Here is a 144,179-nt window from a genome sequence, read left to right as displayed (position 1 = left end):
GTACTGTACCAGCCTGTGGTCCCCCAGCAGCAGAGGCTCCATCATGTTGATAATTCCGTCTGACGCAAGATCTGTCACAACATCCTGCTCCCCATTCGGATCACTTCAAGCAAATCCATATCTGCTTCAGTCTGCGTTTTCAGCACATGTTTGCAAGCTGCCAGGATTCAATGGCCAGTCCCAAGCTTTATCAAAACAAACACTGCAGCAGGACTTGCATCATTAGCTCCCAGCTATTGGCTCAATAGCTTATTTTCAAACTTGGTTACCCATGTGACCTGATGGCAATCTGCACTAGTGGAAAGACTCCCAGAGTTCCTTGCTGATTTACTGCTGGCAAAGGTTCCATATGGATCTAACCCAGGGAAGGAGTGTCCAATATACTGCGCATCCAAACTAGCAAGCTGATAAGACCTCAATCCACTGGTTTTCTTTAAATTGCTTAAAGTCTCTAGACGATGCATTCTTGGATGGCATTTACTCACATATCAGGCCGTTTGATAAAAACATCAGATACCGTTAAAACAAAAAACGGTCTGTAGGTTGATCTCAGAAAACAAGACTGGTCGGATCTCTCCTTGTTACAAACCAGTTTTTCAAGGATGCCTATAAATGTCGAGTCAATCAACACATTTTGTGCATGACACGGAATAGCCTGGATGTATGTGCCAATTAACATGTAAATCCACCTTTCTAACCAATGTTAAACAAAAATTACCTTTGAAAAGATATCACGCCTCTGTATTCATTTCCCTAATTGTTCTGATGCCTCTGTCTAGTCCGAGATAATGTGAATTGTGTAACAGGGAATGCCTTGCCTCTTGGCATCCCAGACCACTTTGTTATTATTATTATATTTTGTATCACTAAATCAATGTTTTCTTCTAAAAACACTTTCACATAAAGCCTCCTCTTTCACAGGGAAACAAAAGTAAGCATCTTGTTGACTTGCTACTTCTCCATGTGTAAGTGTTGCCTGGGGGTGACAGAACCTTTAGGGAAGGAGGACAATAGGCTTTTTGTCTCTTCAACAGGCAAGAGGCACACACACACACAGAGTAGACGTGCATTAGTAGCAACATAGCGGTGCCCTTTGCTATGTTGCTCTTAAGCTGCGGTTGCTGTTATGGGGACTTACGTCTGAACAAAGACAGCCTGCTTTTTCTGATACTTAAAACAGCTACAGTACAGGCTACATTCTTTAAGTATATTTGTAGCAAAGACACTTTCTAAAACATTTCTAAAAAAAAAAAAACTTGTCCTCTACCGGTGCATTTATTTTATTTACTTTTTTAAAATGTTGGTTGCATGTTTACAGATAAAATATTATTGTCATTATGAAGGGAAACAATGCCCAACTCCACTAATAGATACTATATAATAGCATACAATCAGCAAGCTTTGTACAGTACTTGCATTAACTTCCCTTGATTTTTTTATGTCTGTTCTTTTCTATGATCCTTACACAGTAGTATTTACTTCTAGTTGCGATCACGTCAAAGCAAACAGGTTTTTTTTATTGGCTACTTGTCTTACAGACATCAATCATTGGATGTCTCAATTTTCTAATGTTGAATTCAACTAAAACACAGGTTATACTAGGGGGACCCCAGAACCAACTAAAAGGAAATGTTACATGAGCTCGACCCTTGCAGTGGCTCATCAAAACTTTAAACTAGAAATTGGTGGTCATCTCTGATCCTGATCCATCATTTGGAGACTCTCATAAGGGAAGTTACTAAGGTATCTTTTTACCATTTGAGAAATATAGCCAAACTTAGACCAATTACTTCCGTATCTGATGCCAAGAGGCTAATGCATGCCTTTGTTTCATCTAGAATTGAATTGAAAATACAAATCTGCAAGTATATGTAAATTACTTGGTTGTGTAGGCACACAGCATTTACGTGTAGCTTAGGTCAGCGAATGAGATAGCCGAGCGAGCAGGTAAAATCGGTGACAGCTAAAATGCAAAATAAATTGTGAGCGAGCTGTTTTCTGACAGAAGAACAAATGTATCGGAGAGCAGAAGTTTACCAACTTGGAGGCTTTCTTTACAACATGCTGTTTGTTTCAGAATCGTGGGAAACTCTGTTAAAGCCTAGTTCATACAGCACTTCTGTGCAAGGAGCGTATATCAGGCTTATGTCTTCGTGTGTGATTACGTCACCTACCAGCATTGCTGCTGCCTTCTCCCGTGCACGCTACAATACTTTAAATACAGACTGCATTTGCAAAATTGGATATATTTACATTTAAGTAGATGTGCTCATTTTATACCTCTATACAAGATGATTAAAATAAAGTCATTGGTACTTCCGTCCTCTCAAGCAACAGAGAACCCGAAAGGGAGAATTTCAAACATTATTTAGAGCGATGCAGGTATGTTACAGTGAGAGATATTTTAGGTATTTTAGAGTGACAGATGAAAGGTTTTACGATCTGTTAAGGCTGTACGGCTTTCCAAAAAACAACGCACTTTGTAAGACTGTAGACAACGTAATCCTCGACTTAAACCAGAAATGTCGGTCTGAATTGTGAACTGTAAGTTTTGTACTCTAAAGTAACATTTAAACTTGTCAGCAGTCAAAAGCAATAGTCTTTATATTATTGGTTTTGGTGTACTATTTAAAAGCTCTTGTGTATGTTGATGTAGCTAAAACTACATGATTTGGACACCTTTCCGTGAATTCCTGTTTTTTTGCCACACCTTGCCGGTGAAATGTACTAAAAATTACTGTGCCAAAATGTAACTCACATATATCTCGTTGTGGTCGAATCGTTTCCTCAGGTTCTCTATGAAAGATTCTTCAGTGAGGGGCTCCAGTAACACCATGTCCCCCAGCCCAATCATATTGTCGAGAAGTGACGTTTTCACCTCCATCTTGGACATATCTCCTGAAACAAACAACCAAAAAAAAAAAAAAAAAATTCATTAAGCACAAAAGAAACACTTGGATCGTAACCAAAGCCAAGCAACTAGCATAGATCCTCCCGTCATGTATAAACTCTGGACTAAACTTAACTGATGCCTTAAGCATGATACCGATCAAGCTTTTTCCTTCAGACCCCGTCCACTGGACTTAGACGTTTACTCCATTCAAACAGCGCAAGAAAAACTAAAATATAAAATCCACGACTACAGCGGTCACTACAATGGTCAGTGCTTGCTTGCACGCTGGTTTCCAAGAAGGGCCTCCAAGCCTAATTGTGATGAAACTTGCCGAGGACATTTTTGACCACATGCTATCAGAATGCGGTGGTGTATGCATGCATGCAGCCTATCTGTCTGTCTGTATGCATGTCACACTGCTTACATAATGCAATTCCAACTGTGATGAAACTTCAGAAACGTGAGGGCTATTGAGTAACAGAAGGGGGGGGGGGGGGGGGTATGTGGAGACATCTGTCTGTCTGCATAAATGCCAAACTTGTTTTTTTTTTTAGAAAAAATTGAAATTGCATACAGGTGATTTTGGTCAAGGTGTTACCATGCACTCTAACTTTGTATTTACAGTCATAGTGGAGGAGTACGTCACTGATGCTTTCAGAAAGATCTTCGTTTACGATGAAATGCCCCACACATTGGTAATTAGATTCACTCTAAATGTCATCCTCATTTGTTACATTCTTATCCTGTTTATAATGTAATTACATCATTGACACAGTATTTTATTGGCAACCTGGGGATTGTGAGCCTCATTTAGTACTGTGCACCCTCTGCTTGACTATCAGGCTCTGACAACCTGGGGATTGCGAGCCTCAGTACTGTGCACTCTCTGCTTGACTATCAGGCTCTCATGACAACCTGGGGATTCAGATACTTGATCCTGTGAGCAGGGAAGGGGTGAAGGAAACCACACTTGGGTTATATAGATGTGAATTACTGTTCCAAATCCACCCTGGACTGCTGGCATGATCGGTGATAAAAATCACAGGCTTAATTAAGTTTTTATTTGCCTTTGGGGTATATTATGGACAGCACACAGTGTATTAAGTTATTCGTCTTACAAAACCTTACTGTATTCACTGATTTCATCTGAACTGCATCAAGGACTAGTGGGAGTTCAGATGAAGAGGAGTATATGATAAGAAACGAGATCAAGTATGTGTCCATTAGAGCCAACACTGCTAGAAAATGTTTCTACTGCCAAGATAAAAAGGCAGTCTCAATGAAGCAGTCTACATGCTGTTCATACTCCTCTCTATGGCCTCACAGATGCTATCATCATCAATTGCTGTTGGCTAATCTGGTTTAGTGTGGGCCGATTACCGAAATGCTTTGCATACATCACTACCTATTGTTTGCATGTCATTGCAGTACTTTGTTTGTTCTGCCATTGTATTGTATCACAGAAGACAGTAATCCTGGATTTAGTTTATGAAATTAAAACACCTGGTTTATGCGTTTCATAAATGTGTGCCCTGCATGGATCAATAAAGCACACTGCAAGATGAAATCAGGTAATAGCTCCATCAATGCAAGTCGACAAACATTGCTACTGTTCTGTACTGTAGCAACCGCTGCTATGGATTTGCACAGCAACCACAGGAGTCTGCAACGCTGCTCCACACCAGAGAACATGAGCGGAGCGGAGCCAAAATTACACCGACCGCTCATAATATCCTCCGCTCCGCTCTTTCTTCTATTCCACTCCACTGCTTGTGATTCTAAATAAACTAGCCATTTTTTCCCCTATTGTGTTGCCGATTGCAGATGAAAAGCTGTAATGTACATATAGCTTGACTCAAGTAAAAAGGAAAAAATCCCAGCTATGATCAGTAAAGAAAAAAGCCTTCATAAAGTGCTCAGAGAAGTTATCTAAATTCGAAGACACTTTCTACTTATTATTGATTGGTACTAAAAAAATGCGTAAATGTTCCTACGATGTTATGTACAGTGTACTCACCTATTTCAAACTTTACATAGGATTCGTACCAAATTATCTTTACACTAGGCTTATTTGTACCCTAATATCTCAGTCATAGGCAGCTCAAAGCAACCCACGAACACGATTGAGTCTTGCCACCCTGCAGTGTACGAACCACCCTTAAGAGTGCAGAAAATTAGCGGGTCCCCGGATGGCTCATCCTGTTAAAGCGCTGCCGTTGGGAGCGCAGGATGAGTCACACAGCTTGGACGGCGCCAGTTCACATCCAAGCTGTGCAAAGAGGCTGAATTTTGCTGGGGACCCTGAGGTGGGGGGGGGGGGGGGAAACCAGCAGGGATTGCTTCTCCTTATCGCGCAACAGCGAACCCTTCTGGCCAGACACCGAGCACATTCAGAGTGGATAAGAGGCAGGACTGATCTCCGGGATAGGTAGCCCGCCCACCTCTGCTCTGGATTGCTCGGTGTAAAAGCAATTCTGGCTTTAGGCTTGTGAGATCGGAGGACTCTCACACGCCCTTAGAACATCTGTGCTGTGTGAGGACTCGTGGCGGTGAGGAGAAAAAACATAATTGGACAGTCCAAATTGGGGGAAAATAAATACAAATAATAAATTGGTCACTCTACATTTATATAAAAATGAACAAATAAATAAAATAAAAAAACGTGTTCACAGCGCTGTATTGGGGCATAACTGTAGAACTGTATATGAACAATAGAGGCTGTGTAATAACCACAGACCGATGACACTGATGATGTTTCTCGCATTTTTATGTGGCACAAATTCAGCTCCACAAATCAGGAGAATATAATTCATTATGGAAGGAAAACTATATAAAGTGCAATGCCAATCACATTGAATATAAAAAGAAAAAAAAGCATTCAAATCCGCAAAACATAAGTGACTGCATCTGTATTTCTCAACTTGTGGAAACTCTATGGCCGTACATGTATTTAAGAAAAATAAAACCATGCTCCGTTCTTCTCAGTGCTCCACTCACACTCTCTGCTCCACACTGAAGAGCAAGCTCCGCCCCCTCCCGGCTTTAAACTGTTTCCAATCTCCTAATCAAATCAACCAGAGTGGAGGGGCTGCAGTGTGAACAGCTCCAGCTCGGGGGTCTGCACTGTAAACTGCAGGAGGGGCTGCAGTGTGAACAGACCCAGCTCAGGGGTGTGCACTGTAAACTGCAGGAGGGGCTGCAGTGTGAACCGCCCCAGCTCAGGGGTGTGCACTGTAAACTGCAGGAGGGGCTGCAGTGTGAACAGACCCAGCTCGGGGGTGTGCACTGTAAACTGCAGGAGGGGCTGCAGTGTGAACAGACCCAGCTCAGGGGTGTGCACTGTAAACTGCAGGAGGGGCTGCAGTGTGAACAGACCCAGCTCAGGGGTGTGCACTGTAAACTGCAGGAGGGGCTGCAGTGTGAACAGACCCAGCTCAGGGGTGTGCACTGTAAACTGCAGGAGGGGCTGCAGTGTGAACAGACCCAGCTCAGGGGTGTGCACTGTAAACTGCAGGAGGGGCTGCAGTGTGAACAGACCCAGCTCGGGGGTGTGCACTGTAAACTGCAGGAGGGGCTGCAGTGTGAACAGCCCCAGCTCAGGGGTGTGCACTGTAAACTGCAGGAGGGGCTGCAGTGTGAACAGACCCAGCTCAGGGGTGTGCACTGTAAACTGCAGGAGGGGCTGCAGTGTGAACAGACCCAGCTCGGGGGTGTGCACTGTAAACTGCAGGAGGGGCTGCAGTGTGAACAGACCCAGCTCAGGGGTGTGCACTGTAAACTGCAGGAGGGGACGCACCCCCACTTCTGCAGGGTTACCATGCTTTTCCTATGGTTATATTGTGCATTTGATAAGATAGAGACCGCTTGTATTGGTTGCCAATAAGCCTGTATACATTGATTCGCGTGAAAAAGAACCAGTTCTTCACAAAAAAATAAGTGATTTTAACAAATTATTAACACTTATTTTTTATTTTAGCTTTTCAACATATTTTTTAGAAAGCAAAAAAGCACAAACAAAATCAACGCGTTTCAAAAAGAGTCTTAAACATGAGTAGACTTCATTTGATACAGAGGAACAGCGCTTTTGTCATACACTAAATTTTCCACAGGTGATTAAATCACCTTTACGTCACGAACCTTCTATTGACAATTAGAACAATCAAAAACAACTGAAAACAATAATTAAGGTACAGAGACATTGCGTCAGCTTCACCTCTACCGAGGAGCTCAAACTGAGCCGCAGAGTAACATTATATTACCAGAATAATAACAATACAAACCACAAGAAGTTATTATAAAATCAGGAATAGAGCCAAGGCCACTGAATTTGACTTCAACCTCAACCTCAAACTTCACAATGAAATACTGTAGCACGAGGGAAAAATTTTCCCCCCAGAAATTTACAGGGGAAATAAATAATAATGTTCGTGAAATAAATGAGTGTTAGCTTGCAAATGTGCACTGCTGCACCAAGCAAAGCATTTTTGTTATTTAATAAAATAGACTATTTGCCTTTAACTATTTAAGGTGTCACACAACTAAAATGTATGCTGACTTTCTTATTTTTGCAAGGAGATGCACAAAACAGGGTTCAAAATGTACTGAAAGGTTGGATCTAGTCATCCAAAATGTCAGTTTCCTTGAGTCACTCTCAAATGTATTTTAAGAAGAACCACTCAATTCCTTGTGTCTCTTAAGGGGTTAAAGTCAGGTGAATGTGCCAGACAGTAGGGTGTGCAATGCAGAGCTAATTTTGTTTTACATTCAAGTAATTTCCACACACACACAAACACGCGATTGGAGGGATTTGGGGGTTTCACTTGGGGATTGCATTGGTTTCACATTTTAAAGTACAGGCAGGCATCAGGGAGAGCCCGCCCAAGGGGTGAGTTATTAGAATATTGATAGATATTGTTTTAAGGATGCCTGCTTAATGTTTAAAATTGCTGTTGCTTTTGTTTTAATGCAAGGTATGTTGATGGTATTAAGATGGCTTTTAAACCCAGGACAAATAGATTACCTTCACTGCAGCCACATATATTCAGCGATAGGAGTGCTGTCTCCGCTGCTTTCACACCAGCTTGACAGGTAATCCTTACTCATGGGGTGGGTCGAAGCAGGTGAAAGTGCACACAGCTACATCATTTCAAGCATGACTCACGTCTCAATGATGTCACTGTGGTTTGCATTCCGACTGAGGTCAGCAAGCACATACTGTAGCACACAGAGACGCTTACTAATTTTTCATCTTGGGAACTTGGCAAAAAAAAATCATGATTCCCACATTTCGGAGCACATGGCAAGAGTGGAGCCGAGTCTGTATGTAACCAGGATGTATATGAAGCTTTTTTGGCTACAGAGTGCTACACCCAAGAGTCAGGCAGAGTAGAATGTACTGCTCTTTAATTCTAATGACACTCCGTGCTCTCATGCCGTCAGGTATCCAAGGAAATGTGTCTTTCATTTAATACACACCCCGATACTAAACAACTGATCAACTCGCATGAATAACTGTTCTCTTAAATGTTACTTTTTATCCTGCATTACCTTGTTCTTCTGGTACCCTGCCCACCAAAGCAAGGCTGGTTAGCAGGCTTGTATCTGCAATCCCAAACCGGAACGCTCAGGTGTACTCGAGGGAGAGTCAAATCCAAGTTTATTTTCACATGTTCAAAAGGGGTGCCAGTGAAGAAAACCTTACCCCATAAACCTGTCACAGGAGGAAAGCAGGATTCCATCAGGTTCTCGTTGAGATCAAAAGCATTGCCGATCATTCCGAGAAATGGGAATGTTCTTTATCTTTTACTCTGGGTCTTTTAACAAATCTGCCACCACAGCCATCTGCTCAGTTCCAGCTCACACCACCCCCCCTCCCCTTCCTGCTAGCCCAGCTTCCCCGGTGCTGTTAATATTGGCTCCTGGATACAGACAGGTTTAGAAAGCATGGAGTAGAAAATTGTTTCTGTAATCCTCATCTCTGGTGCTGAGGCCAATTTTTTACGGCATATGTTTTACAAAGTCTTCCCCACTGTAAACGAATTCCCCCCGAGGATGACTGCATTTTACCCCCAGGCATGACATCATATGGCCACCTCTTTCTAAGCTGCCTTAAATTGTCCATACATTTTCCAATCACTGGTGAACGGCAGTTACAGCGCCAATGATCAAGTGTACACAGGTGAATAAGGCTTCACTGCAGTACTGTACTGATATTTTACTGGCAAAGACAGATACTCAAAACTGAACATTAACAACACATGAAGAACAAATCAAGATAAAAAAAAAACAGACTTCAATTTGGGGAGTGACAGAAACAATGTTAGGATTTGGAACTGAAGAAATGCTTGTCGTCCCCTCACCATAGGGCAGTATTTCTGAATGATCTCACGTGTTGCTGTAAACCTGACTCATCCATTGCAGGGCTTTGTTTTAACTTGTGCTTACATTGTTTTAACTGACTCAACTAAACATTGTCTGAATAAAGGACCTTGCAATGGAATATAATGGACTGGAAAAGCCCATCCATTTTTAAACTATCTTGCATATTTATAACAATGCATACACAATGCTTCCTATCTGAACTCTCTGTTTCCATTCGCAGGCTTTTTTTTCTTAGACGGTACAGTACAAGGCATTTGCCCCTGAAGTTCCCAGAAAGGGATCAGGGGCACAGAGTTTGAATTTCTAGAAACCGTGTGCACAAATACAGTTTTATACAGTAATAGGAGGGACGTAACAGAAAACAGTGAAGGCAAGCACCGATGATGAATTCTGGATTTGCACAAACAAGTTAATATTTAACACTGGTTACACATGTCTGACTCTATCCAACTCCCCAGGTAATCCAGAGACCTGCTACTGGCTCAGATAAGATTTCAACAGCAGGGATTTACAATCTACAGGCAGAATGGAAGTTTGCATTAAACTTGCTCTTTCATTTTAATAACTGATTGATGCAGATACAAAAGTCCTAATTTACAAGGAACCATTTAAACAATGTAATGTAATGCCATGCACATTTTATGACTGGTACTCTGTGTAGTGGTTTACAGGAAAGTATGCATTTAGTGTAATTATAAAAGTGAAACAAAGGTGTTGAAACTCTACTTGGAGTTTATGCGGTTTAATAGATTATGTGTAGATTTACATTAGCTTTCAAGATCAACAGTCTCTTCTTCGGGTGGGTGGAGATTTAAAGAAACAATAACCCTTTATTCCCACTGACACTTGTAGACCGTTTGAGGTCTTGATGCCCGTATATTATTGTAAAGACAACAAACAGTATCAACTCAGATCCATAATCACGATTACTGTACCTTCATTAATAAATACAATTCCTTTGACAGTTTCCATGTAATTTCCTCAGAAGGATACAATCACATCGATACAGTAGGTGTCGATCAGAAACACTCCCAATAGCACCGCTGTCAACTTGCAAGATAGGCAGCGCTAGGTGCACACTTGGCCAACCATTGTTGCCGTGGTTACCTCCCTGACACCTTCCATTTAGTCGCATTACTGCAGGCCCTGAGGGATTCCAGTGTGCGCAGAATCTGTGAATGTAAGCCGACACCGTTCTGTGCTAGAAAATCAGGGCCACTAATCCTACATGTTCACAAACGTCACAGTATGTCACTGTAGGAACAAACTAACAGCAACACTGACCCAGCGCCACAACTTCTGAAAAACATTTAGAAGAGGAGCAGTTTAAGAGGAGAAAGCAAGCTTAACAACTACCTCTCCAGGCAGGCCTCTCAAAACACACACACACACCTAAACAAGCCCAGCTCGTAACCCAGGCATGACACTACTACAGTCCATGTCATTGGACGCTGGTATATTCTGGGGTTCAAGAGAAATCCAGGGAAGGGTAGAGACAAACTTTATCTGAACGATTATTTCCAATGCAGCAACTGAGCCATCAAACCATCTTAACACAACATTGTTAACAGTCTAATGCACCCTACACCCAGAAACAGGAGGATGCAACAGTGATGCAATTGATCCACCATTCCACAGCATAGAATGTACAGCTCATGTGGTTTCTTTAACAGATGCAAAGTGAACTCAGTGCTGTGGGATGATGAAGTGCTTTCACCCCGAGGAACACCTTTAAAGTATTCTACACTTCCAGGAAAAAAAAAACTTCTATTTAAAAAAAAAATGTATAAACAAAGATCTGTTCTACATAAAGACATATGGAGAGAATCTCCATATGCCAACATAAACACCCAGCCTCCTATACACACCTATACTCTACAACTGCAAGACAAGCTCATAATGCAAAACAAACACCAGAAGAAAATAATATATCAGTGTAACAGTTACAGCAGGGTGTCCAATCACAGACCGTTCCGCTCCAGGTTTAGCAGGTACGATTAGATCATTATTTACTTCAGGGTCTGGATGGAGGTTTAATTGGTTCAATTAAACAATTTAGAAAAGGGTTGGAACAGAAACCAGGAGTGGAAGAGCCCACTTTGGCCACTCCTAAGTTAGTATACTCATTGCAAAGCTCTCTGAGACATAACTGGCTTCACAGCTGAGCTCTATTCTAAGGGTTATTAAGCTCAGGTGTGACCAATTAGGATCCAAGTTAACACCTCAAACTGCTATGCAATTGGGAGTGTTCACTTGTTACAGCAGACTGTACATGATTGCATAAACCACTGAAACACAATGGCTTGGGTAACTTCAGACAAATACCTTACACAGGGCTGAAGAACCTGAAGTCCAAATGCAAAGAGAATGACTGGGTCTCAGTAGGTCAGTCCATGTTGTGGCAATGATGGCAGATCAATACCAATTTTATTAATGGGCATTTGCAGGTACTGAAAGACAGTATGCAAAATACCTACTTAATGGAGAACCCTTTATTGATAGCATGACAGATATGACCATAGTAAAAAGATCAACATATCAATCTTCTTAGAAGCGGTATCCTTGTGTCAGTGTGAGCTATTTGAGATCACATACTGCACAACCCTTTGCATGACATAAGAACATAAGAAAGTTTACAAACGAGAGGAGGCCCCATGCAGCCCATCTTGCTCGTTTGGTTGTTAGTAGCTATTGATCCCAGAATCTCATCAAGCAGCTTCTTGAAGGATCCCAGGGTGTCAGCTTCAACATTACTGGGGAGTTGGTTCCAAAAAAAGGGCCTCCTATTTTCTGTTTTGAATGCCCCTTTATCTAATCTCCATTTGCGACGCCTGGTCCTTTTTTCTTTTTTCAGGTCGACCTTTTAGAATTTTGAATGCTTGAATCAGATCACCGCGTAGTCTTCTTTGTTCAAGACTGAATAGATTCAATTATTTTAGCCTGTCTGCATACGACATGCCTTTTAAACCCGGGATAATTCTGGTTGCTCTTCTTTGCATTCTTTCTAGAGCAGCAATATCCTTTTTGTAACGCAGTGACCAGAACTGAACACAATATTCTAGAGGAGGTCTTACTAATGCATTGTAAAGTTTTAACATTACTTCCCTTGATTTATGTTCAACACTTTTCACCAAGCATCTTGTAGGCCTTTTTTTATAGCTTCCCCACATTGTCTAGATGAAGACATGTCTGAGTCAACATAAACTCCTAGGTTTTTTCATAGTTCCCTTCTTCAATTTCAGTATCTCCCAAATGATATTTATAATGCACATTTTTATTGTCTGCGTGCAGTACCTTACACTTCTCTATTAAATGTAATTTGCCTGTATGACAAACAACTTTTTTTTTTATCACCAACTACAACCATAAATACTGAGCATTAATTGTAGGATAACATTTGGCTACACAATTGCATTTAAAGTTAGTGGCATTTTGCTTAAAATAAGAAAACACTTTGTAATATGCTCCCGGCTTGAAGTCTACTGTTGCGAAAAACATGGAGTGATTCATAATTATGTCTGCTTTAACTGCAAAGGTTATCCATTCGGGCTGTCAGTTAAGGCTCCAAATAGCAATCGATTAATTGGGCACACAAAATCAAATTGTTGGAATAAATATCGATGACTGTACCGTCCACATACATTTTCGCTCCATTCCTCTGCCCTCCCCACCCCCGACGTGATTATTTTAATATCATTGCAGTTAAGTAAAAGCTTGTGAATGCGAGGGATAATTACGTCTTGGTAGCATTAGGAGAAAAACAAAAACAACAACAACAACAACAACATTTGCAACAAGCCTAAAGCAAGTTTAACATACTACAGGCGTGTTACTAAAATATTTATTCAAACAGATTACAGTACTTTGGAATGTAATCTATATAAACTAGACACGAGTTTATGAAAAACATCTTATTCAGTGACAGCTGCAGCATCACGCATTGCATCTTAGTAATACTGCACCACCTAACCTTCATTATCTGTGAAACACACAATGCGGATTATATAACAGTTCATTTTGAAACTCCAAAGAAGCGTAAACTATATACAGTCAGTTCTCTTCCATGTGCACAATGTATTTACAGCCTGTTTGCCAGGAATACAAGCCTGTCGTCCTGCTCTGGATTCAAGGCACAGAGGGGCGTACTTGCAAAGCATTTTCAAAACTGATTCGCTGGTAGGATAGGACCAGCAAATAAGATGCTGGTTAACATGAGCAGGAAAAGAAGAGCACGCCCACTGCTTGTCTGGCAGAAATACTGTAAATAGCAAGGTAGGGCGTTCGGTGCAGTCTGATAAACTTAAATAATGCTATTAACTATGCGCATTCAAAAATGGAATTATTGAATCGATTATCCAGTATATCGATGTATTATAATGAGGAACGGAATCGATCAAAAAAATCGATTTTCTATTTGATCGTAGCAGCCCTTTTATTCATTATAAAAGAGATCAAAGCTTCTTATCATGACCGCGCACTTGAACACCTTTGAGTTTTACTTTCACTAATATTATACAAGGGAAATGCAAACTGGAATGGCAATCTTCTTTACCTTGAAGGTAATACAATACCTCAACTTCTGCAGGCTACACAATCTGAAAAGAAGCATTCAGACCCCACATGCAGAGTCACACATTCCTGGGCACAGCCAGAGACTGATTTAATGCAGGCCAGCTTCAAAAGAGGTCGTCAGTCACATTTTACCAAGACCCTTTAAAAACGCATCAGAGCCAGTACAGGGTAAAGGCACAGACGGACAGCCTAGCAGACTGAAGCAGTGGATCTAGCAAGCACACCTTACACATGTAAGCTTCTCTGAACACACACACACACACACCCAGACTTCTACGCCATCAGCGTCACATGCACTTACTGATTCACAGGACAGGCTTGTAATTAGATACAGCCTAACCTGAACAGTAAGAAAGGGCTGCTTGTTAATTGTGGACTCAACCAGAACTGCTCATCAAGTACCGTTCTGTAAGAAAGGTGATCAAACTTTAAAAGGGAGCTGGGTTCTGTACGGCTTTACACATACTGGTGATGAACTCAAACGCTCATGTTGGAAATATTAGCTTGGGCAATTTTTTCTTTACTTTGTTAGTTGCTGTGGTACTGCTGTAACGCGAAGAGATGCCAAAAAGAAGGTATGGTAGATTGCTGCTAGCTCTTCAAAAAGAGGGGTAATAACTGACTGTGCTCTGGCTAGAAGCATCATTCCCTGCCTTTCAAGAATACTAAATCATTCAGCAACGAAAAAAAGAGGTCAAAGAAATATTTTCACAGAGGTTAAATATAAAACCCCTGGTTTGAATCTGCAGACCGTTGCTTTGACTTGACAACCTGCCAAGTGGCATTAGTCTCCGAATGAGGTTAAACTGAACTAATGGGCCATCACAGTCCCCACAGAAAAACACATATAGCTGTGGTACTGCACCAAATCCTAAATATAAAAAATGCAAGTGAATCTTAAAAAAAAAAAAAAAAAAATTCCTGCCACAAAAAAAGCATGTATCCAATTAACAATGCTAATAGCCTCTTCCAAAGAAGTCGATTCGTGCTAGTTTATACAAAAGCCCTTTTGTTAAAGGATACAAATCCATTGGATTAAAAGGAAAGGAATCCATCGCATAGCAGCTACAGCGATTTGGGGTTTTACTTACTTCATAATGACCACCTGACAATTAGGAAGCCAGACTTGAAAAACTGAAATTGTGTTTCTTTAAATAAAAAAAAAAGTGTGTAATGTTTTATTTGTGAAAATAAATAAATGTTAAGTACAGCAGGCCTACATTGTTTTCCGACTTAATAAATGAATGGTGTAACCTCGGGTCACGGAGCAGCTCTCCAGGAGACTGTAGCCCTCTGTGCCGCTTTGAGAATCGAAACGGTGCAATAAAACACAAACACACCGTTTCCAGAATATCTACCTACACACACCAAACTACTGAAGCTACACCTTTAAAAGAAATCACTACAAGAAACACGGTTGTCCCTTTCCACTTAAATACCAAGCCACATTATAATAGACAATAGCTGTTTGTATAATACTCTGCAGCGCCGTTATTTTATGATCGAAATGCTTATATTCATAAAGTACACATGTGCAGACTTTCTTCAAGTCTCACAATTACTTGTAGACGTTAACACAACAAATTGAATTTGTTTCAACTGCATTCAGTTTTGAGTCTCGTCCAGATGTACAATCCACCAGGCAATTGGTTGTATTTAGTGCGCTAGCTACTTTACTTGCAAACGTGGCTACGTCACTTAATACATAGAACGGTACTATTTTATAAAGTGACGGGGGCGGGGGTAAACATCGATTTCCGTTCAGGTCACAAGATGCTAACCCCCCCCCCCCCCCTCCTCCTCTCTCACACCAGGGGAGGGGACAAAGTTGCCCACATTAATACAAGTCCACGCACCGGGGAGCCCCCTGATAGCGACCACCTAGTCGTGTCTTAACACCCTTCCAGGAAATCACATGCACAATTTACTGGCCCTGCCACCTTTTCAACACTTAAAACCCTACTGGCTTTAATAGTCATAAAACCAACACCAATGCATGGCGCTAGTGCGCGCTTGTACTCACGCCACACTGTCCCTACATCTGTTTCCAATCACATCGCCCCGCTAAATCAAATGGGACAATCATTAGCCTGTTACATACAAAACCAAATAAATATATACATAAATAAAGGCAACAGTATAGCGGCAGAACAAGTGGTGTATATCGACTTTCATCACCAGCATCCACGAAAAGGATAAACATTAAATCGAAAATAGTTCAGTAAAAGCAATATTATACATGCCATGTGTCAGGTAACCGCACGCTTTTTTTCCTTCCTCAATCGATACTAGAACCGACCGAACGTAACTTTGTAGTTCTGTAACAATTCCAGAGCAAAGTCCATGAATATTGCACAATTAACAACATAACGCACAGCTAACAGAACTGGACTACTTTCCTGGCACGCTTTTGCACAACTGGAAGAAAAATAAAACAAACGCATGTATTCAACACATGATACGACAGCACGGGCATTGTAAAGACTTAAATTACAACCCTAATGGTGAAAAGTATGTTACCAAACACTTACAAGTTATCCAAAACAGACAGACTCGCGTAGCGCGGACTGTGCATCGTGGACATAAGCAACAACCCATCAATCGCGTTATCATTCCCCATCTTGTGGCGAAACAACTGCTCACCTCAATCTTTATGGCTAAATCCACTAGCTAATCTGTTCCAGCCAGGGTTTATTTTAACAAAAGGCAACCCACTCCAGTACTACAAACATATCCAACTACTCTTTCAAATGAAACACAGAAATGACCACCACCGGTGCAACAACTAAGACAAAAGTAAACGAAATCAACACAAAAAATGGTCCGGGAGACCGTTTACCTTTCAGCCTTGCTGCTGGGTTTCAGTTTTTGGTTTCCTCCTGCTAACAAAACGTGTAATTTCCCGGTGAGGATGTCTGAGTTAAAAACACTGGACTCGGGAGAGAGTTATGAGGACTGGATCTCCAGCCCCGTTGATTTAGTGCCGTTGTGCGTTTATTTCATCCAGACTGAGTCTCGGACAATGACTCGAAAGTGATGGATTGGAGAGGGAGACGGGACTTGCACGGAGTGGTTGGATAAAGTACCAGACTGCCCCTCAGTGCTCATCACCTTCAGAGAAACCACGCCCTGTTTGCTATTCTGCACTCCCTACTCCCCCGAATCCCTCCTCTGATCTGTTCCTTATGGAAACATTTGGGGAACAGCGCCCCCTGTCTTCAGCGTGAGGACTTATCGTTTGAACCTAGACTGTTCGCAAACCGGACAATCAAGTAGGTATTCAAATCCAAGTAGTCCTGTACATTTGATGACATCGTTTTAAACATTTCTTGACCCAGACCATGTCTTTGTTTTATTTATTTTATTTCGTCTCCACAAAAGGAGCAAAAGCAGACAGTATTTTCTTTTCATGACTAGCTACAGTTTAATGCACTCGTGCAGAATTCGTGTCGTTTGCTTCGCTCCCGGTGTGCATAGCTCTTAAGTGTAGGTCAGTAGCATAGCTGTCAGCCATGTGAAAAAACGTTGATCCGTCACCAGCACCTCCCACCTGTATATTAACTAACCATGAACACGCATTAGTAAGCTAGTTGTTAGCAATTAATATAATAAAAAGTACCCCTTAAAATAAAGCAGGTCATATTTTCAAAGCATTTCCTCCATTCCTTAATTAACTCCTATTTTTTTGAAAGGAGAAAAAAACGATATTAATGTTACAAAATGAAATACACAACACATCGAGAGTGCTGAAGAGGGTTTGAAATGTTCCACGGTTTTGTCAGGTCAACAGGTGGTTTATTGACCTCTTTCATAAAACAGGAGTTCATGAATTGCTCTCCCTGACTGAAAAAGAGGAGCAAAGCTATCCGGATGCTGCTGACTGAAAGCTACACATCTGCCTGTTAAATTTGTTATGTTTTTCCTTTTTATGTCAGACTTAAATCGGTGATGACCCGCACTCCCCCAGGGGGTAGCCTACTGCCTGAATCACAAGAGGAAGCGGTGCAGGATTCCCAGCCCTTAATAGGCAAACCCCAAGCTCAGCTGTGCAACACGGCTGCAAAACACCCAGCATTAGCGTCTGCATGAGCACAGATGCTGTGATTTCAATTGTTCAGGCATGCTTTAGTGACTCAGCAGGAAGAGTGTATAAAACATAGCTTTCATATCATCCTTGTGCATCTGCCAATGAGCCTGAAAATGTCTACAAAACACCTTTTGATTTTTTTGTAATATGTACTTTGGCCCTAACTTTGAACAAAACTTTGATCAGATTCCCTGGTTTCAAAAAAGAAGTATGACTTGAATGTTGATGCAAATTGTGAAATGCACCGGAACTATAACAGTTCAGCAGGACAATTCCAAGGCATTGTTTTTAATTATTTCCTGAAATAATAAACTTAAGTGCACATTAAGAAGCTACAAATGCCATTGGTTTTCCATGTCCTTTTCTGTTTTACTGTGTTTGCAAATATTCCCAGCAGTTCTGTTGCCACCATATGGAGTTATTATCAGTTTTCCTGAAGCTAAGGGTTGACTTTCCCATCTCCTTGAGGCAAACCCTATTGAGGTATTTCCCAGAATTCCAGAGTTTTACTTTGTTTGTGCCTGACAGTTCCAGGAAGTCTATTCTCATACTGGGGTCATAGGGTACACTATACAACCACTCTGTTTTGTTGTTTAGACATAAAAATAAATAACATAAATAACTTATTATGGATTAAAGGGACCAGTGGAACATAAGAATATAAAATACAAAGCTATGGGTTTAGAATAATTTGTTTTTATGATGTAATCATGATTTCCAACAAGCAGAAAAAAATAATAATAAATGAGGGGAAAAGTGTTTCTCACACTCGTGCAATGTACCACTGTTTGTTCTGAAAAATAAAATAAAATATGCACCACACTGTGTGCTTTTATTACACCATCTCTTGCAAAAATAAAACCTTGATTTTGTGAACAAACAAACGGTGTATTACTTTGGCTGTGCTACTTGTTTTCTCTCAACTGCAGGCATTCTCTGAGTCACGTAAATCCAAACTGATATACTGCAAGTTTCTGCACAGTGCTTGAGTGGCGCACTGGAGCCCACACTGCCACCTGCTGACTGGAATGTTTAACACATTTGCCTCTGTTGTACTTTTTAGACTAAAGGCATGATTCAATGAAAACAACTGCCTGGGAAATGAAAATATGCATGGATTTATGTTTTCCTAATATGCTTTTTTCCCCTCTGATAAGATGTTATGTTCAATTTCAATTCCAGAACTTTTGTTTTTACTCCACATTATTTTGAACCCAAAATGAATGTATCCATTGCTTGATATAATTAAATGCATGTGTAATAAACAGAGCCCATTACAATGCCTCAGTAAGCTAAAATAAATAATTCCCCATTGGATTTGTCAATGCAATACATACTTTAATGTACTATATATATATATATATATATATATATATATATATATATATATATATATATATATAGTGACATTGGGGAGGAAAAGGGAATGTAGTCCTTGTGTAAAATAGGATACAGGACTTGGAATTAAGGCAGGGAGTGAATTAGTATTTAAACAGGTCCAGAAGTATAACTGAGCTGTCTGTCTGTCTGCCTCTGTGTGAGTGTGGAAGCGCTTGTGTACAGACCTGGATAAAAGTAAAAGATATTGGTGCTCCTTGGTGGAGTCAGGCTTTTGTTTTGTTTGATAAATAAATAAATATACAGGCACCACCCTGTTCTGAAACCACAGAGAGGTTCAAAACAGGGCAGAGTCTTTATATTTATTTATAAAACAAAAAGCCTGACTCCACCAAGGAGCGCTAGCTAAACTTTGACAAAGCTCTAACTAATAATTGGACGGCTAAGCCGTTTACCGAGTCCATACACAACACTTATCAAGAAGACAAGTTACACACATAACAAACATATCCAATACCGCTGAGTTTTTCCCCCAGATCTGTAAACATGCGCTTCCCAAGTGCCTCTCACACAGAGACACTTATGTATACTTTTGGACCTGTTTAAATACCTACCTGCTTGATTACAGGCAGGTGTCCCTCATTACCTTAGAGGTGTAGTCACTCCCTGCTCTTATTCCAAACCAGTGCATTGTGGGGAATGTAGTCCTGCATCCTATTTTACACAAGGACTACATTCCTTTTCCTCCCCAACTGTGTCACTATATATACTGTACTTTGTCGCCCTCCGCTGGTAACATATGCAACTGCAACATAATGATTTCATGATAAAGATAACTCTTCTACTCTTCTGGGATTTAGTTTATCCAGACTGGGGAGTGGCTGGCATTAAACTGCAATAATACCAGTGTAACTGATATTTCCCTATAAAATCCTGTGCTTAATTCTCTGATTACAGGTTACTACTGACGTCAGTATGAGCCTGCAATCACTCTTATGAATATTATGAATTATAGTTGATTCTGACAGACACTCATTATTATAAAAAAGTAGTTTTTTGTTGGATTTGTGATTTTTAATAAAGAAAAGTTTAGTTTAATTTTATTTGTGTGTGTTTATTTTTTAGTGCTGGTATTTTACAAAATAATGTGGCCTCATCCTTTGTAATGTCACGGAACTCCTTGGTGGCTTTTTACAATCTGATTATATACAGTAGCTTCTACTTTACTCTCTGTTTATTAAATCTATTATCAGACAATACTCACCAAGGAGAAAATGCTGTTTAACAGTGCACTATTGGGAGTCACTCCAGACACGTTAGAATAAATCAATTCATTTTTTTTCTTCAAATGTCACATGCATTAATTTAACCAGGATAGAACCCTTCATCTCAAATTTCAAGGGGGTCCTGGCAGGAGAAGGCATCCGAAAACAACATTATAAAATCAATGGCAAAAGTAGACAAATCATTCAAACAGGACAAAAACACTTAAATCATGAAAACATGAATACAAAATAAAAGCATAACAAACAGAACAATTCCAATTGACACGATCTGTTCAGAGTCAGTATTTACAGGATCTGCAGCCCAAGTCAGATTTAAAATACATATTTATGAACGATGTAAAAAGGTATTGTGAAGAGGCTGTTTTAATATTCGAAGGCAAGGAGCTCCAGAGATGTGATGCTTGATATCCAAAGGCACGCTGGCCCATATTAGATCTCAATTTAGGGATTTTAAAAGTGAATGAAGAGGGAACTTCACGACACTGTGCTGAATGCTGTGAAGCAGGGAATGCAATTCTCAAAGGGCTATTTAACAAGATCATTGGGGGAGACTCTGCCTTCCCTTTCTTTCATTCATGTTGCTACTTGTTCCTACTATTGTACATGTTTGTCTATCTGTATATAACACAACTTTAGCGGCTTGTCCCATTATGCTGGAATGTTTTTTTTTTAAAGTTAGTATAACCATGGACACAGACTTAAACACAAGGAAATGAAAATATTTTCTTATACATCGCTAATGGAACTCCCTGGAAGTGTAGGAGTGGTGTGTTTGTTGCTTAAGCAATACCCCGTGTCATGTGCCCCATACACGCAAAGCATTTCTACAAGGGCTGGGTTCAAATAGATAAGACATCACTCAGCGGGTATGGTATGGTACGCTGTGTGTTTCAATCTGAACATACAGGGTACAGCATGTTATCAAGGGATTCCCTGGTAGGAGACCAGGGAAACACAGGGGACAATAACACTACATTGACACAGCACAAATACTCATTCTGGAGTTGAGAATTGTCACATTCGGTGTCAAATCAAAATCTGCCACAGTTTTAATGTCGCCAAATTCCGAAATGTTACCACCACGTGGTGTTAGCCCTGTCATTTACAGTCTTGTGGCATATTTTGGGTCAGCTGAACATAACCATATACAATACAAAGCTGTAAGGATAATCCGAATACTTTCAAATGGAGTGCTTTGTGTAACTCGAGCTGACCTCACTGGCAGGAGTCTGTCACAGCAGTGCATCACACAAGCTTCACATCATACGCAAAGTCATAAAGGAGGTGGTATTGCAAACAGAAGGCTCAATATTTGTTACTTAAGCTATATAAATAAGATGTGTTGATACTATATTGCAACATAGTGGCATGTGATCTCATTGCAGATATCCACTATTATGTTTTAAATTCAGAATGGCAATGAGCCAAGAATAACAGCTCATTCCTTAAATTGTATTGCACACCCTGTGATCCAGTTCACTGAGAATTTAGTTCCAGTTTAAAATGTATGCTGTGACAGAGATTGAATGATTCTTGGTGTTAGATCTCTCCCGACCCGCGAGGGTGCTGTGTAAAGGGAACAGAGTACCCTGGACTAAATGGCACGACAGTTTATTCCCAGGGTTAGGTGGAAGTCGGCCATCTACAAAGGGGGCAGAGCTACGGTAAGCAAACTCAATGACCTGGATGGGAAACGGCGTGGCATCCGCAGATTGGAGGAGTGGATACGCTCGTTGACCAAGGGGTCATGGACAGGGCCAGATTAAGTTTAATGGGGGCCCAGGGCTGTTATCATTTTGGGGGCCCCTCTTTGCATATTAATTTGCTTCCCTTTACTGTTTTACTACCACCACATTCGATTAACATTAATGTTAAATTATTCAGTCTGAGTCGATCCATATTTTACCTGATTGGCCACAGCATTAGTTACTGGCAGTTTCAAATACTGCAGACTCTTTTGTCTTAATAGCACGTTATCTGGAAATGTGTTGTCCTTATCTCTTATGAATATGTACATGTATAATCGGTTTGTAGTAAATACATATGTAGTCAAAAATGTTTAGCAAATAACACAAGGATAGTACACAGTGCTTTCTTATGTAATGTTGTTTTCCTTTTTATCAGTATTTGTGTAACGCTATAGCTTGTCTGTTTTTTTGTTTGTTTGTTTTTTTGGGGACCAAATGAGGCAGGCTGTGTTTTAAGACAACCTAAAAACTTCATGGAAACCCGGTTTAAGAAAGCTGTACGATATCAGTAAGTCGTGCAAGGCCAAATTAGAGTGAGCAAAAGGTGAGACTTATTTTTATTTTTCCATGGAGATTGACCCACTGTAATCCATATAAACTTAGGTCGTTTCCTCCTGTTGATTTCTCTCCAAAGTATTTTCCGAAGTACTGGTGCCTTTGTTGGTAAGGTATTAAAATAGCGTGTCAGCATTGTCAGACATTTCAGTCATGTTTGCGCCGCAGCACACCTGATAAAAGAGGCACGTGACTTGATCGCAGGTCAAGTCATATGATCAGGCCGTCAATGCTCCTCCAACGCAATATGGCTTGGTGAAACAGACCTGTTGTTCAGATCCATACAGTCACACACTACTTACTCATTTTTTAGATATTGTATTTTATCTATCTATCTATCTATCTATCTATCTATCTATCTATCTATCTATCTATCTATCTATCTATCTATCTATCGATCTATATATTGTATATATATATATAAATTGGGGCCCAGCACGAGCACTGCAGCACGCACTCAGGACTGGTGACCATGTTTGTATATTGTGGGAAAGATACATGTTTATTATTTGGGACTGTAACCCGTTTATTTATTCCAGTGCATTACAGATTGTTGTGTATTGCCTGAAGTTATTATTTGATCACCAGACCAGGATTATTATTAAAAACCCTTTCCAACTGGATTACTACTCTCTGTCTGTTAGTTACGCAATGCATCACTCCTGCACCTATACACAATCAGCCACTTTGCCACAGTGATGTAATGATGTGATCTGTTCCTTTGAGAATGGTTATATTAAATGACCAGAAGGAGAACCTGTGCTGTGAAACGTGAGTGTTTTTTTTTTTTTTTTTTTTTTTTGTCGTTAATAATACTGTTTGTAATTATTTGGACAGCTAAAACGATCCGGAGCTGTCACCAAAGGCCAGCACTAAACCCGGATAAACAACACTGCACTTTGTTTGCACTAAAGAACTGTATTCACCACAAGCACTAGAGCACGCACTGTGGACGGGTGTTTGTGTCTGTGTATGTGTTACGTGTGGGTGAACTGAAACGGGACTGTTATTATTTTGGGGCAAACCCGCGGATTACAAATAAGCAATACACGCCACTGTTATTATTTAGTGTTGTTTTGCCAACAGGCCATTGGATTTAAAAACCATTAAACAATATTGCACCTGAATTATAATTGTCTGTCTGTTTATTAATCACTGCTGCATTACCTTCACCTGCACACAGCTAACAACTTTGCCACAATGCTTGTTTAGGATAGTGGAACTCCAAATTAGGGGTCATATTCACAAAGCACTACCAGTATGCTAAGTTTGTGAAGAGGAAATCAAACTAATCATTTTACAGAAATAGCTAGAAGCAGTTAACCTGAGTCACTATTTCTTTTACAAAAAAATTGTGTTAACTAATTACAGGGATTCAATCTTTGTAATGCACACTGTTTCCCTGAGCCCAAGGCTCTATAGTTAGATAAGGGAGGGTGCTTGGATGGGATACAATGGGATCTGGACCCCTCCCATGTAAAAGAATACGGACACTGCCATCAATAAAAGGACTCACAAGATCAAGTGAAAGGAGACTCCAGAAGGCTGACCACGCCTGATAGTGCTAGCCAAGGTTTCGTCTGGCCTATTTTTAGCAACAAGCAGAATTAGCACTGTCACCCTCTCTTTCTTTTGTTGAAGATACAGCTGTAGTCAAATGTTTACATACCCCAATGGAATTATAGGAAAAAATCTTTTGTAGCAAGTTTTGCTTTTGTGGATGAGGAAAAAAGTTACAAGAACTAGATGTCTACAATTATTTATTTCAGCAATATTTTGGCAAAACTCCAAAAATGCCAATTCAAAAGTATTCCTACCCTTTGATGCTATGATAGTATTGTCTACAAGGTGCTACAAATTTCAATATGATAATGCAGAACCTAATTCTAGAAAAGTCTTGAAAATGCTGGATTGTAGGTGAACATTCTTAGAGAGTATAAAAGGGTTAGACGTGGGATGATTGCTGTCATTACCAATACGTCAATATGGGAAAAAGTAAAGAGCTTAGGCAGAAAATTATTTATTGTCATAAAGCTGGAGAAGGATACAAGAAGTACAAGATTCACGGTACTGTCACAACCAGGGGTGTAGTGCTATATTTAGAAGCGATGGGTCCCTATTATCAACCCCCCCCCCCCCCAACCCCCCGCTCTCTCAACCCTACCACACCGCCTGCAGTCCCTGTTTCCCTATACACTCAACAGAACCGCAGTTTATCACTAGTAGTTATGCAATTTGAAAGGGCTGACAAGTGTACCAATTGATTATAAATTTAGACAATCAGGTATTGAGGTATGATTGTAAAGCAACTAGATTTACAGATATTTATATTAAAGATAAATAAATACACAAATACTGTACATTTTTTCACAACTAGTTTCATTCACTAATACACACATCATTAAAACGCTGTCATTATTATTATTAATCCTATGTGTAACACTCCCCCACTCCCCCTTCTCGTATATTGAATGGTTTGATCCAGAATCAACTCGTCTCACTGTCCTATTGCAGCAACTTAAGAGCGAATGAGACTGAGGTTTTGAAACAGAAGTGCATCCGTTTGCAAAAAAAGATGTGTAAGCCCACAGGTACCCTTTAGTTGCTTGTTGCGATTGAGTTTTAACTTTTAAATAAATGTTTAGCTTATTTTATCTACATTATTTCTTATATATGGGTCTAAAAATAATTTGAATGATGGATATGAGTTCTGGTCGAAGGTTTTGTGGAGAGAGGAAACAAAATTCGAGCTATTTGGTCACACTGATGGTCTTTACATTTGGAGAAAGTCTGGTGAGGCGTACAAAGAAAAGAACACCAAGCATGGATGTGGTAATATCCTTCTATGGGGCTGTTTTTCCTCTAATGGCACAGGAAATTTAGTTCCAATACATGGAAAAATGGATTCCATAGCATTCCAAAAGATATTGGCCAATTATCTGAAACCCTCCGCTACAAAACTTGGTTTAAAGCGCAAATGGACCTTCCAACACAACAACGATCCAAAGCACACATCAAAATCTACTACAGAATGCTTTAAGAAGAATAAAATCAAGGTTCTGGAATGGCTTAGTCAAAGTCCCAATCTAAGTCCAATTGAGAATCTCTGGTATGAGTTGAAGACGGCTGTGCACAAGTGAAGCCCTCGGAATTTGAATGAACTGGAACAATTTTGCATTGAAGAATGGTCAAAATCACTAAAGAATCAGGCCAAAAGCTCACTGACAAATATCTTAATCATTTAAAAGAGGTTATTATTGCTAAAGGTGCCTCAGCTAGCTATTAATTTCATTTTCCTTGTCAGGGTATGAATACTTTTGAATGAGCATTTTTGGAGTTTTGCAAAAAAAATGCTGAAATAAATAATTGTAGACATCTATTTCTTGTAACTTTTTTTTGCTCATCCACAAAAGCAAAAGTTTTGCTTCCATTTTTTTCCCATTTCCATTGGGGTATTTAAACCTTTGACTACAACTGTATGCATGTTCTTTGTTTATTTATTGCTCTATTTAAAGAGATGTATGTTTTTCAAGCACAGCTCTGTAGATCAGAACGAATCCCATTGACTCTGAATGCAGCTAGACCATTGGAGTAAAACTGATTTGGAGTGATCTGGCACCAGGAAAAAGCAGCAGCTTCCTGTAGCGTTCTGCATATTATTCCAACTGAAATATACAAGCAAAGGACCAAGGGGAACAGGAGATAATATTCTAATAGTGTTAGTGCTAATAACAGGTAACAATATGGACATTAACACTTTGGTTAACACCAGCTCTGCTTTAACGTATCAGTATCACATTGTAACAATATAGATACTGTTGTGGGTTATGTTGTATTGAGCCACAGTTGTGGACGGGACAAATAAAAATGTAACACCGGACGCACGGTTAGTCTTTAGAGAAGAGTCAGAGTTTCCAGCATACAAGTGACAGTGACCAAACCTGTAAGCAAACTAGATGTTTAAACCCTAGAACCGCCATACGGGTCAGTTTGACCCATTTTGCATTTAAAATGTTAATTACTCTTCCATTGTAAATCGTATGTGTGTGTCCGTTTTTGATTTTTCCTAAATATATGAATTAAATATCCTGATGGCGTTTGATAGCCAGAATCGCAAAAATGATAAAGTTATAAACAGTTCTACCTAGAACCGCAACTTGGGTCAATGTGACCCATGCATTACAATACATGTCTTTTTTAATATAATGTAAGATATTCTATTATTTTTGTAAATGCAGCAAAAAAGACACGACCCCTCCTCCTAGTACATATGTTTTTTTTTTTTTATTTCAAGCCTTTGTTTGTAGACTGACTGCGAGACAGAGATTGCTATGATTGTGGATTTGCCAAGATACCAAGTCAGTAAAAGCCTAGTTGCTTATTTTTCAATGTACCTGGAAGACAACAATCATTTGTTTTGTTCCACAAATGCAACTGGGAATATATCAGAAGGAAATATTTAATCTTGAAAGTAGTCATTTTGATTGGAATACTGCAAGCTGCACTCAGATGCACACAGCAAACTGAAATGACAGGTAGGATAACAACTTAAGTGCCTAATATGAAACGTATTTTATATATTTCTTTTTTATATTGCTTTTAAAAAAAAATTTCAGTTTTACAGGTTTGTATGTACCAGTTTAAATGTGTTTACACAATAGTGTTCAATAGAACTGCGTCTGTGTTTACAACACAGCTCCTGGATGCAGGAACAGTCAGTTGGCAGACATGTACGTTCCTCCATAGAGTACAATGCAGCCGTCATACTGGAAGTAGTGTTATATTTTCTTTTTATGTAGTATTATAAACAATGATTTTGGTTTCACAGTTTTTCATGTATGTATACCCGTTTATACCTGTTCACAGGTATATGTACATACCCGTTTCTTTTGAAATGTGTATTTTATTATATTTTTTCACTGTTTGTAGTCATGCTGTATATGCACTAATTTTAAAAATAAATCCTTTTATATTTAATTTTCCATTTAAATACGGTGTTTCTGCGATGCAAATGTTAGATATGATGTTCATGAATAAAACTTTTCAGTTGTATCCGATAATATGTCTTTCATTTTCATAACGAAGCAGTTTAAAAATGTATGGGTCGAAGTGACCCACGTGGCGGTTCTAGTGTTAATAAAGTTTACTTATGTTATTAAAATAAACCGAGTTGCATAACTTGTTATTAAACACACATCCCACACTTGATTTTCCACAGCATTGAATTATCAGAGAACAAACTACTTGTTAATTGATTGATTGATTGATTGATTGATTAATTAACTGACATTTCTGACTTGAATTCTGATGGGCTGCTGTGGAAATAACATGTACTGAACTCTGTCTAAAATGATCACTGTGCCTTTACTGTTACCAGCTCTTTGATGCTGCACTCTCTTATCACGGGACTGGTCCTCTGGATCTGTCCTCTTCCAGCCACCCACATTACGCTGACACCCTGGGATCCTTCAAGAAGCTGCTTGATGAGATTCTGGGATCAATAAGCTACTAACAACCAAACGAACAAGATGGGCTGAATGGCCTCCTCTATGTTCTTCTTATGTTCGTATGTACAAAGGAACCCATCCATTATGTAATAGGGTTTCTTTAACTAATACAATTTGTATTGTCTGATTTAGCAAAGTCTTTCTGTGATCATCTGCCAGTAAAATAACACATGACTAAACTACGCTTATCTCTACACAATTGTCGAAGCCTTTTGTGGCTTTGTTTGTTTGTCACATAGCATTCTATCCAGCCCTTGTCAGTGCATTGAGAAAAGATGAGAATAGCTCAGACCTGCCCCCTATTTAAACACTGTGTTCTCTGTCACAAAAAAACCTGCAGAATTATTATACAGTACATGCACCTGCCCTTGAGACTCATCATGCAACTACATTACTTTAGAGAAACTCAGAAACACACACGGCAGATAGAACTCTGCTCTTAGAACACACTGCTGAAGAGTTTCCTGAAAACCCCACCTGCACGTACCTCTAGACTTTATTTATTGAAGTAACTGTAACATACAGGTAAAAGCAAGTAGTCACACTGATACCAATGAGAAGAAAAGGTTGTATGTGAATAATGCTGCAATAACCCCTAACAATCAGTCTGATGCTATGATCTAGAGTTTAGTATTTAATGTACTGTAGCTAGAAAACAGCTTGCCCAATTTTATGGAAACTTGCTAATAACCATCTTTAGCACAAGTGTATTATAATCTAGTGCTACATACAAGCTGTCTGCCTGTCTATCTTCCTGAGCATCACATTTACAGTCACAGACAAAACAAAGTATATGCACCCTACTCTTAATATTAGATAATTCAATAAAACATGTTAAATACAAACATTTAGTGAACATTACCCCCTAATTAATACAACAAAGATCAAAATAGACAATTTCTGGTAGTTTAATAAACAATCTTTATATAAAAAAGCACCAAAAGTATTAGCACGTTTACATTAAATGTCTGTAAAATCTAATAGAAGGTATTAAATACATATTAATTGATTGAAAAGCATTACACAGTAAATAAGCTACAGTGCCATGAAAAAGTTTGTGAACCCCTTAGGATTTTCACATGTTTCACATATTTCACATCTTTCAAACCTAAAATGTTATTAGATCTTAATCAAAGTCCTAATAATAGATAAAGACAACCTGATTAAATGCACCCGATACGGGTGCATTAAACAAATGACACAAAAACATGATACTTTTTCAACATTTATCCACAAATGATTCACTTACTTTTTCACATACCCTGAATCTTAATTACTCATTGTTTGTCTAATTAATTCTGTTATCTTGAATTATGGTATATTATTATTCAGTATTCAGATATTGATAGCAGACATTGATCATTTCGTACTCACACCCGACAAGCTTGTAATAACTAGGGTGAAATCAATCAGCACCACCTTGGACAAATTCAGCAAAATGTTTATTCAGCTTCGAGCCCTTATAAACTTTTCTATACATAGACCTAGTCAATGGGACCGGCTATCTCCCAAACATATTTGCATGTTATACTTCAATTTGACTCCATCCGACCGCAATCATTAATTTAAAAGAGAGAGAGAGAGAGAGAGAGAGAGAGAGAGAGAGAGAGAGAGAGAGAGAGAGAGAGAGAGAGAGAGAGAGAAGACGCAGGAAAAACCTGGTTCAAGGATGTTATTGTAGTATATGTATTGGATAACAAAACCGGACAAACTAGCTCCTAACACACCTTAAAAAGCAACACGCAATGTTGTCATGCTGTAAAGCCTAACACCTGAGATAGATGCGAAGTACATTGACAAACAGGGGCTTTAACTATGACTTGTCAGCGTTCTTTGGAGAGACACTTGAAGAAAATACAGTCTAGCTATTGGATTGAAAACGAATATACTGTATTAAAGATGAGATGATTTGCAAAGTGTACCCCCATGCCTGAAAAAAAAAAAAAAAAATACACGTGTATTTTTAATGGAAACCGCATTTGCGTTATCCTAAAGGGTTATTCACAACATACGACACATAAACTATTGAGTTACCTTACCCCACACCCTATTTTCTATCTAAGTATGCTGTATATGTAATTTGATATATCCCTGTACGCGTTAGAACACATGTCACGCATTTAAAAATACAAAATATAATAAGCCTAATAATATTAAAGGAAATTGTGACAAACCGGACAGGAAAATCAGTAATGACATCTGCCGAAACAGCAACACAAAGAAAACATTACACCAGAAGAGCTAGCGTACAGATACTGCTAGAAGTGAGTGAATAAGGAAATGTGTTTTTTTTTTTTTTTTTTAATTAACAACCGTGTAACGTTTTCTTCAAAGAGGATGAACAGGACTAACAACTGCAAATAAAATACATGTTGCTAGCGGGCCATAACATGGAGTCACACTAAAAAAATAAATAAATAAATAAAAGGTGACATGTATTAGCAGGTAATAATAGCGTTTCTCAAAGTTCAATGAAGGAAACGACTGTGGTCCTTCTGTCGTATTTTAAACGCCAGGTAAATTCACAGTAGTGAAGTAGTGTGAGCAACGTTATTTAAAACGCTACTTCAATTTTATATTCTGCAGCCGACATTGTGCTAACCTGATAGGACATCGTCCTGGTATACAGAAACGAGCCCCTGGTAAAGTTCCACAGGAGAATGTCTCATTGCGTCACACGTAGGCTGCACTTTAAGATCATTGTTGAATAAGTCTCAAAACAGTGTGGGCGGTGTAGGTATTAAACAGGTACACTACTAACTCGAATTCTATTCACCTGGTCTGTCTGTTTAGGATGAACGGTAAAAGCAGATAAGCGGGAAAAAACAAGGTAAAGAGATTTTTTATTATTAATGTATGCATTAGCTATTATTATTGTATCTCTCTCTGTCCATGTAATCAAAGCCCGGTGTTCAAATCACTTCAGTGCAACAGCGTATTAAAGCGGGTGGGTAGTCGTATGACATTACAAAGATAGCAGCCGTGTTTGTTAAAAAATAAAACCATAAGAAAATAAAACCATCATTGCATTCCCCCTTTTTGTTTGTTTTTGCTGTATTTCCTGCGGATACTGTGCGAAATATTTAATAATGTGGTTGTTATTGCTGTGTTTTGTTTTTAGTTAAGAAGGTGTAATTTGCCCGGAAATTTCCGTTTCTCCAAATCAAGTGTAACTCAGAACGAACAACATCATCATCATCATCATAATAATAATAATAATAATAATACTGAAGTCGTTTAAAAGACATTTTGTTTAACGAAAAATCAAAGTGTCATATGTTATTGTATAAGTTATTTTATAATTAGTATGTTTTCTCTCTCTCTCTCTCTCTCTCTCTCTCTCTCTCTCTCTCTCTCTCTCTCTCTCTCTCTCTCTCTCTCTCTCTCTCTCTCTATATATACACCTATTAATTGAAAAACAGCCTGTTCGAATTATTGTGTTGACGGGGGTTTCAGTGTAGCGAGAAATGTGCTTTGTTTTTAATTTAATGGACTGTAATTTTTCTTTCTTTCTTTATTTTCGTTTAGAAATGGCTTCATTTCTGCAGCAGTTGCGACTGCTACTGTGGAAAAACTGTCTGAGTGTTTGGAGACAGCCGGTAAGAAAACTTCTATAGATATATATGAAAAAAAAAAAAAAAATCAACCCTATAAAAAGTTTTGAATGATAGCGATTGGCATCTTTATTAATTATAAATACATGTTAATACATCAATGTATCATCATCATCATCATCATCATTATAGATTCCAAAGTGTTTCCATAAATTTCAACTAAAACAGCAGCCTGTGAATTGTGTAATGCTGTTCCAATTGAAGACAGCAGCCTGTGAATTGTGTAATGCTGTTCCAATTGAAGACAGCAGCCTGTGAATTGTGTAATGCTGTTCTAGTTGAAGACAGCAGCCTGTGAATTGTGTAATGCTGTTCCAGTTGAAGACAGCAGCCTGTGAATTGTGTAATGCTGTTCCAGTTGAAGACAGGAACCTGTGAATTGTGTAAGCTGTTCTAGTTGAAGACAGCAGCCTGTGAATTGTGTAATGCTGTTCCAATTGAAGACAGCAGCCTGTGAATTGTGTAATGCTGTTCCAATTGAAGACAGCAGCCTGTGAATTGTGTAATGCTGTTCCAATTGAAGACAGCAGCCTGTGAATTGTGTAATGCTGTTCCAATTGAAGACAGGAACCTGTGAATTGTGTAATGCTGTTCCAGTTGAAGACAGGAGCCTGTGAATTGTGTAATGCTGTTCCAGTTGAAGACAGGAGCCTGTGAATTGTGTAATGCTGTTCCAGTTGAAGACAGGAGCCTGTGAATTGTATAATGCTGTTCCAGTTGAAGACGGCAGCCTGTGAATTGTGTAATGCTGTTCCAGTTGAAGACAGGAACCTGTGAATTGTGTAATGCTGTTCCAGTTGAAGACAGGAACCTGTGAATTGTGTAATGCTGTTCTAGTTGAAGACAGGAGCCTGTGAATTGTGTAATGCTGTTCCAATTGAAGACAGGAACCTGTGAATTGTGTAATGCTGTTCCAGTTGAAGACAGCAGCCTGTGAATTGTGTAATGCTGTTCCAATTGAAGACAGCAGCCTGTGAATTGTGTAATGCTGTTCCAGTTGAAGACAGCAGCCTGTGAATTGTGTAATGCTGTTCCAGTTGAAGACAGGAGCCTGTGAATTGTGTAATGCTGTTCTAGTTCAAGGTACTCATGACTTGTACCTGTCCTTGTCTTACCTATTGCAGGTCTGGTCTCTAGCACTTATCATCTGGCCTCTAATAATCTTTATCATCTTAGCCATCACACGGTCCAAGTTCCCTCCTGAAAAACAATCTGCCTGTGAGTACCTGATTCATATTAGGGGTGGCAAAACTGAGAATGGCCGATTTAGTTTTACAGGGTGGGATTTCTGTGGGTATCACTGGTTAGCAGGTTATTGTTCCTGCAGGGCAATGAACGGGTTTATATTCAATATTGTTACTGTTATTAAGCAGTAGAAATAATCTGAAGCAGTGATATTTAAATAATACCAGAAGTCTGTTTTTACTTTAGTGAAGTAGGCTACTCTCTCTCTCTCTCTCTCTCTCTCTCTCTCTCTCTCTCTCTCTCTCTCTCTCTATATATATATATATATATATATGTTCTTTATTGAAATGTCAACAATATATTGTTGTTCTTTATTGAAATGTTAATGATATAAAACAAGAAACAGCTCTCAACGTATCCTTCCTGCAACTGAGTTTATGCTGTTAAATGTATACTTTTAAAATGGATTTATTCAGCTACAAATGTCTTTGTATTCGCAATTTCTTAAAATGAAGTTGTTTGTTTTTATAGTAAACCAATCTGTCTTACATGTTAAGTATTCTGAATTTTGAGAGGCCTCTGTGACGGATTGCCCTTTGTGTTTCTTTGCAGGTTATGTGGCCCCTCGTAACCTCCCCAGTGCTGGCTTCTTCCCCTTCCTGCAGACGCTCTTGTGTGACGCTGACAGCTCTTGCAAGAACATATCGTTTCAGCCACAGACTAATAAGATGATGTTCTCAGAAAGATTAAACTGGAGCCCTGAAGATGCCAATCGGTAAGACAAGTGAGGGAGGGAGAGCAGTAGGACAGCAGTTATACTCTTTTTCCTACCATTAAATACCAGGCTATTAAAATAAAAACATATATATATATATATATATATATATATATATATATATATATATATATATATATATATATATGTGATTGAAAACAAGACAATTCGTGTTTGAATTGAAAGTGATGGTCTCGATGAGTCGAATGGGTCAAAGTTCAAGTATATTTTCCTTTAAGGAATTATCACTTTTTGACGTCACTACTGTGGTATTATGCTTTTTTTAGAATAGATGCAAATATAGCCTTCAACCATGTATTATATATATATATATATATATATATATATATATATATATATATATATATATATATATATATATATATATATATAGGCTTTCTAGGAACCAGGTTACCCAATAAAATTCACTAGATGTGAACGAAAAACTCTATTCTAGAGCAGGTGCAGTGACTTTTTATTATGCTGATTAACATCATGAAGATGCTGCAAAATGATCTGTCGATCTTGGGCAGGTGTTGTGACTCTTGGTCTCCCAGTTTGTGGCCTGTCATTGACAGAGTGTGTGGTTATACCATCTTGCCAGGTTTGAAATTGCTGTCTGTGAGCACCCAAGACTGCGAGCCACAGTACGCTGCCCTAGTCCAGCCTCCAACATGCCGATTGCACAAAGGCGCTGCTCTCTTGACAGACGTGGCATAGTTTATTAATTTTTTTCTGTGATTTTCTTATTGCTTTTATTCAAGCTTGCAATTCAACAGCTGAAATCACTCAATATCCAGTGTCCAATCAACTGTCTCACTAATTAGGTGATGCTTCAGTCATAGTCACTCAAGCGTGTCATGGTCAAGGATGAATGATCGAGTGATTAAAAAGAAACCAAAAACATTTTGTCAATGTCCATTTATATACCTTATTTTTTTTCAAAAATAAATGTGTTATAATCGTGATAAGTTTCTTTTGATGCTCGGTATATGTATATAATACATGGATGAATACTGGCATCCTGAGCCATTCGGAAAAAAAGGCATAATACCACAGTAGTGACATCAAAAAGTGATAATTCCTCTAGATGAAAATAGGTAGCACTTTACATTAAGGTTCTGCTTATTAACATTGTATAAATATATAATAGAGTCTTGAAACCTATGTTATAGAGTGTTAATAAAGCATTGTAATAAAGCATTGTTTATAACCATGTGATAGCCATAGACAGAATAACGTTTAAAAATCCCACAATAGGTGACTAAAAACTGGCCCCTTAATAAAACTGCAATTCTGTCTATGGTTATTGCATGGTTATAAACCATCTATGATATTTATTAACACTGTATAGCATAGTTATTAAGCATATTTAATATATTTGTAAATCATTTATAAAACATTAATAAGCAGCACCTTAATATAAAGTGTTACTGGAAAATATACTTGAACTTTGAGACTATGTTAAAAAAATAAAATAATGTAAAGCTGGTACATTCGTATCTCAGACAAACTGGAGAGGAACGGGAAATTAAAACAAGGTCAAGGCAATCATCGAAATAAAGCTGAAGCATTAACAGATAATGACATAGAACGTCTGTACAGCACTGAAACACTATGTTTAAAAAAACCCAACTGTACTGCTGAACCTCGTCATCATATATTAGCATCACAAGGGTATCCATGTTTTTTAAAAATAATAGATGACCTTCTGTCTTGTAATTTATGACATCATATATATATATATATATATATATATATACTACACTGTCCTTCTCTCACTGTTACAGCTGAGTAGCTGAGTAACAATCAATGGCAATGAACTTCCTTATTGAGGGAAGGACAGCTTTTCTTGTTTTGAAATCAACACATTAGTCAATGGATTTATTTAATACCTGCTGATAAATACTTCTTAAAGGTGATTACAAGTATAAGTACGAATATCAGCACACCCTTTTAGCAGAACCATCTTCTGAGAATTTTAGTCCATACGATTATAATCATCACTCCCCTCTCAAGAACTGTATGTCGTAATTTGTTCAAGCAAAACCACATTAACTTTTCATTGGCAAACAATAAGTCTAGTGTACTGGCATGTCGATTCATTGAGCATTATGGATGAATGAGATGGAAACAATAATATGCTCAAATGAACCATCCTTTGTAAAGATCAATACATTCGGATTCAATATGTTACACCCTTGAAATGAGGCTCAAACTCGTTCCATTCAGGGTGACATTTATTTATCAAAAGAAATATGAAAAGTTATTTGAATTTTGCAGCTGTTTTCACAACAATACCTTTCATGACTTTAGCGTATTTAAATGAGGGGTGTGCTCTATCAATGGTCAAGATCCTTTGTAACAAAGAGAAAAGAAAAGGCATTCCCTTTTTAATATGTGGATGATGACATTGGGAAATGATCTCCTCTTGGTTGAAGTTGATGTTCCTGTTTCTTCCATTTAAACTGACAATATTAAATTACTGATAACTACCAGTATCAACATCCTTAAAGCATGACCCTTACAAATACCAGTATCAACATCCTTAAAACAGGTACTTTACAAATACCAGTATCAACATCCTTAAAGCAGGACCCTTACAAATACCAGTATCAACATCCTTAAAGCAGGACCCTTACAAATACCAGTATCAACATCCTTAAAGCAGGACCCTTACAAATACCACCCGTAGCATCCAATCTGGAGCTTCTATCTGGCTGATGATTTGAAAGTCTTTGTAGAATCAACTTGTTTCAGTGGCTATTTATACTGCTGCCCTTTTAGTTAGGAATTCTGCACTGAATTCATGACTTATATACGATTGTGTTGATAATAAATAAGAATAATGAGCCCTTTCCTTAACCTCAGTTGTACACAGATCGTACTAATGTTACCTCCAGGGCAGCTGTAGGTGTTGTTGGTGTGTGTGACCTTCAGCCCCTCATCTCAGTGACCTCTTGCCTTGCTTTCTTGGTATTTTTGCAGGATGGCCAGCTTTCCCTTAAATGGAGAGTTTTTTGACAAACTGGGCATTGGTGAGGGACGATCGGCTGAGCAGAGGAGCAGTTTGGAGTTACTCACACAGCTGACTGACATGCATAACATCTGGACCACAATGATAAGTATGTTACATTATTGATATATGTTCTTCTGAATGAAAGTATTTGAGTATTTGGAATGTAAACAGAATTGAGACTGCATATAAACATAATGAATGTGTGTCTGTACAAAACAGTAAGTCACAATTTAGGGAACTGCTTTTCCAGCTGTGATAAAACTCTGGACATCGGAGTGGAAACGTTGACCAGTTAGCACTCCATGCAGGACGAAGGCCAGTGGTGCAGGTGCTCCATGCAGAGCCCTGTGGAATCCCCTGTGGTGTCAAAGCCAGGGTGCAAACCTGCTCTGACTCAGTCTGCACACCATGCAGTCGTGCCAGCTCTGGTAACAGACTCCTTTCATCTTTCAGATGCTGATTTCCAAAGCCTGGCAAACATCACCTCCATTATTGACACACTCAACCAGACAGTACAGGTTGAACAGGTACTGGTCATGTGTAACAGTTATTGTTATTTGTTTATTTAGCAGACGCCTTTATCCAAGGCGACTTACAGAGACTAGGGTGTGTGAACTATGCATCAGCTGCAGAGTCACTTACAACTACGTCTCACCCGAAAGACGGAGCACAAGGAGGTTAAATGACTTGCTCAGGGTCACACAATGAGTCAGTGGCTGAGGTAGGATTTGAACCGGGGACCTCCTGGTTACAAGCCCTTTTCTTTAACCACTGGACCACATAGCCAATGCAGGGTCTACCAGTGAAATGTGATAGTCTATAAAATAACAGCATCATATTTAACAGATAAAGTGATTTAGATTATGCTAAATATTTAAACCATCTTACGTTTTGAAATAGAAAGACAAAGAAAGAAAGAAAGAAAGAAAGAAAGATGTTTGTAATGATCCCCTCTTGTTTTGAAATGCAGGACGGGGTAAATGAAATGCTGGTCTCTGCTGATTTTCTGAAGAGGGTTTTGTGCAATTACACTCTCCCCTATGTCAAAAAGACTGGCAACAGCGCTGTGGACTTCATGGGGGACAGCTACATGACGTTCTGTCTGTCAAATGGCCCTTTCCTAGAAGCATGCCTCTTTACAATGAATCAGGTGGGGTTATGTTTTATTGGTTTGAACTTTAATCAAGAAATACAAATATTAGGACCATAAGTTAGTTTCACTCCTATATATATATATATATATATATATATATATATATATATATATATATATATATATATATATATTTCACTTCTTTTCAAGGTTCAATTGCCTTTTTTGTAGCAGACCCAGTTCGTGAAGTTTTTATTATTTATAGAAAAGAAAGTCAAAAACAAAACAAAAAACCTAACTCCCCATGGAGTACTAACTGCACTTTTTCTCACATTCCTTACTACGTCGGATGACTAAGCCGTTTTCTGATCACAAAACACTTTTTACACGTTATTGCACACACACAAGGTTTAGACAGTACCTTGTTACCGACCGGCTCTTGCCTTCACACAGACTGCCCTGAACAAACAGCCCTCCTAGACTACATTTTTCTCTCCTCCTCCCCCTAGTCTGCCACTATATATATATATATATATATATATATATATATATATACACACACAGTAGATGCCAGTTATTAGCAACCCTGATAAAGACAACTTTTGCTTATTAACATTTTCCCAGGAACCAATCCCATCCCAAAGACTTTAATGTTAAAGGATTCTGATATTAGCAACTGCACGCCGCTTATTGACAACTGTATTACTAGTTGTCAGTGCTGCAAAGCACACTTGCATGATTTATGTGCATACTTCATGCAGCTTTTATAAACACACTGACTTCACAACTGCCTATTTCTGGTGGACTGAGGCAGAATCTTGGATTTGAAACTGGATTTATAGCAGGAGGTGGTACATTGTAAAAAGCAGACAACAATTTCTTATTTTAAAAGTGTGTGTATATATACAGTGCTCACCCTTTATAATGCTACAGTGGAGAGCCATAGTTACAAGACCGTGCTATTTGTGTTCTGCCTTATTACGAATATAAAAGGGCTACTCTAATGGCATCATGGAGCAAATGGGAGCCATGACCCTACTGTAGCGTGTTGTAATGGGTGAGCGCTGTGTATATATATATATATATATATATATATATATATATATATATATATATAATTATATATAATTACAACTGTGAAAAAGACAAAAAGACATGATTCAGCCCGTTTCATTGGAATATACTTCACCAGGATACAAATCCTGTTAATTAGTGGGGGTGCTGGTTACTGACTTGTTGTTTGTTATTATTCTCAGATGTTTACGAGGGTTATGACGGAAAATCCAGTGGAGGTTTTAAACACAAGCGTGATAGTCCTGGGGGTGATAGCAGAGCTGCAGAACAAGTCTGTTTTCTGGGAGACGCTGCTAGACTTGCCCTATTTGTTCCTCCCTGGGAGTCTGGATGAGAAAGTGCAGCTAGGGATTAAACTGCTGGAGAATATGAACAGGTGAGAGAAGCAGGCTGACATCCATAGCATTAGACACTGAATCATAAGATCTACAGGGCTATATTATTCTCAGTGAGGACGTTTCAGAAAGAGGACCAGAAACAAACCCCTCAGGAATCTCTTTAACAATTTCATGTTGTTCTGAATGTTAAAAAAATACATAAACTGCATATGAGTTTATTAAAGACTGCAGCAAACGCTTACTCACAGATGCACTGAAATGAAACACAGTAATACAATTAGACCACAGTAGTTCATTCATTCATTCATTCCCAGAAATAAATAAATAAAAAGAACCCGGTTCTGTGTGTTATTTAAATAATTTCAATGAAACTGTACCGTCAAAGTGTACTGTTATCAATATCAAAGTTGTATGTCACATAAAGTTTAACAAGCATCTATTGTGTAAAAGAAACAATGTTCACAAGTGGACGAGTCTCTTTCTCTCCTCTGTCAGTTTTGCACTTTGCTGTATTATTTTTACTTGCACCTCAACGTGAACATGTCTCCCCACCCCTTTCTTTAGCATACTGCAGATTGTACAGAAAGGATACACCCAGGCTAATATCCCTCTAAAGTGGGCGACCCCCACCATCAATGAAGCTATTCACTTCCTACAGTACATTCTCCACTGGCCTGGAAGAGGTGCACCACTTTATTACATACTTACAATCTCTGTGTGTATTATTGTAAATATTTATATAAGTGCTTTACCATGCTTGCCCATGCTTTACCATGCTGTACCATGCTGTCCCGTGCTTTACCATGCTTCCCCATGCTTTACCATGCTGTCCCAAGCTGTACCTTGCTGTCCGATGCTGTTTCATGCTGTCCCATGCTGTCCCTTGCTGTCCCATGTTTTACCATGCTGTCCTTTGCTGTCCCATGCTGTCCCATACTTTACCATGCTTTACCATGCTTCCCAATGCTGTACCATGCTGTCCCGTGCTGTCCCATGCTTTAACGTGCTGTCCCATCCTATCCCATGCTATTCCATGCTGTACCATGCTTACAATTCTCATGCATTAATCGATGCAACTCCACTAGAACTGTTTGTGTTTGTGTTTGTATTAGACAGAAGTGCAGTAGTAAAAGACTATGTTGCTGTACTGTTGGCATACTGCTTCAAGTTTGGTGAACTCCAGTATAAAACCTTTGTTTAGATATGCTCTGCAATTTTCAAATACACTAATCCTAGCACAGACCCCTACTGCTTGGAACAAAACAAGAACCATCTTCTGAAGTCTTGTAATCACCCTATGTATATATTGTACATCCTAAATTAAATATATGTGCATGTTTTTTTTCAGGTGTTAATATTTCCCTGCAAGCTGTTCTGAGTGGACAGCCTCGCGTATCAACCAGCAAAGAACAAGCTCTGCTGGACACTGTTGTCGTTCCATTAGACAAGGTTGGTTCTTTTCTATCAGATATGGTATGCGTTCAATACTGTCTATATAGTTAAGGGACAACAACAGGGTGCATTGAATATACAAGAAGATAACCCTCTGGTGAGTGGATACAACTTGATGGGTTTATACTAGAAAGGGATGTATGCTTTCAGATGTTATATGAGAAGTGCTTTGTTCCTTCCCTTTTTAAAGTCCTGGATTTTAATAGAACCCTCAGTTAGGGGGTTTGTGTCTTCCCTGGGTATCAGAAGTAAACAGTGCCCTTTATGTTGCAAGGCAAAAGTCAACGGTAAAGACATTCATACGGGTATAAGAACTTAAGAAAAGTTTGGGAAGGAGAAGCGGCGGTTTGGCACATGAATGATGTTCAGTGGACCTAATTTAATAGGACGGACTTGTTTTTAATTGTTTTAATGCTGCTCTGTTGATTGTTTAAGGTGTTGCTACTTCACTCAGTAGGCTGCTCCATGCTTCCTAGCATGGTCAGTGGTCTTGACCGTTAACAAAGATAACATTTTTTTTTTTAGGCGCTTCTTCTGGTGCATTTCAATGCCTTCAGTTCTTATATCTGCGTGGGTCTTAATGGATCTGGGGCCCCAACAAAAGACAGCCTCAACAGTCTCTGCGCAAACAACGGGCTGCAACCTGTATTTGAGAGGATCGACAGGAACAAAGTGGCAGAGCAGGTATGAGGATGGCATGCACAGTGCGAGAAAGAAAGAGAGGATGGCATGCACAGTGTGAGAGAGAAAGAGAGGATGGCATGCACAGTGTGAGAGAGAAAGAGAGGATGGCATGCACAGTGTGAGAGAGAGAAAGAGAGGATGGCATGCACAGTGTGAGAGAGAAAGAGAAGATGGTATGCACAGTGCGAGAAAGAGAGGATGGCAAGCACAGTGTGAGAGAGAGAAAGAGGATGGCATGCACAGTGTGAGAGAGAAAGAGAAAGCAGGAACATCTGAGAGTTAGTAGCTTGTCATGTGAATTTTATTCATTTATTTTACACTTCCATATTTGAGGATGTTTCCCTTCATTCCGAGTGGGTCTGGGTTATGTTGCTCCAGCACTGAGTTACTATATATATCTATTTTATAAATCTGCTGTTACCTGTCATTGGGCTAAACAATCCTAAATACAGGGACTGAACACCCACCCATCCTCCATTCAAATGAATTCTGCCAGCCCACCTACAGTACCCGGTCTGTCTAGTGTGATGGGGAGCCCCGCCCCTAGATATATGTGCGCTGTATTGTTATTATTTTTTGTGTTTTTCATTTCTTTGTTTTCGTAAATATTGTATCGTGTTTGTTTATATGTGGGCAGACGAAAGCCGTCCACAATTTAGTATTGTTTAGTTTGGATCAGCAAAATACATGTGAGAATGTGGCTGGAGCCTTAATTATGTAATTGTTAATTATTGGTTAATTGGGCTCTAGCCACAAACTATAAAAGCAAGGATAAATAGCCAGAGACAGAGACCATGACCGAGAGACTGAGTTTTTGGCCCTTGTGCCTTTTTGTTTGTGTTTGGAAAGTCATTATTTTGTTGCTTTTGATTATTTAATATGCATACTGCACAGCCACGCAGTTTTACACTGCCGTCCTGCTGCTGTGTTGTGTACTGCTTCCTGGACGCTGACGTCACCACCACCAGCCAGCCTGTCACACCATGTATACTGTGAGTGTAGAGTAGGAGGTGCTAGAAGAGATCAAACCCAGGCAAAAGGATATTTAGAGAGAAAGGAGAATAACTATTTTGGTGCAACAGAAACTAGAACTGCTCACAGTGAATATGAACATAAATATTAGGTAAATGTAAAAATAAAGACATAAATACATACATACATACATAAACAATAAAAATGACATTAGAACCTTTTTACTCATTTGCACAAAACACTTTCTAACCAAACCTGAAATAAACAACTCTGATATTAATATTGGTTGCTTCTAAGTATTCATAAGTTGTTTTTTATTTATTTTGATTTTGATTTTTTTTTCTCCTTCCAAAAAAAAAAAAAAAGGCTCTACTTGTGATTTGGAATAAATAGCTTTAAGAATCTGCGGCTGGTTGCATCAAACACCTTGAGGTTTTAAGTGCATTTCCACGTAACTGTGGTATTGACTGAAATGTGTTGAGCTGCTAGCTTTCTGCAACACCCTTAAACTCAAGGAACAGTTAAGGGAACACTAAGGGGCGGGGGGTTATGCAACTGGCCACTGGCCCTTTAACTTAAATATTATTTTAAATCTTTTTTTCCAGGAGAGAACATATTGAAGTTGAATATTTCCTTTTCAAGTGTGGCAGTGTTGTGTGATTGTGTCTCCTGTAACGGACAGTGTTGTGTGATTGTGTCCCCTGTAACGGACAGTGTTGTGTGATTGTGTCTCCTGTAACGGACAGTGTTGTGTGATTGTGTCTCCTGTAACGGACAGTGTTGTGTGATTGTGTCCCCTGTAACGGGCAGTGTTGTGTGATTGTGTCTCCTGTAACGGACAGTGTTGTGTGATTGTGTCCCCTGTAACGGACAGTGTTGTGTGATTGTGTCTCCTGTAACGGACAGTGTTGTGTGATTGTGTCTCCTGTAACGGACAGTGTTGTGTGATTGTGTCTCCTGTAACGGACAGTGTTGTGTGATTGTGTCCCCTGTAACGGACAGTGTTGTGTGATTGTGTCCCCTGTAACGGACAGTGTTGTGTGATTGTGTCTCCTGTAACGGACAGTGTTGTGTGATTGTGTCTCCTGTAACGGACAGTGTTGTGTGATTGTGTCCCCTGTAACGGACAGTGTTGTGTGATTGTGTCCCCTGTAATGGACAGTGTTGTGTGATCGTGTCCCCTGTAACGGACAGTGTTGTGTGATTGTGTCTCCTGTAACGGACAGTGTTGTGTGATTGTATCCCCTGTAACAGACAGTGTTGTGTGATTCTGTCTCTTGTAACGGACAGTGTTGTGTGATTGTGTCTCCTGTAACGGACAGTGTTGTGTGATTGTGTCTCTTGTAACGGACAGTGTTGTGTGATTCTGTCTCTTGTAACGGACAGTGTTGTGTGATTGTGTCTCCTGTAACGGACAGTGTTGTGTGAGTGTGTCTCCTGTAACGGACAGTGTTGTGTGATTGTGTCTCCTGTAACGGACAGTGTTGTGTGATTGTATCTCCTGTAACGGGCAGTGTTGTGTGATTGTGTCTCCTGTAACGGACAGTGTTGTGTGATTGTATCTCCTGTAACAGGCAGTGTTGTGTGATTGTGTCCCCTGTAACGGACAGTGTTGTGTGATTGTGTCCCCTGTAATGGACAGTGTTGTGTGATCGTGTCCCCTGTAACAGACAGTGTTGTGTGATTGTATCTCCTGTAACGGGCAGTGTTGTGTGATTGTGTCTCCTGTAACAGACAGTGTTGTGTGATTGTGTCCCCTTTAACGGACAGTGTTGTGTGTCGGTGAAATGAGATGAGGTTAGACGCTCTATAACCAGGAACCCGGCTCTTTTGCATTGTGGTTAAGACGCTTGGAAGACACATTGGAAAACTGCCACTCTGCACTCCTAACATACTCTGCTGTCCTTGCTTTCATTGTGCAGATCTTTCTGGCGTGGAGCCGAGGAGTCTCCAGGTCAGATGTGCGCTTTGCTATTCTCAGAGTGAACAACCTGCTGAGTCTCTTCCTACCCGGCAGTGAAGACATCACCTCCCCCCTCACCAACGCCAGCACGGTGCTCAACGACTGGCTCCTGGCTGTTACCGACAGCATCCTGCTGTCCATGAACAAGACAACCCGGGAAATCACGTGAGAAACAGAAACACACATCTGCAATATCTGCTTTTACTGCATTCTCTGCGATCTGCTGTGGGTATGGGCAGAGGGTCAATTGGATCAATTAAGCAATTTAGAACAGGGTTGGAACAAAGACCAGGAGTGGAACAGACAGCTTTTGGCACCCCTGATCTAGAGAGCCCTGTAGAGCTTGTTTCTCCAGCGCTTAAAATTAAATAAAACAACAACAAAAAACCCCATTGCATGCTGGATTTCGTACAGGAGAATGGCTTAGTTGTCAGTGTCTGCTTTTCGGTCTACTTTGCATGGTAAACGTTGGGCCGAGCACCCTATTAATACTCTTTTCATATAAAATATTCCATTGTCGAGTGTGCCTTTATCATATCTGGACTACGATTATGATGATAACATACAATCAGCTCTCTAGAAAAACAAGGCCTCCTTTGCATCATAGTACACAAATCGTAATTATTTTGGTATTCATTTTCACACAAGAATCATCATAATTGTTTTAATTAAAATTCTCCTGTCTAGAGCAGCATGTAATGAAGCATAGTTAAAGAATCAGTATGCATAGGTAATCATTGTAACGCTCAAAGAGAAGTGGTAAAGCAGGGTGTGAAACATGGAAAACCATGATAAAGTATTGCAAATGCATAGCATTAGGAAAACGTGGGACGTTGCATTATTTTTGTTGCATTGTTTTTATCAGGCTGTCCAAAGCAAGCAGTACATGTTGTGGTTTGTGTCTTGGTTGTCTGGTGCAGATTCGTGGACATGATGACCGCAGTGCTCCATACCCTGAGAGAGATCCCAGGCTGGCCCTCCGTTCAGAGGGCACTCGGGGTGGGAGTGGGGATAATGGAGTTCGCCACTGACCTCCTGAAGACACAGACAGGTGAGGGGCACGGGCTCCTAGCACTGCAAGGAAACGGAATAGAGAACCTCACTGGATATCTTCAGTTTGATCCGTTTCGGTTGCGCTGCTAGATGACATACAGATCACTGCACGCTGGTGTCAGATGCCAACAGGAAGGCAATCTTTTGAACTTGATCTATTTTTACATCACCTGCATTTACAGAATACTTATTGTAAACCAGCTGGATATCCTAGTATGTGTTTCTTGTCAGATTCTCTATTACAGTTTAATTAATTAATTAATTAATTAATTAATTAATTAATTAATTAATTATTATTATTATTATTATTATTATTATTATTATTATTATTATTATTATATTACCCTATACAGATATCCTGAGCCGTGCAGAGGCAGTTGCCATCAATGTGCAAAGCATGATTCAGTCATTGCTAAGCAACAACACTTTCTTTGATGCCTGGGTTGGAAAGAACATAAATGCAACCTTGGAAACAATACAGGAGGTGAGTTTTTTTTTTTTTTAAATATATACCTTCTGTAACACAAAACTCATACATGGTCTACATGTGTGTTATATACACAACTCTCCTAATAGCTTGTAGAATGACAGTGTATTGGTAATCTGGACATTGTGTGTTTATCAGCTTGATTTCTGCATTAACCCTTTCATGCATACATTTCCATGAACCACAGGTTTCCATGTTTTAAGATTTTTATTACTATTTACACTATGTTGTTACATGCAGAAAAATTGACATCCTCATATGAGATCATTGTGTTACCTTTCCTGCATAGTGACCTCATATGAGGATGCCACAACCAGGCCATTGCAGTGAACTCCAAATGACATAAAAAAGATATGCATGAATGGACATAGTGAGTCTAAACTGGCTAAAAGACTTACTATCTGTAGTCCTCATATGATGCTACCTTGCATTTGAGTGAAAGACATTTTTAACCCTGAAGCAACTGAAAGCCTTTTTTTAAACATCCTCATTATGCAGGAGAGGTTTCATGTGTTCTCAGTAGCTCAAAAGTGTTATGCGTTCCTCAAGGTGCTGCAGCCAGGACGGCAGCTGGCCTGTTCCAGCATCACTGCTCTGTGGGCTGACCTCTTTACCCAGGTAACCCTTGTGCAGGAAGACTGGCCGGCCTTGTTATGCAACCAGAATCAGTCCCTCCTGCTCATGAGGCTTCAGAAAACAGTGGACCCACTCATCACTAAAGTAAGTCAACACTGGAAACAAAAGAGTTTCCATGGAGGCATTTGCACTGAAGAAGCAATCAAGCCATTCAAACTGTTGAATGAACTATGAGTAATACACTTCTGAAGCCTTATGTCAATAATACATTCATCTGATTGAATGTAGTTTCCAGATCCTGTTTAAAGTAGGTTACATTTTTTTTATCCCTGTGACAATGAGAATTGAATAGTTTTGTTTGTTCATTCATTATTATTTTGTTATAGAAGGAGAAACAAGTCAAAACACATTGACCTTTACAGTGTTATAATATGCTGACTCATAGTAGAGTGTAGGCTTTATTTTAAGAAACTCGTGATCATCTTGTGTTTTGTAACAACCTTGCCAGAGACAGGAGGGGCCAACTGCCTAACTTACTGTAATGCACATTGAATGTAAAAATAATATGAAACCAGTTTTTCGGCCCAAAAGCAAAAGAGCTTTAATAAAATGATTTTCAGCTAAACACCTTTGCAATGACTTGTCATGTTTTACTGTGCATACGGCTGATGAACATAGAGGTGCATCACCAGAACACTAGATTGTAGGTGAAATTTCCATTCTTTATTATTTATTATTGAAAAAGAACAAAGTTAAAAACAAAGCAAACTATGTTTGATCATACCATGCTTCTCTGTGCAATTCCAGATTTGTGCTTTTACCATAGTTCTTTTTTTACTGTACTATGCTTGTATTAACAATAAACAAACACACTTCAATCCAAGCTTCAATAAGTAACAGGATAAGAAAATGTATATATATAGAATGCAATGTTATAGCCCAAAATGTGAGATGGGGTGCTCATGATCTTACATCTAAACTGTTGTATAGATGGACACTGCTGCCCTGTACAGTAGCTGTGCAGGAGCCTGTGCATTTCTTGTCATGCGGTAGCATTGTCGATATCAGCTGCAGTTGATCAAGTTGAATAAATATTTGAACAGCCCTCGACCACTGCTGTACTGTATGTCATTCGTTACAATGCCAGAGTGTGACTCTTTTCTCTATGTTCTGTAGGTGTACATGCTGATTGATGTGATTAATGGAACTCAAACACGTGAGGTGACCGCTCCCCAGATCCTCTCCGCATGGGAAACTCTGGAAACATCCTACCTGAAGTGCATTGAGGTCATCGGCAGGGTCACTCAGATCCTGGGCTCAGAGTACTGGCGAGCCTGGGCTAGAAACACCGGAGGCATGACCGCCAACTGGACTGCAATGCTGCAGGAGAGGTCAGCATCTGAAACCCACCGGAGCTGCTCGCTAATATAATATCATATGAAAGTGCATAAGAACACTAGGGATGTGGGGAACTGGAACAGGTGTCGCTAATATAATATCATATGAAAGTGCATAAGAACACTAGGGATGTGGGGAACTGGAACAGGCGTCGCTAATATAATATCATATGAAAGTGCATAAGAACACTAGGAATGTGGGGAACTGGAACAGGTGTTGCTAATATAAAATCATATACAAGTGCATAAGAACACTAGGAATGTGGGGAACTGGAACAGGTGTCGCTAATATAATATCATATGAAAGTGCATAAGAACACTAGGAATGTGGGGAACTGGAACAGGTGTCGCTAATATAATATCATATGAAAGTGCATAAGAACACTAGGAATGTGGGGAACTGGAACAGGTGTCGCTAATATAATATCATATGAAAGTGCATAAGAACACTAGAAATGTGGGGAACTGGAACAGGTGTTGCTAATATAATATCATATGAAAGTGCATAAGAACACTAGGAATGTGGGGAACTGGAACAGGTGTTGCTAATATAAAATCATATACAAGTGCATAAGAACACTAGGAATGTGGGGAACTGGAACAGGTGTTGCTAATATAATATCATATACAAGTGCATAAGAACACTAGGAATGTGGGGAACTGGAACAGGTGTTGCTAATATAATATCATATACAAGTGCATAAGAACACTAGGAATGTGGGGAACTGGAACAGGTGTTGCTAATATAATATCATATACAAGTGCATAAGAACACTAGGAATGTGGGGAACTGGAACAGGTGTCGCTAATATAATATCATATACAAGTGCATAAGAACACTAGGAATGTGGGGAACTGGAACAGGTGTCGCTAATATAAAATCATATACAAGTGCATAAGAACACTAGGAATGTGGGGAACTGGAACAGGCAATCTGGCCCAACGAGTCCCTTGCTAGGAAACTATTTTCTCAGTGTGATGGAATCTAATGCCAGAATCAGATTTTTTTTTTTAATGTTCCAAGTGTTCCACACATTCATAACCCTACCTTTCCACTTTCTGCTCTGAGCTCATGTTTACTCACCTTCTGTTTGTGTTCCCACATCTCCTGCTGACTGTTCCATGTTCTAAGTGTGGTTCTTAAGGTCTTTATGTAACCCTTTAGGGTTTTTACTCAAATTAAAGTGGTTGCAGCTAATGAAATAACCAAAAGAAAAAAATCCATATTATAAAACTAGCACTAAAATGAGCTGCAAGTACGAGCATTTAAACAGGTTCCAAAAGGCAAATACTGTTACAATTCTTTGACAGACGTTTGGATTTGAAGACGCTAATGACAAAACGTAACAGTTTCTTGTAGGATTTCTAGAGGTGAAACGTAATGTATGCACACATTTGTTAAAAATATATATTTTTTACCTAAAGAAAAAAATAATTAATAAAGTTCCATTAACATACCTTATAAAGGGATTTATTTAAATGTAGCCCTGTTTATTAAATGGTAATAAGGGCACAAGTTTATGGAATTTATTCACCCAGTGGTACTTTGGGGTGTTTTTGAGTTTCTTCTTATGTTTGTAAGTTTACTTGAATAGTGTTATCTCTTATAAAAGTGTCCCATAGTAAAAGCATAGCAACATTTAATAAAGCACAGTGAAAGCATGGTAAAGCATACGGAAGCATTGTAAAGAATAGCGAGGTACGGCAAAGTATATTAATAAACATAGCAAACCAGGGCAATTATAGTAAATGTATAGTGTAACCATGGGAATATAATGGGAAAAAAGCATAAAAATACCATGCTAAACTCTTACAAGGGATAGACCAGGGATGTAATAGGTGGCATGAAACGGCACCCAATGCTCCCAGTACTCTGTTTTTTATTTCATGGTTTAATTGTCTTCCACCTGCTAGGACACTGGAAGAAGTTGAGCAGCTGGGTTCTGAACTTCAGGCCAGCGTTCTGTGGCCCACAGTGAAACCATACTTTGACACAGCATACTGGATTGTGGCTTACTCCAGTCAGCCGAATGCCACCGTGCCACCCAACTGTAAGTTAGCAATAGCCTTGAACAATTATTACAATTACATTACGGGCAATATTTTTGAAGTGTGTCATCCATTCTTTAACTAACTCCTCCTATTCTTGGAAAGCAGAAAAAAAATCCTGTTAATGTTACAAAATGTGTTTTACATCTTTAAAAAATAGGAGTTCATTAAAGACTGGAGTAAAAGCTTTGAAAATACATCCCAAAATGTTTTCCTGTGTTCCTCTCCATACCAAAATGTTGAATGAATGTTATGTCCTGTAATTTATTTCCATGTCATACCTTACTTGCACATTTCATTTTGATCTGTAAGAAGATTAAATACCCTTCCAAAAGCATCAAGTGAAGGCTAATGGACTTGAGTCTCTTTCACTTGAAAGGTAAAAAGATTCTCATTTTTATCAGGAATGTCTGCTTCTTAAAACAAAACAAAAAAAATAGAGGTTGAACTATATTAACCCTCCTGGTGTTTACCCCCAGGACTCATTTACATTTGACTTACTAACTACAACATGTAATAAAAAATCCAGAGGAGAAAGGGCTGCAAAAAATCTGCTTTTGTAAAGTTTTATCATTATAATGCTCTCAAATGCACAACAACGTATTGCTTGTTATTTAAAATGGACACATGTGAAAACAGAGAGCATCCCAGTACAGTAGACAGTGAAATACTCCCCTGCTGATGGCTGCTGTTTCTGAAACGTGTTGTTTTTAAACAATAAGCAGCATGTTTCAGTGCTTTGAATATTTTATCACGCCGCGCACGTCAATATGGTTTTGTGATGTACTGTAAAAACTTGTTGACTTTTCCACACGGAAAATCCTGTTTTTTTTTTTAACAGGATTGATTTTCATATTCACTCTTTGTTATTCATCTTACATTAAGAAGCAAAAACAAAAAAAAACATGATGGTATATTATCTTGCATAGATTACCAGATAATACATCCGTGCAAGATATTGCAAAGATTACAGATTCATCCCATGCCAAGCCAATCCCTTCATTAGTGTTATGTGTATCAGTAAAGAGGCTTCACACCATGTCATGTATCCCTCACCTGTTTATTACCCTAATATCTGCGTTCTGTAAAGTTCTCAATAAGTTGTTTCTGCTTATGTTTCTGCTGAACTACTAATTAATAACATTTTTTTTTAACCGCCTAAAAACACTTCACTTGACACATTTTTATAAAATGATCCAATTTGTCTGCTAGACTTGTCTATGTATATATTTGATAGCATTACCACAGACATTATAATTGCATATTGTAAGTCACATCCCCATTGGAGCCTATTAGCAACAACTACACTTAAACTTTTGCTGAGTGTAGATCTCACACTCAGAATGTCAATGACAACACATTGTAAATGTTTAAACCACAACAGGTTCTATATAAACAGATTAAGTGTCTTAATGTCAGGGTTTTGTCTGTTTTAATGACATATAATGGGTTTGGTGGCTACCTCTAATCAAGAGGGTGCTTTCTCTTGCACTCTTTGTATGACAGACCCTGACACAGCAAAGAGTGTCTGAGAGGTAGACACTGAACACTTAGAAACATACAGAATGGTTTAGAACAGTGCATGTTTCCTGAGTTCTGGAATGATCAAGTATCATGAAGATTTTTGGGCCAAGATACAGTATTAAGCATAGTAGACCTTAAAGAGTAAGTAGCAGGGTCCCGAAAAATATAGCGTTATACATCCCCACGTGTTGCTACAACTGTTTAAATAATGTACCTGTAATTTTTCTTTTCATTGTTAACATCCTGACAACGTTTTACACTTATAACTTTAAAGTCTGTTTCAAAGCTCTTTTCAAAATGTCAGCTGTAGTGTACTGGGGTTTGAGATCTGTCTTCGAAATCACTGCAGGAAGAGCGATTTAAGAAAAAAAAAACAACATACCAACAAGTGCTCTGTTTTTTCTGTTCTGTACCACATCATGGATCGTTATTGCCATGTTACCTGTTTGACAATGTAGGCAATAATCCTTACACTCTCAGTGCACTAGAGTAGACATTTTCAAAAGAGCTTTGAAACAGACTTCAAAGTTATACGTGTAAAAAGTCAGGATGTTAACAATGAAAAGAAACATTACAGGTACGTTATTTAAATAGTTGTAGCAACACGCAGGGAGGTGTAACGCTAGATTTTTCTGAACCCTGCTACTTGCGCTATAGTCACTGTGAAAATTCTCCTATTATATACTATATGTAGCTTTATTGAGAAATACAGATTTTGCAGCATGTTCTTGTTTGATATGCACTATAGATCCCTTGTGTCTTTTAGGTACTTTCAATTCAACCATGTCCCTGGATTGCAGCTCTGCGTTCAGCTGGAAGCAGTTTGTCCTAATGACTGTGGCGCTCTCTGAAGAAGTGGCCAAAGATCAGACATCTCTACTGAGGTAGCCAGATCATATCTATCAAGAGCATTCCTTTGTATAAGCTACGTGTGCCAGCCTGTGTACCTGTTCATTGCACCGAGGTGACCCTGTAGCTTCTGGAGAGTAGTTCATATTGGGGAACCTTTAAAGATCTTATACAAGAGAAAATCAAGTTTACCTGATCTGCGGGTGCTCCAAAATCTCTTACATTTCTTAAAATAGTAACTTGATTTCTATGTACTAATTAGGTAATTGTTTTATTACTCAGTTTGTTTGGGGTGACTATTTGCTTAATGCAGCTGTTTTTTGTTTTGTTTTTTTTAACTGTAGGATACTTCGGGCAAGTGTATTATTTGTTCAGGACAGTTTCCGGAGTTATGCGGCTGAGCTGCTAAGGCAGTATTTGACTGAGCAAGCAAATAACCAGCCCCTTAGGAATGAAGTCCTCAAAGAGCTAATGGGGATGATCGTGCAGCTGGGGGAATCGAGCATTGAGTTACTGGCCAACGCAACTTCACTGGATCATCTCAACAGCAACATCTCCACAACTTTCCTACACAGCGTGCTGGAGACCTTCCACTTGCTGCCTTTGGAGGCCATATGGAAGGAAGGGGGTTCCAGCAGCACAGAGATTGTCAGCACTGTTTTACAGGCAGCGGAAAACAACCAGAAGTTGTTGGCAGCTTTAAATATGGGTCCCATAAACAGTACTAACCCCTCAATCCACAAGCTGGATTCGCTGATTGAAAAGTGGCTGTCAGTGGGTGGCGGTCTCCGGCCGCTAATGTTCAGCATTGGAGAAACCCTCATCATGTTCTCCTCCTTGAATCAATCTGAACTGGCCGCCTTCAAAGAAATGCTGCAGCCCTTGTTGCAAGCTAACCTAAACAGGTCTCATGCCACTCATCTTGTGCTGCAGATTCTTGGGGTGTTCGATCAAGTGGCCCAATCTTGGGATGAGCCTCTGGCGCTACTGAATGGGTATTTCAAGCAACTTCAGAACTTCCTCAACTCTGACGTGAAACCAGAGGCTCTGCTGCTAATACAGAACCCTTACATCCAAACTAACAGCAACTTCTCCCAGCTGCTCAATTATGACCGACATCAAGTCGCCCTGGACATGCTTCCTTTCCTGTCCCCCGCTGCTCTGCAGAAATGGGTCTCTCTCGGTGCCGATGCTCCCTTGACAGTGCTACAGCAGTTTGTTCTATTCCTACCTGACAGCCAACAAGTGGAATTAGGAAACATAGTCAACAACACAGCAAGGCTATTTGAGGCAGTGAACTTGTGCAGAATGACTTATCCCAACTGCACGGCTATCATTTATGAAACTTTGGACGTGGTTATGCAGGCTGCAGAAGCTTTACATGACATCAACAACAACAGTTTATCCATTCTGGTTGGACTAGCCTCCCGATTCAATAATTCCGAACTGAGTTTAAAACTGCAGGAAAACACGTCCCTTGTTTTGACTGCTGATCTGATTTCCATGCTCAGTCCTCTGGGAGCAACAACAAACAGTTCTGTTCCAGCATCCACTGTGTACCTGACAGTAGCTCAAACACTCGCCTTCCTTAAACATGTTGTGTCTACCCCGGATTTCAATATGATCACTCTTCAGGAAGGACTGGAAACCTCAAACCTCAACATAACTGAACTCAACAATGTTCTCCGTGCAGCGGGTGCGCCCAATGCATCTGAGCTGGTTTTAGAAATTAGCAAAATTATTGGCATTCAAGAGTGCTATAAGCTAAGACCAAATGACTCTTTGTCCTGTACTCTGGAACTTGCAAACAAGCTGATGGATTTGCTTCAGCGAGTGGACTTGCCAAAGGAAATCAAAGGCAGGATTTCAGCTGTGAAGTTCATATTGCAGTACTGGACAGAAGAATTAAACGGGAAGAGCAGTTTGCTAAGACAGCTGGAAGTCCTTTATGATTTTACGTCGGTGTCCTTGCAAAATGGATCTCTGGTTAACAGGATCAGAACAACAGTGACCTTGATTTCTGATACCCTGATGAAAATAAAATCCAGCATGGGACAGCTTGACATTGAATCCCCAGAGCAGTTTGATACTGGAGTTCAGATATTGGATGAGTTCATTCAGATGTTTGTAAATGGAACTTATCCCTACAATATGACCACCAAGACCGCCATTAACAATCTGCGATTGGAAGACATCAGACTGTACCTGGAAATAACAGAGTGGTACCTCAACAAGCTGGAAAACATAACCCTCCAAAACAACATTTCAGGGAGTCTGTATCCACTTTTTAGAATTACTGAAATGGCTTTAGCAAACGCTGTATCTGGCATTGAATTGTCTTCTAGTCTGCTTTCTGTGGTGAACATGACCAAAGACTTTGTTCAGTCTATTCTTCCTTTTGATGTGTCAGACCTGAGGAAGGTCCTACAGTTCTTTACCCATACCATCATGCCAAATGTGAAGGTATTCATGGACCAGCTGTTAAGTACTTTGCCTCAAAACAGCACAGACCCATTCTTAAAAGAACAATTCAGACAAGACTATTCACAACTGCTAGACTTTGCTTCAGCCTTGCTGGAACCTTTAGCTCCGGTCAACATCTCCATTGCCTCAGTTTCTATTGAGGACATTGTCACCCGACTAGAAACCATGAGAAAAAATGATTCCGAATATAACATGGATCCACTTTTCAGTCTACTGTCAAAGGATGTTGAAACGGCAGTGAAAGTGTTTAAATTATTACAAAAAGGGATAAAAGTCTTCGCCACATTGGAGTCAGAAGGAGCTGCCAGCCAGACTCTGTTCAATCTGTCAAGCCAGATGATGGCATTTGACAAGTTAATTGATTATATGCAGCCTCTCCTACCTGCTGAAAAACGCCCATACGTTGACATGGCTGTCCGCGTTTTTGAAATGCTTTGGGACACTGTGATTGTAGCCACTGAACCAGCAGAGTTCAATGCTGAAGACATCCCAAGCTTGTTTTTAGATGTAGCAAAGCTCCTTCTGAACAGCATGGCTCCCCTCACAGAGCAGCTGCCTGAAGCTGTGGTCACTGACTTGTTTGCTGTGCTGCAAGACTCCATGCAGCTGACCCTCTCCTCCAGCAAGTCAGGCTTTCCCAAGGACAGGAACCTCACCACTGAAGTGATTGGAAGACTCCAGAACCTTGTGAGAGCACTCATCCCACAGCCTGCTGCTTCCATTCTAATACCCATGTCAGAAGTGGTGAAAATATACTTTGAGACCATCTCCCAAGATGATGGCCCTGACACTTGGAGTCAGATGTACGTGAGACGTATTTATTTATTAATTTATTAAATATAAACATTTTCCCTAATAAATTCCATACAGTGTAGTTAAATATATGCTTTTACAAAATTTATATCAACTTGAAGACAACTATGTGTATTATTACATTTAAAATATCAACATTTTCTTTTTTTTCAGTATTGAGCAAGAATTGCATTACTTTTTACCAAATGACAGTAACTGGGGTGACTACATCAGCCTGCTTCAGAATATGTCAGCACTGCTGTCTCAACAAAGCCAAGGTACAGTAACATGAGTACCTGAATACAGCTGTTTGGAAAGCTGAAATCCCAAAGATCACGGGAAGTGTATTGAAATGTCCCCCTGGTAAACAGTAGATTTAACAGTGTTGTAACCCTGTCGTGGAGGGGATGGGACGGTAGTGTGCAAGAACAGCATCATGCTTCCAGAATAGTTGTCGGGGAAATAAAGGGAGATTTTGCTTTCATTGACAGGAAATACCATGAGTCTGGGAATCACTGGCTATCTCCTGGAGAGGATCCTTGGTGGCGAAGGAATATCTGGCAATACATCACTTATTGAGATGCTCTTTGAGAAGGTATCAGGCTATCTCCTGGAGAGGATCCTTGATGGTGAAGGAATATCAGACAATACATCACTTACTGAGATGCTCTTTGAGAAGGTATCAGGCTATCTCCTGGAGAGGATCCTTGATGGTGAAGGAATATCAGACAATACATCACTTATTGAGATGCTCTTTGAGAAGGTATCAGGCTATCTCCTGGAGAGGATCCTTGATGGTGAAGGAATATCAGACAATACATCACTTACTGAGATGCTCTTTGAGAAGGTATCAGGCTATCTCCTGGAGAGGATCCTTGATGGTGAAGGAATATCAGACAATACATCACTTACTGAGATGCTCTTTGAGAAGGTATCAGGCTATCTCCTGGAGAGGATCCTTGATGGTGAAGGAATATCAGACAATACATCACTTACTGAGATGCTCTTTGAGAAGGTATCAGGCTATCTCCTGGAGAGGATCCTTGATGGTGAAGGAATATCAGACAATACATCACTTACTGAGATGCTCTTTGAGGAGGTATCATGTGTCCACTTTACTAACAATCTCTTTTTAGTTTTATTCAGATTTTATGACACAACCTGGAAACTATTTCAACATAAAACATACTTCTGCCAAGTGATTGTTATAAATAATTAGATTCATGCATTTATATGAACATAAGAACTGTCTCACCTGGCTCCTTGTAGCTGATGGATCTCAGCTGTCAAGTTGGTGTGGCAAGCTGGCTTGTGCAGTGACATCAGACCCGGAAGAAACACGCAGCACTGCGAGTGGAATGAGTGCGCTGCTTGCACATTTTAATAAATTAACAAAATAAAAGGTTTAAACAAAACAAACATTTCACACACAAAACAAACGGCATGTTGGCCAAAATAAACAGACAAAACAAAACCTGGAGAAATATTGAATAAAACAAGTATCGTGCTGATCCTCCAGCACAAGTAGCAATTGTTATTTTTAGTTTTCTATCTCCTCCTCTCTCCCATTCTCCACTCTGAGCACCCAACCTCGCGTGAGTGATTCGTGCATCTATATATACTGCTGTGCCGGGATTCAATTACTAATTATTCATTCACTTGAATCCCGCCACGTTGACTAATTCGTGCAATCCCTGTGCCTAAATTCAACTATACATTTTAAATAATTTGTGCTACATAGCCCACATTATACCCCGTGGCACCAATACATACACACCAACAATAACACACCACATACAACATAAAACACAAAAATGCACAAAGGGGCGGGGCACCCTGCCACAGTTGGGTATTAAAATGCTTTCCAGACTATTGCATTGTAAAACACAATTAACATAGATACAGTAAATGCACATGCAGTTGAATAGAAACTCTGTTTCATCTACTGTCCTGCTGCTTTACTGTGTAGCTACATTGAAATGCGGTTCTCTTCAAATGACATGTTACCTACATTTCCTAATCTCTAATTTTGTCAGATATGGATAATACTTGAGAAATAAATGAGGAATTTGACAAAAAAAATGTAAGGAATATGATTATCATGTCATGCACTAATTGATTGATTGATTGATTGATTAATTAATTGGTTAGTTAGTTAGACCAGTCAAAACATTTTTGTATTTTAAAGGAGGAATAGACACACACTCCCCGCAACATACAAAACATTGTTTCCGTAGCAAACATATAGCTGCCTAGAAACACAACCAACTGGTGAAGTCATTATACTATGCTGGAGCCTTAGAGGTCTCATCCATTATACTATCCTGGAGCTCTCAAGATCTCCTCCATTATACTGTGCTGGAGCCCTATAGGTCTCATCCATTATACTGTCCTGAGGCTCTCAAGATCTCCTCCATTATACTGTGCTGGAGCCCTTGAGGTCTAATCAGATCATACATTTGCGCTGTGTTTACAGGCGTTGGCAGGCTGGGGAGATGCCTCTCATGAGAGTCCCAGCCCCCTGCTCCAGACTCAGCTCCACATTCTCGCGTCACTCTTTCCCGATGTGGGGCATGCTATGGGACCGCTTAACATCACAGAAGCTAGGGCTGAGAGAATTCTCCCGGTTCTCATCCAGCTAGCGAGTGGGGCTGTGGAGAAGGATCTCTGGAGAATGTGAGCCTAACCCCCTTTTTTTGGTTGTTGCTGTCTTTGTGGGTATTTAGTAATTCACACAGATTACATTGTTTTGTTGCAAACCTTATATATTTGTGAATAAACTTTATTCTCCACCCAAGCAAGCTTTATTCTCTGCATATAAATTATTATCCATAACCATAAAACAATAGCAGAATATATAGAAATACTAAAAGAACCTTAGTTTAATTATTTAATTTTTTTTGTTTTATTATTTTTAGTTGAACATAAATAACCTGGGGAATTCCACATTTCTTCACTTTTACTTGGGGGCATTCTGCAGAAGAGTTCTCGTGTGTATCCAGATCATATGCTCCCCTGCAAGGATGCTTGTTTTTTTTCTGTTCCTGTGATACGCAATTAACATAGTAACATGTGTATTAAAAATATTTATTTTAAAAAATAACTGTATTACTACTACTACTAATAATAAATGTTGTCTGTGTAAAGGACGTCAGTTATCCTTGAGGCAGTGTTATCTTCGTTAAAGGAGACTCCAGCCTGGGAACCAGTACAGGACATTCTGTCCCTAGAACAAGCCCTCTCCAGTGTGGTTGTCCATTCTCTAAAAGTGGAAACAGGTAAGATAGACTAAATTAATTTGTAGACCTGTTAATCAACCTTGGGTATTCCCCTACGTAATTTTCCATGCAGGGTAATGAAACTATTAGGTTAGTCACGGTATAATTGTCTCGAAATAGACTAACTGATAAAGATCTGCCACGATGACACCAAAAGCATGTAACCTGTTCCTGGATGTGCAGGTAGAAATGTACCCTTGAGTTCCTTTGTTGCTGTTATCTAGGGGAATGTGGTAACACCGGTATTCTCTCACGTCTCACCTGTTAGTTTGTTTGTAGATGGGAGTGAGGTCAAAGCCATTCTATCATTCTATCATCACCATGTCTTGCTAACTACAGTTTCAATGCCATTCTGCCAATGTAATGTAACCCAGCTGTGTTGTGTTTGTTTTAATGAAGACGTCAAAGACAACACCCATGCTAAACAAGTGGCTTCTCCCCTCAGAACTCAATCTGTATGTGAAAGTATTTCTGGGTAATCTCACCGCCAGCCTGAAACGAGTCATACAGGACAGTGGTGGCATTTTGACTGAATCCATTCGACCAATCCTACATGCAGTGTCCGAAACCGCCAGCATCATTAGGGAGGTAAGGTCTGCTTTACCGACAGATCTGTCAATTTGACTGAATCCATTCGACCAATCCTACATGCAGTGTCCGAAACCGCCAGCATCATTAGGGAGGTAAGGTCTGCTTTACCGACAGATCTGTCAATTTGACTGAATCCATTCGACCAATCCTACATGCAGTGTCCGAAACCGCCAGCATCATTAGGGAGGCAAGGTCTGCTTTACCGACAGATCTGTCAATTTGACTGAATCCATTCGACCAATCCTACATGCAGTGTCCGAAACCGCCAGCATCATTAGGGAGGTAAGGTCTGCTTTACCGACAGATCTGTCAATTTGACTGAATCCATTCGACCAATCCTACATGCAGTGTCCGAAACCGCCAGCATCATTAGGGAGGTAAGGTCTGCTTTACCGACAGATCTGTCAATTTGACTGAATCCATTCGACCAATCCTACATGCAGTGTCCGAAACCGCCAGCATCATTAGGGAGGTAAGGTCTGCTTTACCGACAGATCTGTCAATTTGACTGAATCCATTCGACCAATCCTACATGCAGTGTCCGAAACCGCCAGCATCATTAGGGAGGTAAGGTCTGCTTTACCGACAGATCTGTCAATTTGACTGAATCCATTCGACCAATCCTACATGCAGTGTCCGAAACCGCCAGCATCATTAGGGAGGTAAGGTCTGCTTTACCGACAGATCTGTCAATTTGACTGAATCCATTCGACCAATCCTACATGCAGTGTCCGAAACCGCCAGCATCATTAGGGAGGTAAGGTCTGCTTTACCGACAGATCTGTCAATTTGACTGAATCCATTCGACCAATCCTACATGCAGTGTCCGAAACCGCCAGCATCATTAGGGAGGTAAGGTCTGCTTTACCGACAGATCTGTCAATTTGACTGAATCCATTCGACCAATCCTACATGCAGTGTCCGAAACCGCCAGCATCATTAGGGAGGTAAGGTCTGCTTTACCGACAGATCTGTCAATTACAGTAGGTGTCCTCATTTAAGGGCCATATTTAGGGATATTTTTTTCAGGACTTTGAACAGTGTTTATAAACATTCCAATATGTTAAATGGTGCTTCAAAATGAGAATGCACTGGTAACCATCTGTAAAACAGTAAAAAAGTGTGCATTTGGAATGCAAACCTGATTTAAGTCATCAAAATGGGTTTTCATTAACAGAGCATTTCTGACCCTACATCTTAAAAAGAATGTTCTGTAACCTTGAATAACTACATTGAAGCCATGTTACTATCAAGTGAATCAAGAGAAGTCTCCCTGCTGCTTAACCCTGCAAAGTCCATGCAAGTTATATTATAACAACAGCTGCATTAACACAGTTCTCATATTGCTGAAGAGATCTTACATTACAGATAGGATATAGTTACTTGTTTCCCAGTCTAGTTACACCGTAGTACAGTAGTTGTTTGTCTCAATACAATGCCCTTGTAGAAAGGTGATTGGGTGGAGTAGTACTCAGTTGTTTAGTTTTATTTCCACCCATATTGTGCCATTATTTATGCTGCTTTTCAAGTCTCCTATTATTTGCAGGCTTTGCCTTTTATGAATTGGTACCTGTTTTTGATTGTACTAAATGTGTCTTTTAACAGGATCTGCTGTCAGGAAGAATTGTGAGCTGTGGAGACATAAGCAGCACATGGACTGATATCATGCATGATGAACTTGCACTCAACCAGACCCAGATGGAGGAGTTGTGCAACCAGACCTGCTTCCCGGATGACTTGAACTCTGCAGCAGGCATCCTCAGGCAGCTTATGAACACAACCGTGAGTCAGCAAGTACCCTAGGAGTCACCTTCACAGGTGTGCTAACACCTGCAGAGATCAAGCACCTGTCGGTTACATTTCTGGCCATTATGTGATCAGTTATGGATACCCTGAACTGAAAGATTTTATTAGCTTAAATGTGTGACACTTTGTGTTGTTTTCAACTGAATCTTCCCACAGAAACAGAATTTCAGTATTTTGGCTGTAGGCACGTCATTGCCATTGTATTAACTTTAGGACCACAACTGTGCAGGTTATGTAATATTAATGATTTAAAACTACTGTGAAATCACGGTGAAGCACAGGCACAGATGGGACCAGCCATAACATGCTGTATCTATTTTTTTTGCTTGTAGGTCAGTGGTATGGGAAAGGAGGACAGCATTGATGGGAAAGAGTTAATAAAGGACCTGAAGACCCTTTACCAAGCAGCTCTGAGTTACTATGAGAGCCTGAGGCACTTCTATACAGAGATCTTAGCAGCCACAATCGACGGCAGCACTTCAGTGGACTCCAGCATTCCTGCTCTCATCGATGATCTCTCCACCCAACACATGTGTGTTCCTTTGCAATATGTCACTGTTGTTCTTTTTTGTTCAAATTTCTAAAAAAATAAATCACTTTAATTACATAGGTGAGCAACTACTGGTGTATGCATTTAATCCACATTAATTGAGTTTTTGTTTTGTTTTTTGCCCCCTAGAGTTCTGGGTGTCTCGGCTGCTCTCAACCCCTTTTTGCAGCAGGCCAGCGTGCTGCCAGGGCTGAAGCAGCACATCGAAGCAGCTGACTGGATAATGAATTACGCAATGCAAAACAACTACACCGGGCAAGACAACTGTACGTCACTTCAGCATTAGTACTTTCAGATCTTCCCAAGGATAAGCTGTGTATCATACAAGGAGTAGTCAGGGGTAGTGCAAGTGAATAAATTCCTTTCTTCTCCGGATCTCTGGTCTGCTTCTGGCCTAGGTTTGTAGTCATGGATAGACATTTCAGTCCGATGGGAATGTATTTCTGGTGGTCCAGCTCCATCGTCACAAATAAATCGAATAATGTATGTCATGAGACAATAAGTATTCTGTACATTTCCAGATTATAAGTGTAATATTATTTTTGATTATTATTAACTGGGTCAGTATCAAAAAGTATAGGCACATTCATGTATAGATTTATATATGTTGATTCCACCCTTTTACATTTGTATTTATTTATTTATTTATTTATTTATTTATATATATATATTTGCCAGGTGACAACTCATCCATGAGCCGGAGCTGTAAGGGCACAGATGAACTTGAGATGCATTCGGAGAAGATGATTCGATTTCTCTTAGCTGTCACCAAGGACCCAGCCCTCGCTGGCAGGTATGGGTCAAAGATTTTGCACATTTAGCCAAATTGGGAGGGGAGAAATGATGATTGTGGTGTAGAATATTTATACTGTAGTGTACAAAACCCTTTCCATAGATCCGGATGGATTGTCATTACCAGATCAAACAGAGATCTTGGGGTTTTTCTTGTTTAGACTGTTGTACAGCAAATATAATTAGCAACTAACTTCTATGCAATTTCTTGCATTATTTTTTAGACCAGTTATAATTAAATATTAACCAACTCCTCTTTTAACTTTCATGTCAGATTGCTGCAAGGAACCTGGGAATGTGTTTCTCACAACAGCACCCTTTTCAGTGCATACAACTCCACTGCTGGTGCAGTGATGCACCTTCCCAAGGATGACATTGAACTTTTCCTGAATGTTTCGCTCAGTCTCATTATGGATGCAGAAGCAGATCCCTCACAGCTATGGAAAGAAGCTCTCAGCTGCCTTCTAAAGGACCTCTTTAAGAATGTTAACAGCAGCTCCCTTCACCAAATCTGGAATGGAGACATCTTGAAAGTTATTGATGGGCAACTTATTGATCAAGTTCTGAAGAATGCAATAAGAGTGCTGATCAGGATTAAGATACTAGAAGATGGGTCTCTGGTGTATAAGGTTATGGAGCAGTTGTTGGCTGTAAATGACACAGGGCTAATCTTAACAAGGACCCTCAAACTTGTCACATGGTGGAAAACCACAAGCACGTCAGGAATGGAGTTTGCATTCCAGGCTGCACAAAAACTCTACAACCTTGTCAAGGCCATCTTGTCAGCGATCATGCAGATGAACATCGCGCTTCCACCCAGTTTAATATCCTACAGTGACATGGTGATGGATGTGCTGGGGGTCTTTGTCGAAGGCAGCCAGTTCCCCCTATCAAATGGCACCATTGCTCCCTTAGCTGCTTACACCAACAAACTAAGAAATGATGTTCAAGCTGACCAATCTTTGGAGGTTTTATTGCCACTTGCCTGGAGCTCCTTCAACATGAGCAAATCGTGGTCAGGAGAGAGAGAGGGGATGTTCATGCAGCTTCTTCCCATTCTTTACAACTCCTTACTGCGAGGTCTGAGTCCTTCAGATAGAACTTCTTCCGTTAATGCACAGTCTTTATTCACAGACCTGGTGACCGTCTTTTCTCGGTCAAATAAAACAGATCAGATCCTGCACACAATGGAAACCTTGAGAACTTGCCATACAGACCTCGGAGACTGTACCTCCCTCATTTCCAAAATATATGAGATAGTATTCCTGTACAGGCAGAAGCAGGGCAGCATCCAGGAGGATGATATCAAAGCCTGGTTAAAACTGTCCACCGAGATGGCACAGATGCTGATAGGCCTGAGTGACCAGCCAGAAAACTTTCTTAATATCACTCAGGACTTTGTCTCCAGCATCTTGCCTTTGATATACCCTTCCCAGGGCAGCTCGCTGCAAACCCTCATGTCCAGTGTTTTCACAATCCTTAAGAACATCATCGAGGACCCACTTTTGATTGGTAATGAGATGCCATCAATTTTGAGCCTTATACAGCAGTCTACACAGGAGCACCCATCCACCTTTAGCTTTGACAAATTCATAGACTTGTCAGCAAAACTTGAGGCAGCCCTAAAGATGATGCAGTGCACAGATTCTGGTCCCTCCAGCGTTTTGAACTGTATTTTGCAGTCAACACAAAGTGCGCAGACAATACTCCAACTCTTTAATGTGACAACAGATACCCAGGATGTTCTTGTGGCTGTAAAGTCAATAACTGAATTCTGGCTCAGCCAAGTAAGCAATAACGGGGCAGCCTCAAGCAATGACATAGGAAGGCAACTGCAGGTGATCTTCAATTTCACCACCTGGCTTTTCCAAAACCAAGCACTCATGGTTTTAGTAAATGACGACCTCAGCAGTATCACAGCTAACCTTAAGGATGTTGAAAGTACCTTGATGAGCTGGGATGTAACATCAACCCAAGGGGAGACACTACTGACTGATATACAAGCAATACTCCATCTCCTACAAAAAGATCCTAGAGTTGGGGTAGATTGGTCTGATGTGTCTTTCGGCACTAACCAGCTTGAGACTCTTGCTGCAAACCTAAGACAGCTTCAATGGCAATCTAACTTTCTAAGGATGGCTACTCTTTGGGCTCTCAGTGGTCAGCACAATAACTCATATGACTTCATGTTGGATTTTGCCAATGCCAAGCTTCTATTAAGCACACATATTCCACAATATGTATCTGCACAAATAGGTTCACTGCTGGAACTGATGACAGGTATGAGCCTGCCTGCTGATAGCACTAACGGCACACAGGTCTTGGAGCTACTCTTGAACGACCTGGCCAGGATAGCAGAAGTGGTGCATTCAAATGTGAGCAGAGACAGATATATGAGGAATCTACAAGATTTTGTTCAGACAGTCTTTAAACATTACTCCTCCAGTGTCCAGTCGCTCATTGTGCTAGTATTAGATGAAGTAGCCAGAGATCTTAAACTTTTAAATAGTTTACTTCAGAAGAACATCAACATGCCAAAAGAGACACAAATCTACCTCCAGGTGTCCAACATACTGGAAGAGCTGCTAAATTCAATATCCATGATCAGGTCACAAATTGAAGTAAACACGTATCTCAATGCTTTAGACCAGATGTTGGCTGTTTTCAACCCTCTTTTGACTCCAGAACAAAACATCTATTTAAACGCTTCAGCCCAAATGATTAAAGCATTTACCTATGTTCTTTCTGCCCCTGAAAACTTTGAAAATGTTGTACATGCCACTGACATTATCTCAGCCTCTCTTGACCATCTCTTAGCTGCTGCCGATAATATCACCCTGCTCAGCGGACAAACGGTAAAAGATGTGCTGGATCCTCTCATCGCAGACCCTGCCATTATTACCCAAATTCTGTGGCAGTTGGCAAATTCCAGCCTCTCTCAACTGAGCATGGAGGATCAGATGCAGCTAGCCAATAAGTTATTAAATAACTTGGCATCTCGCCTACCTGCCGAGCACAGCTCTTATCTCAATGCAACTCTTCTCAGGATATTAAAAACACTTCCAGCTCTATCTAGTGGTACTAACATCACAGGTAATATCTTCAATCTCACCAGAGCAGTTTCAGACTTTCTGCTGGAGCCATTTAATGCCACTGGTTTCCCGATTTCCAACGTTACTTCAGCCGGAAACATTGTGGGCAGCAGTGCTTTTGATAATCTTGGAGCTTCCATCAGAAGAGTGACAGAAGTCTACTTCTCCAATGCAACCGATTTAGTAAAAGCAGCAGGCATTACTGTCATTGTGGCAAGTGAGCTGCAGAATGTGCTGAAAATGGTTCCCCCCAGTTATGCTGTGAACAAAACTCTGGAGGTGATCAAGGTCATCAAAGACAACGTGGGCAGTTTGCTGGGAATAAATTCCACAAACTGGGCTAATGCGTACGTATATTCCAATTCTACCTTCACTTTTTACGTGGTTGTTCCATTCAACAAAGTAAGCAACTGATGTGTTTGGAGTCTTCAGGTAGGCATCAGTACTCATCAGGTGCCCATAGGCACTGTCTAATAAAAACTTAGTTCCATTCTGATTTATGCAGAGGCAATTAGTATTATGGTTTATGGAGTTTATGCCAAACTCTGAATGAACTTTAAAGAGACACATCATTTGATTTTGCAGGGTTCTCCAGTTGCTGGCTAACACTGCAGAGCTGGTGCCACCAGAGCTTCCATATGCACGGCAGTTCAAGAACCTGGTGATAAACCTAGTTAAAGAGGCTCAAGGTACAGTATAAGAGCTGTCTGTCTGTCTCTGTCTGTCTGTCTGACTCGTAGCAAGCATTCTAAGACTGCATACAAACTGCACAGGTCTTAACTTTGTGAACCCCACTCATTTTAATTTAGTATTTTATTTATTTATTTATAAAATCAGATTTTATTTGCCTGTAATTGGATCATGTATTTGTAATTTGCGTTTAGTATATTATTTATACAACAGGTTTTTAAGTGGTAAATAATGGAACCACCAGGGTTTGTGGTGCCAAATATGAGTGAATTATACTACAGTAACATAAAAATAAGAATGATAGACTGATAAAAAAAATATCCAGTTTGCTGTTAAAGAAAACCCACTACACCTGCAGGAGTGACAAGGATTAGAAAAGGGTTGCGTAAATCTCAAAAAGGCAAATCATATTTTAATTCCATTTACATAACAACATACCTGAGAAATTGAAACAATACATTTACTCAAAAGCCACTTATTTGCTGTGTAACTGGGGTTGTTTTTATATTGGCTCAGAATAGCAATACAGTGTACAAGTTTCACTTCCTCGTTTTGCCTTTTTGTCCCTCTGCAGAAGAATTCCTTGTGCTGTCAGAGTTAAGCCAGATTCTGCAAACAATGTTCACTACAAATTGGGCGGCAGACAACGTCACAGAGGCTCTTGAAAACCTGAAAATCAAGGTAGGAATGATGTGGATGGATGGATGCTGCATGCCACCCTCTCCATATCTACATGGAGTTCTGTAACCTTTTACATTAAATCAATGCATCGTGTAACAATGAGATCTTATGTTTTCCTCGCAGAAGGCTCAGATGAGTACTGTGACTGGCATTGTGTGTGAGTTGGAGAAGTTGAGGTCTGTGCAGGCTCTGTATGATCTGGTGCCCATGAATTCGGGGATAATGTGCCAGACTGTTTCTCCAGCCATCCAGGCTGTTTTCTCGCTCTCCTACGGCACTCTGAACTGGGGGAGAAACCTCACCTTCAGCCTGAACACTCTGCTGGACACTCTGTACTATGCGGCAGTCCGTGACCCCAACAACTACAATGTGAACGCAAACTGGTATGGGTTTATGGAAATGTCTTCCTTCTTTTTTTTCTCCTGGTTGGCAATGCAAACTGGTATACGTCTATGGAAATGTCTTTCTTTCTTTCTTTTCTGGTTGAACTTGGGTGATCCTTCCAGTTGACTTTGGAGAAAGTGGGCACTTCACAAGCATGTCTTTTATATAATTTGTGTTCTTTAATTTTTACAAGCAGATTTTGATTTAAGTCTGTAGTGTCCTGTGGAAGGTCAGATGTGTTTGCGGGTTTTCATAGAGCTGGGACACAAGTGAGATTTAAGCACTGCTTTGTGTATTTTATATAGCAAAAAAAAACATATCAAAATAAAGGATATTTTGAACCACAAAAGAAAATGTCCAGAGCCTTTGTTACCAAGCCCTTCCAGCTGTGAATAACTCTCCCTCTCTTTCCAGCTTTATACTGTGACAATTAAAGTGATTTAATTTAATTGCTGATTGGTACTCACACCTGAAGCCCCATGGTTTCAGCACAGGTGTTCCAACAGCCATGTGCAACTGGCTTCTCGGTCTGTGAATTGGGCAAATTTGCCAATTAGGACAGTAAAATGCATTTGTAACCCTCTTTCTGCCAGATCAAAAGTTAAGCACCATATATACACAGATTTACAACAGTGTTGTATGTACAAACGTATGTATAGGCTGCCTTGTCTATCCAGACTATTTTTACACAGGATAGAACAGCCCTGGGTTCCTGTTTTAACAGGAATACACCCTCTATACATCCCGTCACATGTCCGTTCTTGAAATCAATTCTAACTGTGCGTTTGTTTCAGGTCATCTGCATTTGTGGACAACACATTAAATTTCAACACCAGTGCTTTCAACTTCCTGAACATTACTAACACTACTGCAGGTAACAGAGTTCAGTATTTTTTTTAATAAGTTTTGATTCTGTGTTATTTATGGTGGAAATCTCAGCTCAAGGCATTATGGCAGGCGTGGCCAAAGCTGGCCTTTCCACTCCTGGTCTTTGTTCCAACCCTATTCTAAATTGTTTATTTGAACCAATTTTAACCTCCAACCAGCCCCTGAAGTAGTTCATGATCTCATTTCACCTGTTGCATGTGCAGCGGAATGGCCCTCCAGAACACCATTATCTTCACCTCTTTCCAGTCCACTGTTAATTTACAGTACCTACGATCAGACTTTAAATCCACATGCATGTTGGAATAAATTTGGAATGGAATGATTCAGCATGGAGTGATTCAGATGTAACAGTCTCATTTTACATTTCCTTTTTTTCTAGCTCCAACAAAAGTGTCTGACCTGATTCTTAACCCAGCAGCCTTCGTGTCAGAGATTCAGAAACGGACAGGAATGCCAACGGATGCCATAGATGCTATGATGCAGACAATTATACCTGACAACTCTTTACAGGTGAAATACGTACCTAGACAGACCTGTGCACCTATTTTGTATGTACTCATTTAACAGTTCTCTCATTTAAAAATACTATACTACAGTCCAAAAACTAGAATTATAGTATAGTACATACCATATATCATAGAAAACTATAGGATTTTTGTGCTGTATTATAGTGCTTTTTTATGTGCTTCCAAGCATTTGGAAGAAAATATTATATTTAATATTTATTCTATCCATACATAATATTTATATGCACATTAGTATTGTGCTCAAAAGTTTTATACACACTAATATTTAAGTCATTTATTTTAAACTGTTAATCTGAGTGGTTACCAACATTTGAAACGTGTTAGGTTTAAATGTTCTAGCATGTTTGATCTTAAAGTTTAAACATAATCTAGCACCTGAAAGCAGGACTTTACATCCAATTCTACAGTGACCTTTTTACTTGTAAAGCGTCACTGCCGTGAGATTGTGCAGACCAGCTTTTTATCACTGTGAACTGGACCCGTAAGGATGACTGCCACCTTGAAAACACATGTAAGGGTGTCAAACTGCAGACCGCGCATTGGGAAGTGCTTCTTGTTTCCCCTGCAGTTGCTTGCTTGGTTGACGGATCTGCGGTACTGCGACTCCCCAGGGAAACTCAACCTGACCCAGTCAGGTGAGCTGGTGTATCGGGCATTCTGCAAGCTGGGACCCTTGCAGCAGTACAGCTTCGTGGTCATAGTCCTTGAACACCTGGATTTACTTGAGTTCATTTACAAGGTTTTTATGTTTTGTTTATATACCCTGAGCTTATGAGTCTTTGTTGTAAGTTTCCTCTCTCTGGATATATATATATATATATATATATATATATATATATATATATATTATATAGGTTTCAATGTTGTCAATGATATTTAACAACACAAAACAGAATAATCAGTGTTAGCTGTTTACAGTAATGTGAAATACCAAGCTGTCTGTGTATATTTTAAATGTGTTTTTAGGTTATATTTTGTTCTGGATTGGTAAGTCTAGTTGCAATTTCTGTTGCTGTTTAAAGCAGATTTCAAGATCCAAAAGTCTCGTTAGCTTCAACCTGTGGGATAACGAGCGCTCTACTCCAAATCTAATGGGCTGAGGCAATCGGTGTGGTTTATATTGGTATGTAGGGCACTGCACCTTATTTAAAGACTGCTCCTGTTCTCCCTCACTCAGATCATACTGACCTCGGACATGCAGAACTTCATTGAAGCGCTGATGCGGCTCTTCCAATTTATAATGGGAATGTTTCAGAAGCTGGCCCCTGCCATCAAGCTGTTGATCAGCTACCTGCAACAGATCCAGAGGCTCAACCTGGTCGCAAACTCGGAATTCAAGGAAGTGAGTGTCTGCTGCGGGGCTGGCTTTAATGCTTTCGTTTGTACAATATAGTCACATAAGTTACAAAGTCATACAAATGAACAATCAATTAGTTATAAAGTAGAGAGTATTAAAATGTAATAACCATCTATTCCTTTATTTTTATTCAAACATCAACTGTTATGAAGAGGAAAAGAAAGTTTAAATAGCAAAGGTCCATTTACACAAAGGGTTTTAAGTGTTTAATGCCTAATTCAGGGGATTGACCAGAGAATGGCCTGTTTCATACACTGCAGTTGTATTGAATTGATTCTACGTGTCACATGTAACCCTGACCCTGCTTGTAGGATCTGGTGGAGATGAACCTCCATGATGAAAACGTTAATACCATACGGTTTGATTTTTTCCCAGTTGGTTGCTGGGAATAGGGCCACAATGTCGAGCAAGGCCACATTCAACACGCTCGCCGGCGCCATGTGTTACAGGGGATTCTTCTCCCTCTTCGGGGTCTCACAGACCCCCAATTTCATGGACTCTAAGCCCTCCACCCAGGGAGACCTTAAAGTGGAGGAGATCATTAAGAAATTCGACATCCCCAGGAATGCAAGTGAGTCTCACTGGGTTTGTTTGAGGATACTTTTTGAAGAAACAAAGGCAATTACACATAATTATAACCGTACAAAACAAATCAGAAACTGCTCAAAAGAAACCACTCTAACAATTTCAACTGCTCCATCCTGCAACCGAGTTTTGTCTCTTGATGGTTTTATACCTTTTCAAATGTGTCATTCATCTTAGAAAAAGTGGCATTTGTCTTTGTGTTTCTATAAGAATTAGGTCCACGCAGTGCACATGATGATTTAGATGGCCTCCCTAAAGTTGTGTTAAAATACATTAAGGTATAGTTAAGTTGCCTGTGCCGTAGGCTGGTATATCTTGAGTTTCAGATATTAACACAACGATCCTGCTTGCTTGCAGCACCCTTCTGCCTTGCATTGTACCTGGACATGGTGAACACCACTGGTGGAGCTGTGGCCTGGGCGTTCATCAAGCCCATGCTGCTGGGCAAGATCCTGTACACCCCAGACACGCCCGAGACCAGGGCCATCATGGAGAAGGTACCCTCGGGGGAAGGCATGAGCCCCACAGAACCTTTTTAACAGTGTGTAGTGTTCTGAGACCAGGGCCATCATGGAGAAGGTACCCTCGGGGGAAGGCGTGAGCCCCACAGAACCTTTTTAACAGTGTGTAGTGTTCTGAGACCAGAGCCATCATGGAGAAGGTACCCTCGGGGGAAGGCATGAGCCCCACAGAACCTTTTTAACAGTGTGTAGTGTTCTGAGATCAGGGCCATCATGGAGAAGGTACCCTCGGGGAAAGGCATGAGCCCCACAGAACCTTTTTAACAGTGTATAGTGTTCCAAAAAGAAATAGCTAAACTAACCTCTTTGGTGTGCATGGTAGTCACTAAAACATCTTTTCCACTGTACAAGGAGTACATTCATTACAATATATATATATATATAGTTTAAAAAGAATTATAAGGTTTATTATTAATGCCTTAGTTGCATGTTTTTATTATACTGCTGGTTTGCGATGTAGCCTGTTATTATTCATATTTATAACTGTCTTCAATGTATAACGCATTTATAGATTTAGTATTAATTGTTCAAAATTATGATTGTTATATTCTTTCTATTTTGTTCAGTCTAATGACACATTGCAGCAGCTGGACAAACTTAAAATGTACTCCCAGGACTGGATAGATGCCACCAAATTAATCTTTGATTCTGCCCAGCTACTTGAAAAGATTCTTCCACTACTTCTGGTATAAAACACTATTAATCCTACAGTTCTTGTTTGCAGGGCAAGGGGGAGATTATTTGCCAACATTCTATGTTCTATCCCTGTTCTGTGCTAGCATCCTGTCAAGGAGTGCTATTTAAAAATAAGGTCTCACAACATTTTGCTAATTAGTGTGTACAGGGAGTGTCCTCATATGACCTGTACATTTAAAAAGAAACATGCCTGACACAGAGTCCTTTAATCCACGTGAACATTTTGGGACCTAGAATGCATTTAATGGGAAGCATCAAGCAATCTAGGTCCTAGCACCTTGCACGATTTACATGTAAACTCATAAGGAATGCTATTAATGATTGACCAACTCAATATTCCCTTGAAGTATCTAATGAAAGAGAATCCCTTGTAATATAATCTGTTGTCTGATGTTTTCCTCTTATCTTTTTCCTGCAGCGCTCCCTACAAAACCCTTTTGTACAGCATTTCATTAAGTTACAAACAAACGTCAACGTAAACGACATCTTAAACATGCTCCAAACGTACTGTGAGTATTCTGAAATGAGTATGAAGTTAAAGACTTAAAGATCCCTTTCTTTCTTTCTTTCTTTCTTTCTTTCTTTCTTTCTTTCTTTCTTGTGACTGTATTAGTACTGTTCAGGTAAGAGGGGCTGCTGTTTATTTGGCATCATCCCAAACATCCAGTTCACTGAACCAGTAACAGTATAGAAACTAGAGTAGGGAACTAGCTACCGTAACACTCATGACAGCCTATGAAGAAGTCAATATTTTCTTTCTTTCTTTCTTATGTAATCCATAATTGCTTCAAAATAAGCACAAGAGTTGCCAACTTCTTGTCTAGGCCACGTTATGCTGAGGCCTTGAAGGTTCGAAACTTGATTTCCTCTTCACTTGTACAGCAAACTTGACTAAAATGTTGGAAGAGAACCGGAAAGTGATGGACCAGCTGACTGTCCTCTCCAAGCTGATGCTCAACCTGTCCTCCTGTGTGAATTTCAACCGCATACAGCCGGTCAGCAGCATAGCGGAGATGAACGCCATGGCCAAAGAGCTCCTCAAGACCAAGGAGCTGTACGCTAGTAAGTGCTGAACATATTGAATTACTCACATTGCCTCTCCCCAGCCACAAAGATATACTGTAGTCAAGCCATATGTCACACTATATGCAGGAGAGTTTTCAATATATCTGGATAAGTGTTTGTCTTATTGGGTACAAGATTACTTAGCAAAACATTTGTATCCATAACTTCAAAACATTATAAGAAACTTTAAGAAAGAGCCTTCATCTGTGTCATGTTCCTGATCTATTATCTGCCTAAAATTTCAGGTGTCATTTTTAAAATGCCTCCGAAAAGCAGTCGTCGAAAGAGGTCAGCTGGTGCTGGCATCTCCCTTCCTGCTGAGATGAAATACACCATACGCATGGTTGTGCAGAACTCCATGAGGACTGACAGAATAAGAAACCCTTCCTGGACACCTGGATCCTACGTCTCATCCAACAAAAACCAGCGCTACAACCGTGGCTTTATCAACCTGCAGGAGAGCATCGACAGGGCCATCATCGACATCCAAGCAGGCAAGAAGGTTAAGGAGCCAGCCGTCCAGCTACAGGCCTTCCCCTACCCCTGCTACTTCAAAGACAAGTAAGCCCCAGCGATACAAAGTCATTTCTCATTCCTCGCTGGGAATGCAAAACCAGGGATATATCAGAGGTTTTATAATTTCTCATTCCTCGCTGGAAATGCAAAACCAGGGATATAGCAGAGGTTTTTTTAATTTCTCATTCCTCGCTGGGAATGCAAAACCAGGGATATAGCAGAGGTTTTTAAATTTCTCATTCGCTGGGAATGCAAAACCAGGGATATAGCAGAGGTTTTTTTAATTTCTCATTCCTCGCTGGGAATGCAAAACCAGGGATATAGCAGAGGTTTTTAAATTTCTCATTCGCTGGGAATGCAAAACCAGGGATATAGCAGAGGTTTTTTAATTTCTCATTCCTCGCTGGGAATGCAAAACCAGGGATATAGCAGAGGTTTTTAAATTTCTCATTCATCGCTGGGAATGCAAAACCAGGGATATATCAGAGGTTTTTTAATTTCTCATTCCTCGCTGGGAATGCAAAACCAGGGATATATCAGAGGTTTTTTAATTTCTCATTCCTCGCTGGGAATGCAAAACCAGGGATATATCAGAGGTTTTATAATTTCTCATTCCTCGCTGGAAATGCAAAACCAGGGATATATCAGAGGTTTTTTAATTTCTCATTCCTCGCTGGGAATGCAAAACCAGGGATATAGCAGAGGTTTTTAAATTTCTCATTCGCTGGGAATGCAAAACCAGGGATATAGCAGAGGTTTTTAAATTTCTCATTCGCTGGGAATGCAAAACCAGGGATATAGCAGAGGTTTTTTTAATTTCTCATTCCTTGCTGGGAATGCAAAACCAGGGATATAGCAGAGGTTTTTAAATTTCTCATTCGCTGGGAATGCAAAACCAGGGATATAGCAGAGGTTTTTAAATTTCTCATTCCTTGCTGGGAATGCAAAACCAGGGATATAGCAGAGGTTTTTAAATTTCTCATTCCTTGCTGGGAATGCAAAACCAGGGATATAGCAGAGGTTTTCTTGTGCCCTCAGGCATGCTAAGGACATTATGAAGGGTCACTGAGAATATCAGAATCTGGGGATATCAGGAAGTTCACAATCGCATGTCACACTAACTCATAATGAGATAACTGATTTTCCAATTGTGATCAAATTTGATTAAAACAATTTTGACCACAGGTTATTGAGTGTATCAGAGTCTGGGAGTACATAGTGGAGCCTATCCGTCTCTTACATTTTGACTGGTAAATGCAGTGAATGTTGGCTATGGCTATGGTTATGGTGATCTACATTTATACTAACACAAAACTAACCTGCTTTATTGGGTCAATTCCTAGTTCTGTAGTGTTAAAACATCGTCTCCATACCTGTGCTTCCAGTTTCCTCAACAGCACGTCGAACAGCTTCCCGCTCGCCCTCATGGTTGCTTGGGTCCTTTTCATCGCTGCCTTTGTCAAAAAGCTGGTTCACGAGAGAGAGCTGAGACTTCATGAGGTAGGAAAGGAACTGCTGATTGTGTGCCCATGTTGTTTATCCTTCAGACTTTGTCATTATCAACAGGATTGTTTCTCAGCTTGTTTCACTGCACAGATATTTTCACTCACTAAAATAGAATTCTGTTTGCAGACATTTGTACCTCAGTGCAAAGATATGCAACAGCGATTTATTTAATTCATGCATTTCATTTCACTTCCAGATTTAAGCCTTTTGGGAAAAATGTAATGTTTGTGAAACTGTACCAGCCCCCCAAAAACTTAACATACAAACCTTAATGAGGATTGTATTTAACATTTTCAATGAAATATGAATTATAAATACAAGTATGTTAAGTGGCAACAAAACATGATAAATACCAGTTACGCTAATGGTTATTGCATATCTTTTTTTCGCTGCTCGCAAAACACAATAGCCGAGCTGGTGACTTCACTAAGAAATTAAAGAAAGAAACAGTAACATCCGTCCCTGATATGGGACCTCCTTAAAAAAATAATGAAACTGAAGGTTGAAATGTAATTTGGAGCTGTGGCAAAGCGCCCCGCCCTGTGTGCATTTGTGTTATGTGTATGTATGTATGCGCGCGTATGTTAATGTTGGTGTATAGATTGGTACACGGGATATAAACGGGTCTGTGTTTCACGTGTGTTTAAAGTGTAGATTTGTATTTAGGCACGAGGAGAGCACAAATCACTTCACGTGCTGGTTAAATGTAATATGTGAGCACGGGGTTGCACAGAATTAATTCACGTGCTGGGATTCAAGTGAATAATTAATTAGTAATTGAATCCCAGCACAATAGTGTATATATAGACGCACATTTCTTGCACTCAGGGTTAGGTGTTCAGAGAGTGGAGAACGGGTGAGAGAGAAGGAGAGTTAAAATCGTAATCGTAAATATAATAAGTGTTTTGTTTGTACTCACCGTGTTTGTTCGTCTCCGTTTCACCTGTGTGTTAGTGTCTAGTCGTTTTGTCTGTCTGTTTATTTTGGCGCAAGTGCCGTGTCCCGTGTTTTTGTCTGTTCAAACCTTTTATTTTCTGTGCTGTTTTATTAAATGCTGAGCGAAACCATTCGCTCAGCTCCACCAAAACCCCAAGTCTCTGTCTGTTTACTCCCTGCTTCTGGTCTGACGCCACCCACTCCGGCCGTCTTTGTGACACGTGGTGTCATCGTGGGATAATAGCGCCTCCAAGCGTCAGACCAGGAGAGGGGGTTTTGTGAAAAAAAAATAAAAAAAAATAAAGCGAGGATGGGAAGAAAGAGCTGCAGGAAGCAGCAGAAGCAGCAGCAGCAACAACAACAGCTGCAGCCCTCATCCTGCATGCCGGGCTGGGAGGAGGACAGCCACAACGGGGCAGTAGCCACCCCTCTACCCCCACTGCCACCGGGTTCCCCACCGTCCCGGGAAATATGGGACTGGCTGGTGCACCCCGAGGGGAACTTCGCCAGTGACCTCCCCATGGTTATTCACGCACTGCAGATGCGAGATGGGAAACGATGGGAGGACTGGGAGCAACAGCACAACCCGGCATCCGTTCGTGACCTCACCATTGTGGTGCTGGGTTACCTAGCTGCAGACATGGGAGGGATGCCTTCCAGTGAGCAAGAGGGAGAGGAGCAGTCGCTGCCCTCTCCAGTACCTGAGCGGGAGGAGCCTGAGCGTCCACAGCCCGAGTGGGAGGAGCCTGAGCGTCCACAGCCCGAGTGGGAGGAGCCTGAGCGTCCACAGCCCGAGTGGGAGGAGCCTGAGCGTCCACAGCCCGAGTGGGAGGAGCCTGAGCGTCCACAGCCCGAGTGGGAGGAGCCTGAGCGTCCACAGCCCGAGTGGGAGGAGCCTGAGCGTCCTACGCCTGAGTGGGAGGAACCCGAACGTCCTACGCCTGAGTGGGAGGAACCCGAACGTCCTACGCCTGAGTGGGGGGAACCCGAGTGTCCACAGCCCAAAAGGGAGGAGTCGGGGCGTCCACAGCCCAAAAGGGAGGAGGATGATGGCTGGGAGGTTTTTTTAAAGAATCTCGCCGCAGAGTTATGCCCTGGCTGTGGGGCTTATGGGCACACGTTAGCCATATGCCCCACCCAATATGAAGAGGAGGAACCAGCACCCAGACGGGGGGACCGCGAGCGTCCAGCGCCCAGACGGGGGGACCGCGAGCGTCCAGCGCCCAGACGGGGGGACCGCGAGCGTCCAGCGCCCAGACGGGGGGACCGCGGGAATCCGAAGCCTGAGAGGCAGCTGTTCCCACCTTCACCAGCAGAGCAAGAATGCCTGCTGGTTTCCCCATCACAACCAGCAGAGGTAGAATGCCTGCTGGTTTCCCCAGCACAACCAGCAGAGGAAGAATGCCTGCTGGTTTCCCCAGCCCAACCAGCAGAGGAAGAATGCCTGCTGGTTTCCCCAGCACAACCAGCAGAGGAAGAATGCCTGCTGGTTTCCCCAGCACAACCAGCAGAGGAAGAATGCCTGCTGGTTTCCCCTTCAGAAGCAGAGCCGCACCAGTCCACTGCAAGAGAGGCAGAGCAGCACCAGTCCCCTGAAAAAGGGGGAGACTACACGCTGCTCCCACCTCCATCGGCAGGAGACTACACGCTGCTCCCACCTTCACCGGCAGGAGCAGAGCAGCCGGAGCTGCCTCTGCCACTTCCAGGAGCAGAGGAGCAGGAGCTGCCTCTGCCTCCGCCACCTACATCGGCAGGAGCAGAGGAGCCGGAGCTGCCTCTGCCTCCGCCACCTACACCGGCAGGAGCAAAGGAGCAGGAGCTGCCTTGGCCACTTCCAGGAGCAGAGGAGCTGCCTCTGCCTCTGCCTCTGCCACTGCCAGAAGCAGAACAGCAGGAGCTGTCTCTGCTTCCCATACCTCCACCACGGGGAGTACGGGGGCCGGAGCCCCAGAAAGGGGAGCTGTCGGCCACGAAGAAGGGGGAGGAGGTCTGGAGACCACCAACCCCAGCAGCAGTTTCGCTGCCGGAGATCGTGGGGGAGGTCAGGAGACCTGCTCCCACTGCAGCAGTTTCGCTGCCGGAGATCGTGGGGGAGGACCGGAGACCTGCTCCCACTGCAGCAGTTTCGCTGCCGGAGATCGTGGGGGAGGTCCGGAGACCTGCTCCCACTGCAGCAGTTTCGCTGCCGGAGATCGTGGGGGAGGTCCGGAGACCTGCTCCCACTGCAGCAGTTTCGCTGCCGGAGATCGTGGGGGAGGTCCGGAGACCTGCTCCCACTGCAGCTTCTTCGCTGTCGGCAGTACTGTGGTCGGAGCCCCACCAAAGGGAGCTACCGGCTACAAAGAAGGGGGACGAGGTCTGGAGACCACTTTCCCCAGCAGCAGTTTCGCTGCAGGAGTTCTTGTGGCCGGAGCCCCACAGGAGGGAGCTGCCGGCTACGAAGAAGGGGGAGGTCGGGGGACCACCTGCCCCCGCAGCTTTTTCGCTGCAGGACGGGACCAACAGGCTGTCAGCCGTGCCACTACCGGCAGGGGTGCTGACAGCATGGCCAGCCATGGGCCCACTGAAGCCTCCCTTCCCAGCCCGAGACTTTGTCCTGGACTGCTGGATTTTTAAGGGGGGAGGTGGCCGTTGAGGCCATGTGTGCTGCGCACAAGGGGGGGTATATGTGGCAAAGCGCCCCGCCCTGTGTGCATTTGTGTTATGTGTATGTATGTATGCGCGCGTATGTTAATGTTGGTGTATAGATTGGTACACGGGATATAAACGGGTCTGTGTTTCACGTGTGTTTAAAGTGTAGATTTGTATTTAGGCACGAGGAGAGCACAAATCACTTCACGTGCTGGTTAAATGTAATATGTGAGCACGGGGTTGCACAGAATGAATTCACGTGCTGGGATTCAAGTGAATAATTAATTAGTAATTGAATCCCAGCACAATAGTGTATATATAGACGCACATTTCTTGCACTCAGGGTTAGGTGTTCAGAGAGTGGAGAACGGGTGAGAGAGAAGGAGAGTTAAAATCGTAATCGTAAATATAATAAGTGTTTTGTTTGTACTCACCGTGTTTGTTCGTCTCCGTTTCACCTGTGTGTTAGTGTCTAGTCGTTTTGTCTGTCTGTTTATTTTGGCGCAAGTGCCGTGTCCCGTGTTTTTGTCTGTTCAAACCTTTTATTTTCTGTGCTGTTTTATTAAATGCTGAGCGAAACCATTCGCTCAGCTCCACCAAAACCCCAAGTCTCTGTCTGTTTACTCCCTGCTTCTGGTCTGACGCCACCCACTCCGGCCGTCTTTGTGACAGGAGCTCTTTACTCTTTCGTCACTATATCAATAGAATAATTAAAATAGTATTGACGTCAAAACTGTAAGCAGTTTAGAAGCATTAAGTACAGACTCCTGCCTCCCCCTCCCCAGTACATGAAGATGATGGGAGTGAACACCAGCAGTCACTTCTTTGCCTGGTTCATAGAGAGCGTCTGCTTCCTCCTGGTCACCATCACCATCATGACCATCATCCTGAAGGCGGGTAAGATCTTCCCTAACAGCAACGGCTTTATCATCTTCCTGTTCCTGTGTGACTACGGCTTCTCCATCCTGGCCATGAGCTTCCTCATCAGCTCCTTCTTCAACAACACCAACGTGGCCGGCCTCAGCGGCAGCCTTGTCTACATCATCTGCTTCTTCCCATTCATCATCATGATGACCATCGAGTCCACCCTCACCTTCTCAACCAAGAGCCTCCTGGTAAGACAGCCTCTCCCACCCTTTCTCCTGCTGTGCCCCTGCTGCTCTAGCCTCCTGGTAAAACAGCCTCTCCCTGCCCTGCCCCATCCCTCTGTGCCCCTGCTGCTCTAGTCTCCTGGTAAGACAGCCTCTCCCTGCCCTGCCACATCCCTCTGTGCCCCTGCTGCTCTAGTCTCCTGGTAAGACAGCCTCTCCCTGCCCTGCCCCATACCTCTGTGCCCCTGCTGCTCTAGCTCTGTTGACACACTCCCGCCTGGGAGATTAACTTTGAAAGCAGTTCAGCCTGTTTCCATCAGCAGCAGACTGAGATCAGACAGGATTCGAAGTCGCAGTTATAACAGAAGGCAGTTCAGCGCTTTCTGAGCACTTTTAATAAACACAACAAACAAAACACGGGAACAAAATCAAAGTTTTAAACACAACAAAACTCTTCAAAACACATAACACAAAACAGCAGCCAAGCCAGCCACCCCAGTGCACACTTTCTTGTTTCTCTCTCTCACCTAAACACACCTTTGTCTTTTTTTTTATAGGGTGTGACCAGGGGTAATTTACAATCAAGCATTCAATTACCACCTGGCTACATGCCACAATTTTCAATCAACCATCAATCACTCAATTAATCACTTAACATTGAAACACAACTTCCATCACCAGATACCCATACACACATGCACCCATGTGCAGAGCCTCTGCACTGTACACATCCTCCCCCTGCTCTCTCATACTATATACCAGTCTGTAGTTCCAATTCTGTCTCCCTGAATAATTCTCTCTCCCTGCCTCCGTCTCTCTCCTGTGCCAGGCCATTGTTTATTTATTTTTTTGGTCCATGATATTATGATTATTAACAAGCTTCTTTTCTCTTTCTACTTTACAGTGCCTGTTTGCCCCAACTTGTTTCAGTTATGCAGGTCAATACATTGGTCGCTATGAAGGGCAGAACATAGGTTGGTCTTCTATTTTGGTGTTACTTTTTTATTTTTACTTGCTCACATACAGTAACATCTGATTGTCATTATAAAGGTTATTACCAGGTGTGACTACTTTAGAAGCTGCACTGAATCCTTCTTTCCTAAACCGATGTGCTCTGGGTCTTGGTTAACTTTTTTTTCTGCTTCTTTTCCCCCCGTTTTCAGGAATCCAGTGGGATAACTCCTACGTCTCCCCATTGGCTAATGATACCACCTCCTTCGGCTGGCTCTGCTGGCTGCTGCTCATCGATTCCCTCATCTATTTCACTGTCGGCTGGTACATCCGGAATGTCTTTCCAGGTACAGGAGCTCTTTTTGAGACAGGATAGAACATAATTAAGTGGATAACACATTATATGTCAAACTTTAAAAAATATATAATATTGTTAAAAACTAAGTAGACAAAACTGAAGAGACACTAACCAAAACGTTTGTCTGATCAGACTGTAGTGAAGAGACACTAGCTGAAACGTTTGTCTGATCAGACTGTACTGAAGAGACACTAGCTGAAACGTTTGTCTGATCAGACTGTAGTGAAGAGACATTAGCTGAAATGTTTGTCTGATCAGACTGTAGTGAAGAGACACTAGCTGAAACGTTTGTCTGATCAGACTGTACTGAAGAGACACTAGCTGAAATGTTTGTCTGATCAGACTGTAGTGAAGAGACATTAGCTGAAAAGTTTGTCTGATCAGACTGTAGTGAAGAGACACTACCTGAAATGTTTGTCTGTTTGACTCAGTTCCTTATAATATTCATGTTATTAGCAATGCAGACATAGAGTCATGACACCATATTATTATTATTATTATTTATTTCTTAGCAGACGCCCTTATCCAGGGCAACTTACAATTGTTGCAAGGTATCACATTATTTTTACATACAATTACATTATTTTTTACATACAATTACCCATGTATACAGTTGGGTTTTTTACTGGAGCAATCTAGGTAAAGTACCTTGCTCAAGGGTACAGCAGCAGTGTCCCCTACCTGGGATTGAACCCATGAGCCTCCGGTCAAGTGTCCAGAGCCCTAACCAGTACTCCACACTGATGCCCCATACCAGGGTGAAGTTGCTGAAGTACTGGGTGTGATATCCTTATCCCTGTTCGCTCCTGTCTCTCCAGGGAATTATGGCATTGCCTCCCCATGGTATTTCCCAGTCCTGCCCTCGTTCTGGGCAGAGTGCTGCGGCTTTAACACATGCAGAAAAGACAGTGGAAGAGGGCTCCTGTTCACCAACATCATGCTGCAGAGCGGGAACATCGATCACAAGAACAAAGGTATTCCTTTTACCTGACATAAGAAATAGATACCACACTGTATGAAAGTAATAATTCTGTGGTGTTACACTCAATATTAATGATCTAAACACTGACGCATCTTAATACTGACACCCTACAATTTATAAACTTGGCTTTTTTCCGCTGACAACATTTCACTGTAAATTACTTCTTGGTCAATAAATGAGGGTTCAAGAGTGTTGGGATTTTGATGCAGCACTATTTAGATCATTAGACCCTTCACTCTCTCCGTCTCTTTCTCTCCCCACAGGTAACGGGGGCTTTACCTCCGAGGGGGAGGCTGAGCTGGAAGGCCTGCCTGTGGGCGTGTCTCTCCACGGCCTCACAAAGCTCTACGGCCAAACCGTCGCCATCCAGAACCTCAACCTCAACTTTTACGAGGGTCATGTGACAGCGCTGCTGGGGCACAACGGAGCGGGCAAGACCACCACCATGTGAGAATCAGTCCTTGCAAGACTGACCTATGCGCTCCCTTTTTCCCTAGTTTTCATCCCTTGTACAAGTTTACCATAGTAAAATCATAGCGTAATAAAGCACGTAAGCATTGTAAAGAATAGCGAGGTGTGGTAAAGCATATAAATAAACATTGCAAACCATGGTAGATTATGGTAAAAACATAATTTAATCATAGGAAAAGTGTAGTGAAACTGAAACAATACTGTGCAAAAATAGTATTGTAAAGTTTTATAAGGGATGTGCTCTTTAAAGGGATATTTTCATCTATATTTTGCTAATATTAAACTTACAGGTTAGTTTCCCATTATGAAGATTCTCTAGCATACTCTATTTTTTATTTTTAGCAAAAGATCATTATTTGCTTTATCTTACATAACTATTCCAGCAAAAAAACAAACAAACAAACAACCGTGGAATTTCTGAAGTGAGGTGGTTTGGGAAATGCCCACCTGGAGCAAATCTTTGTTCCCCGTTTTTTTTTTGTTTGTTTTGTTTTGTTTACCGTCGCCACAGCTGCAAATGGAGCTGATATTTCAGCTGCCCTGACTGCACCACAGTACATGTGGAGCATCTCGGTGCCGTTTCCTCCAGGTGACGTCTGATCCGTGTTCTCCTGTTCAGGTCCCTGCTGACTGGGCTCTACAGCCCCTCATCTGGCTCCGTCCTGGTGTATGGGAAGGACATGCAGACACACATGGACGCGGTGCACAGAGACATGGGGGTGTGTATGCAGTACGACGTTCTCTTCGAGCACCTCACTGTCAAAGAGCACCTCTTGCTGTACGGACAGATCAAGAGCCCTGGCTGGAACAAGCATGAACTGAACCAGCAAGTGCGCAAGTAAGGATCTCCTGCAGAACTAAGGGGAGGGCTGTGTCTGAAATCAAAACAGAGCAATGCATTTTTTTTTTTTTAAATACCAAAAATGTGTTTACTGTTTTAAAAATCTAACAGGGAGGATTTTCAAAGACTTTTACTCCTAATTTTTTTTTTAGAAATTCGAAAAAAAAACCACAACAGATATGTATTTAAGGCAGTTTAAATGAGTTAGATATGTTATTTTGACAAAAAATGTAAATAAATATAACAAATAAGTAATACAAGTAAAAGTAATTTACACTTTGGATTAAAAAGCTTTGAAAGTGTGTTCAGAACATCCAAACAGAATTGGTTGGTGATTTTTGCCCTGGGCACTGTATCTGACCCCTGGCTGCCTGTTCCCTTGCCCAGCACCCTGAAGGAGACTGGCATGTACGCCCATCGGCACAAGCGAGTAGACACACTCTCGGGCGGCATGAAGAGGAAGCTCTCCATCTCCATCGCGTTCATCGGCGGCTCTAAAACGGTGGTCCTGGACGAGCCCACCACGGGCGTGGACCCCTGCTCCCGGAGGAGCATCTGGGACATTGTCATCAGACACAAGACAGGTGAGGGGGCGTGACCAGCACAGCCCAGCACAGCTGCCTGAGTGCACAGGGTGCTCAAGCAGGACATGCTGGGTTATACAGAGCTGTAACGAGAAACACTTCTATGGTTTAGAGGCTTTGGGCTGGATTCCTCCATGTCATCATTAGCATGCATTTTTCAGACAAATAGACTGCAACTGTTCACCTCCTAGAGCTCCTGTGCCATTCTGCAATGTCATTGCAGTTTTTGAGCATAGTCTAGTGAACACTTGAAGCACGAATTAACAAAGAAGCATCTTTTAAAATGTAATCCAGGTCTTGGCTATCCACTTGCAAGCCTGCGTCCCTCCAGACACATAACCCTGTGAAACGCCTTGCTGTTCCCAGGGCGAACCATCATCCTGTCCACTCACCACCTGGATGAGGCGGAGGTCCTGAGTGACCGCATTGCCTTCCTGGAGCGTGGGGGGCTCAAGTGCTGCGGCTCCCCCTTCCACCTGAAGGAGAAGCTGGGCCAGGGCTACAACCTGACCCTGACCAGGAGGGTAAGTGACTGACAGCACCTCCTCACCCGGCAAATGCTCAATCTGGCTGCCTGCTCCTCTAACATCCATTCACCCATCCGTATCAGTCAATCTGCGTGTCTGTTACTCTCTCTCTCTCACTCACTGACACCCTTTTCACAATATAGTATTTTTTTTTTAAAGGGTGTTCAATATATCGTTTTTTATCCACTGCACCACATGGCGGCCTTGGCAGAAGTGAATATTTCCTTCTTTCTATATATTCTTTCTATAACTCTGTGTAATCTTATTGTCCATCATCTTAACATCACGAAATAAAATGAAAAGTGGAGTTTGTGATATAATTATTATGTATTTCTTAGCAGATGCCCTTATCCAGAGCGACTTACAGTTGTTACAAAATATCACGCTGCTAAATATCGCATTATGAAATATCACATTACAGATAAGAGCAGTTATCAAATACAATAGTCAGTAGTAAATAGGAGCAAGTTCAACTAAGAAGAAAAATATAGTAAAAAATTGTTTGACAGCGATTTCAACTAAGAGCAGTTAAACTTATAGTAAAAATATTTGCTTATAAGAGTAAATTCTATTAAGTAGTAAGTACAATAAATGGATAAGAACAATTTAAATTAAGAGCAATTACAACAAATGTGAGTATGGTTACCTTTAAGAGTAGAATCAGGTACAAGATACAGAAAATAGTTATAATTGAGAGCAGTAGTAGAATACAACAAAGTTAACAGTTTATTCAGGTGCCAATATTCAGATCTGTCACTATTTAGATCACTGCAATAACCCCCCCGCCCCGCCCCGCCCCGCTCTGCAGGTGCCGCCCCCTGGCTCAGAAGATTACTGCATGCCCGATACCGTCACCAGGTTCATCCAGTCCCACCTGCCCGAGGCTCAGTTGAAGGAGAAGGTGGGGGCGGACCTGGTCTATGCCCTGCCCCCCTTCGGAGCCCAGCGTGCCGATGCTTACCGATCCCTCCTGAGTGAGCTGGACAGGAGCCTGGACACCCTGCGGCTCGGCTGCTACGGCATCTCTGACACCACTCTGGAGGAGGTGAGCCAGGCGCCACTCTCAAATGAACCACAGCGCTACACAGCAACCAGGGCTCCAGTTGCCAGCCATAGACACCCATTGCTGTGCCATGCATTCTGAAGAGATGAACTGGAACCAAAGCGAGGCTCAGTAGCAATGCAAGTAAAAGCCAGTTGCTTGTTCTCAGAGCTAGGGCATATTTTGCACACCGCCTGTGTTTTTGTTTGTGGTTAAGGTAGGGAGTACTGTGATCTGCTGTGGCTGTGGATCACTGTCTCTTTAAGGATTGGCCTACTCTTTATCTAAGCAGATCTGTACTGTAGGGGGTCTGGAAGTGTCTGAACCAGAGCACAGGTGCCAACATGGACTTGAGACCTCACTTCCTTAATCTCTCTCTCTCTCCAGGTCTTCCTCCAAATGACAAAGGACGATGAAAACAAGGACACAGCCTGGTCCAACACGCAAATGGTGGTCCAGGTCCCCTCTGGGGACACTATGGTCTCCGAATACAGCACCAGTAGCTATAGTGTCAGTTCCAGACAAGGTAAGGCTGTGCGTTTAAATCCACATGAGCACCAAATAAGTATATTGTGTGTCTATCCACATCTCCAACATTAAATGAAGCTGTTACTCAAACTCTGTGTACATACTGCTGTTATGTATATATTTTAATTTTAATTTGTTATTATGTATTACCCAGGGACCAATGGCAAATTGGCAGTTATGGCATTGTAAAAAAAAAAAAAAAACTACTAAATAACAAAAAAACAGGCTTACAATCCGCACCACAACACAGCTGACACAAAGGAGAAAAGCATTAACCAAAATGTTTTCCTGCGTAATTTAGTTCCTCACAGTCTTGCATTGAATTGTCCCTGCCCACAGCCCTGACTGGCTCCTCCTCTCTCGGGGGGGCCCGCCTCTTCACACAGAAGGTGATGGGGATGCTGGTGAAGAGGATCCACCACTCACGGAGGGACTGGAAGGGCCTGCTTGCCCAGATTGTACTGCCCGTGCTGTTCGTCATCGCTGCCATGGGGATGGGCACCATCAAGAATGGGATCCAGGAATATCCCGAAATTAATCTCTCACCTTCCTTATACGGATACGACGGCCAGTCTGTCTTCTTTGGGTAAGAGAGTCACAGCCACAGCTAGCTGACATCACAATGTTGCGTTATTGTGGATTTATTTTAAACTTGTGTTTGAGTCCCCGTTTACAAGTTATTTCAATTAATTCCACTAGAATTTCAGGAATTTCATAATACAGTTAAAAATTGACCCAGCTTCATAATGATTTGAGGTGGAATGAACTCACCATTGAATTAGAAATCATCCTCACTGCTGGTTTTCACAAGACGGTTCAAACACTGTGGCAAACTCAGACTTTAACACAGACTTATCAAAAAATAACAAGAAACTAAGGGGCAGTCTAAGCAAATTACCATGACATGAAATGTGAAGTCACTAATGCTTTATTAATACTAATAATAATAATAATAATAATAATAATAATACATTGTATTAGATTACAAGATAACAGTCTAAGAGAAAATAACATATTGAAAGTAGACTTTTTAAGGAAGATTAGTTGAATGAACTCATGGCTTCTCTCTCCCCTCCCCAACAGGCTTGGAAACCCCAGTGCCAGTGATTTGGTCTCTAAGATGATGTCATTTCCTGGAATAGACAACGTCTGCTTGTATAACCCTGGGAATGAGTATGTACACACTCTTTGGTAGGGGTGTTAGACTGCATTTCATTTTCAAAACCATTTCAACAGTAGCATGTTTGAAATGCTGGCCACCACTAATACAGTCCATAACAAATAGACTTTCAAATAAATGATTACAGTGTTAAAGTGAATAAGACAACAGGTGTAAAACACTAATGAGTATGTGGAACATGATTAAATACTGCAGATAGGGTTCCCACCTTTGACTTACAAAAAACCGGGACACCAGAGTCATTTCGTACAAAAATAAATAAATACAGAAATACATACAAAAATAAATAAATAAATAAATAAATAAATTATATACTTTGACATTTAATGTCCTGGGAAGTCTTACAGATTTCCCAGGACAGCTGCCTCAAAAAGAGAACAAACCAGGCAAAACCAGAACGGGTGGCAACCCTAACTGTATATGAAATAAATAACCATACACTCTATAGCTACTACTGCATAAACACTAAGGACAACATCTGGATTTCACATGCAAGTTTACCAAATCCTTTAGACAAAATTTAGTAACTTTTAACGTTTGACTAACTTTGAAATGGGTAAAGCAGTGTTGGAAACAAGACTCCCATTGCATAGCAGTCGGAGCCATCTCTGGTTTTACTACGAGTTTAATAGGACACACCTGAGCTTGTTCCCTGTACACACTATGACTAATCATGTTTGTATTACAATCTGGAATGGGTGAAACTGCTATGCAATTGGAGTCTTATTTCCATCCCTGTAAACTCTAAACTACTAAAACTCCAACTTTGCAGCACAATTTTAGTTTATTAAGCGAGACAACATTTTATACATAACAAATACTGACTGCAAGGTTATCAAGTGAAGATCCGTTTCTAATCCGTTTTAGATAACATGTGAAACACAATGGTGACCAATAGCAACATGTTGTCACAGTATGTGCTACTGTTGGAGATCCCTGAAACTGATCAGCATTTAACCATCATTTTAATTTAAAGGTATTTATATGATAACATGGTGCAGCTTTGTGTGTAATCATGATTTCAATAAAGTTTAATAATATTATTGTCATTTTTAACAAAACATTAAAATGCTAAAATTGAATGTGCCAATACTACATTATGTTGCTATGGTAAAATATCAACCAACTAACCCATAGAAGAGATTCTCCAAGTGGAACGTCAGTGTCACCTTGTGGTGGACTCCAGTACTGTACCTGTATGATTGTTGAACTGGTATTGCACCATGCACAATATACATACTGTTACTTGCACCCTCGTGAGGTATGACAAAAACTGGCAACGTCAAGATGGCAATATAATGGATATGCAGGAATCTGAAATCCAGTTCAGCATGTTGCTTTTCAGGAGGTCTGAAATACAGAGCGCGTTGTTTTTCCAGGCAGTGTCTGAATAAAGAGGGGTCAGGAGACTGGACTTCAAGTGGAATAGCTCCTGCCTCATACAAGCCATGTAACTGCAGTACTACTGTTCAGGTAAGTGCTTTAACCCCACCTTTAAAAAAGTTTACCATGGTATTTTTGCACTGGCATTTTGCAGTTTCCCATAGTTATACTATGCATTTACCATAGTTAACCATGGGTTGCCATGTTTGTTAATATGCTTTGCTTTACCATACCTCTCTGGGCTTTACAGTGCTTACCTATGATCACACTGTGCTGTTCTTTTACTATAGGAAACATTTACGAATTGTAAACTATCAGTTCTTGTCATATGTATCAGCAGTTCCTTCTGTATTTTGTTTTTCAGGTCTGCCCAAGAGATGATTATGTACCCCCTCATAAAAAGGTCCCCTCCTTGCAAACAGTGTACAACGTGAGTCAATTGAACGTGGAAAACTACCTGCTCTCTACAGCAAACAGCTTCATCCAGAACAGGTATGGGAGCGCCATCGTTGGGACATCTTGCTTTCGGAAAGCCTGTTTCCATTCATTCAGTGAAAGGGTTCGGGTTAGGATTTGATATCCAGGACATTTTTCAGGTCTTTCTGGTTTACAGTTCATGAATTCAATTGAATTCAGTAGGGAAATCGAAATGAAAATAGGGAGAGGGAATAATTTAGGAAATCCTGGCACTTGTTGTTAGTGTTAATGCATTAGTTACTTTCTCCTGCTGTGGGCTGAGCCAGCCCTAACAAACCATTACTGTGGTATAATTTGTTGAAATAATGATAACGTGTAGTAAAGATGAGCAAAAGCATTACTCTTGCAAAGAAGAATCAGGCTGGTGGTGAAGCATTGTAAACCACTCACCTAGGAGAGATTAGCTGCTAAGGATGCCATCTTGACAACACTAAAGTTCTGACAATTCTTACCAATGGTTTTTGTTTTATGTTTCATAATAGCTCCTGAGTACAGTTGTTCTTTTTGTGATTTTGAACACGTTACTACAACAACTTTGATTTATATAGTGCCTTATGTGTAGACCTGCAAATCTCAAGGTGCTTACACGTTACAAGTTTGTTTGTAGTATGTCTCTTATTATAACCCAATCTTTTCATACAGTTTGAAAGCATTGCATCCTGCACAGCTTCACAGTCCCTCTTGTCCAAACCACATGAGAGGACATCTTTCTTCACACATCCTATTAAATGATAGTAAAAGCTTGGTGACAGTGTGTAAATAGCAAACCATCACAAAGTTCTGCTGCAGGACTTCTGCAAGCACACTGATCTCCGCGCTCTGTTCGTATCACAGGTACGGCGGCTGGGTCTTTGGGAATCCTCTCCCAGTTGATCTCCGGATGGATGTTGACCCTGTTCCTGCAAACAGGACACTGACAAAGGTAAGGAGTGAACACGAAGCATGGCAGACTAAAGGCAATCACCTGTATGGGAAGCTTTACATTTTCACCTTGTATTTTACCTTTTAATGCCTGTAGACTGAGAAAATGAATCATCACGCCAGTTAAATTCCTGGCGCAGTCAAATCTTTATTATCAAGACTAATTGAGACCTGGAGGTGTTAATACAATTCAGTTTGTTCAAATTGAAGATTTGCTGTAATTGTTCACTAAGTGATAATTGAAGGGCTTTTTAAGGCTTTTTCTGAGTGGATAAAATTCTAGGCGGAGACAAGGTTTTGATACTAGTGTGGGAGACTGTTGCCTTGAAGTATGCTGAGTGGACAAGTGCTGTGGAGCATTGGATTTTAATAATAAAAAGCAGTTATGTGCTACTTCCACAGTACTGTAGAAAATCTGGATACGGTTCACGAACAGCCATATGAATGAAATCTTTTTCTATAGGAAATGTTAAAAGATTATTGGAAATCAGCATTATAATGTGTGAAAATCCACTATGGCAAGCTGCCATATCATTAACATACTGTACTCACATGCAATAATAACACCAGTGGAGAATTATTATTATTATTATTATTTATTTCTTAGCAGACGCCCTTATCCAGGGCGACTTACAATCGTAGGCAAAAACATTTCAAGCGTTACAATACAAGTAATACAATAAGAGCAAGAAATACAATAACTTTTGTTCAAGTAAAGTACAAGTTTGACAAACCATAATTCAATAATACAGCAGGTAATAGTGATAGTTACATCAGGATATGATTAAATAGTGATAGTTACATCAGGATGTGATTAAATACAAAGTACTACAGGTTAAAAACTTGGCAGATTACAGTATTCTGAAGTACAGGATTAAATGCAGTAAAATAGGGGCTGATAAGAGCAAAATAAAGCACATTTACATGAAGGGTGATAGTGTCCCAGGATACAAACAGAGGAGTTCTACAGAATACTGTAAGGACTGTATTCTTTTTATTTGTAGGTCTGGTACAACCCTGAAGGGTACCACACGATGCCAGCCTACCTGAACAGCCTTGATAACTTCATTCTTAGGGCCAACCTGCCCCCTGGTGTGGATCCACAGAAGTACGGTACGGCCTTCATCTTCTACTGATTTACACATATCTGAGAGGTTTTGTCCCCTCATTGGAGTGATGCAGAGCGGGTGCTTCCAGCAGGCTTACACACGTTCTGGATACACTCGCCTTGGTTATACCTTTTATAATTATTAAAGGATATTTTGTTTTAGGCTAATAACTGAAATATGTATAAGGAGGCTGTGTGGTCCAGTGGTTAAAGAAAAGGGCTTGTAACCAGGAGGTCCCCTGTTCAAATCTCACCTCAGCCACTGACTCATTGTGTGACCCTGAGTAAGTCACTTAACCTCCTTGTGCTCCGTCTTTCGGTTGAGGCGGATTTGTAAGTGACTCAGCACCCTAGTCTCTGTAAGGTGCCTTGGATAAAGGCGTCTGCTAAATAAACAAATAATAATTATATGTATATATATATATATATATATATATATATATATATATATATATATATATATATATCCAATACAGTCCTTGCATGTAGGAAACCTAATGTTTCCCTTGTTTTCTTTTTACATTACAGCTATTTTTGTGTACAGTCAACCATATACAGGAGGCGTCCTAGATGAGGATACTGTGTAAGTATACGTCTCCAGGGTTCCAGCCACGGATTAGTGGTCACAGTTGGTGGTCAAAGCCAGACATGTAAATGCAACAGATCCAGTTCTTACCCCTCCATTGCACTCCCATACATTGGAATCAGTGTCAGTGCGACAGTCAGAGAGCTCTGAACATTGAATCCAAACCAAGAGAGCACAGTACTGTACACTATATCATCAGCCCTCCCTAATACAGTATTTATATCTCCCCACTCACCATTGCTCTTACTACACCAATATCCTGTCTACGCTCCTCCATACTTGTTCCCCGCTCTCACCGCTCTCACCGCCCCTCCTCCCTATCTCCTCTCTTCCGCTCAGGGTTCAGTCTCACTGCCCCTCCTCCCTGTCTCTCCCGCTCAGGGTTCAGTCTCACCGCCCCTCCTCCCTGTCTCTCCCGCTCAGGGTTCAGTCTCACCGCCCCTCCTCCCTGTCTCTCCTGCTCAGGGAGTTCAGTCTCACCGCCCCTCCTCCCTGTCTCTCCCGCTCAGGGTTCAGTCTCACCGCCCCTCCTCCCTGTCTCTCCCGCTCAGGGTTCAGTCTCACTGCCCCTCCTCCCTGTCTCTCCCGCTCAGGGTTCAGTCTCACCGCCCCTCCTCCCTGTCTCTCCCGCTCAGGGTTCAGTCTCACTGCCCTTCCTCCCTGTCTCTCCCGCTCAGGGTTCAGTCTCACCGCCCCTCCGCCCTGTCTGTCCTGCTCAGGGGGTTCAGTCTCACCGCCCCTCCTCCCTGTCTCTCCCGCTCAGGGTTCAGTCTCACTGCCCCTCCTCCCTGTCTCTCCCGCTCAGCATATAGTCTCACCGCCCCACTCTCTGTCTCTCCCGTTCAGGGTTCAGAGTCTGGTGGGCGTGCTGGTCGCCCTCTGCATCCTCACGGGATACTCCATCATGACAGCCAGCTTTGTTATTTACGAGGTCATGGAGTATCAGACAGGTGCCAAGCGTCTCCAGCACATTTCTGGCGTTGGGGAGATCTTCTATTGGATAGTCAATTTCATCTATGATATGGTAAGCACGCTCCCTTCCCTGCAACCCCTACCATTCTCCCCATGTCTGATTGACCCACTGAAGGTAGTGAAATTCCAACTTTTCTAGCAATTTCTCCTTTGTACAAAATTAAAACAAATAATATTAGTCATAGCCATGAAAATTACTTAACAATGGTTTTTAACAGTTGCCTGAAAAAAGTGGGCTAAAACTCATGGAAACTGATGTTCAGTACTCTAAGCCTCACTGTAGAAGTGCAAAAATAAAGATGATTTTTCACTATTGAAAATGTAAATGTTCTCAGCATTATCTAACCATACAGGTACAGACCCCCTTCATTCTACTGTTACTGTTGTGTATTTAATCAGGACGTATGCAACATCAACAATGGATAATTGCAAAGCATATGACATGGTTTATTTAGATTTCCAGAAAACTGAACGCAGTAGGGATTCAAGAAAATGCATGCACATGGATTAGGGAGTAGTTAACAGGTAGACATGTAGAAAACAGAAAGTATTGATTAGAGGAGAAACCTCAAAATGAAGCGAGATATCCAGTGGAGTATCACAGGGATCAGTATTGGGTCCTCTGCTATTCCTAATCTACATTAATGACTTAGATTCTGGTATAGTAAGCAAACTTGTTAAATTTGCAGACAACACAAAAATAGGAGGAATGGCAAACACCATTGCAGCAGCAAAGGACATTCAAAATGATCTAGACAGCATTCAGAACTGGGCAGACACATGGCAAATTACATTTAATAGAGAAAAGTGTAAGGTACTGCACGCAGGCAATAAAACTGTGCATTATAAATACCATATGGGAGATACTGAAATTGAAGAAGGAATCTATGAAAAAGACCTAGGAGTTTATGTTGACTCAGAAATGTCTTCAGCTAGAGAATGTGGGGAAGCTATAAAAAAGGCCAACAAGGTTCTTGGATATATAGTGAAAAGTGTTGAATTTAAATCAAGGGAAGTAATGTTAAAACTTTACAATGCATTAGTAAGACTTCATCTAGAATATTGTGTTCAGTTATGGTCACCTCACTACAAAAAGAATATTTCTACTCTAGAAAGAGTGCAAAGAAGAGCGACCAGAATTATTCCTGGTTTGAAAGGCATGTCATATAGAGAATTGAATCTGTTCAGTCTTGAACAAAGAAGACTACGCGGCGATCTGATTCAAGCATTCAAATTTCTAAAAGGTATTGACAATGTCGACCCAAATGGGCTTTTTCGACCTGAAAAAAGAAACAAGGACCAGGGGTCACAAATGGAGATTAGATACAGGGGCATTCAGAATAGAAAATAGGAGGCACTTTTTTAGACAGAGAATTGTGAGGGTCTGGAAAGAACTCCCCAGTAATGTTGTTGAAGCTGACACCCTGGGATCCTTCAAGAAGCTGCTTGATGAGATTCTGGGATCAATAAACTACTAATAACCAAACCAGCAAGATGGGCTGAATGGCCTCCTCTCGTTTGTAAACTTTCTTATGTTCCTATGTAACTGTCTGTGTCCACGCTGTTTATCCCTTTCAGACGCTGTACCTGGTCCCGGTAGCCTTGTCCATAGCTGTCATTGCTGCTTTCCAGCTGCCCACTTTCAATTACAGACAGAACCTGGGGGCCGTGTCTCTGCTGCTGGTGCTGTTTGGGTAAGCAATTACCATGGAAACAAGGATCCTTCAAACCCCACAAGTGTTTGACTGAGCTGGTTCATGTGAATAGTGAACTAAAGTATGGCCGGGTGATTTTACTGCAGCTGCATATTCTCTTAAGGCTGCTCTGGAGCATGTGGACAAGGACCCAATTGTTTTAAAGGAATATAAATTAGTTTCCAAGTTTTTAATTAGTTCAGAAACACTAAATACTAAATCAAAACTCAAAGAGCGCAGGGCTTTCAGTAACCTCAGTGCCACCTCCATTTATCAAACACAAGCTAATTCGTGGTAATAAATAACAATAGAAATGGGCAGGCTGCCTGCACTCACCTGGAAATGTTTAATTGCTTTTGTGCAGCTTCTCGCTCTGAGAAGCCAGTGCGTCCCTTTGGTTCTTTCTCTCCTCCATATGTTATACTGCATTGCCTCAGTCGACCCCAGCTCCTCAGTCAATGCGCATAATACAAGTAAATAAATAAATACATAAATAAAAAATAAACAAAAAAAGCAGGTAAGTGTTGAATAAAGAGAGTCATCATCGAGCCAAAGTGGGCTTTCTGGTTTCTGATGAAATATTGGAAGAACAATATCAAATAAACATAGTATTTCTTCTTTTCTTTTACACAATGTAACTTTATTGTCATCAGTAAAAATGTGTGTGATATTGTAGTGAGCGGCAGCCTGGTAAATGCCTTGCTCTCCTCCTCAGCTTCGGAACGTTCCCGTGGATGTACCTCCTGGCCGGTACCTTCAAGAATGCAGAGATGGCCTTCATCTGTTACATCTCCATCAACCTCTTCATCGCCGTCAACACCATCATCTCCACCTCGGTGGTCTACTTCCTATCTGAGCTGAGGAAAGACGACTTGGTAAGTAATGCGAGGAGGCGAGTGGAGATTCTGATAAGAGAGAGAAACTCTGTCCATGTGCCGGGTCCCAGCCCTGCCAGTGCTGTTATACAGTACCGATGTACAACTGGAGTGCTAATCTGACTGATTGACGGGACTGGCCTCCCTCTGTTTTCCCTGTGTTCCCCTCCACAGAACGTTAAAGAGGTGTACCGTGTGATGAGCTACGTGTTCCTGATCTTCCCGCAGTTCAGCTTCGGGAACGGCCTGATGGAGCTGTCCCGCGTGCAGTTACAGGTGGATATTCTGGCCGTGTTCGGGATCGACAGCTATAAGAACCCCTTCAGCATGGACGTCCTCGGATGGATGTTTGTAGCGTTGGCCGTCCAGGGCAGCCTCTGCTTCCTGCTGAGGCTGCTGCTCAACACCTGGCTGCTGCGCAAGATGAGGTAGGCCCTGACATTGCTGGCCAAGGGGCCCTGTCATTAACACTGAGGAAATGAGTCTCCTAATGCAGAACCATTTCACCCATTCCAGGTTTTATTAGGAGATTGATTAGCCAAAGTGTACAGGGAACAAGTTCAGGTGTTTCTTATTAAACACCTATTAAAAGCAGGAATGGATCAAACTGCTATGCAATAGGAGTCTGTGGTAACATTACTAAATTCCCAGTTTTAGTATCTTTGTTTTCTTACACAGAAATCCCTCCAGCATTACTGATACAATAGTACTGAACAAGCTAGTGGTAGAAAGGTACCCCAGTATTTTGAAAATGGTACCTCAATGGTTTGGTACGACTTTGAATTACTAAGGTGCCATATCATTACCTGGGTGCTATCCGTGGTACTGTGACATTTCCAGACGTGTTATCTGTGATCTGGTCATATTTCTGATTGGCTTTCTTCAGGGTATTAGACAGGTACCATAATGGGATCTCAATGAGATTGTTGTCAATAAGGGTAGGCACCTGAAACTTCTCTATTTAAATGGGCAGTGAAGAAACATTGATTGACAGTCTGAAAGTAAAGCTGTGTAATGGTACTGCCTATTGATAGTGAGCACTTGCCCCTCCCCTCTCTTGACCCTCTCCAGGATCTTGATGTGCAGGATGAGAGCAGTGATGTTCCATGCTGTGGATGAGGACCCCGATGTGAAGGCAGAGCAGGACAGGGTGGACAGCGGTCAAGCCAGCGGAGACCTGCTGCAGCTCAACAAGCTCAGCAAACTGTACCAGAACATCCACAAGAAAGTGCTGGCGGTCAACAACATCTCTGTGGGCATTCCTGCTGGAGAGGTAAGAGTACAGACTCTTCCACACTATACTGCATGTGTGTGCTTTACACCGTTGGTCTGGGATTCAACAGAAGCCTTTGTCACCCATACCAGTGCTTCGGCCTGCTGGGTGTGAATGGAGCAGGGAAGACAACCACCTTTAAGATGCTGACCGCCGAGATCTTCCCTTCCAATGGAAACGCACTCGTCAAGGACACGGACGGGTATCTATTGCTTGAACAATTGATTTATAGAAGAGATATACTGTTACAAGATGTGATAAGATATTCTGTAGTTTGGAATATAGGGGCTAACCTGGATCAGCTGCTGTGGGGTTTGTTTTTCTTGTTTTTTCTTTGGTTGAGGGGGATCAGGAAAGGACCAGGACATTTATTAGCTTTATGTTTTAAATATAGAATGCAAGGAGGGTATAGGGTGTCAGAGAATACAGGAAAAGATGGTGCAAGGGAGTGTTTTTGGGTGGTAAAGAAAGGGAAATCTATGAAATTGCATGCCTAATATTTCTATGTTAGTCAACTGTTGGCCCTAAAGCTGAATATCCACTGGGTTTGATTGCAGGAGTGTGGTGGACATCATGGACGGCAGCATGGAAGGGATCAATATTGGCTACTGCCCGCAGGTGGATGCTCTGGATGATCTGCTGACAGGAGAGGAGCACCTGTACTACTACGCCAGGATCCGCGGCATTCCCAGCCAACAAATTCACAATGTAAGCAGCACAAGATCTCTGCAAAGCTTACCCAGTTGTGAGAAAAAAGAAAGCTTGTCACTAATATAGAATATCACCCACGGAGCATTTAGAAAAGTGCTCATTATAATCCTGTAATTTTAGACTAAAATTAGGAAAAACTAAAATTATTACATTTAAGGGGCCAAAATGAGAAAAAATTTGTCAGTTTTAGTCCTCTAATAAAAAACGAAAAAAAAGGAAATAAGAGGCAGTTTTATTGATATTGGGTTTTTTTTGGCAGTTTAAGTGTGATTTGTGATGTCGGATTGACAGTATTGTTTGATAATATCAATCGTTCTTTGTTCTTTGCTCTTCAAGGTGGTAATGCACCTCCTTCAAAGACTGGAGCTCCTTCCTCACAAAGACAAGCCCACCTGCCAATACAGCTGTGGCACCAAGAGGAAGCTCTCCACTGCCCTCGCTCTCATCGGCTGCCCTCAGATCCTGCTGCTGGTAAGGGACTGTGCACACCAGCACTGCTGCACTGTGCTAAAGCCTGCAAATGTTCCTGAACACAATCTTTAACCATCTGCAGAGATCGCATGCGGCCACGTTCTGGTCACACTGAATGGGTAGAACATAAGAACATAAAGTTTACAAACAAGAGGAGGCCATTTGGCTGTCATTTGCCATGTTTGCCCAGTTCTGAATGCTGTCTAGATCATTTTGAATGACCTTTGCTGCTGCAACAGTGTTTGCTACTCCTCCTATTTTTGTGTCGTCTGCAAATGTAACACATTTGCTTACTATAGTAGAATCTAAGTCATTAGTGGGCAGCAGTGTGGAGTAGTGGTTAGGACTTGACTGGAGGGTTGTGGGTTTAATCCCAGGTGGGGGACACTGCTGCTCTACCCTTTAGCAAGGTACTTTACCTAGATTGATCTGTTAAATCATTTTGGCAATTTTGTTTTTAGATTAGATGTATCTACTTTTGGGATGTAATTGTTTTGTGACTCTAGTACTACATTTTTAAAAAACAGCCATCTTTTTTCCATGGATGTTTTCTCTATTTTACTCCAATCTACTTCTGTTAGTCTCTGTTTCATTCCTTCATAGTTTGCCTTCCTAAAATTGTAAACCTTAGCTTTAGTCATTACTTTTGGGGTTTTAAAAAGCACTTCAAATTAGACCATGTTGTGGTCTGAGTTTGCCAATGGTTCTCTGACCTGACCTGAACAGTTCTGTGAACTGTTTTAGTTACTCTGTCTTCGTTATTTGAAAAGTCTAAATCAAGACATGCCTCCCCTCTAGTCGGTGCCTTGACAATTTAAGTTAGGAAGCAGTCATTTTTCATTTCCACCATTTCAATTTCGTCTGTCGTGCTCCCCACCGGGTTTTCCCATTTTATATGGGGGAAGTTGAAATCCCCCATTAATATGGCTTCTCCTTTGCTGCACGCATTTCTAATGTAATTGTATAACAGATTATTTTGCTTGGTGCCGAATTTGACGTCTATAGCATGCCCCTATTATTATGCACGTTGAATTTGTCCATTATTCTGACCCATATTGATTCTGCATTCTTTTTTTTCTTCCAGATTTAACACCTGGGCTTCAATACTATTTTTAATGTACAGCGCTACCTCTCCGCCTCTTTTGTCCTGCCAGTCTTTCCTAACCAGTGTATACCCACTAATATTATATTTGTCTCCATGACTCTCGGAAAACCAAGTTTCTGTAACACCTATCACATCGTAGTTACTTGTTAGTGCAGTAGCTTCAAGTTCTAACATTTTGTTTCTGAGACTTCTAGCATTTAGATAAATACATTTAATGGCTGTCTTACCTGAGTTGTTGCCCTTGTTTTGATGTAGTCTCCCTTGTGTCTTTTTGTTGATTTCTCCCCCCTTCATTTCTAGTTTAAATGCTTCTGAACCTCCTCGAGGATCCTTTCTCCTAGTAGATTGGTTCCCTTTTTATTGAAGTGCAGTCCGTCCTGCCTATATAGGTAGTCCATGTTGTAGAATGTGGTCCAATGTTCAAGGAAGGTGAAGCCTTGCTGTGTGCACCACATTGGGCAGCACCCTGTTGTAGTAAGGGGGTCCAGACTGCGAACAGAACACAGGCACGTCTGGTGCAGTTTCACTCAGCCCTGTGTTTTAAGAATCGTTAAGTTAATCCTCTCATCTTGTACAAATGACTGTATCTTCATATCAATCCTCTAGGAATTAATATTCACAGCAACAGATACTTTGTGGAGTCATAAATCATAAATAAATCCGATACATAAATCTGCATGGGCATCACTCTTTCAATTAATTCAGTGTTGCTTCATTCAAACAATTATTGTCACTGAACGACTGAATAAGTCGCTGAAGGCTGTATTTTAGCAATCCCCTGTCGTAGAGGAAGTCTATCAGATTGTGTTTCATCTCGTCCACTCCTTTTTCATTAAGAGCAGCCTGTGGTAACTGTTTCCTCTTTACCCAAAGGATGAACCAAGCTCCGGGATGGATCCCAAATCCAAACGTCATCTCTGGAACATCATTTCAGAGGAACTGAAAGAGAAGTGTGCCGTGGTTCTAACCTCCCACAGGTAGGGGGCACTGTGAGATCTTTCACCCTAAGATGCCAGTTAAGCACAGTGGCAATAAGTTGTTGTGGCAATAACCATAACCAAAGTTATTTTTTTTTACAGTTTTAACAGTTTCCAGATTTACAGCAAATTAATTAATGCCTTTAATGAACCAAGGACATTCATTAGTGTATTGTTGCAACATACTGTAAGAAAAGTATTAAAATATTGGCGAAACAAAGATGTAACTGTGCAACTATGGACAGTTTTTAGAATGTAGAATTTCAGAATTTATTACATTTCTTTTCCCCTAACGTTTCTTGTTTTCTTAAGGCAAACCACTTACTGTATATCTATATAACAAAGATGCAAGTTTTGGTGTGTTCAATTTTGGGTATTTTGTACAGGAGTAAAACTTAATGTAAAACAAACAAAAGAAAACTGTAAATCATACCTGAACTTAATGATGTCCTTTTTACTACGCTTGTCTAAAATTATTTGTTATGAAAGAAACACTTAGTAATACTTAGTAAATGTATCATGAAATTGTATTAAAATAATATTGTGCAACTGTCTACTGTACGGGAAACTGTTTTAGGATTTTGCCCCATGATTTCCTGGTGGATTAGAATCATAGGAGTCATACTCCCATGTGATCTGATTGGAAGTGAGCTTCAAAAGGTTGCTTTGTCTCACTGCTGACAACACCGCTGGACAGTACAAAAGTGGAACTGCCATGGAACGACAGTTAGGTGTCACATACAATGGGCTGAGAAAACAGCAAGTCTTCCATTAGACATCTAACAGCTGTGAGCATTTTGTCAAGTAGACATGGTCTTATCTTACAGCATGGAAGAGTGTGAGGCGCTCTGCACCAGACTGGCAATAATGGTGAAAGGACGATTCAGGTGTCTTGGTTCTCTACAGCACATTAAGAACAGGCCAGTCTCTACCCATGTTTTTTTTCACCTTTTATAAACTTAAATTAAAAAGAAAAGTACAATGCTAACACGTCTGTTTCGTTGTAGATTTGGAAGTGGCTTCACTGTGAAAATGCACCTCACCTCGAGCAGCCTGGGAGTGGAACACATCACCACGTTCATGCAGTCACACTTCCCAAGCACTTTCATGAAGGTGAGTGGCAGGCACAGTAACACAGCGCTGTCATGACCGTGCAGTAGCTGAGGCAGTAGAGCTGGTTTGTACCATTGGTAAGTGAAAATGTGGTGCCATTCTACCAGTGGCTCATGTTCCATTGTAACTGGAAAACAACTACTATAACAGACTACTATAATAAATATGCAGCCTTGGTAAATAGATAAGAATATGATGTGCTGGTCTATATACGAGAAGTGTGTGTGTGTGTGTGTGTGTGTGTGTGTGTGTGTGTGTGTATATTTACACACATGTTACATATATAAAATTATATACATATCCAACTGATCCTATTTATATATATATATATAAAAAAAATTGTAAATAGTTTTATAGTAAAAATGTTAATCATTCCATGACAGAATCTAAAGACAGGACAGGTCGTTTAACCAATAAACAATTCCCAGGTCTTTTCAAACAAAACTGACCTGTCAAACTGGTCTGGGTGTACTTGAATGCTTCTTTGGAGCACAGGACATGAGAACAGCTCCCTGTACATAAGGAACCTCTGAAATACTCCCTGTTCCTGTCTCTCCACAGGACCACCACTCTGGCACGGTGGAGTACCACGTCCCCGTGGCTCCAGGGGGCGTTGCTGTTATTTTTGACCAGCTGGAGTGCAACAAAGCATCTCTGAGCATCAAACACTTTTCTGTGAGCCAGACCACACTGGATGAGGTGGGTGGACTTGCTTATTCATTTCACCACATGCATGTAAATAACAGAAAGGCCACTGACAGGAGTGTGCTCATACTGACGGACTGTTACACGTTAACTTCACAAGCGTGACACGGTCACTCAGACTTCTAAGGATCACAGCTTAGAAGTCTAGATGCACAACAGTGCATCTAGATCACGCTGTCTCACGCTACAATGCTGCTCCCACAATACACCACACATTTCAATCAGAGCATCAGCATTGTTGCAGGAGTGAGCAAGAACTGGATACACTGGGCTGTTTAGAAGAAAAATCTCTTTCTCCTAGCGAACAGTTCATAACCTTGTTTATTTACCTGTGATGTGTGAGTTAAACAAATAACACAACTATCAGACATATGTTGAAAAAAACATGTCTACGAGTTGGACAACATGGGATACAGCGAAGATAATGTAACGTGTTTCTTTTAAACACTGTAGGGGTTTCTGTAACACTTTTCAAAGCTGACTGTATTTGTTTTTTCTTCATGTTCAGGTCTTCATTAACTTTGCCAAAGAGTCGAGCGCGGAGGAATCTGAAGCCAGCAGTGAGCTCAGCGATCAGTCTGTGAACACATAGCACAGTGAAGCAGAAGAAGCCTTTATGTCCCTCACATTTTTGATCAAATTTGTTATTTTTTTTCTTAATTGTTTTAAGTTGTTTAGAAATGCTGTACTGTATTTATGTGATCACACTTTGGATCCTCGTGATGGGTACTGGGATGCACAAGGCTACTGGAAATACATTCATACATGCAGACACATTTGTTCTATTTAATCAACCCAAATAATACTAACTTTATTACTGCTCTTATTTCTGTTATTTACTTTGACAAGTGAGCTGCAAAGAAAGAAGAATGACAATCAATCAATGAATTAATCAATCATACTCATTCAGGATTAATTAAAAATATAAAAATAATGACTGGACATCCCGTTTAAAAAGTTTGCTGCAGTACATAAAAAAGCATAGCAAATTGTAATATGGCATTGATATACTACTGTGATAGAATGGTAAGAAGTGGTAAAGTGGAAACGCCTGATAAATGCAAAATACAATGGCAAGCTTTTATAAAGGAGTATATTACTTAATATTCCACATTTGTACTGATTTGTAGTAACATACTGTTCTGCTTGATTAATTACTGATCGGTGATTTTGTAAAGCTATTTTTTCAGGGCAGAATTCAATGACTATTGTAGAACTGCATTTATTACCTCCTCTAGTGTATGGGCAGTACTGTTTGAAAGGTGCCTATGTCAGGTATCCACACAGTCTGTTTATCCCAAACATTAGGAAGCTGCTGCATTGGCAAAGCACTCCTGCACAGCAATCTTGATAAATGTGTTCTTCAAATAGAATTCAGACTGGAACCTGATTCAAACTTCCATTCTGAAGTCCTCACAGCACTCCAGTGTTTCAGCATTCCCAACACCTGCTACAACCCTGCTAGTTTTGCTTGATATTTAACTGTAATTATTTATGATATACTGTAAGAATTATTGCAGAAAGTATATTTTATTCAATACAAAATATGTGTTTTTCAAAAACATTTAAATAAAGTGTCAGTTATTTATATGTGTGTGTCCATATTTTGCTTTTTCTTTGACTTCATTCTGATAAAAATAGGGGATACAAGCACTGCTTTATTGCTTTGCTGTACTCTGAAGCAAATGCAAACAAAGCCTACAAAGTTTTACTTCTTTCAGAAAATGGGGTCTTGGTTATGTTGGGCATACCAGTAGAAAGTGGGAGGCTGGAGCAACCAAGCCAGCTCTGAAAGCTAAAGCAGAGAGGAGTTCAACCCTTTCAAACACACACTCTGAAAGCTGAAGCAGAGAGGAGTTCAACCCTTTCAAACACACACTCTGAAAGCTGAAGCAGAGAGGAGTTCAACCCTTTCAAACACACGCTTTGCTTACTGTAGGTCTGCACTTCACAAAGCCATTCTGCATACTAAATCTGTGCAGAAGCAGTTGAAAGCAGTTATTACCCTTAGAAAAGTTTACCATAGTAAAAGCATAGCAAAGTGTAATAAAGCACAGTAAAATCATGGTAAAGCATAGGTAAACATAGGACAGGATTGTGAGGTATAAAAGCATATTTAGAATCCTGGCAAATCTGGGTATACTATGGCAAATGCATAGTATAACCATGGGGAAAGCATGGGAAAATGACATAGATTCCATGTGAAAATATCATGGTCATCTTTTATAAGGGTAACCAATAGGGGAAGATGACAATTGACATCTTAAAATCAGCAATTATAACAAACCATTGCCACAGTTTACAGTGTGTGTCTACTACAGGGGTGTGGTAGCTTTAACATGTGTGTATGTATGCGTTGTAATGCCCAGTACAGTAAGTGCAACGTACACTACATGCCAGTATGTGATAAAGCAGCCTGTCCGACTGAATCCCACTCCCTGCGTCCTCACATTGTCGGCTTCTGTGTGTTTCTCATACTAGCTTATTCCAAGGAATCAATAACGACTTTAAATCACAGCAGCTACAAGATTAATGATGAGGATTCAGGCTCAGTGGTGGGTGGTTCAGTCATAAAATGTCAGCGAGTCTTATAAACTGGCGACTTTGCTGTGATTTTTATGACACTCCGAGGGTCGTTACATGGAAAAGATGAATTTCTACCCCCGACTCTTTTATGTGCTCCAGTAATTGTACCATAAAAAGAGAAACCCTTTACCAAAGGTTACCTTGTTTTAATAAAAGAAAGCCTTGCTGTGCTATCATCAAATATGAGTCAAACTGGATTGAATTTCCAAATGTTAGCTCACCAAAAAGCACTAGGGCAAGTCATTCCTCGCTCTGATTAGATTTATGGTGCATAATGCAGTATACATATATGTGAAGAAGTGGTTAGGGCTCTGGACTCTTAACTGGAGGGTTATGGGTTCAGTCCCAGGTGGGGGACACTGCTGCTGTACCCTTGAGCAAGGTACTTTACCTATATTGCTCCAGTAAAAACCCAACTGTATAAATGGGTAATTGTATGTAAAAAATAATGTGATATCTTGTAACAATTGTAAGTCGCCCTGTATAAGGGTGTCTGCTAAGAAATAAATTATATATATAATTATATATATAATGTAACATTAAGAGCAGTGTGAAAAAACCACTGACACAGGTTAAAGGAATTCCTCCCTTATTTACTCCACTATAATGCTATAATATTAATTTACTCCACTATAATACTCAGCGTTCTGCTGACTTCATCATACACCACTGGAGCTTTGCTCTCGTGGTTTGTGTCACTAGAACCCCTCGATGCAATTATAACCTTGTAATTTCACTGTAATTCTATTAGTCTAGATATATAATCCCTATAATTATTTTGGTTTCAGTAATAATAACTGTTATTAAGGTTTGTGTTATGGATTAGGGAAAACACTGTAATAATATTGCTAGCGATGTGGTAAACATCAAAAGAGTAAATAGCTACTGAGCATACTTGCTATATTTTACACAACTGTGGTGTAAATAATGCACATTTCCTCTCTATGTACACACAAGTGGTCAAATAGACAAGGCCGAGATGTGTGATTAGTATTGTCAATGAATGGCCTTTACTGACATCTATCACTTGAGTCTCGGATTCAAACAAATCTCATCTGTATTGTGTTGCACATGGTGACGGAGACGTAAGGGGGAGACACTAATGAATTTGTTATGAATTATTGGCCAAGTAAAGGCACACAGTATTACCATTTCAACTTCTTACCAAATCACCTTAAATCATGCTACAGCGCCCCATGAATCTTAATTTAACATACATGTTTCTACAACTGAAAACATATCCACAGCAAAACGAATATCTAGAAAGAGTGCAAAGATGAGCAACCAGAAGTATCCTGGGTTTAAAAGGCATGTCGTATGCAGACAGGCTAAAAGAATTGAATCTATTCAGTCTTGAACAAAGAAGACTATGCGGCGATCTGATTCAAACATTCAAAATCCAAAAAGGTATAGACAATGTCGACCCAGGGGACTTCTTTGACCTGAAAAAAGAAATAAGTACCAGGGGTCACACATGGAGATTAGATAAAGGGGAATTCAGAACAGAAAATAACAACTAAAATACAGATCTTGCAACTGAATTGTAGATTCATCATTTCCCAAACCTGAGAACAGGTCACAACATACTGAACGTCAAGACGGTATACCAGTTAGACAGCTGGATTTCACAGGCTGATCAAGACTGGTACCACCATGCGTGAGCACAGTCTTGGTTTTCACTGAGATCCCAGGAAGAGTGGCAGTATGTTATATAAATAAACAAGCAGACATGCCGTGCACAGTGCTCCCAATAATAACTCTTAAATCTTCAGCTCCGCTCCGTAAACCCTTCCCTTTTCCCAGTGTTGACAATGCTGGGGATTGACTGATGTGCGCCAGAGTGCCCATGGAAAGATGGAGCTGTAGATTGCTGCATGGACACATTGAGTGGATGGATGTTTGACTAGCTAGCTGGAAGGATAGGTAATGGATCCTGGGTGGTATGTAGATGGATGGATAGGTATTGCTTTGAGTAGATGGATTATATGGATAGGGTAGATTGAGATGTGGATGGATTTGTCTTAATGTACTTTGATTTAATTGGACTCATTGAATCGGTCGGGCCTGCTGTCTCCTAGTTTATAGATCTCTTTTTGGGAACCAGTCATCTGAATTTCCCGCTGCCTGCCCCGGGTGGGATATTATAACAATATCCTGCAGGCTATAATTCCATGAAGCAGAAAGATAGTGTGAAGTATAATAAAAGAGTCTTGAGAATGTAGTTTATTACTCTTGATCTGGGTTGGGACAGTGGGGTTGTACTGCACATTTTGAACTGATTTTTGATCGAAAATGCTCAAACCCAATTACATTACAACGTTTGGCCACACTGTGGCGCTGTCATTCTAGCTTCACCCATTAAGTGCCACAAACATTTTTCTTTGAAAAATTCTGAACACAAGTTGTATCTATGTAATTTGAAACATTACATTTAGACTGAACTTTTGCGGTTAACAAAATGAGAATAAGTAACCATAGCGATATAGTTAGAGACAATTCAAATAACAGGCAGATCGCAGTTAAAAATGCTCCAAAAATGACAAAGTGGCCTGTCCTCAGATGAGCACTTGGTGGGTTAAAATTAACACCGGCTGCCAGCCAAAATTCATCATGTTGGTAGCTACCTGACAATGAGAGATGCTCTGTGTTAATTCAGTTCATTTTATGCATTTACCTGTTTTATTTTGCATTTATCCATTTCTAAGAACATCCTCCAAGGGAGGGGAAAAAACCAGATCAGAATACTCAGATAGCTTTTTAATTCCAATAGCTGAAAAATACTGCATGAATCCAAATTAAATATTTTATGGACCAGTGGACCTATTAATTGTCTCCTAGGATTTATCTGCAGAGCAGACATTTAATCTCCGGAACCAAACCTTTTTCTTTTATTTATTTATTTATTTATTTGTTTGTTTATTTAATTATTTGTGCTTCTTTTAATTAATCGCCACCCTCCATTTCACTTGGAGTCGATCCCAAGCGTGCTCTCCCTAAAAGTGTTTTCAATTCATATTAAACTTCACCGTCCTCTCTCCCGAGTACCTCTTGGACTCCACAGGATGCTAATGAGAAGGGAGGCCGTGTTTTAGCCTCTAGTGTTGGATTCGACAGCTGGTTAGAAATGAGGATTTTTTTTTACTTTGTGCTGAAATTTATACAGAGAAAGTCCACTGTAAAAAAAACTGGTTTTTACATAATTTTATAAGCTTGTGATGTTGTACAGCGGGTCTTCAATTGTGTGATAATCACACAGTACCTGCAAGGTTAAAAATCCTGCTGGTTTGCTGTGACCTACCCTATGCATCATTCCAACCCCTACCCAAATCAAATAAACAACCTGTACAGTCTGATCCTACCAGTACAGTCTAGAAACAGAAAATCAGTTTATCTTCAGACCAGAAACATGCTACACTTCTGACTGTACCTGCCTGAGCTTGAGTTCATCAGTACTGGGATCTCTGCTTTGAATTTGCTGGCCAGACTTGTTGTGGGATTAAGTATTGCAGTATTACTAATAATGAAGGGGTGATTTGGTAGAGATTATGTCTAAAGCCATATGCTGTGTATGTCTTTCTTCTTTAAATGTATGTAATAGTGTTAACCTTGACTAACTCTGTTCATGGTTTTACCCACCTACTCTGCTTTAGGAATGGAAAATGAATGGAAATGGCGTAGAGGGGATGGAAAAAAATAGTGTTGCTGACTATTAGTAAATATGAGCATCTGTTTAACTAGAAATCAATTTAATTTTTACATGCACCAGTGCCCTGGGTATTGATTATCCACTTTCCCCAGTGGGAGGTGCAGTTGACTGTAGGCTTGTGTTTTACCCTGTCATGCATTCCTCGGGGTATTGGTCAGAAACTGATTCAGTTCTTTGCATTAGTTGTAGGTTTGCTCATTCCCCAACAGCTGTGCACCACCGAGTAAGAACCCTACTGTCTTCTGAAATACACAGGACTAAATACTACAAAGCAGTTGTGCAGCTGGTTGTCTTGCAAGACATTCTGTATCCATCTGAAATATTTTAACAATATTTGTTGCAAATTGATGTGTATTGAAGCATTCAGATTGCATGTAATTTGTAGTTCGGTAGAACAAACATTGCTTAGTGTCCTGACAATGCAGTACTGCAAGATGTGAATATGTTTATATCTTCTCTACATTCATTGTCCTTTTTAATTGCAGCATATGTTGTCTTCATACTGTTGCATCTCCTGCACTGAAGTTCCACAAGTTGCAGTGTTGATATCGATTTGAAACCGAGCGCAAGATCATTTTTAAAGACGGCTGTCCCCAGTGTACAGTATGGATTGAATGAGTGTAATTACTCGAGTGATTTTCATGAAGACAGACAGCTTGGGGAAAATCCTTATTGTGTTCTTTTAGATTTGAACCAATTTAACAAGGAGCTTCATTAAGGAGATGAGCACAGTGTATGAGGGCTGTGGATCACAGAGTGCGGGTGTGCTTACTGAGGAATGAATTGTGCTGAATCGGATCTCAACAATGCATCTACATCACCAAGGCTTCTATATGGAGGATTTAGGGACCCCCCCCCCCCCACACACACACACCGGAGTTTCCATAGCATTGAAAATATGAAGTCCCTATCTCAAATAGTTTATGACATGCTAGCTTCTCAGCTGTCAATGACAGTAGGAATGACAGTAAGATTGAAGCTATAGTAATAAAGCAGAGATTGGGGTCTGGAGAGTTCCATGAATACAAGGCAACAATCAAAGCAAAAGCAGAAAAGCAGCCACATTGAGATTGAACTCCAGGGAATCAGCAGCTTTTATGTTACAAAGCAGTACATTTGTTAACCAGGACAGCGGTGTGGAGCTCTCTCTGCTCTCTCGATGCTGCTGTTCACCTCCGTCTCTCCCAGCAGCAGGGTTCAGCTCCTCTCTCTAGATGCTGCTGTTCACCTCCGTCTCTCCCAGCAGCAGGGTTCAGCTCCTCTCTCTCGATGCTGCTGTTCACCTCCGTCTCTCCCAGCAGCAGGGTTCAGCTCCTCTCTCTAGATGCTGCTGTTCACCTCCGTCTCTCCCAGCAGCAGGGTTCAGCTCCTCTCTCTAGATGCTGCTGTTCACCTCCGTCTCTCCCAGCAGCAGGGTTCAGCTCCTCTCTCTCGATGCTGCTGTTCACCTCCGTCTCTCCCAGCAGCAGGGTTCAGCTCCTCTCTCTAGATGCTGCTGTTCACCTCTGTCTCTCCCAGCAGCAGGGTTCAGCTCCTCTCTCTCGATGCTGCTGTTCACCTCTGTCTCTCCCAGCAGCAGGGTTCAGCTCCTCTCTCTCGATGCTGCTGTTCACCTCCGTCTCTCCCAGCAGCAGGGTTCAGCTCCGCTCTCTCGATGCTGCTGTTCACCTCCGTCTCTCCCAGCAGCAGGGTTCAGCTCCTCTCTCTCGATGCTGCTGTTCACCTCCGTCTCTCCCAGCAGCAGGGTTCAGCTCCTCTCTCTCGATGCTGCTGTTCACCTCCGTCTCTCCCAGCAGCAGGGTTCAGCTCCGCTCTCTCGATGCTGCTGTTCACCTCCGTCTCTCCCAGCAGCAGGGTTCAGCTCAGCTCTCACTTTATAATTAACAACATCCTTCCATCTGTCTGAGTCACAAGTTTCCAATTAGAAGACTGTTGCAACAAATCCTGTATTTGGGCCCCCTGTTGAGGAAACATTTGTCTGAGAGGTTTTTAAAAATACACTGCTGGTTTATTTGTTTTGTGTTTTTTTCTTTTTTTTTAAGCTGTAATGAATAAACTTATTTATTGAAATCTGAAAGGCCAAAGCACTGACATACAAGTTTTAGGCCGGGGTTCTTCAGTTGGCGGCCCGCGAGAGCCTTTCTTTTGTCCGTCAAGCATCAGCTGTCCTTCATTACATGTCTGTGTCTAAAATAGCAAGTGATGTGTGGGATTAACATAACAAACAACAACAAAGTGATGCTTTAGATTTGGCAAGCGAGTAGAATTGGGTGATACAGCTGCAGGTAATGCACATCACTCGAAAGTGCTTCACACTTTCCAGACACTGGCCAAACTAGCAAGGCAAATGTTACGTATAGTGATCAACGTTTTGTTTTGTTGTGATCCTATTTATTTTATTTTGACAGTTTTCACTTTCATAAACAGCTTTTTTAAAAAAAGTAAACCCCAGTAATGCTATTACTTCATGAAAATATGTTATTTGTCACTTTGTTTATTGCGAAGAAACTACAATGTCAGGGATAAAAAAAGAAATGAAAAATATAAAAAAAGCGATGTCTACTTATGTACTGTTTCTGCCTGAAATACACACGTGAAAAGTGTATACTTTTAAGTTTGACATCCTCTGCTTTATAGTTAATTCAGTGGAGCAAAGTAAAGCCTTCACAGCCCATTCTGGAATATTACATTTACATATTATTATAGGATAAATAGTATTGGAAATTGCTTTAATTGTGTAAGAGTTAGCTGGGAATTGTGCAGCATGTGATTGGAACAGGAAAGTGAAAGTAGTTTTCATATTAATTTAACTTAATTACATTAGTAATGTACTTTAGCTTAGGTATTGCATTAAGTATGATTGATTAACCTATTACGTTTGACCTGTTGTCAGAGCAATAACATATATATATATATATATATATATATATATATATATATATATATATATATATATATGGTGGATATGCACTGAAGCACGCCTCTCAAAGACGGCACGGTGGATATGCACTGGATAGTCAGTTTTTCACGACCATTTAAACAACCCCCCACCACTTATCTGGCCCATCAGAGAATGTAATTAAGTATCACTGCTTTAGGCAGAAATATTGAAATGGCAATAGGAATTAGGCTGTAGGGCCAGCATGGGTAGCCTAGGAAGGCGCTGGTTTTGCATGACGAGAGTGTAGAACTTCTTCAGGGGAAGCTGGGAGTGGAAATCTGAAATTAATTATCTTATCTCTCTTGTTTTATTTTTGGTAAAAAAAAAAAAGAAATGTGTGTATTCTCTGCTCGTTTCGATACAGAACAGGATATACTTTATGGCTCCCATTTCAGAGCAGTTTCTGCCATTCCAGATTTTTGAGCTGAGCCACACAGCTTTTGTACAAAATTTACAATCAAGACGCATGATGGGGCTCAAACCACTAATCTCTGGATGCAACAAGGAGATGCTGTGGAGCAGTTCATATTGCAGGTGCTGCTAAAACAATTTCACAAGGAACGTCAGTATTTGTGTGTGTTTTAATTGCTGTCTTGCTCCTGGTTTCTTAGTTCCCACACATTCCTTTGAAGCACATCAGCGGGTGCAGAATTCAAAACAAATCCTTGCTTCCACTCTAACAACGAAACACCGGCAGGTGTGCTGGTGATGCTCGTTGAAAATAATCGATTTCCGTGTCAGATGCCAACATGCCTCCTCTATCGGGACGCAGATTACAATGTCTTATTTACCCCCTGCAAATGAAGGTATTTGGCAGAGGCGGAAGAAGTGAATTAGTCACTGAGATGAAGCTGTTCCAGACGCTTGCTGCTGGTGTGCTTGTCAGGTGCCAGGCTCTGTGTGATCCTGCATACACACGTTGGGCCTGCAGTCCTGTCACGTTTTGGTCTTGTCAGACCTGGGAAGCTGCTGTATGCATGCCAGTATAATCAGTCCATCAGGAGCTGTATGAAGGGCTTTTATGTATTTCGTTTCCAGAAGGGTATGCTGCTGTTATTGATTAATAAAGTTATTTAACTCAAAATATACCTTTGTCAGGTTAACAGATAAATCCTCCCATTGCAGCTTGAACCATTTCAGGCTGTACCATGAGATTATCTAGATACAGCTGGAAAGCTGAACTCGACTTCTCATTGACCCAGCTTTGCTGAAGTTTTACATTGTTTAGTGCATTTTAATGTTATTAGTTTTATTATTATTATTATTATTATTATTATTATTATTATTATTATTATGAAATCCCTATTTTATCTAAAAATCAGATTCAGCTTCATGGTAAGTAAATGCACTTTTCTTTGTTTCGTGCCACTTTTCAATAAGGAACAGTCCAGCCCCAGTGTGTTTTTGTACCTTTCAGCAAAGCCTGGGAGAGTGAACCACGCTGCCTTGTGCTTTCTCTCCTCAGGGGTGACCGCTTGTCTGGAGGCTGGGGAGCAGGCACCGGAGCAGAAGTACAAAGTGGCTGAGGGTCCGCGCCACGGCCGGCTGAACCGGGAGCAGCTGGTCAGTGATCTCGTCGCTCGTTGCAATCTGGGCAGCTAGCGGCTGTAGACAGAATTGACACCTAAACTGCGGATTGGGGTGGTGTGAATTTGGGTGTACGATGGTGAAGAACTTCTATATGAAATGCTGCTAGAAAAACCTAAAGCATGAAAATGTCTGTTCAACATTATTTTTCTATGGACTGGTTATGCTATTTCTTAGTTTTCTTTATTTTTGCAATACCTGTTAATACCTGTAGAGAGGACAGTACAATAGCCCCCACCCTCATTATTCACATTACTGTATATCAGTGCTGTATTAACCATGCTGTGAAAGAAGCAGCTGCAGGTTAGTCTGAAGAGAAAAAACAGTTCAGAGTGAAATTGCTCTTTATAGGATCTGGAGAGAAATCTCTTTGCTGACATTTAAGAGTTGATAAATGACCTATGGTATGTGAATGGCATATGAAAGCAATAGTGATTATCCCAAAAAAGCATATTATAGGAATATGTGAAGTACAATATTGTATTCTTAAAAGTGTTCAGTGACAATTGAAATCTGCTTGATCCTCACTATCCTGTAAAGCGCTTTGTGATGGAGGTCCACTATGAAAGGTGCTATATAAAATAAAGATTGATTGATTGATTGATTGATTGGTTCTATGTAATACAGAGACTAAGCCAAACAAACCTGTTCTTGTTGTTCCAGTTGCCCCGGCTCTTTGACGACTGTCACTTCTACTTCCTGGGCTGCTTTAAGAAACCCCTGAAGGAGGACCTGGTGCGGCTGGTGAGGGAGGGCGGGGGTCAGATCCTCTGCCGGCAGCCCAAGCCAGAGAGCGACGTCACGCAGACCATCGACACGGCCACTTACCACGCCCTGCCCAAGTCTGACCAGTCCTTCTGCACCCAGTACATCCTGTACAAGCCCAGAGCCAGTGCCCTCCCCGAGAGGGTTCGCTTGGGCAAAGTGTGATCCGCCCCATCCTCCTGGCTCATCCACTGCAGCGCTGCCTTCCAGTTCCTGCCCGTACCCGAGCCCAGCAGCTTAGAGGAGTGATGGAACCTGTATACATAATCTCACCATCCGTAGGAACAAAAACATTCTTTCCAGGTCTTCCTAGTCTGTGGTTCCTGCTGCCACACTGTAAATTCATTTCCTGGGCAGTGAGTATTTAGGATAGCTCCTGATGCCATATGGAGCCCTTAGACTGTAATTGTGGAGATCAGGTGGGGTTCTGGTTGCACAGGGTGTGAATTTGTTATTTTATACTTTTGATCCGTGGCATGTGAATAGTACTTGTAACAAGACTTGTTCTGTAATGTTGGCTCAACCAATAGAACTCCAAAGTTCCCCCAAATTAATCAAATTGGACTGGGTACCTGGGTATTTCCACCCCCTGCCTCCATGAGTTACCTGTATAAATATTAGATATATACGTGCATATACATGTATTTAAATAAGCATTTATGAAATGAGGCTGAACATCCATGGTGAAACAGTCTGTCATTTTGCACAGTTCACATTTTTGTAAATGTGAAATCATATTTTGTTAAACTGTTTATAAAAAGTGTGATTTGAGTGCTGTGTTTTTATATGATGGGAAGTGAGGAGTAAGTGTGGCTTTTGTTTGGCATTGTCAATAAGAACAAAATAACTAAATAAATTTAAAAAAAAATTCTGATTGTACCATGTGTCTGTTTTGCTATGTCTGTGGATGTGGATCTCATTCCTCTGAAGTGTTGCTGTGTCTGGGGATGTGGATCTCATTCCTCTGAAGTGTTGCTGTGTCTGGGGATGTGGATCTCATTCCTCTGAAGTGTTGCTGTGTCTGTGGATGTGGATCTCATTCCTCTGAAGTGTTGCTGTGTCTGTGGATGTGGATCTCATTCCTCTGAAGTGTTGCTGTGTCTGGGGATGTGGATCTCATTCCTCTGAAGTGTTGCTGTGTCTGGGAATGTGGATCTCATTCCTCTGAAGTGTTGCTGTGTCTGTGGATGTGGATCTCATTCCTCTGAAGTGTTGCTGTGTCTGGGGATGTGGATCTCATTCCTCTGAAGTGTTGCTATGTCTGTGGATGTGGATCTCATTCCTCTGAAGTGTTGCTGTGTCTGTGGATGTGGATCTCATTCCTCTGAAGTGTTGCTGTGTCTGTGGATGTGGATCTCATTCCTCTGAAGTGTTGCTGTGTCTGGGGATGTGGATCTCATTCCTCTGAAGTGTTGCTGTGTCTGTGGATGTGGATCTCATTCCTCTGAAGTGTTGCTGTGTCTGGGGATGTGGATCTCATTCCTCTGAAGTGTTGCTGTGTCTGTGGATGTGGATCTCATTCCTCTGAAGTGTTGCTATGTCTGGGGATGTGGATCTCATTCCTCTGAAGTGTTGCTGTGTCTGGGGATGTGGATCTCATTCCTCTGAAGTGTTGCTGTGTCTGGGGATGTGGATCTCATTCCTCTGAAGTGTTGCTGTGTCTGTGGATGTGGATCTCATTCCTCTGAAGTGTTGCTGTGTCTGTGGATGTGGATCTCATTCCTCTGAAGTGTTGCTGTGTCTGGGGATGTGGATCTCATTCCTCTGAAATGTTGCTGTGTCTGTGGATGTGGATCTCATTCCTCTGAAGTGTTGCTGTGTCTGGGGATGTGGATCTCATTCCTCTGAAGTGTTGCTGTGTCTGGGGATGTGGATCTCATTCCTCTGAAGTGTTGCTGTGTCTGGGGATGTGGATCTCATTCCTCTGAAGTGTTGCTGTGTCTGGGGATGTGGATCTCATTCCTCTGAAGTGTTGCTGTGTCTGGGGATGTGGATCTCATTCCTCTGAAGTGTTGCTGTGTCTGGGGATGTGGATCTCATTCCTCTGAAGTGTTGCTGTGTCTGTGGATGTGGATCTCATTCCTCTGAAATGTTGCTGTGTCTGGGGATGTGGATCTCATTCCTCTGAAGTGTTGCTGTGTCTGGGGATGTGGATCTCATTCCTCTGAAATGTTGCTGTGTCTGTGGATGTGGATCTCATTCCTCTGAAGTGTTGCTGTGTCTGGGGATGTGGATCTCATTCCTCTGAAGTGTTGCTGTGTCTGTGGATGTGGATCTCATTCCTCTGAAGTGTTGCTGTGTCTGGGGATGTGGATCTCATTCCTCTGAAGTGTTGCTGTGTCTGGGGATGTGGATCTCATTCCTCTGAAGTGTTGCTGTGTCTGTGGATGTGGATCTCATTCCTCTGAAGTGTTGCTATGTCTGTAGATGTGGATCTCATTCCTCTGAAGTGTTGCTATGTCTGGGGATGTGGATCTCATTCCTCTGAAGTGTTGCTGTGTCTGTGGATGTGGATCTCATTCCTCTGAAGTGTTGCTGTGTCTGGGGATGTGGATCTCATTCCTCTGAAGTGTTGCTGTGTCTGGGGATGTGGATCTCATTCCTCTGAAGTGTTGCTATGTCTGTGGATGGGATCTCATTGTTGTTTCGTCCTCAGGAAGCCTGCACATCACTTGCCTTCTCTCTCCCCAGAGGCGCTGCTTCGCCAGGACCCAAAGAGAGCCTTTCTATAGCATTAGATAGGATGCTCTTAATTGCTATTGATTGCAGCGTTCTGCTTTAAATTGCATCTCCAACTTAGCCAAGAGGATGGCGAAGGCAATGAATGGATCGGGAGATTTCCAGAGTTGTGATTAATTGGAGCTCAGAAAGGGGAGGGGATGGTGAAGTGTTATCAGACCTCTTCTCATCTTGTGAAATACGGGGTGGCGCTTTGCTTTATTTCTGTTCTGTACGAAGACTTCAATGTTACAGTAACCCTCTTGCACGTTATACTACAAAATGAATCCGAGAGTACTGACTCATGTTACACAATTCTAGTTCAAAGGAAATGGCACGTTTTTTAAGGAGGCTGTGTGGTCCAGTGGTTAAAGAAAAGGGCTTGTAACCAGAAGGTCCCCGGTTCAAATCCCACCTCAGCCACTGACTCATTGTGTGACCCTGAGCAAGTCACTTAACCTCCTTGTGCTCCGTCTTTCGGGTGAGATGTAGTTGTAAGTGACTCTGCAGCTGATGCATAGTTCACACACCCTAGTCTCTGTAAGTTGCCTTGGGTAAAGGAGTCAGCTAAATAATAATAATAATTATCAAAAAAAATAAAAATAATAATATCAATTAAGAGTTCTGATTGGTGATTTTTAAATGAACTTGGAAGGCCAGTAAGCGGGTTTCTACACGTCAAATATCAGCAGCGAGGGCTGAGTCCCTCCCCAATGTGAAGTTTTCTTAACCATTGATCTTCATCATTGATTAAGAAAATAGCATTGATTTGGAAATAGGTACTCAACAGCGATGAAGGGCTCCATGCTGGTCGGCCATCCTCGTTCATGTCAATAAATACGGCACTAAGCTTTGTGGCATATCCTGTACTTAGATGTATTGTGTTCATTGATTCATATCCATTTCCATTATTGTATAGACATCTATAACTGTATTAAAGACAGTAGTATTAAAAAAATAGAGAAATCCCTCGCATTAAATAGACAGACAAATCTGAAGAAAAACACAACACTGTTTGCTGAATAACACATGTTCTTATATTTAACAAAATAGTCCTTTATATATAATACACAATTTGCATTTCTTTTATCTTGTTTTTTCTTTAGTACACATTGCACACATTTGTTAATATATACTGTATATGTAGAATTTTCTTTTTTTTTATTACAGCAGAATAATGATTAAGTTGTATTTTTTTTCTGTTTCAGGCACACTCATTTTGAAACACAAAAAAACAACGAGCAATCGTTTTTCGCTGCCAGCTACAGTAAGTCAATGTAGATTTCAGCAGCACACATCAGTAGGGTCACCGGTTAATGAAATAAGGGGTACAACTCTAGAAAAGCACAAAACAGTAGTTCGATAGCTGAATGAGCAATAGTTTGCCTGCAAACGGTTCCTCTAAAGTGCAAAGCAGAGCAACAAGACTAGCATTCTAAATAACATCCCAGATACATCCCATTCCCTAACTTTGAACCATCATAAATCCAAATCAGCTCACAGAAAATGGCATGTCACCATTGCTAAACTTTTGAGGATCACCTCACCCAATTGGAATAAAGTTTAATGGTAATTATCATATAATTGTATTTATTTATTTTAAATACAAATTCTTCTCTATGCAGCCAGAGTTTACAGTTCAATACTTTGCTTGGTTTCACTATGGTTAAGTATCATTCTAGCAGCTACAGTATGCAGTATAAAATATTCTGCTAGTACTAACCGTTCAAGCATCTGGGTAGAATTGGCTGGGAGGAAGGGGCATGTTATTTATTGTTGCTATGGCTATATATATAAAAAAAATACAGCACTTTTAACTGGTGAATTTTAAAGTGAAAAGAAATTTCATGAGAAATTGTGATGCAGCATCCAAGTAAATACAACGTTCCAAATTACAAGGAAGCTAAAATATCTTATTGTAGAATAAATGACTGCTTGTGAATGTTAACAAGCACTGTTTAGCAACAAAGAAACAAAAAAAAAAAACAATAAACAAATCTTTATTGTCCTACTTGAGGGTAATTGCTGCTGCAGCCGAATGTTCTTGTGCTCAAAAGAACACACGCTCACACACACACAATACAGTGACATTTACAAACCCTGTCTGTGCATCAGGACTAAAGCAGTCAACATACGCACATTTACATTTTTGCAGACTGATTGCAAAAGCAATACAGACCTTGGCATCTTCTTTTTTTTTGTGATTTCTATGTTCTTATTTTTTTTTTATTATTATTTTTTTTTATACAAACCTAAGTTTGATGTTTATATGTTATATTCTGAAGCAGAAGGAGAGAGGGATGGGGGGATGGGGGGGGGGGGGGTTCTTTTTGTAAGATCCAAGGTGAACCCTTCATGAGAAAGTGCTGACGTTGAGAAGGTGTGCTCCATGCTGTCTGGCAAATACCATCTCTGCATATTCTGCACCTAACCTGCCTAGTTCTACAGCCCTGTACAAGAAACATATCCAGCCACTTGCAGTTTAAATACAACACAGTATTAGACCGTGAACGCAAGTTACATAAAAATGTGTTTTTGTTTTCTTTTTTTTTTACATAAATAAAATACAGAACATTAGAAATGACATAAGAAACAGGGCAACCTTTTTAAAATAATGACTGTAAAAATGTACTGCAGTAACACAGAAATCACGTCTGATGAACGCCATAGCAATAAACTTGTATGGATTTGCAGCCATTTAAAAAAAAAAAAAAAAATTATGTTTAGACCTTGGCTGTGGAGCTCCAGAATACATTATATATATATATATATATATATATATATATATATATATATATATATATATATATATATATACACTGTACAAATCATCAACTGCAAAGTTTGGTGTATTTTTTTTGTACAAATACTTTAATGAATTTGAAAATTCCACTAAGAACAGTATACTAGTCTAGTGTAAAAACTAACAGAACAAAAAAGAAGAAAGCTTTGATTAATTGATAAACTGCCAATATGATATAACAACAACTCCCAAATCCAAACCCACACGGATTTGTACAGTATTGGACTGTTTGACTCTGCACTGTATATAGTGCTCTTTGTAAGATGGTAAATAGCACAACATATATAGGGTTTTAATCTACTTGATAACCTTATTCACAAAGCCTGACCTCTTTTAAAGAATGCTTTTTCAACGTTTGTTTTAGAAGAAACACAATTTGACTGCTGTTGGCTTCTTTAGCAACAGTCTAGTCGTACAGTTTAGTGATGATCAAACTTTCTTTAATGCCCAAGATTTAAAATACAAAGCTTTGTAAACGGCCCCACTAAAGAAGACACTTGTCCAAAGGTTTCTTTCATAGACTAAGATGATACTTTGTTCAAGCAAAGGAAGGTGTAAGCTCATGTATATTGTTATTTGAGAAATTGTGAAGAAACATTTGTATAATACGCCTTGAGGGATGCAAGGTGATCACTGTGATTTCAGGGTCATCTTTAACAATGCATTAGGTCTTTGGGAATGGACTACATACAAGACAACAGTCGTCTGTAATAAAGTCACAGTTTCCAATTGAGATATTCCCAGTGGGTTTGCTGCAACTATGTTTATTTTGTTATTGGTTCCCATTTTGAAATTTGTATCACAAAATTGACTCCAGATCAGTAATCTACCCAATTTCTATCTATACTGGGGAGAGACGAGACACAAGATTAAAAAAAAAAAGTTTCTGGAATGGAACTGTGAAAATCTGATATGGCAAAACGAACCCTGCTGGGCAATGTAATCCGTTATTTACTGTAAGTTTCTGTAGGCCTCAACTTAAAATGCATGCATATGTTAGAATAATAATTGGAAGTTTCTGCACATTTCTACTGATTACATCATACTGTTAAACTTCTGCATCAGCACAGTTACAAAACAAATCAAGCTGTTTTGGCGGGGCGTCCTGCTATTTTCCCAGAGGGTGACTTTTTTTTCTTTTATTAGAAATATGTAAATGATATCCTTAGCAGCGGTCATCAATCAGCTTGGCGAAGGAGTTTCACTGCACTGGATCAGAACAGGTGTCTGTGCCCTGCCTGTGTTTTCTGTCTCTGTGTTTCTATGAATTCTGTTTGATTTGGCACTCGCGTTTCGAACACTGTGCTGGCTTCCACCAGTCTCCGTTGTGACAGTGACAGATGTTGCATTCATCAACCTTCACTTCGATCCCAGCTGGGATTATTGTCGTTCCAGCAAAGCAGTTTGGACCTGGTTAAACACACACACACACACACACACAAAGAGACTGTTAACATTTTTAGAGGTCTGCAGTGAAGTGATTGATGTGCTCAGGCAGGGGTGTCCAATCCCAGTCTTGGAGGGCCATTTTTATTTATTTTTTTTATTTTTTTTATTTTATTTTGTATTGCTGTAATGTCTTTAACTGTCTATGTATTGTTGTCTGTTGTATTTATGTTGCCTCTTGGCCAGGTCGGCATTTTAAATGAGAACTTGTTCTCAATGTCTTTACCTGGTTAAATAAAGGTTTGAATTGAATTGAATTGAATTTCACTCCAGGTCTAAGAGGCAAGATTAGATCATTAACTACTTCAGGGTCTGGGTGAAGGTTTTATTGGTTCAATTAAACAATTTAGAACACAGTTGGAACAAAGACCAGGAGTGGAAGAAGCAACTTGGGCCACCCTTGTGCTAAGTTGTCTAAAAAGGTAAGGCATCTGACTTTTAAAGTTAATTTTTGCAAATGTTTAGCATAAAGTTGGCGCTAAATTCTCAAAGCTATTTGCACCTATTCATTATTACCACCTTTGTTTCAGAAAGAACACACCCAATACAGTTTCCAAACCACAAATAAACTACTAAGACTTTTAACTTCAATTAAATAAGTTGTTTCTTATTCTCTTTTCCACTGCGTCAATGCCGATTTGGAGTAAATAGCTTTGAGAATCATGTTTGCATTCCTGGGCACTGTTCACTAACCCAGTAGTTGTTTAAATACTTATTTGTTTCAGTGCAGTCTGTTCTGTTAATGAGGTCTGGTGTTAAATCAGCTAACTGCAATCTAGAAAACGATCCTAATTATCAAACTTTACTATAACGAGTGAAAACGTAGAACGCCTTGTTTGGTTCTCATCCCAGTTCTCTGAAAGACACTGATGCAAAAAATAAAATAAGCAAATACCAGCTTATCTGACTTTATAGCCTAACCTTCCTAAAACTAAAAGTAATAGAATCAATTGCGTGGAACCAGGGGAGCTATTAACAGATGGTACCAAGTCCTAATTCATATTGATCCGAAGAGCACTGGATATAAATAATCTGGTAAAAAAAAAAAAAAAAAGTATTATTGTTATTGTTATTAAATGTGTTATTGTTTATGGTCAAAGCATGTCACTCCTCACTGGAATTGAGTTTCACAGGCATCTTAGAAACAGGAAATGATTCTGAATGCACAGAATAACAGAAACACACTGCCTTAGAAGAGTGGAACAAGTACCCTGGATATTCATCTCACAAATACAGAAAACAGAATCACACATCTGGGACATACTGCACTGGCATATTTCAGAGTCAAGAAGTTATTGTTGCGTTTGTAGTGTTCAGAGAGCTTGCCCTGGGTTCCACTTGCAAATATGTGGCTTGACAGACCTAGGCATTGATCTTAACCCCTGTACAAAAGAGCTCTTGGATGAGCAGTTACAGACATAGGCCTGATATATTGTCTTCTCATTCACTTCCTCCTCAGTCTCTCTCAGACTCTTTTCCCCTTCATATTTTACTCTGAGCTGCACATACTATATGTGTAGCACATACAGAGCCATTGCCACCACCCTCTGAAGAGGAAGTGATTTGTTGATCCAGAACGCTGTGCAGCCCAGGCTTCTGCTTTCTGAGAGAGGTGAGGGCAGTAGCAACAAACAAAAACTTCACAGAAAAGCAGTTTGTGTGGATTCTGGAAGTTAATTGTCCTTCTGTGGCAGCGAAAGGAGGTCTGTGTCCCTGACGTCAGTTATCTGGGGTCTAATGATGCTGTCACAGGGAGCTGCCAAGTGCAGTTACCGTCTCTTACACAGTTAGCGGTTTCAATTAGTCAGGAGTCGCCTCTCATTTTATCTCTGTGTACAATCCTCTGGCAGTGGCTTAGTCTTTAGGGCCTTCCACCCTTGTTCCTAGATAAAGCTGTCAGCCCACAAAATGGCTGCTTCATCAACCTGACAAAGACTTGCGCTGCGGTGGTCTGGGTTCTGGGTGTAGGAAGAGTGAGTGGAAAAGTAAAAGTGAGTGCGTAGGCTTTAAAAAGATAAGAGGCAAGGCTGTCTTCATTTAAATCTATCTTGAGAGCTCCTATTATTATTATTATTATTTATTTCTTAGCAGACGCCCTTATCCAGGGCGACTTACAATCGTAAGCAAAAACATTTCAAGCGTTACAATACAAGTAATACAATAAGAACTCCTAGGAACTTTCTATTGCAAGATGCTGCTGTCAATTCCAGAACTCGCAGTACGACACAGAAGCTTTTTTATGGAATAGTTCCTTTTCATTTTAAGAGAGTCAGACAGCTAAAAATGGGTAACAAATGCCACTGTAACAATTATAATTTCTTTGGGTAATTATTTCACAACCATAAATCACAGAACAAGCAGAGCAGTCATTTCCTATAATTTTTTGGATACTGCCTCATGGAGATATGTTTTTCATATTTGACAAGGACTCTAACATGACACAATCTATGTGAAAAACTGAATTTGTTTCGACTGGAACACCTAAGGTGAGTAGGAATGGAAAAGGGGTATTTTTAATGGTGTCTCAAGAGCCCCCATGGTGCTGCATAATCATGGGTGTTTGACATTCCCAGAGATGGGTTTGGCTGCTCTGTTCACTGCTGCTCCTCACTGATTTGGCTGCTCACTGCTGCTCCACAGTGATTGCCTGACTGATCCCTGAGGACTGGATGATATGCAGCAACCCTCATACAAGTGTAAGCCAGAGTAATCACAGCGACAATATGTTTTTTCTGCCTGTTTGAAATATCATATTAGGTAGCTGTAGGCAATGGGCAAACAGTAACATGTACTTAAATCCAATCCCATTAGAACTCGTGAACACCTGCCACAGAAACCTTCCCCTCTGGTATGTGAGTATTGCTATACATTTTTAATAGACACTCACAGATGCAAACAGTGTGAGGTAAATAAGTGCATACTGAAAAAATTTCTCTATACCATTTACTAGTAGACTGCTATGGAATTTATAATTGCCAGTTTGTTTGCTTAATGGTTCAATACTGTTTCAAACTGGTCTGCAGTAGTGTTGATATAGTTCCTGTCTCTACTTTTGAAAGTCACCACTAAACTATGAGAATGGAAGAAAATGAATATATTCTTCATGGAATGCATGACCAGAAGGGTTGCTAATGCAACCACATTATTTCTGTCTGGCTTGCAGCCTAATATTGCCTTACTTAATTATCCAAAACCAGACAACCAGTGTTTTCCAGGGGGAAGGTTAAAGCTGGAATTGTGCCGACACTAACAATATCACGATCCTTACGAGCCAATAACAATTGCAACCCTATAATGAACACTATCACGATCCTTACGAGCCAATAACAATTGCAATCCTATAATGAACACTATCACGATCCTTACGAGCCAATAACAATTGCAACCCTATAATGAACACTATCACGATCCTTATGAGCCAATAACAATTGCAATCCTATAATGAACACTATCACGATCCTTATGAGCCAATAACAATTGCAATCCTATAATGAACAATATCACAATCCTTATGAGCCAATAACAATTGCAATCCTATAATGAACACTATCACAATTCTTACGAGCCAATAACAATTGCAATCCTATAATGAACACTATCACGATCCTTACGAGCCAATAACAATTGCAATCCTATAATGAACACTATCACGATCCTTACAAGACAATAACAATTGCAATCCTATAATGGTAATTTGAAAAAACAACAAGCTGAGATGATTCCTGGATAGTCAAATTGAAAGTTTATTACATATGTTTTACAATCCTTGCTCATACCCCTTAATAGCTTCAGCATCATTTCAGACTGATTTATTGTAAGCCAATAATGAACAATGATGTTACGAATGTCACACATTTTTGGATAAGGGCTCACTCTTTGGAGAGTAACGGTACCCCCCTTAGTGTTCATAAGAATAAGAACAGAATGCCTGCTTGAGACTATAGAGCAGACCTCTCTCCATATAAGTCTGTGGATAATTGAGACCCCCAGTATTCATTTCTGTGATTAATACATGTCCCATCATTTTTGTAAAGAGCGACTGCACAGTTTATGTTGCCTCTGAAATCAATTTGTATTCAAAGCATGATTCTCCTGGTGCTGATATTGCAGTAAACCAGACATAGAGTTTACACGTTTCCCATATCCAGCATTGCATTGAAATAATTTAATTCAAATAAAAAAATAAAAACAAACTTTTGAGATGAAAAAACATTTAATTTCCTTTTCTCGACCAACAGTGTAAAGCAGGTGAATACAACACAAACCTGACACAAAAGGTCCCCGAACCGATCAATCTCTGCAGCCCAGTGACTCTATGCCTGTTTACAGTTGTAAATACCCATCAGTCTGCCTATATAATCTATAAGCCTGCCTAGTAACCCATCAATTTGTCTGTCCTGAGAGAAGACTTACCTTTTTGCTCCCTCTCTGTGGTCTGCATGCTTTCCCGTGGGAGGGTGGATAATGAACAGATGCTTACCGTTTTTACACACAGGGCAGCACTGTTCAGGTTCATACACGGGGTTGACACACTCCGGGACGGCGCAGTCAGCAACTACGCAGTGGACCTCATTGTTCGGTTCACAACGGCACCACTCACAGGGGGAGGGCTAAGAGAGAGAGAGAGAGAGAGAGAGAGAGAGAGAGAGAGAGAGAGAGAGAGAGAGGCGGAATCTTAAAAAGCTAAAACAGCAGGAACAGACAGAACTGCTAAAAGCTTGCATGGAAGATTAGCTCAAGATCCACGCTGCTTGTATTAGCAAACAGGGCAAACTGCCAACAGCTAGCACCGGATTGGGGTTGACATTGTTCAAAATGGTCCTGTATTCATACAGTATGCTTTACTGCTTTATTTAACCAATATCTGTACATTACTAGTTCTAAAGTATAAAGATTGCTGTCTTATAATGACAATACTATAGTTCTCCAGAGCACTAGTCTTCACAGGTTACCAGTCCCCAAACCCAGCTACAGAGACACAGTATGAGCTGGCTCTGGCCTATTTGAACACATGGGTGCAGTGAGCTGGAAAGGAAGAACAGAGAACAAACAGACAGCTATATGAAACGTGACTTCACAAGTTCCTGCCAAGTTCATAGAGTCATCTTGCTAACTGTGTATCTTAGTATCACTAGCTGGACAGTTAATTAATGCTCCCTTTTAATGGAACCAGTGTCCAGTACTGGAAAAAACAGCTCCTGATGGGCACACGTTAGGGGTACCAGGAGTAAAGGATTCAATGGAAAACTCTTTGATAAGAATTGATATTGAACATTTGAGCACTGTTGTTTATTAAATGCAAATATTTCAAGCAAATACGTCCAAACTTTTAATTTTCCACCAGCAGTTATTAATTAACTAATATATTAATTGCATTATCTCTGCACCAGCGAGATTACACCATAGACAGATGGGGCGTGCACAGGATTCATGTATCCGCTATTCATTCAATCCAGGCTTCAATCACTGGAGTGCCCTGGCACAGCAGCAAGACAAGAATCAATAAAATAATCATATCAAACAAGTTATCAAGCAAGGCCTGACATAGAGGATGAACTGCATTTCAAGAGAGCTGCTTTCTCCATCCAAATATATGCACTTTGCATCACACCAAAACATCCCACTGCTTTCATTTCTTATTTATCTTAGGGAATAGCGGGCAGGTCCTGGAAGTGATCGACGTGATACTGTATGGTGTATAATGTAACTTTTGGCAGTTTATACGAAGAGCCTCAATGATGCCTCAACGATTCCAGCAAAAAGCAAAAAAGCTTCTGAAAAGACTTACGGTAATTGTCTGGAAGTAACTTCCCCACAATCCAAGTTTTTTTCAGAAATGTTTCTTACTGGAGTAGTTAGTAAGCATGGCAATGAATGAGCAGAAGCAACAACAGAGAATCATCCAGAACACACATGACCATGCACTGAACAGGTTAGAAATGCAACGCGTGCATGATGCAGATTGTATAGTATTGAAGCATTGCTTTAACTCCTTGTTCAAACGGGTTCTTCTTAAAATATACTTGAGAGTGTCTCAAGTATCACGAGGAAACTGGCAATTTGAATGAACAGATCCAACCAGTCAGTACATTTTAAACCCTGTCATGTATGTGCACCTCATTGCAAAAATAAGACAGTTAGCATCATTCTATTTGAGGGACACATATGTCCCTTATACCTTAACGGGTTAATTTTGACACACTATTGGGGGTTGATTTCAGGCCATAAAGACACTGTCACAAAGCCGGAGTGGGTGGCGTCAGACCAGAAGCAGGGAGTAAACAGACAGAGACTTGGGGTTTTGGTGGAGCTGAGCGAATGGTTTCGCTCAGCATTTAATAAAACAGCACAGAAAATAAAAGGTTTGAACAGACAAAACAGGACACGGCACTGGTAGCCAAAAGAAACATATAAACAAAACGGACTAAACACTTAACAAACGGTGCACGGAGACAAACAAACACGGTGAGTACAAACAACTTATCTTTACGATTTTACTTTACTTATTTTAACTCTCCTCTCTCTCTCTCACCCGTTCTCCTCTTCCGAACACCCAACCCTGAGTGCATGAAAATGTGCCTATTTATACTGTTGTGCTGGGATTCAATTACTAATTAATTATTCACTTGAATCCCAGCACGTGAATTAATTCTGTGCAACCCCGTGCTCACATATTACATTTAACCAGCACGTGAAGTGATTTGTGCTCTCCTCGTGCCTAAATACAAATCTACACTTTAAATATACGTGAAACACAGACCCGTTTATATCCCGTGTACCAATCTATACACCAACATTAACACACGCACGCAACATACATACACATAACACAAATGCACACAGGGGCGGGGCGCTTTGCCACAGACACCCATCCCTTAATAGCAGAAGGACATGGATTTGTCTCAAATCTGCTCAGATGTCCGCTCCACTCAAAAAAACAAAACATGCCTCTCCATTCAATTCAGTGCCCTCCATTGCTGTTTGTTTATTACATTCTTTATTGCCTGACGAGGAGAGAGCCAGAGAGAGTAAGAGCGAGAGAGAGTGGTCATTTTTATGGAAAACAAATATATTCAGGTGAAGAACTGATTTGAAAAAAGATGAAGGAGCTGTGAAGTAGGTGCAAATATAATACTAATAAAAAAGGTAATTAAAAACACAAGAATGTAAATTGAAGTGGTCGGTAATGCATGATTAAAATGATAATAACTTGACATCTTCATTGAAGAAAACAGAGCATTACAAGTATTCTCAGCAACAAGATCCAAGGGTGGCCACAAACAGCATTGTTAACGTGGCTAGGTGTTGTGAAAACAAGCAGAGTTATCATAATGCATGTTTTTTGTATTCTGTAAAGTCAGCTAAAGTTAATTTATTTAAGAGCATTTAGAAAATGGAATTCATTGGAAGATAAAGAACAAAATGATCAACTCTTTTTTATATTTCGTATTGTTCCTTTAATATTAATAAGAAAATGAATAAGAAGATGCAGAAAGAGAAGGGGAAGCAGAAGGAGAAGCAGAAGAAGCAGAAGCAGAAAGAGAAACAGAAGCAGGAGAAGGAGAAGCAGAAGCAGAAGGAGAAGCAGAAGCAGAAGCAAAAGGAGAAGCAGAAGGAGAAGCAGAAGCAGAAGGAGAAGCAGAAGCAGAAGGAGAAGCAGAAGCAGAAGGAGAAGGAGAAGCAGAAGCAGAAGCAGAAGCAGAAGCAGAAGGAGAAGGAGAAGCAGAAGAAGGAGAAGGAGAAGCAGAAGCAAAAGGAGAAGCAGAAGCAGAAGCAAAAGGAGAAGCAGAAGGAGAAGCAGAAGCAGAAGGAGAAGCAGAAGCAGAAGCAGAAGGAGAAGCAGAAGGAGAAGGAGAAGCAGAAGCAGAAGCAGAAGCAGAAGCAGAAGGAGAAGGAGAAGCAGAAGAAGGAGAAGGAGAAGCAGAAGCAGAAGGAGAAGCAGAAGCAGAAGGAGAAGCAGAAGCAGAAAGAGAAGGAGAAGGAGAAGCAGAAGCAGGAGAAGGAGAAGCAGAAGCAGAAGGAGAAGCAGAAGCAGAAGGAGAAGCAGAAGCAGAAAGAGAAGGAGAAGGAGAAGCAGAAGCAGGAGAAGGAGAAGCAGAAGCAGAAGCAGAAGGAGAAGCAGAAGGAGAAGGAGAAGCAGAAGAAGAAGCAGAAGGAGAAGGAGAAGCAGAAGCAGAAGGAGAAGGAGAAGCAGAAGGAGAAGCAGAAGGAGAAGCAGAAGGAGAAGCAGAAGGAGAAGGAGAAGGAGAAGCAGAAGCAGAAGGAGAAGCAGAAGGAGAAGCAGAAGCAGAAGCAGAAGGAGAAGCAGAAGGAGAAGCAGAAGCAGAAGCAGAAGCAGAAGGAGAAGGAGAAAGAGGAGCAGAATCAGAAGCAGAAGCAGAAGCAGCAGAAGAAGAGATGTATCATTATTAAGTAAACACATGCTTCCAGTAGTTAATAAATACAAATGTCTCGACCGACTCCTCAGGACAGCTGTACAAACCAACCTGCAAAATCAGCAAATCAAAATGACCTCCATCTGAGCATCTGAAGAGGGGAATGTATTCAGCAATGATGAAAAAATACAAAAGATATACAATATTTACAATGAATGCACCTGGAGAAACTCATTGATTTGCTTAGTGTTCACAAAACCTAGAATTAAAGCCCAAATTCTGATGATCAGTTCAATCGCTTATAAAGTTTAGTATGTGGGAAACAGCCAGCAATTACTCTTTGTTATTTGTTGTTTGATATGTTTTTTTCTTTTTGTGTGTATACATTATTATTATTATTATTATTATTACTATTATTATTATTATTATTATTATTATTATTATTATTATTATTATTATTATTATTATGCAGCAAATATAAACACTATTGGTTACATAATAATAATATAATCCATTATATTCATTACGGTATATAAACTGACTTTCTTGGCAGAAAACCCTTTTATGGCAAACAGTTTCAGTAAAATGTTTTGTATGAATAATAATAATAATAATAATAATAATAATAATAATAATAATAATAATAATAATCCCTCTAGAATGCTATTCACATTTTGGAAAATCTCAGAGGACTCACTGAAACCGTGGGACACTCTAGTTAGTAAAAGAGACTCTTCCTCTCAATGAATCAAGGCAAATAAATAATTTAATTCCTTCTGAATAAATATATTTATCTTGTGGGTCCCTGCTGAAATGTATTGTTAAACACATTGTCTCTTGCATGCATTGCTATAGTCTGTAGCCAGCTCTATCTCTTACGAGAACAGAGAAAGAGCAAAGGAGCCACTAGGGGCCACACACAGAATAAACGTCAGGAGCCTATTTATGAAGGTATTTAATTACTGTGGTAAACTACGGTAAAATCATAGCAAAGTATAGTGAAGTTCAGCAAGCACAGAACAATAGAGACAGAATGTTAAATGCATAGTGGAAGCAGGGGAAAAGTCTAGTAAACTGAGGAAATAAGCAGGTCAATGTACCATTATAAACTTTAAAAGAAACAGTCAGTGCAATGAAAAACAAGAAAGCTGCATAAGTAATCTTCACCTTCCCTTTTTATGATTAGGTTTCGTAATGTAATTGTAATTGCAATAGCATTTCTGTTCTCTCTGCTGGGAATGTGTTTAATGGTCTGTCATGTCCAAGCTGTCTGCCCACTCCGACAAGATTCTGACATTACTGTTTGTGTCTGTGGTCACTTGTAGGCAGAGGAGGGCAGGACTACAAGGCCATCTATAATGGATAATCTATAACTGGGCATTGTGCTGCTCAGCTGTATTACTCATCATAATAAACATATTTCCATTACAGTCAAAGAAGAAGCATTTTAGATTTCAATTTGATCTGCTTTTGCAGATTTGTGAATAGTCTGGCCTAAATACAGTAGCTTTTAAACTCCAAATTGTTACTGTGGAATGTGGGATGGAAACAGTGGCCTTGGATGAAAAGGTTACACTCCTCTTTCTTGTCCACGCTACCAGAAGGTAGTTTTAAGCATGGATATCAGGACATGCTTTATTACAAGTAGACCTGTGGTGCGTTACATGCATAATGACCCCGTGACCCCTACCTGGCCCGTTTGTAACACTTCATGACAACCTCTAAGGGAACAAATCAGCTCCTTTCCCATTAGCCTAAAAACAAGCAGAATCTTCTACACTCACACTTTTTGTGACGGCTCGCTCCATCGGCTTTGCTTTCATACACTTTCTCCTTTCTGAGACCTGAACTGGTTCTATGCGCCAGTAGAAGCTTTGGAGGGATGTGTCTTTATGTTTGCATATCAGTTTGATAATGTTTTTCATGAAAGCTGGAGTTGATGCTGGGTTCAGAATTTCAAAAATTTGCCACATGGTATTTCCAATGAGACAGAGAGCAATGCAAATAAACTGTATCCGTCACGATCGATCTTTCGCACAGGATTCATCTGCATAATTAGGAACCCAAAGACATTTGCAGCAAGACAAGAAGGAGCAGTAAAATCGGTCTGTGGGAATTCTCATTTTTTAAAGGACGACACAGAACATTGTGTAATTATTTCCTTGGATGGTCAGTTTTATCTTTGTAGTTTAGTTTTAAAATAATTATATGCTGCGGTTCTGTAGCAATTGAAATTCCAGATGATTTCTTCAGGCTTCAGAGAGGCAATCAGGTGCACAAGTTCTAATTGTCACAATGTTTCCTTATTCCCTCAATGCAGGAGGTTGTAAAGAAAAATGTGCAAGAACATGTGCTGTGTTCTACCGTGACACAGGCATGCTTTAGATGAGAAGATGTGCTCCAGGCAGAACAAAAGTAATCTAGTGCCTGTCCAGACTTTTGCAATAGAGCTTTAACATATCAATATCCACCAAACCCAGTTTCATTTTAAAACTACATATAGAAAATTGACTGCACAAAGAACAAAAAGGAAGTGATGCCTTTCGTATGATGAATTGCACAATGAGACGGATGGATTCAGGGATGGAAATAATCTATTCCTGGTCTAACTGTTAGTTTAATAAGACACACTTGGGCTTGTCACCTATATCTGTGGCTAACCAAGCTTGTAGTAAAACCTGCAATACGTGAAACTGCTATGCAAAATTAGTCTTATTTCCATTCCTGGGATTTAAATGGTAGGTGAAAGCTACATGTAATTCAACTAACAGGGAGAAGTTTATCACATAGGATTAGTATTCTTTGTATGTCCATGTTATCATATTAGCATTGCATTTCCATTTGATGTCATTCTTTCTGCTCCTTGCAGTTGTAATAAAGTGTTACTACGAGGCTATGAAGAAGATCATGTATGCAACAACACTGTAGGCTAACTTCAAATAATGCCTTACAAAAATGAATCACGTATTACATCCGAGCAAGCACTCCCAATTAGAGCAATCCGTGGCCCAGGCCAGGTAGCTCACCACACTAATGTCCTGTGATCCTCGGCCACAGAAGGACCTGAGTTCACATCCCAGCACAACCAGTCCGGTTGGGATCTGAACTCACCCTAAAGTGTCCGGTTCTTGATTGCAGCTGTGGGGAGGTCACAGGTAATTCAGTCCCATCCTCTGTCAGCGGGGATCCCTGTAGGTGAAACACCTACTAAGGGTGAGTCAGTGTATTTCAGGGAACAAAAGATCACAACACAGAACAATCTCTATTATCTGGACTAGCACTTTCTCATCATCAGAGCCAAGCGGCGACACCCAATTAACAGGTGGCAACGCCAGGGTCTTCATTTTAGAGAGCGCCTCTATACAGTATCTAGCCAGGCACAGCTTACCCTAAACTAAAACGTACAAACATTTCTAATTGCTACCAATGATGTTTACATAACGATATACAGTAGCAACAAAAAGTAATCCCTTTTCCAGGGCACAGCATTATAAGAACATACATTAATGAGGAGTTAATAGAACATGAAACCCACGCAGCCATTGTGTTAAAGACAAAACTAAATAACAAATACATTTAAAAAAGGGCTGGATTGATGTTGATTTACTAAAATGATGTATTTTTTGTTCTATGCTGGTGCAGGTAGTTCTTGTTGGAAAATGTTACATTTTGGCACTGTTGTTAACAAGTTTTAAGTAAACATAAATAGATAGATAGATAGATAGATAGATAGATAGATAGATAGATAGATAGATAGATAGATAGAACATTGATTAAGAAATTCTGCATCTGTAAGGGGTATTCTTGGAAAAAAAAATTTGACCAATATGGAACAAGGTATACAATTGCAGTGTATGTATACATGTAGACCTGCTGTCTGTGTGTGTGCTGTGGTCAAGTAAAGGTGGAGAGATAGAGTAATGAGATGGTAGCTATACTTTACAGGTTATGTTATGAAATACAGACCTGAAAAAAAAAAGAAAATGTCCTTTAGCTTACGGCATACAGCCTCTTTTCCATGTAAAGTGCGTTTAAAAGATAGATAGAGCAAATATCTTAGACTGCGGCTGTCAAGGAAGCTCGTCTAGGGGTGACACACTACAGGGGTATATGCCTACAAATATGTTTGCAGACTGAACCACAAAACAAAACCAACAGCAAATATTGTATCCCAACTGCCCCTGTTTGACATACTAATACAAGCTCACAACAAGCCTGTGCTATTTCAATCAGATTCACTTTATTTATTTCTTTCTTTTAAATGTGCCCAAGCATGTATTTTACCACTGTTTTCTCCTCCCCAATTGTAAAGTCTTGTCAACGCTGCAAAGCAGTGTCTGACTCTGGAAGAGGACTGGAGATAAAGCGTCAGCCTCTGTTCCTGTATTCTAACTATCGCCTCTTCTAAGAGAACTTAAGCGGCCGCTGCTGAACCCTTTAAACGGCCGCTGCTGAACCCTGGCCTCGTCCGGCACCTGACCTGAGCAGTAAGGTTTGCAGTGGGGTGGTGAGATGAGCAAACCCAGGCTGATTTACCTGTACCTCCCTACCCGGCTCCCTGTGGGTCGGCAACTCAGCGTAGACAGAATTCAATTCAACAAGCTCTCCGGTGACTCACCCTGCACTCCCAGTGATAGTGCCTTTACTGGGTGAGTTACTGGGAATGAGCTCAACCCTCTGGAGAAGGAATGGTGTGATGATCCTTAAGTCCATTCACAGTATTCCAGGATGGAGCCTTAATGAACAACTGGTGGCTCTCCAGGTTTTATGAATCACTTAGATGTTTTTAGATGTTTAGATTAAAAGCCTCAGTGTTGTCAAGATCGGGGTGAATTAGGCTGTAAGTCTTCCAGACTTTGAACCAGCTTGGTTGTTAATTGATGTTACTGTATGTGAACACACAAGCATGCTTGTGTTAATGATGAACATTTATTTCCACAACAATTGTTGAAATCGAGTAACATTTAGGGATGAAAAAAAATAAATTGTGCAAATAATAAGTTAATGCAAGTAACAGGAGCAATATATCCTAGTTCAACTGATCCTACCAAGATTCTTTTTAAAATGAGAAAACGTGAATAAGTATCTGTATATATAATGTAATATTGTTTTCTTTTTTAAAGATGATTGGTTTTAGTGTTGCTGAAATCAAGCACACATAAAATGAAAACTATTACAAGTTAATGTTGTTTAATGCAATAGTTTACATGGTACTGTAATGTCTGTGCAGCGCACATCTCTTCCCTGTACTATTCAAAACCTATGGTGGCATCAAAAATCCCATTCAAGACTGCTAGAGCCGAACGATAAACAAAAAGAGCTAATCGCCAGCAAGCAGAGTGTTGATAGAGTGTAAACTTCATCATTTTCATGTGTAAGCATCAATCACTATCACTGGGCTAGAATTATCAGACGTTTCAGCAGATGTGCGGAGAAGTGCGGTTGCTCTGATTAACAGGATCACCACACTGTTTGCACCTAGGCATTGTTCTGATTGAATCACATCTAACTAGGATGTTGTATTAAATGATTTATTTATTTATTTATTTATTTATTTCAGTTACTTAGAACAATTATTTAAGCAGCACAACAGAACAACACAAATCGTGTATGTTGCTGTATCCATCTTTAATTCCCCCAGAATGTGTGTGTGTGTGCTCAGAAACACAAAGTATAGTTTAGTTTGGTCGAGTTGTGTTGTCCTCATTCTATTAGAAGGAATATTGTGTTGAAATTGCTGTTTTAAAGCGGGGTTGACTTATTTCTTGTATGTCTTTAATTTAATATCATTTTGTATGTGTCTTATTATTAATTAATGTGTTATTTTTAAGGTGTCCACATTTAAACATGACCACATTGTAATATATATATATATATATATATATATATATATATATATATATATATATATATATATATATATATAAGCTTTTATACACTATATATATACACATACATACATACAGTACATATATACATACATACATACATAATAAAATACTGTAGGTATTTAAGCACTGCTCATTAGACAGGTCGATTAATTGTAATTGTAAAAGGCGCTCATCATGTCATTGTTCCATCACTCTCTTCTTGGCTGGTATGTATGCTGAGTGAAACCTTTACTTTACCTTTAATTTGTGTGTTACTATACAAAGAACGGGCCAGTAGAGCATCAATAAATCCACTAAACAGCCAGAAATCACCTTTACAATGACTGTCCAAGAGGCATTACAAAAATCACAACGCATTTTCTGTAGAGCTTTTATCTAAGATTGCAGTGACTGTTCTTAAGGCTTACCTGCTCGGACAGTAAATCAAACCCCAGTGTGCGCGATTTATAGCCAATGCGAAAGCTTTTATGCACTAAAGAGGCAAACATTTTAACACGCGGCAATTACTACTGAAAGGATCTGAAATGTGTGTAATTTACGCATAAACACGTCGACTCTTTGTCGTTAATGCAGTATCTAGTAAATAAAATATATGCCTACACGACACAAAATAAATACAGACACGAATAGCAGCAGCATGTGATTGATCTTACCTTGAATTCTTCCAGGATTTTGTACGTCTTCCCACGATATTCACAAAAGTTTTTAACTTCCTTGCACTCGGGGCAGCAGCCATTGTGCTCCACTTTGGTGCACTTGGGGTGAATTTTGGGGCAGTCCGGCTGGTCACACACGGGCCCGTCCTCTGTACACACGCACGGGCAGTTCGAGTGACCAGGGAAAAAGCGCTCCCCGAGTTTATACACAAATCCACTGTCATCCACGCACCCTTTCCCCCGGTAATCGTCAAAGATTAGATCGTTGTTGTTGGAGGTAGGGTCGCCCTCGTCAGCCGGGTAGTCTTCATGGTTGATGGCCGCTGGGCTGACCATCGATGGGGGGGCTAAAAGGAGGACACAAGCTACTTGAACAAGAAGAGCCATCCTTCCACGCAGACTTCCTAGACATTAAAAGATCAGGTCTTAATCACAGACCAGGTTTCAGTACCGCTCACATTCACAAGAAGAGCGGGTTGGTACCACACACAGACCAGCGAACATCACACCAAGAGACGATTGACATGACAGCTCAGAAAAGTAAGGAGTAGTGGCATCCATTGTCACATTCCCATATTAATACACACATACAGCGCAGGGGAGGGACTATGGTCGAGTAAACAACATGCCGTCAGACTAGAAGTACATTCATTTTGGATCTGCTGTAACGTTAAAGTTACAGTTACAGTAACACTCCAGTCGTAAAAAAACTAGACTAACTTACAATCATGGTTACTGCGGGAAGGCTGTAGCAGAAGACATCTTTATCCAGGTCATTAATTATCATGCTCCTGCACAGAGTGCTTCCCCTGCAGCCACCATACCGACACGAAATGAGTGATCAGAATGTGCATGACTGGTCAGTTAAAAATATTAGTTTACCCCCAATAGTGGTATGCAGTACTTTGGATGGGAGGTTTACAATTACTTCTTACATGACAGTGTTACTTGATTTTAAATTCCTTGCTTGTCAATATGTGTATCATGTAAATCTTGGATAAAAAAAAGATATTTTGCAATTTCTAAAAGCTTCCTAAACGCAGATCAAAATGTCGTAATTAATGAACAAGGTTTTTAATTCATTTTTTTAAGTTACAGTAGGCAATGCTTCTACTTACCGCTCCGAGGAATACAAGTCTTGCACAGCCGTAGTTTGATTACTGTGACAACCAGAATGAAGCCAATGCGCTACGTCCCGCAGAGCTACAGCACACCGTGGAACTTACAACTTTAGCATTTGGACATGAAGAATAAAACAGACCGCTGTATGGCACCACAAACAATGCTTTGTTAAGAGAGTCGTATTTAAACGATACGATTGTTTTAATCAAGCTGATAGATAACGTGCTCCCGTTGCAGCAAGGACGTTTTGGTTAGCTTCACGTATAGCCTGGTTGATTTCATGGTTGTCTTTTCTTTTGCCAAAGTCCAAGGGTATATCAGTTATACCAACAACAACACCCGTTTTCTACGTGCCGTTATACTTCACAGCGATTTTCAAAGCGAATAACTTCAGCTTTCAGAAGCTGCGGGCACTTCACTCTCAGCAATCAGCTGCACTTCGGATCATTCTAGCGAACAGTGCAGTAACACAGGTATTGAATATGCCAAGCTGTCGGCATTCGTAAAGGTCCCTTTTACTACACAGTATACAGCCCTTCCGAGTTCTTTGAAACATACAAAAGAGCTGTTAGCTTTGTAAGTATGTAGTTCGGAGTGCAGGGAGAAAAACAACCTTCCTATAAGAGCCCCGTAACGCTGAATCAAAGCACTTACATTCAATCCTGAAATACAAGCCCACCCGTACACAGGCACTGCTTCAGAGCAGCACATCAGAGCAGCACCTCAGAGCTACAACAGAGCCTTAGATCCACAGGGCTGAAACAAAGCGCGTTCCAGTACTACAGCACCATGGACAGCGTCTGTCAGTGTCAGCGCTCACCACTGTGCTGCACTGCCTATCAGATCTACCTTCCGTGACAACCCTGCCTCGCTTTTAACAAACTATTGAATTTGTCATACGCTCTCTCTGTGATCTGTCCCTGCTGTTGTGGCGCTTGGTTTTCTTCAAATGAAGGTGTGATGCATCTCATATATGAAGACTATTCTCTGCCACCAAAATAAGCAATCGATAATGCTGTTTGTTTCCAGGCGAATGCTCCTTCTAAAGGAGCTGTCAATATAAACTGGGATTAGTTGTTTTTAACTCTACAAGTCTGGAAAAAATACACATGCGTGATCAGGCATAAAGCCGCACAACTCAACAAACTGCGGGTAATACTGTCGCTAAATTCTTCCTCCACTTTCAGATTGTGCATCGTTGAAAACACCATTCTACGGAGCATTATTAATCGCAAATATCACATATCGCTGTAGACTTTCAATAAAACAAGATATTTTTTTGTAGTAAAATGTCGTGTTTTACTGTTTTTTATTACACTGTGGGTGTATTGACCTTGAGGTCTGTTACCGCACAAGTGCCCTTTGGCGTGCAATATTTGTGTTTGCCTATAGGCGTCACTGTCCTACTGCATAGCACAAACAAGTGCTATTTAAGTCAGCGTGGTCAGAAAAAAAAACCCACAACAATAAAAACATATGTCCTGTGTCAAAAAGGGATAAGTTAGATTCAATATGAAAGTATTAAATATTTTTAAAGTCATAGCTGTAACTGTATGCATTGTGATAACTGTAGAAAAAAATCAATTATCTGGTTACAACAGGTGATTAAATGTCCATTTGATTAATTACAGCATGTTGAAAAGTCGAAAAGCGGTTGAAATTTTGAAAAGCCGAGTATTTTATTTGCTAATTACAGCTGTATTTACAGTCAGTCCTTTTTATTCATAAAATTATTCATCATGTGTATGCAACAATCTGCCTCTCGACCGTGCTTTGCTACATCTTAAAACAGCTACATCTGTTGGTTAAGTAATTTTAGAAACCCCCATGTTAGCCTACTGCAAAAGAGACATGTATTTATGTATTTAATGTACTGTGCCTGGGGCTTACCTCTGCCTGTGATGTTGTTTCCCACATGCCCCAGGACAAACTGCACTTTACTCAACTATATCGGCATAGCAGCAGGGCTTCATACGTCCTGCACAGATAAGAGACTTCCACAACATATGTGTTTTACTGCAAAGAAAAATCAGATTCCTCATTACTGCAGTACAGGTATGGTATAACGATAGTAAAAAGTACAGTGATACTGCCCTGCTTGGACTTAAAAATCAACCATTTTTTAAATCCAAATTTATGTAAGGGAGGAACGAACTTATTTTGGCAAAAACAATGGGGCAATTTTTCAGCTTTGAACAAATGCAGCATTAAACAAACCTGACACTGAAGAGTTACTGGACTTGGAGTCTATCTAACACACCTGCTCTTAAGTGGAGCACTGCAAATACTGTAGTAGATATTCTTCTGGTAAGCAAGCAGGCAGGCACTAGGCTTTCTTGGAATCAAATGTTATAATCATCAGCTTCACGTTGCAAACAAGATCAATGAAAATCCATATCTAAGCAGGGGTAGTCCCACCCACAAAGAAATCGCTGGCTTAAAACCTGGGACTTTGCTCAAATAACTCTAAAAGTAATATTAAGCCAGTGCTGAATAAGTTCAGAAGATATGTTTTATAACACTTAGTTATTACAGTATGAAAAGGTAAAACCCTCACAAGAAGACAAAAGGGTGGTTTTAAACAGAAAATCAATCTCGCTCGGCCTTAAGTAATAATCTCAGAAAGTGATGAGAAGAAAATTGGAAATTCCATATAGAGATTCTTCTGGGACTCGGTCTAGGTGACCTTGCAGTTGCAGATTTGATTAGAAAATGGTCCAGTCCATAACTTTGAGCTAAGTGCCTAAAATAAGGCAAATTGCCTTGATCTCTGTGTGGGTGCTTATAAAAGATTTAGCTTCTTAAATAGTTTGCTCCTCCGTCCAATGCAATTGAATACTTTTTTTCCTTAAGTCAGTCACAGATTCCCTCTTGGGTTTCACCTGCTTTTGTTTGATATAATAAGTGACATTAAATCTGAAATGAATGCTGACATTGGCTTGCTTGTTCTATGATGATCTCTACACCCTAGAGTAGGGAATGAGAATAATGTGAGGACTGGAGTGCCCTTGAGCCTTGAAAAGAGAAGCTACAGAGGGGTCCTTGCAGCTTCAGCTACTGCTGTACACCTGCTGTTCATGAAGCCATGTACTGGCTCTGACCTCACTGTTCATGAAGCCGTGTACTGGCTCTGATCTCACTGTTCATAAAGCCGTGTACTGGCTCTGATCTCACTGTTCATGAAGCCGTGTACTGGCTCTGATCTCACTGTTCATGAAGTCTTGTACTGGCTCTGATCTCACTGTTCATGAAGCCGTGTACTGGCTCTGATCTCACTGTTCATGAAGCCATGTACTGGCTCTGATCTCACTCCCTCTGCTTTTTATTAGGGGTATCACTGTGCTCTGTGGTTGCCGTGGACCCACGGGGGCTAACATTTCAAAGATGTTGCTCTCACTGCGTGTTATTAAACACTCCCAGGTCTCTCTCTCTCTCTCTCTCTCTCTCTCTCTCTCTCTCTCTCTCTCTCTCTCTCTCTCTCTCTCTCTCTCTCTCTCTCTCTATATATATATATATATATATATATATATAATGTTGATGACATACAGCCACTCTTGGGCATCTTAACTCACATGGCATGGATATCAGCTTGAATCATACCTCTCCCTCTGCAATACATTATATCCATAGCATGCATGGGAGGGTAGTCTAAGTTGATGGAAAAAGTGCTGCAACAAGACAACTTCACAATATGTCAAAAGTGAAAAAACAAAACAATGTCTTGGTCTTATGTACATGTAACATATAAATACGGTTTTGCTAATGCCATGTCATGTTGGCGGAGTGTCCTCCTATGAATGGGACTTTAATTCAATAGCGCCATAAGACAGGGACATATCACATTGCTATATTAGTTTTACTGAATATTGAATTCACTTTTATAAATAATGCTTTACTGCAATAAGCATTCTTTTAAATAGCCTGTGAATATGCTGTCCATATGGGTTTCTTGACTCTGGCATGGCAATATATTGCGCATTCATTTGCACACATGTAAAAACATTAGTCCTATTTTTGTACATGTTTCATGCTGTGTTTCTGTAATTTATGAGGATAGGTAGATGTTAACCCTTCCCATGCTGGTCAGGTGTCCTTGAATTATTATTTATAATTTTTTTGTCATCTAATTGCCACAGAAGCCTTAACAGCTTCTGTTAAATCACTGCTAGTCCATTTATTTCCACAAAGGCATTCCCTTGTGTAAAGCGGGATTCATTTACTATAAAACAAATGAATTCTTGTTGAACAAACACATTCGCACTTGGCCATGCAATATGCAGAAGCAACTAAGATGCATTTGTGTGTGAGTGTACTGATAAAGCTTATGTTACATGAATGTGCAACATCTGCCTTTTTTCAAGCCACACTTCATTGTTAGAAATTACTGAAGAAAACATGCTTCCCCATAGCCTTGCAGAAGATGGCTCTGATCACTCTACAGATACTTTGATTGATCAAGCCTTTATTTTATTTCCTTGGTGACTGTACAACTGAACATGATCAAGCAACCTTAAATCAGAATCACATTCACTAACCCTAACCTTAACCCCAACCCCAACCCTAACCTCAACCCTAATCCCAACCCCAACCCCAACCCCAACCCCAACCCTAACCCTAACCCTAACCTCAACCCTAATCCCAACCCCAACCCCAACCCCAACCCCAACCCTAACCCCAACCCCAACCCTAACCCCAACCCCAACCCCAACCCCAACCCCAACCCCAACCCTAACCCTAATCCCAACCCCAACCCCAACCCCCAACCCCCACCCCAACCCCAACCCTAACCCTAACCCTAACCCCAACCCCAACCTCAACCCTAATCCCAACCCCAACCCCAACCCCAACCCCAACCCCAACTCCAACTTTAACCCTAATCCTAACCCCAACTCCAACCCTAACCCTGCAGCTACAGTGTGATTACATTGTAATTAGAAAAACACACTTGTAAATGCAATGTAATTACAGAAGATGCTAGGTACTAGCATCTTGTAATTATACATGTTGCTGCATTGCAGTTACACACCCATATGTGTTACTAGTGTGTTACTACAGTATAATTATGGTATACATAGAGAGACTTAATGTAAAGTGTTACCAATTCATGGAAATGCAAAACAATTGATAACATTTGAGGTTTAATAGATAATGTTTGAATTAAAATAATTTTACCTGAGAAGGCAACAGTCAAAAAGCTACACATGGTAGGAAAGAATAGTCACATTATTAAACAAAAATGATAAAAATACAAATTTTAAAAAAATACAATGTTTTCTTTTTTTTAAAGCACAAAAGCTATCATACCCTTTTTCTATTTTACTTGGACAATAAACAGCTACTGCTTTATAGTGCAAAGCCCCAGTCTCTAAAGTGCCTATGATCTTATTTTCACTGCTGGATAAGAATATAGACCTGGCAATTGTATTACTGCTTAATTAAAAAACGCTCATCCTCTCTGAAGTGTGGTGTATGGGGGCTGTCTCAAGCAATGGGACTAGCTGCACCAATGCTTCACCTCAATAAGATTGATGTCACATGCATTGCAGCTCTGGCTGGGGGAGATGGAGAGGCCTGTCACCCTGTCAGAACTCCCAGGTACCTGCAATTACAGCAACAGATGGGCACTGACACCCAGGCGAGGGTCAAGGGGGGTGATTTACCATTCTGCTTGAAGCAATTAAAAAAAGAAAACAGCTGCATGAATTTGTTCTGATTGCTGCGTTTCTTATCCTCTTATCAGAAAAAATTCAAGCAGCTGGTTCTTCAATGGTACAGAATAACTAAAGTGCATCTGGAACTTTAAGAACAGACACCTGTGTTGGTAAGATTAGATCCATGCTGTATGCCTAGAATTATTATTAGTATTAGCAGTATTATGTATTATGAATGCCAAGATTGTCCATGGAGAGTTCTTTAAATACAATTCTAAAATTAACAGCAACCTCTGGAACGTCACCAAGGTCATTGAAGAAGAATCACAGAATAATAATAATAATAATAATAATAATAATAATAATAATAATAATAATAAATTGTGACACCTCCTATTAGAATACAAGTTGTGAGCCTCAGACAATTGAGTTCAGTGAACAAGAGAAGATAAGGGTTTCAATGTGATGAGAGCCTGCCTGCTGAATCTTCCCTGTGGAACAATCCTTCTTGGCTCGTGTGCACCGCTCATTGAATGACACAGTGATAGACCTCAGAGCAACAGGAGGCCAAGTCTGCCAAGTCTGTATTAAACCAGAGGCCACGGTGCTGTGTTACTAGCACCCCATGTACCTGCATTTCGTCATGAAAGACAAACAAACTAACAAACAAACAAGCAAACAAGCAAACAAAAGAAATCATGCCTTGCCATTTCAGATCCGCCCCTGCCCTCAGTCCATTTGTGTTACAATGAAGTTAAATTATAATGTGCACGATTTCAGAAAGCAATTCATATGCACTGAGTCGCAATCTGATGTCAAATATAAAAAAACATGCAAACAGTTCCTATAGCAAGGAAGGAAGGAAGATTTATTAGATTACATTTGTTCTTCTTTCCTGCACATCTTTTGTTACCTTTTCCAATGTGCTAGCAGAGGGACTGTAGGCAGGGCTCCAAGGTTGAGTCTGACAGCTCTGAAGGCACATAAGTTTAATCACAGCGCTGATGGGTTAATAAACAGCCCTGGAAATCTTCCCTTGAGCTGATCTAGATAACCAGGAATACTCTGAAAAGGTATTGAATGGCTCCATTGATTCTTTCTGTTAAACCTGCCATTCTCTTTAAAACCAGCGAGAGCTCTGTGCATATGTGAGTGCCAAGAAATGTTTGAAATTGTGGAGATTTGCACCAATAGCTTCAAAACCAGTCAGCTCAAACCCACTGCTCAGAATATGTTTTGTGTGAGGAGACAGAGGAGCCAATGCTGCCTTAGGGGTTTTTACAAAGGATATTGATTACAGTACCTCCTGACAAGGGCCACATGAATGATGATCAGCCGGCCTCAGGACGTTGTTACCTTGGGCAGGGCGAGCAGGATATAGTTGTATTCCTGTCATGGTTTTTTTAGTTACTGTTCTTAACTGCAGTCAGGAGTTGAAAGAGAAATGGCAGGATACCACATGGGCAATACAAGAACAAGGACAAAAACACAAAGCTGTGGAGCTTTTCAACTGTGCGCCCAGGAGGATTTTTAGGCACCAGCTTCAGGAAGAAAAGAAAGAAAGAAAGTAAAGTCATTGTAAAGTCCAGAGAGGGATGGTAAAGCATATTAAAAAAAAAACAATGGTAAACTATGGAAAAGTACAGTATAACCACATGGTAAACTTTTATAACTGTTATATTTAAATATTATTGTGGGTTTTAATTTTAGACCTATTGTGGAAAAAAATACGTAATTGAAGTTAATTTAGTAATTAATTAAGCAACAATACATTATATATCAGGCAACTAAATAGAAGAATATTTTAAACTACAGGATGTCAATGTTTCTCTGTCACCCTGGCTAATTCCTACAGTTTTAACTCCGTTACATTAAGTGCTATGAATATTCTGGTGATCTTGACTCTAGCAGCGAGGTCAGGATGACCCAGCTGACCCTTTGCAAACACTATCAAAACATTTAACCTAGAGCAACATATGCAGGTATACACAGGCATCGTGCATAAAGAAACCACATGCACACACACACACACACACACACACACACACACACACACAGAATGGACATTTCTAATCGTAGAGTGATATCATCAGAATGTGCTGCAGACATCCAAACACACATTATTTGCACAGCATACCTTTATTCACAATTTAATACAAAATGACAA

At 40.6% G+C, this 144,179-nt stretch overlaps 4 protein-coding genes across 14 annotated transcripts in view; 2 read left to right on the top strand and 2 right to left on the bottom strand.

Moving 5' to 3' along the window:
* The window catches only part of LOC117426436 (unconventional myosin-Ib-like), a 71,997-nt gene extending 55,006 nt beyond the window's left edge, over nt 1-16,991 (bottom strand). For 5 of the 6 annotated variants that reach the window (XM_034043993.3, XM_059034049.1, XM_059034048.1 and 2 more), the window contains exons 1-2: nt 16,686-16,991; nt 2,759-2,898 (exon numbers count right to left, since the gene is read on the bottom strand). In XM_034043993.3, the coding sequence (XP_033899884.3) occupies nt 2,759-2,893 (135 nt within the window). In that variant the 5' untranslated portion in view covers nt 2,894-2,898; nt 16,686-16,991. Of the gene's footprint in view, nt 1-2,758; nt 2,899-8,440; nt 8,544-16,685 lie in introns of those variants that run through there. The other variant, XM_059034047.1, reaches the window with a different exon arrangement.
* A 14,107-nt stretch (nt 16,992-31,098) lies between these two features.
* Nucleotides 31,099-102,781, top strand: LOC117426969 (uncharacterized). Its single transcript, XM_059034046.1, has 73 exons — nt 31,099-31,197; nt 31,896-31,966; nt 33,106-33,199; nt 33,779-33,941; nt 36,930-37,066; nt 37,414-37,487; nt 37,931-38,110; nt 39,310-39,503; nt 40,030-40,148; nt 40,814-40,914; nt 41,443-41,601; nt 44,496-44,701; nt 45,457-45,587; nt 45,943-46,073; nt 46,626-46,796; nt 47,829-48,043; nt 49,964-50,100; nt 52,389-52,506; nt 52,816-55,758; nt 55,922-56,025; nt 56,239-56,846; nt 58,224-58,423; nt 58,895-59,025; nt 59,471-59,613; nt 61,222-61,398; nt 61,755-61,954; nt 62,102-62,238; nt 62,651-62,765; nt 63,039-66,203; nt 66,442-66,545; nt 67,121-67,227; nt 67,351-67,610; nt 68,406-68,485; nt 68,879-69,009; nt 69,595-69,765; nt 70,204-70,368; nt 70,759-70,954; nt 71,326-71,465; nt 72,056-72,175; nt 72,604-72,694; nt 73,068-73,247; nt 73,496-73,811; nt 75,152-75,266; nt 79,625-79,954; nt 80,835-80,904; nt 81,094-81,228; nt 82,058-82,213; nt 82,485-82,668; nt 83,312-83,530; nt 83,921-84,117; nt 84,484-84,641; nt 85,453-85,689; nt 86,074-86,212; nt 86,554-86,800; nt 87,298-87,387; nt 88,774-88,867; nt 89,142-89,269; nt 90,089-90,176; nt 91,180-91,288; nt 91,812-91,866; nt 92,716-92,893; nt 94,420-94,535; nt 95,251-95,410; nt 95,585-95,838; nt 96,482-96,683; nt 96,776-96,885; nt 97,241-97,391; nt 97,731-97,865; nt 99,844-99,947; nt 100,775-100,867; nt 100,955-101,060; nt 101,622-101,759; nt 102,274-102,781. The coding sequence occupies exons 2-73, from the start codon at nt 31,898-31,900 to the stop codon at nt 102,355-102,357; spliced, it is 16,965 nt and encodes a 5,654-aa protein (XP_058890029.1). The 5' UTR covers nt 31,099-31,197; nt 31,896-31,897; the 3' UTR covers nt 102,358-102,781.
* Nucleotides 102,782-111,200: 8,419 nt separating this feature from the next.
* Nucleotides 111,201-113,599, top strand: LOC117426667 (BRCA1-associated RING domain protein 1-like). The gene is given in 3 exon segments (XM_034044536.3): nt 111,201-111,204; nt 112,464-112,561; nt 113,249-113,599. Coding segments are annotated over 3 exon segments (453 nt in total).
* Nucleotides 113,600-118,890: 5,291 nt separating this feature from the next.
* Nucleotides 118,891-137,288, bottom strand: LOC117426266 (von Willebrand factor C domain-containing protein 2-like). Of its 6 annotated transcripts, none has more exons than XM_034043676.3 (5): nt 136,358-137,288; nt 135,237-135,643; nt 131,804-131,896; nt 124,731-124,927; nt 118,891-120,281 (listed from the first exon to the last, which is right to left on the bottom strand). In XM_034043676.3, exons 2-5 carry the CDS (start codon nt 135,624-135,626, stop codon nt 120,224-120,226), a joined length of 738 nt encoding a protein of 245 aa, XP_033899567.1. In that variant the 5' UTR covers nt 135,627-135,643; nt 136,358-137,288; the 3' UTR covers nt 118,891-120,223. The 6 variants fall into 6 exon arrangements, with proteins under 6 accessions (XP_033899567.1, XP_033899569.1, XP_033899563.1 ...); XM_034043678.3 differs by having other exon boundaries at nt 124,798-124,927; nt 135,237-135,586; nt 137,016-137,281; XM_034043672.3 differs by having other exon boundaries at nt 124,798-124,927; nt 136,358-137,280.
* Between the last annotated feature and the right edge of the window lie 6,891 nt (nt 137,289-144,179).

This window comes from Acipenser ruthenus, chromosome 11 (assembly GCF_902713425.1).
Source record: "Acipenser ruthenus chromosome 11, fAciRut3.2 maternal haplotype, whole genome shotgun sequence".
Lineage (NCBI taxonomy): Eukaryota > Metazoa > Chordata > Actinopteri > Acipenseriformes > Acipenseridae > Acipenser > Acipenser ruthenus.
The sequence above is the reverse complement of the archived record's forward strand: the minus strand, read 5'-3'. Positions and strand labels throughout refer to the sequence as shown.

What these genes read in the sequence shown, in the direction of transcription:
- LOC117426969 (XM_059034046.1), top strand. Translation starts at nt 31,898, where the DNA reads ATGGCTTCATTTCTGCAGCAGTTGCGACTGCTACTGTGGAAAAACTGT. An exon ending in TGAGTGTTTGGAGACAGCCG is followed by an intron (nt 31,967 to 33,105) that starts GTAAGAAAACTT and finishes TACCTATTGCAG; the next exon opens with GTCTGGTCTCTAGCACTTAT. An exon ending in CTATGAAGGGCAGAACATAG is followed by an intron (nt 80,905 to 81,093) that starts GTTGGTCTTCTA and finishes CCCCGTTTTCAG; the next exon opens with GAATCCAGTGGGATAACTCC.
- LOC117426266 (XM_034043672.3), bottom strand. Translation starts at nt 135,626, where the DNA reads ATGGCTCTTCTTGTTCAAGTAGCTTGTGTCCTCCTTTTAGCCCCCCCA. An exon ending in AAATCCTGGAAGAATTCAAG is followed by an intron (nt 131,897 to 135,236) that starts GTAAGATCAATC and finishes CACCCTTAGTAG; the next exon opens with GTGTTTCACCTACAGGGATC. An exon ending in CAAGAACCGGACACTTTAGG is followed by an intron (nt 124,928 to 131,803) that starts GTGAGTTCAGAT and finishes TCTCTCTCTTAG; the next exon opens with CCCTCCCCCTGTGAGTGGTG.